Source organism: Oreochromis niloticus, linkage group LG3 (assembly GCF_001858045.2).
Source record: "Oreochromis niloticus isolate F11D_XX linkage group LG3, O_niloticus_UMD_NMBU, whole genome shotgun sequence".
NCBI classification, from domain to species: domain Eukaryota; kingdom Metazoa; phylum Chordata; class Actinopteri; order Cichliformes; family Cichlidae; genus Oreochromis; species Oreochromis niloticus.
Genome location: NC_031967.2, coordinates 81,504,559 through 81,620,658, shown reverse-complemented (window position 1 = coordinate 81,620,658; position 116,100 = coordinate 81,504,559). Strand labels below are relative to the sequence as shown.

The following is a 116,100-nucleotide window of genomic DNA, read 5'->3' as shown; positions in this document are numbered from 1 at the left end:
TTTACATTTTCCTTCTCTGCTCGTGTTTAACTTACCTGAGTAAAGCTGAGTATCTTTATTGGAAATATAATTTAGACTGAAACGAAGTTTGTAATTCCATCTACTGATATTATTATATTAATATAACACGAGGTTCAGTTTAACAGTAGTATCAGTGCTTCTACTTAAGTACAGGATGTGTGTACTTTTGCCACCTCTGCTTATTTTCCTCTGAGTTATCGACCCTGTCGCTAGTTAGTTAACATAAACTATGTAAGTCTGTCATTTGCAGCCATTCAACCAAGCACATCACATCATGCTCCGTACTGACACAAGATGGCGCTACACGTTTTTAAAACTTTAAGCTCTTATTTGTTAAATCCAGCTTCACAGACAGTTATATCAGTTTTTGAGAGCAGGGCTCAGTGACGGAAATTAGCCTTTACACATTTAAGAGTGTCGTGTCCACTTTAACTGGATCCTACAATTTTAAGTGGAGCTGACTTTTAACGAACTAAAATCTCTCAGCCAGCTCAGAGTATGAGAGCTGATTTAGCTCACATTCACTTCACCATCAGCCTGTAAAAATAACTGTCGATGTCTCAGTCTTCCATCAAATGCCAACGCTCCGCATCATCTACAGCAGCAGCTGATTCTCAGACTGAACAGATGCCACGGCTTCATTTCTGTCTCTTTCTCCCATCTAGTGGTCATTCAGTGGTACTACAGATGATATGTCCCTTATAGAAGCACGAGGCCTGACTCAGTGTGGAATCATAAATCGCTCACAGTCAGTTCAGCTCTTTTAGTTTTGTGTTTTTGCAGTTTCAGTTTTTTAACAATCACAGAGTATCTCCAGAGGACCAAAAAGAAGCTCTGAGAGACACTCAGTGGACACAGGAAGTGTTTGAATTGGAGTTTTGGACAGTTTTCATGTTTCACATAAAGACTTAGAACCTCACAGCGATGGATTATTAGAATTGTGTGTGTTCCGTTTTCTCACATGGAGGATGAAAGCTGCAGATCATCACTCCAAAATTCTTCATCCTCTTGAAGTCCTCCTGCTCCTGCTGAGAGGCAAGTCCATCTGGCAGTTTACAGTTTTTCATGCAGGTCACATTGAATGGTTTTATTTTGAAACACCTTAATGGTCTCCTCCATCCTGCAGCTCTGGGGTCAAACTGTGGGATTACCTGGGTAGGACGGTCTGATGTCCAGACTGCACCCACAGGTCCTGTTCTGATTCGATCCTGCAGCCTCGATGCCTCGATTGCTCAGTCTGATCATTGGGCCGTTTTCTTCTCTGAGGTGATGCTTCATATTCAGCTGGATCAGTGACGGATGGAGGGACTTTTACTGCAGTCACACAAATCCTAAACAAGGAAGAGAAAAGAAGATAACACACGGCCAAGACATCTGGCAAGGTAACTCCTTCAAATACCTGGGAGTTCATCTTGATCTCAGCTGGAGAACACAAGCGAACAGTGTCTGTGCTCAGATCCATCAGATACTTGATAGAGCGAGGCTTCAGAGTGTAGTCAAGGCAGCACAGAAGACCATAGGCTGCCCTCTCCCCTCCCTGATGGACATTTATTCCTCCCGCTGCCTCAGCAGAGCAACAAACATCATCGAGGACAGCTGCCACCCTGGTTCTGACCTGTTCAACCTGCTGCCCACAGGTGCATCAGCACAAAGACCCACAGACTCATGAACAGTTTAAGGTCTGTCTTATTCACAGAAGATGTTCCTGTAAGCACCGATCCAAACCATGTCAAGGTCCAAAGAAACCATGATGCTTACTGTGAAGACTAGAAAAGTTTGGTTTACAAATCCAGTGCTGGCAAATACTATGGAGACTGTAATTAACTGTAGATCACTGTAGTGGTTAGTTGCCCTACAGAGCACTCAGAATGATCAAAATAGAAAAGTTAATAGATTCATGATTGAGAGTTGATTGTGCAGGAATGTGGGCGTGAACCAGAGCAAGGTCAAAGAAACAATAGCTCTATCAATAATATCTGTCAATAGTCAGGGACAGGTGAAGGCAGGTCTCCATCCATAGGTGAAGCTGCACATAGATGTAGGACAAGAGGAGCGCCAACAAGGAGGACTAAGTTTAATCTATGGCGCAACTACTGTGATAGACATAAGTGATGAACGAAGAATTTAAATCTGTATTTATTTATATAATGATCATCACATGGCTTTCTGCAGTCCTTTAGTGGATCATGGTGATGTGCATGCACCAGGTCATTGTGGTTTTATGCCTGGCTGTGGAAATCGTCAGTGTTCTGGCGTCATTCAGCACCACTGAGTGATCACTAGAGGGACGCAGGAGACCAGGAGTGAAACTGTGGCTACAGCAGGGCAGCTGTTGTGTGTCGCCAGCTGTGATCTGAGAATCAGCTGGATGTGAGTAAACTAGATCAGGTTAGTGTTGGTGGATGGATTTAAACATCAACACGTTGATGTAAAATAAGAGCTGGTTCTGTGTGGCTGTGCAGAGCTCCACTGGAGGGGTGAAGTCGGGCCGTTGGAGCTCAACCACGACCCGCAGTCCGTTTTATTCAAAACAATTCAGGTTACATTTGAAAATAAATTACCTTATAGCTTCCACAAGTTCATCACACTCATAAAATACAGTGGTAGGGAAACTGAGCCAAACCATCCGATTCCTGAACTTCCAAGACTGGGAGTTTGTTTTCCGCTCCTACAAAACAACGTAACATCGAGCACGATGGAAAGAAACTCCATCGGCAGCGAGCAGAGTTCAACATCATCAGAAAAGTGTTCGCTGAGAAAGGAATGCTCTGTAGTTTTCAATATAATCCATGGAAGACGATAACGATCCTCCATTATGGGAAGATATGGCTGCTTTGTAATGTGGCTTGTTTTCTCCATTTATTTTTCTATTTTACTCTATTCAGAATGTATTTGTGTTTCGTTAACTCAGCATCAGCATTATGTTGTATTAATAATACAGAACAAAAACTCCAGGAATGGAACAAGTAAGGGAACCATCTTCTCAATTACTATGAACTTCATGAGTTTGTACAACCCAAATTAAAATAAACCAACATTTTTTTTTTAAATCAGTTATCCACTTTGCAAGGGCTTCATATACTTGGACTGTAACTGTACTCTAAACCTGAGTATAGATCAACAGGCTCAGATACCTATGAAGCCAAAACCGGACAATTAATAACTCAGTTTATATTATGTATCAACTCTTAGGAACAAAACCCTGATAAAACAGAATGATGTTGTCATTCGAGTCAGTATGATAACAACGTTTATCCATAACAACCCAAACTGGCAGTTTCAAACAAGATGGCTAGAAAATCTAAAATTTGTTACATTTATAGAGGAGAAAACAGAAAATAACTTTGAGTTAAAGGCAGATCAAACCTGAGCCTCGGTGAGATGGAAGGATTCAAAGCATATATTAGAGGGGAAGTCCTCGGCTTTACAAGTACAAAGAACAAACAGCAAAAAAATGGAATAAACTAATTAAATCTTTGGAATTAGACTTAAATATTAGCGTTGAATCAAACTGTTACGTTTGAGAAGTGAATATAATAAATTATCTTCTGATACAGCAACAAAAAGTCTAATGTGGCAATCTTATTATGATCAATGGGAGAAAGTGGGAAGGCCCTTGGCGTGGAGTTAAGAAAATGCAGTCTTTAATAGCATAAAGACCTCTTCAGGGAATGTAACAGTAGATCCATCTGAAATTTATGACAGTTTTAGAAGATTTTATGAAAATGTTTATAAATCGGAACATGCCCAAGCTTCAGAACAGGAACCACTCTTAGATCACATTCAGTTATAGACACTAAGGTACCCCAGGCTATCAAAGCATTAACAGTGGTAAGGGCCTTCTGATTGAATTTTACAAAACTGTCCAAGAAAAATCACTAATTTAACTTTTTAACATGCATGAAGAAGCATATCAAAATGAGGCTCTCCCACCCACTGAGACAGGCAAAGATTACTTTTTTTACCTGGTAAACCTCCTGCAGAGCGCTCATCACTCAGACCAATGACTCTGATGGGGGTTGACATTAAAATACTTCTATTAGACCCTTGTATCGCACATTTAGTTAGCGTTGTACGAAAGCATCAAGGGTTTCACAATATAAGAAGGGTTCTGAATATAATTCATGAGAGATTTGATGCTAAGGATGCAGCTTTATTATCACTCGACGCTCGTCAGGCCTTGGACAGAATAGACTGGTCAGATTTATGTAACATTCTGCAAAGTCAGGATTTGGAAATCATTTTCTCAGATGGGTTCAACCTTTGTAACAAACAACATGGTTTCTAAACCTGTCACATTAGCCTATGCTATTTATTCTGACGATAACAATAATAACGGACCTATTTGGTGTCTTGCCCTGTAAGATGATGACCTGACCTTTTCTGACTAGGCTGTTTGTTAGCACACCAAAATTAATGCAACAAATAGAGCTATTAGGATGATTTCCTGGCTAAAATATAAATGATTAAAAATCCTCCATCCTGCTTCTGAACAAGGATGAAAGTCTAAATCCTTTAATGCCAAGTCAATGAAGTTAATACAGAATAAACACAAAGAATGCTTAAATTCAAAGACAGGTTTAATAGTGTTTGTGTGTCTTTAACACAGGATCAGCATGACTCAGATTAAAGACATCTTTCTAGTATCTGCTGATAAGAAATAATACTGAACCCAGGCCTAACAATAATCCAACTATAATCGAAATGGAAAAAACAAAATGTGTAACATCTTAATGCCAGCTGAATTTCAAAAAAGGACAAAAGTCAATATTTAAAACAAAAACTCAGAGTGTTGAACATTTTTCCCTCCAAAGAAGCGACTCGGCTCAGTCCTTCTGTGCACTCAGCCAGTTACTGAGGCAGACTATTCTGTTTACATCTTCTGAGGACAAAGACGCACGCTTGTTTTGAATGACGTCACCTGAGAGTGAGAATAAGCTCTCACAGGGCACTGTGGTTGCAGGGGTTGACAGGTACTTGCGTGCAATAGATGCCAGCCTGGCATGCGCTCCTTCTCTCTTTAACCACCACTGTAGTGGACACTCCCCTGCGCCCGCTTTGGGCTCTGCTTTGTACCGATCCAGACAGCGGCCGATAGAGTCTTGCTCTTCCTCTGTATCTGAATCTGAAGAACCCAGGAGGAAGATGGACATCTTGCTCTTCTTTGGTGATGGTTCCTCTTTTATCTGAACAGATGGTTGTTGTGCTTGTGTCTCTGCCATCAGAAGGTCATGTACCAGAGTCCACACCTCTCTTCTTTCATCTTTGGGAAGACACTTAAGGTCTTTAAACCTGGGATCAAGGGCAGTAGCGATCTTCAGCCATGTGAGATTGCTGCTGGCCCTCCGCTGAGCTAGGTCTGTGGTAAAAACCATCTTAAACCTCACAACGTAGACTGGGTCATCATCCAAGGGCTCCATGACCCAGAACAAATGACGCAAGGCTGGCAGCACCATGGAACAGGGGACATAGCGCTCTCCCCCCAGCAGTTCGGTCACATATCTGCAATAGAAAGAACAAGTGTGTATTTTTCTACTAATCACACAGAGACAAACACAAATACCACAATATGTCAGTAAGTGATACTCTAATTGAAAAGTGAAGTACTGCAGTTATCTCACTCACTGTTAGTACTGTGTGCTGTGGGTTGGAAAATAGAAGCAAGAGCTGGGGTGGGAGGGGAGAGAGGTTCACCCTGCAAAGGTTTCCAGTGTGTTGTAGGGCTAACACAGAGACAGAAAACCATTCCCCTTTAAAACCCCATTTATAATATCACATTAATTGTGTCAATCAACATCATTTCATTAAGATCACAAGCATATATTTGAATTGTGGGAGAAAATACAAACTGCACAGAATCCCCAGCCAACCAGGAAGTTTGAATCCCGAACCTTCATTCGGTGAGGAAACAGTTCTAACCACTGCACCACTCAGCCCAAACACTACAGAGGCAACTATGCTAAAACATAGTGTGTAGTTTTCTACTTATCGCACAGAGACAAACACAAATACCACACGTGAAAACACACAGGAGTGTTCTTGAATACAGAGCTAGAACGTAGACGCTCACAAACGAGAAACAGAATGATTTACCTGCAAGGTTCAAGTAGTTCCTCCAGCTTCTGCAGTCTGTCAAGCTCCTGGTCAGTCAGCATGGTCACTGTGCCGTTTTGCTGAGTCAGGATGGTGGTGAGCACAGATTTGTTTCTCTGGATCCGCTTGATCATCTCTAGGGTGGAGTTCCATCTTGTCTGAGCATCCTGAACAAGTGCTTCTGTGTTATGTCCATGTGCAGCTTGCTGTGCATTTAATTCCTGAGCGTTCGCTGGACTGTCCTCAAAATGTCCAACAATCTCGCGACATTTGGCCAGAACTCTTTCAAAGCCGCTGTCATTCAGAGAAACTGTGATCGCACTCTGCAGAATGTGGGCCGTGCAGGGCATGTGTTCAAATGGAAGTAGGCTGGCCACATCAACCATGTTACCATACAGCCATGCACTGTCGGTGCCAAGCGTGGTTAGCTTGTCCCCGATTTTCCATTCGTTTGCAACACTCAGAAAATGGTCAGCATAGTGTCTCTCTTCAGTTTTACTCACTGTTAGTGCAAACGACTGTAGAGTCCAGTCGTTATCAATAAAGTGCGCTGTGACGGCGCAGTAGTAATCGTTGTCCACCGACGTCCAGTGGTCTCCGGTGAGGGCGACGTTCATTGCTCCCAGAAGCTTGGTGTGCCGCTGAGCCCTCTGGTCCTCATACACAGCGTGCAGTCTCGACACAATGGTTTCTGTGGAGGGCAGATTGTAGCACATATCTCCCAATGCAGTGCGAAGGACTTCTTTCAGTCCGTCATCTTCTACTATGCTAACTGGTCGGCAGCTTTTAGCTATCCAAACAACCAAGCCGTTGGTTAACTTTTCACTCACTTCTTCTGTTTTTAGCCCACGAACAACATAATCCTGCGATTCAGCCGGGTGTTTCGCTCTCAGGTGATACCCCAGAGACGAATTGCTTCTGTGGTACCTGAATTCAGCTTTGCAGATTGTGCACGTTACTCTCGTTTTGTCCAACACACCGTTAGGCAACTTCTTAAAGCAAAACTTTCCGCCCAAAGGTCCGTCCTTCTCCATGCTTGCGCGTGTTAGCTACAGTAGCATGGCAACGCTTCTTCTTCTTCTGCTAATCATTTCCGGCAGGCCAAACGCCAGCATAGCACAATGCTGCCCCCTAATCCAGAGCTAATCATGACTGTAAATGTCTTAGATTACAGGTTTTTTAAGCGTTACTTTTTAACGCTTTTTCCGCATTAATCGCAAAAATTAAAGCGTTAATTTTGACAGGACTATTATTTTTATTTGAGATTCCTCCTGAAAGGGAAGCTACTTTTTGCGTCATGTGAACTGGAAAGGTGCTCCCAGTCACATGACCATGGGCCTCAGCAGGAAGTCTGACCCCTTCATAATGAAAGCATGTTCCTCACAGACCGTCTGCACTAAACAGCTTCAAGCTGTGTCCCAATCCAGCGAACGCACGCTTCGTAGTACTCGCAGTTCGCGAACAAACATGGACATTTATTTTTAGCTCCATTCTGCTGCTGATACATACTTTAGGTTTCTGAATATTAAACTTGTTGCTGCCTTTCATAGTGTGTAACTTGAAGGCCCTGAGTACTTTCTCCCACACTGAAAACACTGGAATGATAAAATTATGTGAACATTACCTAATCAGACTGATTCAGGACAGACAATTAGTTATTTTAAACTTTTCTAGCAGTCCTTCACAAACAGGGAACAGTCTGTCTATTCTCTCCATCTGTCAGCTGCTGCTGCTGTTACTTCCTCCTCCTCTTCCTCACACACTGCTGAGTTTGTCCTGGTGGATCATCAGGGGTGCAAAGCCCATAAATGGCGCTAATGGCCTCCTTGACTCCGCGCTCCACTGGCCTGTAGGTGTAAATAGACTGCAGAGACCTTGTCTGACAATTAACTCTTCTGTTTTGTGCCATCCGCTTCGCCAGAGGTTGTTTGGTTTCCCTGATGTATAAATCCTGGCAAGGAGGCAATTTACATGAAAAGGGAAAGACCGTCCAGATGAACAGAATTAACTTTTTTGGATTTTGCAGTTTCTTTCGGATGCTTTGAGCACCCCAGCAGAGACGTTAAAATTTCAGTCCAGAACCAAAAAATAAAAGTGTCCAGCAGTTTAGTCATTCACGCACACACACCCTGACTGTCTTGTAAAAGCTGAACTTAACTATTGCACATTAAATAGGGTAGTGTCACAAACGATTGCCTATGTACCAAGACATTGACATTTTACATGGGCTTACTATGATGAACTACAGACGTTAACAGTTATTAAAAATGTTACCATCAATGACCAGGAAACTAACAGGTAAAATACCAGTTCTGGGCTTCATGTGAATTGGGCAGCACCAAAATAAACCTTTTAAAATACCACAAGACAAAATTTCACCATATATTCTCAACAATACAGATTCATCTGACTAAAATTTACATTTCGAATAATCTTTTATCCACTTCACCTTCGTATTGTCAGACCAGGTCAAAATGACCCACTCTGTTTTGACTGTTCATTCCTTTTTCCCTTCTTCCTTTCCTCCCTCTTTCCTTCATTTATTCCTAATTAATTTTAACAGTTCAAAGACTAAATAAGCAACTCTTTGTAACAGGTGAATGATTATATAGAGGGAAAGGGTTTTAACTACTGTTTTTTACATGACTCAACTACAATGCACAGGAACAGCCTAAAAAACACAAGGCTTCCCTATTAACAGTCACAGCAAAGGCTTTGTTTTCAGAGACCTTGTGCGCTGTGAGCATCGAGAGCCATTGAACTAAAAAGAAAGATGGCCTGAATTGCTTCAAATGTATAACTCCTCTGCTTTGGATAATCAATGTTGAGGGCATACAGAAGGCCAAAGAGGTATGCCGGGGCAGTAGAGAGGTCTGGAATGTTATGTAGGAAGATGTCCCCCTCCAACACAACTGCATGTTCCCGCACAGACGTATCATCCTCGTCATCTTGTAGGATGGTGAGGATGACAACTGTTCAACACTGGTTCCAAAATGTCAGAGTCCTGAAGAAAAGTAAAATATGAATTATTGAAAGCTAAGAAAAACTAAAGACAAAATACATTTCTAAAGATTTTAACTTTAACCTCCATACCATGCTGGTCGTTTGACTCATGGAGGTTTTAAGCAGAAAAAGCTCATTTTCCTCTAATTAATGCCACCTTGTGATGAGTTTTGTACAAAAATATTTTCTGCTGTTGAACAATCACTAACAATGCCCAGCTGCTCCTTAGCAGAAAAAAATGAGCTAGAATTATGACAACTGCAAGCCCCACCATGAAATTATCTGGACTGCACTGAGGAAGTGTACATTCCCATTTTGGATTAACTCATCCTTTAAAAACATCTCATACCAATTAGTTTTACTTGCACTACTTTTTTGCACTTGCTATGCACTTCAGGAAAACCTCTGTTGCCTCCTGTCTGAGGAAAATGGGCAGCATATTAACAATTTTACTTTTTTTTTTTTAACAAATTAAATAAAATACTGCCAAATAAGAACACAGCAATGACTGATGACATTCATTTTACTGACATGTCCACTGATGTTTTTTATGCTGAAGCCAACATCTTTTTCTGTTTCTGTTATGACAAAAGTAAACTCTCTTCTAACAATGTCAGGTAAAGAAGCACTTCACTTACCTGTTCATCAAGTGTATCCAGGAGGTCTTCCATTTCTTCACCACGAGCTCCCTTCTTAGACCAGTACAGTTTCAGCAGGCCAGGCACAAATTTGTCAAGGGATACACTGAAGGTCCACGCATCGTCTTTGCTTGTGATCCGATGAAATTCTTCAGATATGTAAACAAGACAATCACCAAAATATTGTCATTTATTCAGCACAGAAAATTCCTCCCTGTCTTGTACAGTCTGCACCATGTTATCCCTGACTGTGTTATCAACAGCAAAACCTACTTCAAAAATCTCTCATGAATACATCTTTTGCACAGGAATAGAAAGACCCTCCACAAAACCCAGTTTTAATATGCAAATACATATTATGTTCTAAGTTGCACCGAAATCTGTGACCAATCAGATTCTGTGACCTGCCTTATATTCTTTCCCTAACAATCTCAGACTATAGAAGTTCTGTTTCCAGCACTAAAAGAAAAAAAACAAACATGCTAAGTCAAAATTATGAAATTGATTTTCTGTTTCATAATTTCGAATTAGCATGGGGACTCTTTTCTTGTACTGGCAGAAATGTTCAGGGTAAGAATTGCAATGTAACATTGGCAAGGGCCTTGAGTGGAGTGGTAGCACAAGATATAAGAAAGTTGGCCAATGCATTACCCCAGCAAATACTGTACTACTTCAATAATAGTCAATCTAGTATAAATCATGCCCAATTTGAATAATAATTAAATTACAAATAAATTAGGACACTCTTACCTCCTCAGAGGAAAACAGCGCAGGCCATCTCTACTGGACCTCAGATACCATAGGATTGACGCTCCACGACCTCTCTCTGCCTGAGAGAAAATGCAATAATGAAACATTTCAATATAATGTAGAAAAATGAGAAGAAGAAAAAAAGAGTTAGGGATCGGACTCCCCGATCCTTACTGCGCATGTGCAAAGTCGGACCGTACAGATCGGGTCTACCTGTGGAATTGTACATAAAAGAATGGGTCAGGTGTATCCTTTGTGGCCTACACAGAACAAACTTTTAAGAGATATTCAGGTGAGAATGAAGCTGTGTAAATTTCAAATATCTGCTCAGTTTATTAAGACAACACATATTTGCAAAAGTGCTCCGACGTTTTCGGAGATGTCTGTTACCACCAGCTTTGATAGGCTCAAGGCTCACTAGAGCTGGCATGAACAGTGAACTCCCGGCATATCGTTTTCAACCCCGCGGTCCTTCGCTACTTAGGTTAAACATGATATATAAGTCAGTTACATAACTTAAATATGTTATTGTTTGACTTTTTTTCAGTGTTTTACTTGTTCCATCCTCCCGGGTCCTTGGGAGGATGAAGCCTAGGCGCTTTTAGAAAATCCTAATAACACATGTAGTTAGCTTACCTCCTAGGGCAAATGGTGAGCAGGTGCAGGAGCAGCAGGTCCCGCAACTGCTCACCAAATAATACACTCCAACTGCAGACCAGGTGAAAATCCGTAATGGTAGAAAAATTGTAATTTATATCCAACTTTGGCCACGTTTGTTCATATTTTCTTAGCAGGTTTTCAGTCCAGAAGACATCAACAAACCACTATCACACAGCTCAGGCCTGCTCAGGCTCAGTTGAAGGTCCGTTTGGTCTAGTTCAAACTTGTTCAGACCACGTGTGCCAGTCATCTACGGGGTTTCCCAGTGGTTCCCAGCTAGATTCAAAAAATCTGCTCAAAAGTTGATAATCTTTGTTATGCTCTCTAGAAAATGTTAGTTAGGACAACAATGGAAGAAATTTGTTGGGCGGACAAGCTTTTTTAGGTTGTAAATAAAAAGTTTTATTTCTAAGTCAGTTTAATTTGAAAACCCTAATGAAATCAACAATTACTAGTTATCGTTTTTACAGTGTATGGGCAACCAGTGAAGCTGCTGAAGAACTGGGGTAATATGAGCTCTTGACGGGTACAAGTTATGAAGCGAGCTGCAGAGTTTTGAAGAAGTTGGAGTTTATGAAGGGGACCATTTAGGGAGACCAAATAAGAGGGAATTGCAGTAATCAATACAGGGCATAATAAGACTATGGACAAGGATGGCAGCAGCATGCGGAAGGGACGGAGTCGGTTAACATTAGGTAAGTGGAAGTATGCAGACCGGGTTATGTAATTAATCTGAGACTGGAATGAAAGAGTATTATCAAGTATGACACCTAAACTCTTAACCTGAGGGGAGGGAAGGGTAGGAGAATTTTCAATGTTAATGGAAAAACTGTGGGATTTGGATAAGATAGAGGCTGTACCAACAAGTAAAACTTCTGTTTTATTACTGTTTAGTTTAAGAAAATTGGAGGAGAACCAGGTTCTAATCTCAATAAGACCGTTTGAGAGGGAGGTGGGAGGGATGAATTGGGTTTAGAAGAAATGTAGAGCTGGGTGTCATCGGCATAACAGTGAAAATTTATATTATATTTTTGGAATATATGGCCAAGAGGGAGCATGTAAATAATGAATAAAAGAGGCCCTAATACTGAACCCTGGGGCACACCAGCAGAAACAGGATAGAGACTTGAAGAGTGTGATTTAAATTGGATAAACTAAGTGTGGTCTGAGAGATAGGAGGTGAACCAGGCAAGGGGGGTATGACTAATGCCAATGGATGCTAACTGGTTCAGGAGGATAATGTGAGAAATGGTATCAAATGCCGCACTAAGATCAAGAAGGATTAGAATGGTTAAAAGACCAGAATCAGCTGCCATCAGAAGGTCATTAGTAATCCTTAACAGAGCAGTTTCTGTACTATGATTGGCGCGGAAGCCAGACTGAAATTGTTCGCAGAGATTATGGTCACTGAGGTATGAGTGAAGCTGGGAGGCAACAACTTTCTCAAGGATTTTTGAAATAAAGAGGAGATTTGATATAGGGCGAAGATTATCATATTTATTGGGGTCTGCCCCAGGCTTTGAGAGAACTGGAATGACAAAAGGAGTTTTCAAAGATTAAGGAATAATTCCAGTGTGAATGGAAGAGTGGATAATACTAGTTATAAGAGGAACCAATGAGGGAAGACAGGCTTTAACTAACACAGTGGGAAGAAGGCCGAGCTGACCAGTGGATAAATTAGATTTTTGAATAAGATTTGATACATCAGGTAGGAGTAAATTTGAAAATGAATGACAGAAAGACAGTGAGGGAAACAGAAAGTCTACTTCTAGGTTAGAAGCTCCTACAGAGGTAAGTTGTTGGTGGATGTCAGAGATTATAAGAGTGAAAAAAGATGTAAGAGAGTTGCAAAAGTCAGCAGAGTCCATATGAGAGGAGAATGAGTCCAGAGGTTTTGTGATTTTACTAAACAAAGAAAAGAGAGACCTGGAGTTACCTTCACTAGAACTGACTAAGCCAGAATAGTATGCGGATTTGGCTGAAGCAATGCAGTCCTTATACAACAAGATATGATACTTATACATTTCTTTATGTATGGTGAGTCCAGTTTCTTGAACTGACGTTCCAGCTGGCATCTTTTAGCTTTGATTTGGAGCAGGTTAAGTGTAAACCACGGTGCTGAATGGGAAAATGAGACAGTTCGGTGTTTAAGTGGAACAAATATGTTAAGAAGGTTATGAACGTTGACATTATAATAAGAAACGAGTTCATCAGGGGATGAGGAGCTGTGAATAAATGGAAGGTCATAAATGGGAGATGAAAGATCAGGAAGATTAATATTACTGATTTTTCAAAATGTGATGTCACAGGTTTTGGAAGCTGTTGCATTTACATTAAAAGAAATAAACATATGACATGAATACTTTAAAAGCGTCAGCATCAGCTCTTCTCTGACAGCATGGTGGGAGTTTCTAAAATTGACGGAGTCTTCATTAATCCCATGCAAACATACACCTATCTGGAATAACCCTGACATATTACAAAACAATAATATGATTAATTTTCCAGAATGGAGTTGTAAAGGAATTAAATACTTAGAACATATATTAGAGGGAACAGAATTTATTCCATTTGACAGACTAGAAAAACTAGAGAATTTTAACTTGTTCCATTGGCAGATTTTTTTTTTTATTTCAAGCTAAAATATTTTTTTATTTTATATTTATTTATTTAGAATTCAAATTAAGACCGAAATAAAGTGAATAATATTATTTTATTATTACGTTGATGTAGCACATGGTTCTGTAGCTTTGTATAAACACGTGTTAGAAATGTTCTTCAATCAGCTCTTTTTACTCTCTTACATTTCACAGCCAGTACTTTTTTACTTTTACTTGAGTAAAGAAGTTGAATTAGTACTTGGAGTATTTTTAACAGTAGTACTTCTACTTAAGTACAGACTGTGTGATAGGTTTGTAGCTTGAACCTATTCGCTGTAACGTTGAAGACAATGTAATTACACAGCAAGCAAGACACGAGTAGGCAACATTCTTTATGTTTCACGTGCACGGGAGAGAACTAAACAAACGCCGTTCCTTCGCTTAACCCCAGTTGCTCTCGTCCGCTCTCCCGTAACACCGATCTTTCATTGAGGTTACATGAATATGCATAGGTTCATTAACATATGACTTATACATACACACAAAGAGTACCTTGCCTGTGATTTTGTAAGTGTGTGTGTGTGTGTGTGTGTGTGTGTGTGTGTGTGTGTGTGTGACTCCCCAAAGCTGGTGCCAGGAGTCTAGCGGTCCATCTAAACAAAAGGCTCTTACACTCAAACAGATATACGTGTGTTTGTTATACCATATATCAGCAAGAGAAGATACGACCTCTCCTAGGAGGTGTGTGATCTATGCCAGAACACTCTGAAGAGGAGTGAACGCACTCCCCTCTTCATGCTACACAGAGTTGTTACAGACCTCCTAGGATGAGACATTCTTTCAATCTACAAATGATTATATACTTCTAAGCATATATGAGTAAATATTTCTAAGCATAAATGACAATCAACAATACAAAAACCTAACACTGTGTGTACTTTTACCACCTGTGTCTGAGACCTCCTTCAGGGTCCACCTGAAGCTCTCAGTCTGCTGTGGAAAAAGGAAATCCAGGTGAGTTTCTCCTGATCACCTGAGGCCGTCATTACTGTGTGAACCCACACACCACTACTCCCACCCACTGCACACAGTCACTGAGTACAGACCGGCCGATTCCTGTAAAGGGAGAGGCAGGAAGAGGGGGAACAAAGACAAGAAGTTCAACGTCATTTTCCAGAAGTGACTGTGTGAGAGAGCAGCAGCAGAGCTGCAGTTGAGTCCTGTTTGTCTCTAAAAGAAGATTCACTGGAGTCCATCAGGTTTCTCTCAGCAACAGTGGTGAGTGCAGCTGATCACACTTCCTGTTTCTACACAAATCTTCACTCTGTTCACTTCATCAGGGCTCTAGAGTGCCACCTCATTTCTCCATGGTGCAACTTAGGCTACATCCACACTAGCTTGGATAGATTTGAAAACAGCATTTCCATCTGAAAGCGCTCCGCCTCCATACTAGCGTTTTCAGTCGTTTTCAGAGTTGTGCATCCACATTGAACCAGACGAAAATGCTTACGTTCCAGTACTGCGCCTGCGTGAAATGCAGGCGCCTCATTTCTGTCTGCTGTTTATTTACTTTCCGTCTCTTTGAATCAACACGGCAGAGGTGAGCAGTCTAGGCCTGATAGGAGTGGATGTAGCTGTAGGTAATGAGAAAAGATGAAAAGAGCGATTGATAACCTTTTTGTTAAAGCCTGATCCGTCTGAAATTCATAGCCAGTGCTCTGACATGGAGCCATCAACCTCTCAGGTTATGTCTAACACTGGTCCGGAGACGGCATCAGATAATGAGCCACATAAGATGGACTCTGAGCCCACTGAGAGTAAAAGGGGGAAGTGTGAACATTTGGAAGAGAGCGGCCTGTCCAGTTTCTCTGGCTAAGATACAGTAAAGCTGACAACATGATGCATTATTGTGTTAAGTGTGCAAAGACCATGGCAGGCGTTGTGCCAAGGTAGGGATCTCCAACAGGATCTGTTTCCCCTGTGTCAGGAGCATTCGCTGGGCAGGAAAGTCAAGAATGTGGGATAATGTCCGTGTCAGCCAAACAATTTCACATCTTTTTAACGACTGTATTTATGTTCATCCCCAAAAGTTATTCTGTTCATCTGGACGCTGCACTGTACAGCAGACACGACGTTGTTAAGTTTGTGTTTGGGATGAACCAGTTTGTGTCTGAGTGTGTTGCTTCCACCAGTTACTCTTAGAACTGAAAATTGAAGATTTTTATTTTGACATTTGCACACAGGACCAACAGATTTCCAATGTACATGGACCAACAGTTAGTGATGTGTCAGTCGCGAACGAAATGGCTCTTAGAGCCGGATCTTTGATGTGAACGACGCGAGCCAGCTCCTTATCGCAAGCCGTGGGTTTTTTTTTTTCCTTCTCTCACCCTCTCTCTCGCACTTTTTTTCCGCTTCACTCCGCTTTCGAGCCTTGTGCTTTGCGCTGGGCAGAGGGGGGAGGGGCGGTAGTTACAGTCGCAGTAGCACAGGAACAGAGCGGGAGGGAGAGAGAGAGAAAGAGAGCCAGGGACAACAACGTCACATTAGAAAGGTATAGTAATCATCCGCAACTATTTTCAGTTGCGGATGATAAAGGATTCAGAAAGTTTATTCGTGCAGGCCCATATGACAGAGAATATGCATCTTCTTTTTGTTTTCATATTTTAATTTATATTTAATTGTGTTGTGGTTTGCAGTGTTTTGTGTTGTTTCACTTTTAACTATTTAAATTTTCAGCTTTTTCCTTTTACAAATTTAAAGTTGAAATGTGAATAGTTGTTTTTTCTATTATATGATTTATTTATTACATTTTATGTGGAGTGAATAAATAATAGTATATTTACGGTGGCCCCTACAGACAAAGCACGTAAAAACCCCAAAACACATAAAAACTCCAAAACACGTAAAAACTCAGAAGCACATAAAAACTCAAAACATGTACAAAAGACAACAGAAGTGCTCCAGGATGCTCGGCGCAGTGTTGAGGTTTTGTTACCTAGTGGCTACACAAGCCAGCAAGTACCAACGACCGGATTTGGTGTGTGGTAGTAAAAGGTAAATGTACATTTTTTTAAATTATTTGAATATATATGAGTGCTTGTGTATAAATACACAAACAATACACATATGCTTTCAATAGTGTAAATTAAGTGATCTAGGTAGCTCTGTTTTGGAAGTTCAGTTAACGCTAGGAATGCGTTTTGCAGTTTGTACGTGCTTTGGAATTTGTACGTGCTTTTTATGAGTTGTTTCTTACGTGTTTTGTCTCTAGGGGCCACCACATATATTTATATATAAACATATATAAATAAAACCACTTTTTTTTACATTAGTAATTCCTTTTGTGCATAATTTTATATTATTGTTAATAATAAATTAATTAAAGCAACAAAACAACCTGAAGAGCCGGATCGGAGCCGAAAGAGCCGGCTCTTTTTAGTGAGTCGAGCCGAAAGAGCCAGTTCTCTAAAAAGAGCCGGAAATCCCATCAGTAGATGCCACCTTATCCCATAGTCCAGCCAATAATGCGATTTACATTCGTATGTACGCAATCAACGTGGTTGATAGGCTATGACAGCTATGACAGTGTTCTTATGTGCCGACACCGGTGTTTTAGCTAGCAAAGCGATATGCTGATATGGAGTGAAGCCACATTAATGACAACGTGTACAACCATTGGAGATATGAGCAGGACAGACGAACAATTGACGGAAAAAGTGGGGACTTTATACCAGTTTTTAAATTGTGTTGATAGGCCACGTAAAACCAAAGTTGTGATAAAAAATTATGGGCTCAAAATGTGGTCATAAATATTTTGTACTTGTAAATCAGTTTTGTATGTGTAAAAAGAATTTGTGTGTGTGTAAAAAAGATTTGTATGTGTAAAAAAAATTTGTGTGTGTGTAAAAAAGGTTTGTGTGTAACCCTGCAAGTTACAAGTACGAATTTTGACCCTATTTTTCTTCCTTTCATCTGATTGGTCAATGTCATGTCAATCACAAATGTAACAATCCAATCAGAGAACAGATGGGTTTGGCTGTTGGAGGGGCACTTTTTTGGAACTGCAGGTCCTTGAAGGGAATAAATGCCCTTTTACATGCCAACCCAGCGTTTTCCTTCATCACCACGAAGGAAAACAGTCTGTGGTGGTCCGAGTTTGGTGATTTTTGTGTCACAGGTCTACATGTTTAATACAGGGACTTCCACAGCCTTTTCAACAGCGCTGCGGACCGCGGGGGGGCAGGCAGTGTTTTGGAAATGACAGTCTTCATTACAAAGCTTTCTTCGTTATGAATTAGCATACATGTTTTTATTGAACATTTGAAGAACTAGCAAAAAAAACAGAAACTCTTGTAGAGGACATGAAGTCAGAGATAGAAACGACAAGGAGCAGGTGCACCTAGTACAGGTAGACCTGCTGCAAAAAAATTAAATTATTTGAATATATATGAGTGCTTGTGTATAAATACACAAACAATACACATATGCTTTCAATTGTGTAATTTAAGTGATCTAGGTAGCTCTGATATGGAAGTTCAGTTAATGCTAGAAATGTGTTTTGGAGTTTGTATGTGCTTTGTCTGTAGGGGCCACCACATATATTTATATATAAACATATGTAGCTGTTGCTGTTCTGTGAGTCTATCGTGCAAGTGGTGTGATATGCCCATGTAGGAAGGACGGCACTGCAACGCTGGACTTGCCCTTACTCTGGGCTCCCTCTTTATTCTGGCAACTGGTACAAAGAAAACAGCACACAGTTGTCATTAATACTGTGCAAAGCAACTGCAACATTCAGTTCACCAGCTTGGGAGTATTTTCCTTTTGCTTTTTTCTTTTCAAACATAACACTTAACAAACGACTAGGATATATTTATACAACACAACATCAACAAAGTCTTTCTTTTAAAAGTTCTAGCTGAAACCAAACCTGTGATCGTATAGTAGCAATATTATTTATTTATTTTTCTCCTTTCTCCTAAACAACAACAACAATAACATATAAAACAGCTTTTCTATTATAAATATCTTTTTTTTTCCTATACAACAGCATCAATTAAAACTTATACTTAACAGCGCCTACCTGGTACAAAGAAAACAGCACACAGTTGTCATTAATACTGTGCAAAGCAACTGCAACATTCAGTTCTGTTAAAAAGAATTAGAACAATTACAATCACACAGAGAAATATTAGAGCTGAGTGCAAGTCAAAAAGCACCTGACTAGCTAACGAGTATTAGCTTAGCTTAGCATGCTAACTAAAAATGCTACTCGTGAATAAAGTTACTACCCATGCATCAAAATGCCTGTAACTTTCAGGATACATGCTAGTACTACTTACAATCAAAATACATGTTGACAATTACCACTATAAGAATGTTTTAATTAATACACATACACAATTGACAACAGTGTCGCTCACAAGCACCTACCACCAGCTCGGGAGTATTTTTCTTTGCTGAGGCATGCGCTGTGCAGCAATTTAGAACCTTAACAGTTGCAGTTGCGGTATTTGTCCACCAGGTGGTTCCAACTATTCACAAAGCACATCAATTTTGAGGAAATTCATTAAGCTATTTTCTAACTCTGTTACATCTACCCCCGCAGAATTTCGCTCAAAATTATAGATGCACAACCCACAGCATCCACCAAAATCAACAAAACAAAAGAGAGACCCAAAAGAAAACAGACCCGACATGGTTATATAGACACACCAACTCAAGAAGTATCCCCAAAAGGATGAAGCAGAGTGAGCGGCGCCAACTCACTACCAGCTGCTGGATGCGGGATGCCGTCTACACCCCACACAAACCATGCCCCACAGAAAAAGAAATGTCCCTGCATCGGGACCGGAGTTTAAACACGGTGGTGCAATGGCAAACCAGAATGGAACAAAGAATACACCAAACTGGAACCCACAATGTAGAAGAAAAACCTTACTGAAAAGCCTGACGTATTGACTTAGAGACTTTGCCAATTATCTGACTTGCATCATTGACGACCTCTTGAGTGGACATTACATGGAGCAACCGATTGACTGGTTTGACAATGCGTCCAAAACGAGATCTGACTGGTTGTACATCGTCAGGACCAGATTGGTTGGAAGGCGCGAGTTGTCTGTTCCCTCCCTGAGTGATGGTCGAGGGGGCCAGTAAGCAGCCTCGTTCAGAGGTCACTGAACCGGCTTGATGGTGCAAATCACTCACACTCTCAGGCTCATCAGCCATGCTCATAACACGACTAGAGGGCTCAGCGCCCTCACAGCTGTCCGAACATGCAGCCGACAAATTGTCAACCCATTGCCGAGTTCTGTTCACAGAATCCCCACTTTCTGAGAAAGACAGCAATCCCGTCGCATCCATGACGTCGCCAGATCCAGCTTCAGAAGAAGACTGAAAGGTGCGATCTGCGTGACTGTCCACGTCCACAGGTAAGAAGTTAACAAGCATCAACAGGTTACGGTGCACAACCCTCTCCTGTCCAGTCATAGGATTCTTGATCACATATGTGTGAGTAGCAGGGTTCACACCAATGACAGTGTATATGGTGGACTCCCACCTGTCTGCTGTTTTTCGCTTCCCTCTCTCACGTCTGTTGGACACCAGGACTCTATCACCCGTAGCGATCAAGTTCCCTTTCACACGTCGGTTATAGAGCTCAGCCTGACGTCTCTGTTCTTTGTCAACATGTCCTTGAGCAATAGCCATTGCCTCTTGAAGATCCTTTGTCAGGGACACCACGTAGCTATCATAACAACTGATTTCAGGATCTTTCAGTATGTTTTTGAACAGCACATCAACTGGAAGACGGGGGACCCTACCAAACATGAGATAGAAAGGAGCGTAACCTGTTGTCTCATGCACAGTACAGTTATACATGAATGTCAGGGTCTGGAGGCGCCGGGGCCAGTCGTGTTTTGCATCAGGAAGGAGGGCACGAATCATGTTGCCCAGTGTCCTGTTGAAACGTTCCACACTACCGTTGCCCATTGGATGGTACGGTGTCATCCGAGACTTCTTCACACCAGCGACCCTGAGCAACTCAGCAACCAGCTGACTTTCGAATGATGCCCCCTGGTCAGAATGGACCCTCTCTGGGAATCCATAAATGCAGAAATACTTGTCCCAGAGTTGCTTCGCAACCTCTTTAGCAGACTGATCTCGGCAAGGGAAGGCCTGGGCCATCCTAGTAAAATGGTCCGTCACTACCAGCACATCAACAGGTTTCTTGTTAGAATCCTCCGCAGTCCAAAAATCAATGCACACAATTTCCAAAGGTGCAGATGTCTTGATACTCTCCAGGGGTGCCCTCCCCTCAGGATCAGCTGCCTTACCAACGACACACCGCTGGCATTGTCGCACATAATCCTTCACATCTCTATCAATGTGCGGCCAAAAGAATCTCTGGCGGGCCAGAGACAAGCTCCTAAACTGCCCCTGGTGACCAGCATTGTCATGTGTGCCCTGGAGGACCTCGGGTTTAAGGGCATCAGGGACAACAAATTGGTATCTCTTCTTCTTGGAGACCTGATCCCTAGATACTCTGTAAAGGACACCATTACACATCGTCAGTTTGTCCCAGTGTTTAAGGTACCTAATGACCATGGCACACTCACTGGATTTCTCCCTCCTGGAAGGTCGACGGCCTCGTTCCACAAAGTACAACACTCTCGAGAGGACAGGATCACTCATCTGCCCCTCACGAAGCTCACCCTCAGAGAACACTGGTTGAGCATCTGTTTCAGGGAGAAGTAGCTGTGGAAACTGTTGGAGGATGTCAACAGTACGCGTTCTGGCACCCGACTCCCAAAGGGTATGTGTCTCAAAGATGGCAGAGACCTCTTCTTTAGTCAAGGACTGGTTCTTAGCATGCACTGACACATTAGGCTCCTCCTCGACCTGGCCGTCGAAGAGATGTCGACTGGAGTTCGACTGTCGAAATGCCTCCTGTACTGAGCCAACAGAGATGGGAAGAGCTTCTCCAACTAGGTCGCTATAAGGGCAGCAAAGCAACCTCTCTCCAACAGCCAACTTTACAAACGGTCGACGGCTTAGTGCATCTGCGACAATGTTCTTAGAACCAGGGACATATTTGATATCAAACTCATAAGATGCCAGCTTCGCCACCCACCGCTGCTCACAGGCGTCCAGACGAGGTTTAGTCATAATGTGTGTAAGCGGATTATTATCAGTCCACACCGTGAAGGCATGTCCCTTGAGCCAGTGGCTAAACTTGTCACACACAGACCATTTCAACGCAAGGAATTCAAGGCGATGAGCAGGGTACTTCCGCTGGGCACGGGAAAGGGATTTACTGGCAAATGCAACTGGTCTAGCCACAAAATCACCTTCCTGAACTTGTGAAAGAACTGCTCCCAGCCCATCCAAGGAGGCGTCGGTGGACAAGACAAAAGGGCGAGCAAAGTCAGGATGAGCCAAAACCACTGAGGACACCAAAGCAGCCTTCAGATCCTCAAATGACTGTTGATGATCATGTGTCCAGTCAGTAGGTGTCAGCTTCCGAGATTGCATAGCACGGCCCACACGTGCCCGCCCCTTGCGCTTCTGCTTCCGGCCAGACAGAAGGTCAAAGAGAGGCCTTGCCAAGGCAGAGTAGTTGGGCACAAAATGCTGGTAATAGTTTACCATCCCCAGAAATGATCTGACACGGGACTGTGACGGGGTGATCCCATCAGGCTCCATTAGGTCCGCAATGGTCATATTGCTGACAGCCTCGACCTTAGCAGGGTCTGTGGACACACCAGACTCATTAATGATGTGCCCGAGGAATTTCACCGACCTCCTGAGAAGCCAGCACTTCTTTGGGGCCAATTTCAGGTTGTGTTGGCGAAGTCGGCTGAAAACCATTCCCAACCTCTCCAAAGCCAACTCCTCAGATGGTGCAAAGACCAACAGATCATCAAGGTAGCACAGCAGGCTGAGGAAATTTTGATCGCCAAAAATGCAGGTCATCATTCTCATGAAGCTGGCTGGGCTGTTGCACAAACCCTGAGGGAGGCGGTTATACTCGTACAAACCCATGGGTGTTGTGAATGCAGAGTATTTGCGATCCTCCTCATGTAGCGGCATGTTATAGAAGCCAGAAGTTAAGTCCATTGTGCTAAAAAACGCATTGCCACCAAGGGCTGCCAAGCAATCAGCTTGATGTGGCAGAGGATGAGCGTCCTTTAGCGTTCGCCTGTTGAGCCACCGAAAATCGGTGCACACTCACAAGAGGTGAGGCAAACTCGCTAGTAGACTTCCTGATTATGTCTCTCTCCTCCATCTCGTTAAGAACCTGGCGGAGCTTGTGGTATTCGGCAGGAGGCACACGCCTGTAGGGGAGACGAAATGGCCTGTCATCTGTCAGTCGAATCCTATGTACAAAGGCCTTAGCCTCACCACAGTCCAGATGATGGCGAGAAAAGACATCTTGGTAATTCACCACAAGGTCAGCCAACTTTTCTTGCCAGTCCGATGACACATCACAGGACTTTAGGTCCAGGTCACCCAGGCCAACACGGTCCAGCCTCTCCTGTACAGTACCAACATCCACTGTGGGTACAGATGTCCCAGTGGGCTCTGTACGAGTAGACTGTTGACTGAACTCCGGAACCTCCATATCCTCCAATGCAAGGCAGGTGTAGACATCAGCAAGCTTGGCATTCCTCCGCAGAATAACAGGGTTGTCTGTGATGTTGAGGAGCTTGAGTGGGACCCACCTGTCTCCCCAAAGAGGAGTCACCACTCTAGCGACCATGATGCCCCTGGGTGCAGAGCGAGAGGTGGTTGGCTCAGTAACCACAGTAGAGCCGGGAGATATCTTAACATCTTTAGGAAGTTTCCCCCATACAAGAAACTCACTGTTACCTGGCAGGGTGACAGCCCTGTTGCACCTGACTGTGCCCACTTTGTCCGGTATCTCAGTACCAGACCAGCGTTCCAGGCCAGCAAGCAGAGAGAGGAACTGTTCAAGTTCCTGATGTCCTGAACCCGACGTCGAAACTGCCTCCCAGTAGCTTGCATCTTTCTTGAACTGACGGATTAAATGTCTGATGACATTCGAGCCAACAATTAAGTCATCTCGTTGATTCTCAACAACAAAGGTTGGAACCAAGATATGACACCCATACACTTCCATGTCGAGCTCCACCACTGATTTAGGCTTCACTCGCACACCACCACAGCCAACAAAAACAACAGTGGGTGCCCCCTGATTGCTCAAATCAATAGCACCAGCAGCAGCAAGCCTTTGCAGTGCTACTTCACTCAAGGAACAGGCCATTGAACCACTATCCAACATAGCACCAAGGGATGCCTTGCCTCCGATCATTACAGGAGTGTAGAACAGGCTGTCACTGCTGCTGATTCTCTGTGTGTCCTGAAAAATAACTCTCTCAGACTTGTCTAAGTCCTTTACATTGTCATACAGCACTGCTGCATCATGTGTGTGGGAGTGTTCCTCATGACCTGCACAGCCTCCCTCAAAGCACAGGTCGTCTAGTTTCCCTGGGCATTGTCACCCGTAGAGGCCCCATTGGCACACGAGCGACGTGTGTGACCGGGCTGAAAGCATGTGAAACACAGTCGGGTGAAGCGGCAATGGAACTGTGTAGTGTGGTCCTCTTTATTACAGACCTGACAGCTCCTGCCATTGAACGAAGGGGCCCGGTTCTGTACTCGTCTGCCACCCTGCCGTGAGGGGGAATGTCCATCCCCAGCCTTCACTTTATTCAGCAGCTCCCTGAGCATTGACATCATCTCGCCAAGCACAGCATTATCGCTGGACTGCTGACTGTGGGGGAACTGCTGCTCAGGAGCAGGGAGAGCAGACTGCTTCTGGTAATGCAGGGGAATAGTCTGACATCCATTCCGAGATGAGGTCGTCGGATTCCGTTCCCCATCCTGTGACAATAGAAGAGGAACTGTGGGACAGCTTGGAGCGAGAAACATCTGCTGCGTCTGGGACAAGAGAGGAGAGGGTGAGACAGAGGGTCCTACCCCAGGAGACGGGGGTGAGGCAGGAAGTGAGTCAACACCAGAAGACTTCCTGTCATCGTTATTCAAGAGCTCAACACGCGTGTCATCACGAATTAGCGCTGCTGCATGGGCCTCAACCACGCGCACTCTCACAGAAGACACCCTCTCGCGCCGATACTCATCTATCCTCTCCTGAATCTCCTTGCACGTCCACTCATGTATCTGCTTGTACTTAAACACAGATGCAAGCTCAGGATCTGGGCAGTGTTTCACAAACATTTTAGCGATCTCACCACCAATGTCCTCCATTCGTCTGCCCTGATGCTTCAAACCTTCCTCAGCCATATCAGCAGCCTTGTTGAGGCGTATCCAGTAATCAACAGGATTCTCCCTGTGAGAAGGCAGAGTCGAGTAGAAGTCCTGCAGAGGTAGGCAAGAGGAAGTGTTGCTGAAGTACCTTATCAGCATGTTGAATATGACATCAGGGGCGCAGGAAGTAATAAGCGCAGGATCACTTCTCAAGCCTATCTTAACTACATCCCTGGCTTTCCCCATTAGCCTCCCCATCACCTCCTCTGTCTGCAACGACACATCAAGACTCTGCTTTCTGATGTATGATTTCATTAGCTCAACCCATTCAGTCACTGTGTACTTGTCTGTACCATCACCCCTGAAAATGACAGGCTCCCTGTCGGATTTTACAATAACGCTGAATTGAGTGTTCTCACTTGGCATATTCGTATCGCCACCCGAATGGGAAGTCTGGTCATGTGAGTGAGCATCATTTCGGTCAACATCACCAACAGCTCTACTAGACATAAGTCTGGCCACAATAGATTCACCTATCTGTAAACCAAGCTGAAAGATCACGTCACTAAACTGGTTTAATGTGTCATTCCCATCACTGGGAGTGGAGTGACGTGCTTCGCCCCGCAAAAATTGCACCACGGGAGACTCATTTGGATCTACACCCGACCCAAAGGCTCCAACCCTCCCAGGCAACACAGGTGAAGCTCCCTCATCCCTCCCAACTGACCCATGTGACAGTAAATGAGCACGTGCTGCACCTCTACCCCGCCCAACAGAGGAGCGAACATTGTCACATATATCACTCAGCTGGAATTTGCTTGCCATATTAGCATATAAACAGAGAAAAGGAAAAGCAAGAAAAAAACAAAACGTAGACAATAACAAATATTCAGAGTTGCAGGTGTCAGCACAAGCAGTCCAGAGAGAGTCCCATCAAACCAAAGAACAAACAGTCCAGTACCTCAACGTAATTCACAGTCCAAGACGAGCAATGGATGAATCTTAAAGCACAATACAATGCAACCTGGGTTGGAGATCTGCATCAAGTTGATCTCAAATCACAGAGTCACGGCACCAATGTAGCTGTTGCTGTTCTGTGAGTCTATCGTGCAAGTGGTGTGATATGCCCATGTAGGAAGGACGGCACTGCAACGCTGGACTTGCCCTTACTCTGGGCTCCCTCTTTATTCTGGCAACTGGTACAAAGAAAACAGCACACAGTTGTCATTAATACTGTGCAAAGCAACTGCAACATTCAGTTCACCAGCTTGGGAGTATTTTCCTTTTGCTTTTTTCTTTTCAAACATAACACTTAACAAACGACTAGGATATATTTATACAACACAACATCAACAAAGTCTTTTAAAAGTTCTAGCTGAAACCAAACCTGTGATCGTATAGTAGCAATATTATTTATTTATTTTTCTCCTTTCTCCTAAACAACAATAACATATAAAACAGCTTTTCTATTATAAATATCTTTTTTTTTCCTATACAACAGCATCAATTAAAACTTATACTTAACAGCGCCTACCTGGTACAAAGAAAACAGCACACAGTTGTCATTAATACTGTGCAAAGCAACTGCAACATTCAGTTCTGTTAAAAAGAATTAGAACAATTACAATCACACAGAGAAATATTAGAGCTGAGTGCAAGTCAAAAAGCACCTGACTAGCTAACGAGTATTAGCTTAGCTTAGCATGCTAACTAAAAATGCTACTCGTGAATAAAGTTACTACCCATGCATCAAAATGCCTGTAACTTTCAGGATACATGCTAGTACTACTTACAATCAAAATACATGTTGACAATTACCACTATAAGAATGTTTTAATTAATACACATACACAATTGACAACAGTGTCGCTCACAAGCACCTACCACCAGCTCGGGAGTATTTTTCTTTGCTGAGGCATGCGCTGTGCAGCAATTTAGAACCTTAACAGTTGCAGTTGCGGTATTTGTCCACCAGGTGGCTCCAACTATTCACAAAGCACATCAATTTTGAGGAAATTCATTAAGCTATTTTCTAACTCTGTTACACATATATAAATAAAAGCACTTTTTTTTTACATTAGTAATTCTTTTTGTGCATAATTTTATATTATTGTTAATAATAAATTAATTAAAGCAACAAAACAACCTGAAGAGCCGGTTGGGAGCCGAAAGAGCCGGCTCTTTTTAGTGAGCCGAGCCGAAAGAGCCGGTTCTCTAACAAGAGCCGGAAATCCCATTACTACCAACAGTCCATGTACATTGGAAATCTTGTGCAGAGCCTTTCAAGTAAAATCACACTTTAACAATATAACAATATAATAATATAAAGAAGGAAAAAGCAGAAGGATAGAAATAAAGTCCGGAGTAGGGTAGTTGTACTATTTCCTATATACAAAGAAAAAGAAGAAAATGTACAGAGAGCTTGTAGTTCTCTACCTCTTATTGCACTCACAGTATTGCACATTTGTTCCACAGATCTGTTTCACAAGTCTGTTGTGAGTGTATTGCCCATTGGTCAGTGAATTGATCATACATTCAAAATGAGGCGCTGTGTTAGTTTAAGTGTTCTGTGTTTTTTCGTTTGCCATCAGTCTGACAGTTGTGTGGAAGAAGCTATTGAAGAATCTTGTTCTGTGTGTGATGCTGCTGTCCGCTCTGTTGTTTCTCAGTTTGTATGTGCAGTTTTTGTGCCTGAGCAGAGAGTGAGCTGGATGGTGTGAGTCCCTTATCATTCTCTCTGCTCTTTTTCGGCAGCGTTGTGTGTACAGAAGGTCCATGGATGGAAGTTTTGTTCCTATAATCCTCTCCACAGACTTTATGACTCTTTGCAGAGCCTTCCTCTCTGTCTGTTCTATACCAGACAGTGATGCCTGCGGTGAGGATGCTCTCTATCAGTCCTCTGTAGGCCTGGGTGAGAGGGTGGTGGTTCATGCCGGCTTTCCTGAGCAGCCTAATGAAATAAAGCCTTTGCTGGGCTTTTTTCACAGTTGCTGTAGTGTTGAGAGTCCAGCTCAGGTCTGATGTAACCTGCAGTCCCAGGAATCTGTGGCTGTTTGCCGTCTCCACCTCCGTCCCTTTGACGATAAGAGGCTGCAGACGAGGGGGTTCTTCCAAAAGTCCAGTATTAATTCCTTGGTCTTGTCTGTGTTGAGGATGAGGTGAAGAAGCTTCTGTGATGAAAAGAAACTCAAAGAAGTCCAGACGCTTTTCTTTCCAAGCTCCTCAGACTACTGACGCTTGTTTCTCTCTTTTTAAAAATGAAATTTAAAGTGAATTTTGAATCAAATGTGTTTCTTTTCTTTCTCCCTCAGAGTGCAGACATGTCTGCTGCCAGCAATCTGCGATCTGAAGATCAGTTTCTGTGCTGCATCTGTCTGGATGTGTTCACTGATCCAGTCTCTACACCATGTGGACACAACTTCTGCAAAACCTGCATCAGTCAGCACTGGGACATGAGTCAGAGCTGTCAGTGTCCCATGTGTAACAAGACTTTCTACACTAGACCTCAGCTGAGGGTCAACACCTTCATCTCTGAGATGGTTGCTCAGTTCAGACGTGAAGCTCAGCAGAAAGCCAGCAGCAGCAGCTCAGAGCAACAAGCTGCCAAACCAGGAGAAGTTCCCTGTGACGTCTGCACTGGAACCAGACTGAAGGCCCTGAAGTCCTGCCTGGTGTGTCAGACCTCCTACTGTCAGACTCACCTGGAGCCTCATCTGACAAAGAAAGGTCTGAGAGGACATCAGCTGATTGATGCTGTGGAGAACCTGGAAGGCAGGATGTGCACGAAGCACGATAAACTTCTGGAGCTGTTCTGTAAGACCGACCAGACATGTGTCTGCATGCTCTGCTCTGTTTTAGACCACAAGAACCACGAGTTTGTTCCTCTGAGAGAAGAATATGAAGGAAAGAAGGCAGAGCTGGAGAAGACAGAGGCTGAGATTCAGCAGATGATCCAGAAGAGACGACTGAAGATTCAGGAGATCACAGAGTCGGTGAAGATGAGTAAAGATGCTGCAAACAGACAGAAAGCAGAAGGTGTTCAGGTCTTCATTGCTCTGATGGAGTCTGTTGAGAGACGCCTGAAGGAGCTCATGAAGGAGATCGAAGACAAACAGGAAGCTACAGAGAAACAGGCTGAAGGTCTCATCAAAGATCTGGAACAGGAAATCTCTGAGCTGATGGAGAGAAGCTCTAAGGTGGAGCAGCTCTCACGCTCTGAAGACCACCTCCACCTCCTCCAAAGCTTCTCCTCCCTGAAAGCTGCTCCACCCAGCAAGGACTGGACAGAGGTCAGAGTCCGTCCACCATCATATGAGGGGACTGTGGGGAGAGCTGTGGCTCAGCTGGAGGAGACAGTCTGGAAACCCATGAAGAAGAAGCTGTTTGAGGCTGAGCTGCAGAGGGTGCAGCAGTATGAGGTGGATGTGACTCTGGATCCTGATACAGCTCATCCTGAACTCATCCTGTCTGATGATAGAAAACAAGTGTACTGTGGTGATGTGAGGAAGAAACGTCCAAACAACCCAGAGAGATTTTCTCTGTGTCCTTGTGTTTTAGGAGAGCAGAGTTTCTCTTCAGGCAGATTTTACTTTGAGGTTCAGGTTAAAGGAAAGACTGACTGGGATTTAGGAGTGGCCACAGAGTCGATCAACAGGAAGGGAAAAATCACACTGAAACCTCGGAATGGTTTCTGGACTGTGTGGCTGAGAAATGGAAATGAGTACAGAGCTCTTATTGGTTCACCACTCCCCCTCTGTCTTCATCCTGGTCCTGAGAAGGTGGGGGTGTTTGTGGATTATGAGGAGGGTCTGGTCTCCTTTTATGATGTAGGTGCTGCAGCTCTGATCTACTCCTTTACTGGCTGCTCCTTCACTCACAAACTCCACCCATACTTCGAACCCTATATGAATCAGGGTGGTAAAAACTCTGCACCTCTGATCATCTGTCCTGTCAATCAAACTGAGTCGATCAACGACTGATTTTATTTGATGAATGATTGATTTTTCTTGAAGGGAACAAATGAACATATTGAGTGTAAATCCTCTACAGTCTCCATGTTTCTATAGAATCTGATCATCAGGACTCTGATTCACACTTTGATTCTCATGGAGTTTGATTTGAACAGAAGAAAAGTTGAATCAGGAAATGTTCCCACTGATGGAGACTCGAGCTGAAGAGCAAATATCAGAGAATAAATGTCCAAAAGCTTCATTTACAATAAAGTTTGTTCAACGCTTTGAGTGAATCCAGACTCATGTGTGGCTGTTATACGGAGCATCAGAGTCCAGCTGAGTTATGTTGGATACAAACTGCTTATTTTGGCTCTGTGAGGATTTTTGTTCACTGAAAACTGATAAGACGGATAATATTCAAAGAACTCTGTAGAGATTCATGCATCCATGTTCTCCACCTGCAGGTGTGGAGGAGAAAGGTGGAGCACAGACTGCTGCATCCTTCCAGTCACATCATTTTGATGATTATATTTCCATGTTGTGATGATTTGGGTTAAAGAGAAACAGAGTTGAACGGCTGCAGTCACAGCATGAATAAGATGCTGAAGCTGAGCTGTCAGTGAACATGTTTCACTGTGATTTGATTTGAAGAATATAAAGTGTGTGTGGCTGCTGACAGCTGCAGTCTCTGTTAGTCTGCATGTTCAACACACACACAACTTTCCCCCTGAGGCAACGATCCAGCAACAACACAAAGAACAGCTGCAGACACACACACACACACACGCACACACACACACACACACACACACACACACACACACACAATTGTGCATCTCTTTCAGTCTGAACTCTCAAACACACAAACAAACAAACTCTATCAATGTCGTACTGTTAAAGAACACTTTACTGTTTAAGGTGGAATTCCTCCTTCTTCAGTAACAATGATTTGAGGTCACTACCAGTGTCTACAGTGGTTTTAGCTAAAACATACAATATACTGAAACGTATTTTTCTTTATGCCGTTCAAACTATTTTACAAGAGCTTTGATCACAACATCTTTGCGATTTTCCTCCATTCGTTTATTCCGATTATTTTATCTGGTTTAACTAACAAAGGCTTAAAATTTCACTTAATCTGACCTTTGACCTATTTATTCCTTTAACTCATATTTTCATTTCATTACATAATTTTCTGATTCATCTTAATCCTTAATCTTAACCTTTGACCTATTTCCATGTTAGCCTTGATAAACCTTGAAATTTCTTTCACCTTTAAACTTCAGGCTTAAATTAAACCTTTGTTAAAAACCTTCTTACTAACTTGTAATTCCAACTTTATGTATTAAACATGTATCTTATCATATAAACACTGTAACCTCTCACCGCTCACATTTTAATTTGGTTTATGTCCAATTTTGCAGCTTTTGATATAACAGGCTCTGCGTACCTTTATTTTGAAGGCCGTCTGTGAGGGTGAATCAGTTTCCTCCACTTCTGGCGTCTGACAGCAGCTCCGTCAGGAGCCTCTCCAATCCTCCTTTTCTCCTTTCCAACCCAAAAAATCACGTCGGGTCACCAATTTGTTGTGTTCAAATGTTTTCAGAAGGAATTCAGGAGAAAAAGATTTAAAAAGATTTCCTTCAGCAGGTGAAATGACAAGTTTACAGGATCCCAGTGTGACAACAGTCTGCCTCACACCAAGGATCAGCCTGAAACAGTCGTACAGATAAGATTATTCTGGCTCTCTTCTCCCAACATGAACGTACAACCTCATTAGTTTCCACAACTTAACTAAGTAATGATTCAAAAAGAAGAATTCACAGCAGTTCCTGTAATGGCATCAAAATAAGCCCAACTTTTATTTTGAAATGCAAAACAGTATGCTTAGTAAGGATGCTTGTTTCCAGTCCAGGCATCACTGCCTGAATGACTGTCATAGATCGAGGTGGTCAAATGTAAGTGCTGAAGAAAGTCTTTAACTTAGTGGCAGTGGATGTGGGTTGGACATGCAATGACCTTTGACCTGCAGGTGACCGTCTTCAAGATTCAAAGATTCAAGATTCAAAGTGTTTATTGTCATGTGTCACAAGAGAAAAGGCATTTCTCTGTGCAATGAAATTTTTTGCTGTCCACCCACAGATGCTGATTAATATATACAATAGAAATAGAACATATATAAATACTTCTGTGACGGAGGACTCATCTCTGCTGGTGTCCTGCAAGCAAACAATCAGATTCTTTAGAACAACAACTTATTTGCTTTATTAAAACATGTTTTTTCTTACATTCAGCGTCCCCCTGGTCAGTCTGGATAGCTCTGACCACCACCCCACACACGATAATGTCATGAAAGCATATTTTTAAAAAGGGCTCTGCAAACATGGCCAATAACTTATTCTGATGATCTGCAGAATAATTTGGGCACAAAACTAATTTCACTGTTCAAAAACTTGCAGACTTCACTATATACAGTGCAGACAGTGTGGACCCTCTAAACTAAGTCTGTGGGATATGATCTTTGAATAAATGCAGACCAAACTGTTGTTGTTTGTTTACTTACACAGCATGTCTTGTAGAGTTTACTGGTTTAGTTTAGTTTTTAGAGTATAAGTGAAGCCATTTTGCTTTTAGTTGGTGTTGTGCTGTGTTAACATGTGTCTTCTTTAATAAAGTTTTCCAGTCCATGGATACATTTTATTCCAGTCTCGCGTCGTGTTATTGGAAGGGACATATGACCGCCAGCCAAAACTGACACACATGTAAATACAGGATTATAACATCAGATCAGGGATCATGTTGTTCAGGTCATGATGCTGTGTGTGTCGCCGTGGGAACAATAATCATAGATTATATGGAAAAACAGAAAGTTTCTCCTGTAGAGGAGGAGGAGGAGGGTGGAGCTGCTGTTGATGCAGCATTCACTGAGACCTGTGATGTGTTTACTGACCTATAACATTGAGAGTCCCCACTTTCTGCAGCAGGACATATCCATCCTTACTGCTGACGGTGCAGGTGTAGACTCCACTGTCAGTGAGGTGGAGGTCTTTCAGGGTCAGACTGAAGTGGTCTCTGTGCGACCTCTGTAATCCTGGTCCTGTTTATCTGGCTGATTGTTTCCACTCTCATGGACCTTCATGGGTTTGGGTTCAGTGAGAGTCCACTCCACTGTGACGTCCTGAGGAAGGCCAGGTGTGGTTTTAAAGGGCCACAGGACAGACTCCTCCCCCTCTGTCACCTCCACCATCCCCACCTGGTACCCTGAGAGGAGAACATGCAGCTAAACATGTCACTCCTGGTCCGACTGGGGAGGTACCAGAGAAAAGCAAAGTTACTGATTCAATATTGATTTTAGTGACCTCTGATTGACGTGACCAGGTGTCATTACTGCAGTACCCACAGTACAACTGTAGTACACACAATACTGCGTCTCCCCCCATTATCACTGCACACTTCTTCAGCTGGTGATGAGCGCCCCCTGGTGTCACAGTGTTGATGACGTCATGCAAAGTGAAAAATAAACAGTGTCTGTTAATAAAAATCATTTGTTCATTCTCATGTTTGCATCATGTTTCTGTAAAATCATCAGCTGTTTTTATAAGAACAGAAACATGTTAACACAAAGTTTCCTCAGACTGAGCGTGTGACTCTGTGTGAACATCAGAGGACCTGTGACCAAGACTAAACACTGTTTGACTTCTGTCCATGGACGCAGGATTGTCTGATTTCCTATGAACACATCACGACTGCAGAGGCTGAAGCAGCGCTCACACTGGTACACAGGTGTTCAGTGACATCACACAGGTGGGCTGTGACCTGAGCCATCACCTGCTGACAGCCCTTCACAGCTTCGTATAACTGAACGTCTGAAGCTGTGTTTCATTAACAGCTAATAACACCGTGAGTCCTCAAAGGCTTCACACACATCACTGCACACATTTATACATCCTAGTTGAAGCTTGTGGATCATGCACGTTAATGATGCTTCAGCCTCAGAGGATCATAACAGAGGGTCAAGGTGACAGCTGGAGGATTTAGATTTAAATAACAGCAGATGCAACAGAAAACAAAGTTATCATAGAACTCTACTGGTATGCTGTTCCTAAGCACAGGCCCTGCACACAACATAAAGTATTGAAGCTCTGCTGCTTTCCATCTATCAGTTTCTGATCACTCTGATTACTCCCTTGGCCTGCGGTTAAACTGGATTGGTGTGTAAGTTCCCAGTTCTTTCAACTTTACTGAAAGTTCCCCGACAGTCTGCCTGGACAGCCGAGCTGCAGGTACTTTGGCCACATCCACATGTTCATGAGTTTTCTTGTAACTCCAAGACAACATAAATGCATATAATCCAAGTTAAACACTGTAATCATCTGACTATACCAGCTACAGGAGACAATGTTTGATGTTGTATGTCTTCCATTTTCTAATAATTGCTCCCACAGTTGATTTCTTCACACCAAGCTGCTTACCTATTGCAGATTCAGTCGTCCCTGCCTATGATGTAAATTACAGGCCTCTCTCATCTTTTAAATGGAAGAACTTGCACAATTGTTGGCTGACTAATACTTTTTGCCCCATTGTACATCTCTATCTTTCACCACACTGACCTGCAGTAAATCCTTTCCAGCTACAGCTGTCTTTCCAGCCAATTCTCTACATTGCATGCCTAATAGCAATGCAGGGAATTGGCTACAGTGTTGGCTTGATTTGGTTGTAGAGATTTCTTCCTTAGTGTCCTTTCCTATAAAATCCCTGGATGTTTGGCAAGGCTAAGTTACCTCAAAACATGGCCTGTGCCTAAGAAAGCTCAGGATTTTTCCCTATTTTGAAAGATGGGAAGGAAATCCTGTACTTCCTGAAATATAGATAGAGCAGAGCTCTGATAGGAGGATCCTTTGGTTAATGAAGATCTCAGAATCCCAAAAGCTGGATTTTGTCCATCTGGACGTAACATTTTCAGTGGAAGAAACATTTTGTCATTTCATCAGAGTGAAGAAATGTTCCTCCCACTGAAAACGCTCCAGATGAACAGAATCCACTTTTGGGGATTTACTCACCTGGATGATTGAGCATCAAGCATCAAGACAAGAGCTCAGAATGTTTCTTCAGCTCACAGCGTTTAAAGGCATTGTTTACTCACCTGAGGAGATTTGGTCCAGGTGTATCTGAGGTGTTAGAACAGCTGTGTTAAAGGAGCAGAAATACAGAAAAGACCCACGAGAAGCAGAGACCTCAGTCTGACGCTGAAAACAGAAAACAAACAAAGAAAAAACAAAAATGATGTTCCTCAGGACGTCAAAGTGGAAACACCGAAATACGACGGTCCATGTGTATCAGAGCAATGAACACCAGCATCTCTTACAGGACCAGGATCACAGAGATGAATGAAGATCCTCTGAGAACTAAAGACTTCAGTCTGAAACTGAAAGACCCCCGACTTAGTGACCATGGTGGCTACACCTGCACCGTCTACAACAAGGGTGGATACATCCTGCTACACAAAGTAGTGTTACTAAATGTCACAGGTGAGAAAAATATTCTGAATCCCAGATGTGTAAACCTGTGTGTGGGTCCAGCTGTTTCCAGCTGAGTGAGACTAAAAGCTGTACAGCTGTTTGTGCAGCGTCACACATCAACACACATCAGTTCAGCTCCAAGTCAGAGAGACACTGAAAACAGGATGAAGAGCTGCTGGTTACACAGCAGAGGACATGATGGAGGATCAACCTCACTGATGTCTGTCTGTTTCATGTTCTGCTGTCAGTTCTGCAGGTGGAGATGATGGAGGTGACCCAGGGGGAAAAGTCTGTCCTTCTGCCCTTCAGAATCAAAGACAACCTGCCTGTGGATGTAACTCTGCTGTGGAGACATGAGAATGTGACGGTCCACACGTATCAGAGAGGCCAGAGTCAGCCTCACATACAAGGTCACACTGAGATGAACAAAGACCCACTGACAACTAAAGACCTCAGTCTGACCCTGAAAGACCTCCACCTCACTGACAGTGGAGTCTACACCTGCACCATCTACAGCAAGGATGGACACATGCTGCTACAGAAATCAGTGACTCTCAGTGTCAAAGGTGAGTGTAACAGCTCTTTGTCCACAGTGACTGAAAACAGGAGTGAAGATCTGAACTCTGCCCTGTGTATGAGTGCCTCGTACGTATGTTGAAACAAATGATTCATCTGGTAAAGGTTGATATGATAGAAGGGAGACTGGAGGAAACATTGAAAGGAATGCAAGTTCAATGTTTTTAAGAGCAGTGGAAGAGAAGGAGATATATGATATTGTCAGTGGACTTAAGAACAAAACAAGTACTGACTGTCATGATATTGATATGGTAACGGTAAAGAGAGTAATTGATGGTATTGTAAAACCGCTACAATATATTTTTAATTTGTCTTTCCAGGAAGGGGTTTTTCCACAAAAAATTATTCCCATTTATAAATCAGGTGAAAAGCATTGTTTTACAAATTATAGACCAGTGTCGGTACTCTCCCAGTTTTCTAAGATACTGGAAAAACTATTTCTACAAAGATTTGATTGCTTTGTGGATAAACATGAATTGTTGGCAAATTGCCAGTATGGGTTTAGAAATAATAGATCAACAGTTTTGGCATTGATGGATTTAATGGAAGAAATAACAGAATGTATGGATAACAAGAAGTATGCACTTGGAGTCTTTCTAGAGCTAAAAAAAAAAAGCATTTGATACTGTTGACCACAAAATTCTAATAATCAAACTGGAAAAATGGGTTTAGGGGTGCAGTATTGGATTGGATAAAAAGCTATGTGATGAATCGACAGCAATATGTACAAATAAATGAGTTTAAATCTAAATTGATGGATATTGAATGTGGAGTACCTCAAGGATCAGTATTGGGACCGAAAATGTTTATTATGTATATATATGATATTTGTAAAGTATCGAAGATACTAAAGTTTGTAATTTTTGCAGATGATACCAATATACTTTGTTCAGGTGTGGAATTTCAACAGGTTTTGGAGGTGATCACACAAGAGTTAAAGATATTAAAGAAGTGGTTTGATAGAAACAAATTGTCCTTAAATTTAAATAAAACAAAATTTATGTTATTCGGAAACTATAAGAAAAACATTAACATTGAAATTTGTGTTGATAATGTATATCTAGAAAGGGTTAATACCATAACATTTCTTGGTGTGATCATTGATCATTAGGCCTGTTGGAAATCACACATCACTTATGTGAGAGGAAAGTTAGCTCGGGGCATTGCTGTCTCGGGGAAAGTAAAACAATTTCTGGATAGGAAAACATTGTATATGTTATATTGTGCTTTACTATTACCATACATGAGTTATTGTGTAGAGGTTTGGGGAAATACATATAAAAGTAATATTCAGACTATAATCATAATGCAGAAAAGGGCTATTAGACTAATAAATCAGGAGGGGTATAGGGCTCACACAAACACACTCTTTATTAAGACGCAAGCTATAAAATTCCAGGATCTGGTGAAGTTTAAAACAGTGCAAATAATATATAAGGCAAGGAAAGGGATGCTCCCAGTGGAACTAAGTAAATGGTTCTTAGAAAGAGAAGGGAGGTATAATTTTAGAGGGAAGTGGAATTTAAAATTAGAAAGAGTAAGAACAACATTGAAAAGGATGTCTATTTCAATAGCGGGAGTTAAATTCTGGAATGAGTTAAAAGAAGAAATAAAGGTCAGTAGTGATATAAACCAGTTTAAAATAAAACTCAAAAAAGAAATTTTAAATAAGTATAAGAATGAAGAAAATGCAATTAAACCAAGACAGCAGTCGAACTGATGTTTATTTTCTTCTACAAATTAGCAAATCTAAATATAGTTTTAGTTGAACATGAGAAAATATATATATATATATATATATATATATATATATATATATATATATTGTGGAACTGGTTGTGTTATGTTCTAAGTTGAAGGCATTGTATACATTTTTGTTGTTCAAATTTAGATGATGAGGATGTATACTTCTGCTTCAAACAACTGCATGGAATGATTTGATGAAATGTTGGTGAATGTACATGTTTGAAATAAAAATGAACTGAACTGGTGATTTTTGGCTAAAATAAACATCTGCTGGAGTCACTCACCTAGTGCTCCGATTACTACTGGAACCACTGTTAACTTCACCCTCCACATTTTCTGCAGCTCTTCTTTGAGCCCTTGGTATTTCTCCAGCTTCTTGTGCTCCTTTCTTTTTGATGTTGCTGTCATTGGGAACCACTATATATATATGTCTATATGTATGTCTATATGTATGTATATACACATGTATATATATATTTACATATATATATATATATACATATATATGTATGTATATATATATATAAATACAGCAAGCTGTCCATACCTGAGGCCTTGGAAACTGCCAAGCAACGACTCACAGCCTTGGCCAGCCGCTTGAGGAGGTACACCAGAGAGATAGAAGGCAGGAGAATAAACCAGCTGTTCTCCACAGAACCAGCAAAGGCGTACTCTCAGTGGCAAGGGAACAATAACAGAACAGCACCACCAAGGCTGGAGACGGAGCAATACTGGAAGAGCATATGGGAGAAGGACGCAACCCATAACGGCAATGCTCAGTGGCTAGTGGATCTGAGGGCAGACCATAGCGACCTCCCTGAACAGGGTCCAGTAACCATCACAGTGGCAGATATCCAAGAAAGGGTCTCCAGTATGAAGAGTTGGACAGCACCAGGGCCCGACATGGTCCAGCCTACTGGCTGAAGAAGCTGACTGCACTCCACGAGCGTCTGGCAGCACAACTGAACCAGCTGCTAGTTAATGAGAGACACCCGGAATGGCTAACCGAAGGTCGGACGGTCCTGGTCCCCAAGGACCCCAAGAAGGGACCGGTCCCATCCAACTACATATATGTATGTACATATATATATATGTACATACATATATATATATATGTATGTACATATATATATATATGTACATACATACATATATATATATATGTATATATATAATATGTCTATATGTATGTACATATATATATACATATGTATGTATATATATATATATATATATATATATACAACTCAACACCTCAAAGACCAAGGAACTGGTTGTGGACTTTGGGAGGTCCAGAGCAGGTCCACTGCCGGTTCAGATAGAGGGGGAGGAGGTGGAGGTGGTCAACAAGTACCTTGGGCTGTGGGTGGACAACAAACTGGACTGGTCATGCAACACAGAGCACCTGTATAAAGAAGCCCAAAGCAGACTGTACTTCCTCAGGAGGCTGAGGTCTTTTAACATCTGCAGGAAGCTCCTGAGGATGTTTTACCAGTCAGTGGTTGCTGGAGTACTTTTCTATGCTGTAGTGTGCTGGGGGAGCAGCACAGCAAAGAAGGACTCATCCAGGCTGGAGAAACTGATCAGGAAGGCTGGCTCTGTGGTCGGCATGAAGCTGGACACTCTGGTGTCAGTGGCAGAGAAAAGGACACTAAAAAAACTGCTGGACATTATGGACAATGCTGGGCATCCTCTGCATCCTCTGCACACGGCCATAAACAACGAGAGGAGTCTGTTCAGTGACAGGTCGCTTCTCCCAAAGACAAGAACCAACAGACTTAAAAACTCCTTTGTCCCACACGCAATCAAACTGTTTAACTCCTCTCTGGAGGGGAGAGGGAGGAGAGACAGGGGGACAAAGGAGGGGGAACAACTAAGCTGTAGTACTTTTTCACTTCACTGTGCAATAGTTTGTGTTAATAGTCAACGGTGCAATAGACTTCAATACTGGACATGTGCAATTCACTTGTATTTTTATTTTTTATTCCTATTTATTCTATTATCCCCTTCGTATATTTTATTTATGTATGTCTCTATATTTATATGTGTATATATAATATTCTGCTCACACTCTGTAACTTCTGTCGGTGCTGTGCTTTTGGAAACCGAATTTCCCAGAGGAACCCACCCGAGGGATTAATAAAGTTTTATCTTATCTTATATGTATGTACATATATATATAGATGGTGGAGGAGACAGAGAGTGAGGAGTCTGACATGCTGCCACTTATAACCAAATCTGATATTTGTCAGAACGTCATAGTGGATTGGAGACTCACTGAACCTGAACAGATGAAGGTCCACGTGAATGAGAGTGGAAAACATCAGCGAGATAAACAGGACCAGGTTTACAGAGGTCGCACAGAGATGGGGAGAGGTCTGTCCTGCTGCTTTGTCCAGAATAAGTTACTTAAAAAGGAGTGAAGAGCTGCAGAGTAGCCTGACAACATCATTATATTTAATCAAGACTTTGAAAAAAACATTTTACCAAAATGGTAAAAAACTGTTAACATAACTGGCTGCAGCTCTGATCACTGTTACTGATTGGTTCACACAGTCCTCATTTCAATATTTTCTATATTTTAGAAAAAACATGTGCAGAGTCACATGATGTGTTCAAGTGTCTGATGTAAAAAAGGGTTAATGGGGACTCGGATATAAGACTCACTCTGTTTGTCTGCTCCTCAGACAAAAATGAAACTTCCACATCTGGACAACCCAATGAATCCAAATGTGGCTGAATTCAAACAATTCTGCAAAATAAACACGACCAAAACTCCTCCACAGTGATGTGAAATACTCATTTACAGTTCCTGCATATCTTCATTTGTGGAAATGTCACAGAGCTACATGTTAGATTGATGTTAACTGGTTTTACCTTTAGATGGCGCTGTTTGTATTAGTTCCTGTGAAAGCTGAAACAGTGACAGACTTGGTTAAATGAAGGTTTATTTGTCTTCATGAACAAACATGATCAGATTATAGAGCTCATATGGAGTCATGACACAAACATGGTTTTACCTGCTTTTAGTGACAGGCTTTGTAATTCAAGCTGAGGATACAATGGTGTGATACAAAGATTTACAGCACATGAAGCAGAAACATTCAAACCATCACCATATCTGAAGTAAATCAAAACAAATATCCTGCTACAGTTTAATAATGAACCAATCCAGCAACAATGAAGGAAGAAACCAAGATGTTCCTGACTCTGGTAAAGGAGAGGAAATGAAACACAGACTGCTCTCTGCACATATCTAACCTGCAGGTAATAATCTGTTGGTCATTTTTCTCCCATTTCAAACCCAGTGACTGTAAACACTGAGCAGAAACACAGAGTTCACCCCAGAAAATCTACATGTGCAGCTAAGAAGTGACTTTAGGTTTAAACCTCAGTGTTTTATACAAATAAAATTAAATGTCTCATTTTTCCTCTGACTGACCCACTCGTGCTGCCCTCCTGTGGTCATGGCTGCAGACATGTCACAGTCTTCAGTCCTTCCCCCTGAAGCCCACCTCTCATAGCACACTACATAATCAGTGACCCAAAGCCACAAACGTGCAGCGCAGGAGTAGTGCAGTCCCAGCCACACGAAAGGAGTCGAGGCGTTTTTGGCTCTTTCCTGGACCCATCGCTGCTGATGAGGGTTGCTGATTGAAACCAGGTCATGGTGTTTCTGTCTGCAGTAATTCAAGGCTTCCTCCCAGGTTTTGTTTTCCCTGATCAGAATCAGTTTATCTGCCATAAAATCAGAGAAAACATGAAATCAGTTAAATCTGGATGTTTTGTCCAGTTTCACTGGAAGAACAAAAGAAAACATTTCAGTGATTCTTCAGACGAATCAGTCGCTCTACAGAGAAATCTCTGTTCCAACCATCAGCTAAACATCTTCACCTCTGACAGAAGTTCAACATACATGCAGAAATAAGTGGCTGAAGAAACATACTGACCTAAATCCTCTCAGTGACTCCAGCGGTTCATCTATTGGACAAACAGCTGAGATAAATCTGTGTAAACTCACCATCATAGCAGAAGAAAGGCTTTCTTTGGTCACACCCAGCAGAGCTCCATCTTCCTGATCTCTCTAACAGAGTCGTAGCACATGTCCTGTTGTTTAGTCCATCATTAAATGAGTCCATGTCCCAGTATCTGAAAGAGAAGTTACTCCCATCTGACCACCTCCAGCTGTCTCTGAACAGGCCGATCCACAGCTCTTTAGACTTCTGCAGCATCTTAAACTCTTCACTGTATATCTGATCGAGTCCACTGGCCAGGTCGGTGTGATGCTGTCTGCAGTAGTTCTGAGCCTGAGTCCAGGTCACAGACTTATCATTCAAATGAAAGGTTTTGTTGTCTTTCATCGTTTCTGTCGAATCAACAGAAAAACACAAAAACATCTTTATCAACTAATTTGTCTCATTTTTAAAAATGTCTCTTTCAGGAACATGCGATATAACACAGATTATAAACTAGATTACAACATTATTAAATATTATTTTATCATATTACTGTCCACATATTCTCACCGTTATAGCAGATGAACTGAAATGTGTCACTACATGGAACATCGTTCCACTTGTCTCCTTCCCACGTGTCTCCTGTCATCACACAGTTCTCAGGGGTGCCACCATAATCATTTGGCTCTCCATTTCCCCAACAGGTCTTATTTTCAGTGTATTCCTCCCCCGGCAGAGACCAGTGCCACCTCCTGTTGTCTCTTCCTGGCTCGCTGTACAGTCCAATCCAGGCTTCTGTTTGATTCTGTGCAGAGTCTTGAAGTCTTCTCATGTCTGTCAGGTCAAACACTTTGGCCAGGTCTGTGTAGTTCTCTCTGCAGTATGCCCGTGCTTCATCCCAGCTCATCTGTTCTTTAATAAAGTGGTACTCATACAGCTGACATGTGATGAAGACACACTGACCTAAAACAGAAGAAATACTGTTGAATATCTGCTGATACACGCAGGAAACTCATGTTCCCATCAAACTGTCCAGTTTACAGGTGAATCCTGGATTTTCTCAGTCAGAGTTCATTTGTTTAATGAGTCCTGATCAAACTAAAGGATTTTAGGTGGAAACAATCAGGAGCCCTGGTAAAATGATCACTCACCCATCAGAAGAAGCAGAAACAGACTCCACTGCATCGTCGCTCTGTCACATGAAAATGACTTTTCTTTCATTTGGAGGAAACAATGAATCCAGCAGCTCTTCACTGTTTGATGGACACGCAGCACTTTATATTAAACACAGATATCTAGTTTATCACACACTGCTGTAAGAAACATATGATTATTCTTAATAAATGATCATCTGTTTAAAATTGTCCATGAAGACAAAAGCAACAGTTCAAATGTGGTCCACACAGCACCTCTGTACACAGACATGAAATGAGCCTGCAGGTTTGAATCTGGTTCTTCTCTGGTGTTCATGCAGACAGCTCTGCAGTGAATAACCATCTGTACTAACACACACTCTGTACTCAGTATTTGAATATGAACAAATAGTTTTTCCCCCTGACTCAAAGATACAGTGTACATATCAGTTACATAGGGACTCATTTACATTAAGCTCTGGAAAGAAGAAACACTGGACTGTCCAACAAGCAGAAAGAGGAAGTTTCTAATATCCAAATATGACAGCAGAGGTGCACATGGACAGAAACATGAATATGAGTCTGTTGATTTTTGAGAATATAATCATAACGCTGCCTTTACTGATGAATATCGCTGGATCGCTCTGATGCTGACATGATCTTAAAAACCTGTCAAAGACTTTTGTGTGCACTGATGCAGCAGTCACATGTTCAAGCTGAATAATTACGCACTCCCCACTTTTCAGTTATTTATTTGTATAAAATGTTTGGAATCATGTATGATTTTCGTTCCACTTCTCACGTGTTCACCACTTTGTGTTGGTCTTTCATGTGGAATTCCAATAATATTGATTCATGTTTGTGGCTGTAATGTGACAAAATGTGGGAAAGTTCAAGGGGGCCGAATACTTTTGCAAGCCACTGTAGCTCTTTTCATTTTTAGTATTTTGCTGGCCAGACTATATACAGACATTTAGAAAGAAACAAAACAGACAGTTTTTTCAGCTTTATACTTTAGTGGAAACTGATATTCAACATGAACAAAATGTAACACAACATCAACTTTAAATATGTATAAAAAGGGTTTTCAGCCTGGGCCACACTGGAGTTTTTAAATCTCCTGGTCTTTTTTTGTGCGTTGCCACTTCTCCATTCCTGCCTCTCTGCTCCGTGCATCATCATCAATCAATCAATCATCAATTCTTCTCTGTGATTGGACTGCGGCTGCTCGTGCTTTCTAATGATGCACAGTAAAGTTTTCGTAAAGCTCGTCTTTGAAATGTCTCTCCAGCCCAATTGGTGGAGGAGCTACGGCATTGCAAAACACTGATGGTAAAACCTAAGCAGAGTTGACTTTTCTGTGTTCAGACAGCAGTAGCCTGTGAACGCTTTGTGCTACCGTAATACACCAAATATCCCGTAAAGAACAGCTTGTCATCTTTTCAAAGCCATTCACATGTTCTCACTAGCACAAACAATGACGGAGTCACAGTCATTTAAAGAGCGCTTGTATCAGCGGGCCCATGGTCAAAAAGTAAACTGTAAAGCAGATGTGAGTCCTGAAGGATGACATGCTCCAATGCAGAAATCTCTATGACAGCGGTCCCTTAACCTTATCTGCGCCACGGACCCGTTTATGCCTGACAATGTTTTCATGGACCGGCCTTTAAGGTGTCGCAAATAAATACCACAAAAGAAAACTAGTACCGCTACCGAAAAAAGAAGATTTATTCATAACACGTGTTTAAAGACCTATGAAAAACATGTAACTTCCTGTCTTATTTTGGCACAGAGTTACTCTACGTGGGGCCTTTTCTTTCACCATGCCGTCTGCATACAAACATTTAAGATTATAAATTCAACTCAACAGTTTAAAGTGGTTATAACTGCACCTGTAATAAAGACTGATATGATACCAGTATATTTGAACATTTGAATGCAATATCACTATGAATAATTAATGGAATGGTAATACTGATTATAAAAATAGCAACAAATAATAGCAGTAAAATATCTTTCTACTCTTCACACACGTGTTTAAAGACCCATGAAAACCGAGTTAACAACAAAAACGATAACAAAATAACACTAAAAACCCTGAAAACCAAACATTTTACACCCGAACCTCAACTCTCACGGCCCCGTACTAAACGACTCGGGGTTGGGGGACCGCTGCTCTATAAGATATTAAGCGCAGATGGTAAACTGCAGTCAGACCCTGAATACATTTTCTTCTTTTGTTACAGATATTGTTTCAGTTATTCTTTGGTGAGCTGACATATTGGCTACATCGGCATCAGTCTGCTAAACACAGGAGGCAGCTGACTTTAAAACATCGAAGAAAACCAGGACCAGGAACAGCCTCAGTGTGTGGGAACCAGGATACGACCTGGAGAAAGAAGAAGAGATGAGGACAGTCACCAACAAACTCTGAAAGCACTTCATGGAAGCTGATTTTAAACTGAGCAATGCTGATGATTCGGAAAAGTTTCATGTTTTAGGGATTGGACAAGGACCAAGAGTTCTCTGAAACCAGTAGAAAACCTGCATTTGAATGCAGCCAAAAACTAACACTTGTCTGAAAATGTACCGTTTTGTTCTAGAAATTTGTGAAACTGGCCTTAACCTGCCCAAAAGTGTAAATTTTAAAACATCAATATATTAAAAAAATACTGATGTAAACCAGATCCAAACCAGTTTTAGACCCATCGTATGTGGTTTGAGATTTTGACATCTCTGAACGGTTTCAGTCTGGTCTGAACTGGTTTCTGGTCTGAACTGGTTTCTGGTATGAACTGGTTTCTGGTCTGAACTGGTTTCTGGTCTGAACTGGTTTCTGGTATGAACTGGTCTGTGAGTGAGAGTGGTTCTCTGACCTCGAGCTTTCTGTCTGTAGTAGATGAACCCAGCCAGAGACAAGATCAGACAGAGGATCAGTCCTGAGGCGCCGATGGCAAGCTTGTACCTCTCTGTCTTAGGCATGAATGAGGATGAGGAGGGATCTGAGTCACACAGGTGAGAGTCAGACAGGTGGACAGACAGACAGGTATGTACAGGTGTGTAGATACGAGCAGACAGGTATTTACCCCAGTTAGTGATCAGAGGTTTCTCCAGGCTGGCGTGCTCCACCACACAGGAGATCTTCTCTCCAGACCTTCAACACAAACATTAGTGACGCTCAGATGTGGACTTTAAATGTTTAAACTTTAGCACTATTATTATTATGATGCTCACCTGGGTGTGTACTCCAGGTAGCAGTGGGTCTGGTAGTACCAATCCCCATCCTCCATCTCCTCAGTGGAAGTGACATCAGAGGTGACTTCCTGTCCGTCTCTGTGCCAGCTCACTTTGATCTTACTGGGAAAGAAGTCAAAGACACTGCAGACCAACATGGCAGGATGGTGACTGGAGAGAGGCGTCGTGGAGTGAAGTTTGACAGTGGGCTGAGCTGCAAGACATTATTAGTTTGTATTACTATCATTAATGTTCTATGTATAATTTGAATGTATTTATTTAAAAGGGACAGTGCATATTAATAGTGCGGGTGGAGCGCTGCTGACTTCGACTGAGGACATTGTCAGGCAGTGGAAGGAATACTCCGAGGACCTCCATAATCCCACTGACACGTCTTCCGTGGAGGAAGCAGAGCCTGGCGACGAGGGGAAGACCCCCAATGTCCAGTGAGTCAAGTCACTGAGGCAGTTAAACTACTCATTGGTGGCAGAGTCCCTGGGTTCAGCCTGAGTTCCTGAAGACTCTGGATGTTTTAGGGATGTTTTGGTTGTGTTTGGGGGGGTACCTCTGGAGTGGTTCCCATCTTTAAGAAGGGGGACCGGAGGATGTGTTCCAGCTGTAGGGGGATCACACACGCCTCCCTGGGAAGGTCTATGCCAGGGTGCCGGAAAGGACAGTCCGTCCGTTATACACGGAACACTGGACCAGCTCTTCATCCTCTTAAGGATACTCAAGAGTGCATTGAGTGCATTGAGGGAGTTTGTCCAACCAGGCAGGAGGTCAGGAGGAGGTGGCCTCCAGCTCGCACTGGAATGGTTCACAGCCGAGTGTGAAGCGGTGGGAATGAGAATCAGCGTCTCCAAATCTGCATCCATGGTCCTCAGATCGGTCCATTCTCCTCAGAAAAAGAATGGAGTGCCCACTCCGGGTTGGGGACGAGTCCTTGCCACAAGTGGAGGAGTTGAAGTATCTTGGGGTCACGAGTGACAGGAGATTGGACAGCTGAGTGTAAAAGCAGGGCTCTCGATCTATGTCGATCTACTTCCCCATCCTCACCTGTGTTCACCAGCTGTGGGTAGTGACCGAAAGAGCGAGATCTGAATAAGATCCCACCAGGAGGAGGCCCAAAGGCAGACCCACGACCAGTGTTGAGTAAGTTACTTTAAAAAAGTAATTAATTACTAATTACTAATTACTTAGTCAATATTGTATTTAAAATACTTATCTAATTACTGTGTCAGAAAAGTAACTTAATTACTAAATAAGTAATTTAACTAAATACTTCTTAAAATCCCTATAAATCTTGAGTGGGCAAACAATAGAAATTAAACTCTTTAATAAATACATTTTTTTTAAAGACGGAGACTCTACAGTACGCAGCGGTAGCATCTCTTCCACAATGTAGCCTGCAATCATTTTTTAAGCTCACCTTCAGACACTTTCTGTGCTGATGAAGTAAAATCAGGTTTTGCTGCTTAGCAGGAGTTGCCGCGGTGTTATCCATGGATGATGAACAAGGATCACTCAGAAGTGTTCGTCTATGCTCTGTGTCTGGCACTTCAGTAGATTACTGTGCTATTAACAGCAGCCGATAGTTTTTACATATTACTGTAATGTTCTTGTCTGCTGTTTCAGAAAAGTGAAGAGTATGTCCATGTCATGAAACAGCCACTCACTTCAGCCGAGTCCGACATCTTCCACTGTAGAATACGACTATGCAGCAAACTGGCGCGAAATGACGTGCAGCTGCACTACAGCGATGTTAAAGCGGCAGAGTTTACTTCTACGTTTAGAAGACAAATTATTGAAATTAAATAATGATATTCAGAGAGTTTAATTATTTTACAATGTAACGCAAGTACATTGTAAGTAACTGTAATTAAAATACCTAAAAATGAACAGTAATCAGTTACTCTACTTTTTCAGTGGAAAAGTAATTTAATTACAGTAACGCATTACTTAGTCACACATTACACCCAACACTGCCCACGACACACTGGAGAGATTATATCTCTCAGAAATCCAAAATCTGCTATGGTGACAGTACAGAATGAAAGCTGCTGTTGGTTGTTGTAGTCAAAGTTATATATATTTGATAGATACGTTTATTTGATTTACAATATGTTTAGATTTAAAAATTTTAACAAAATTAAAGTCAAAACTCTGAGCGTCTGATTAATGAAAGTTTTACATTATCATTCTAGGTGGTGGTTGCTAGGCGACAGGACCTGAACTGGAAGAGCTGATCGTGTAAATCTGTGGGCTGCAAACAACGGTGGAGGAGCTTGTGATCGAGGCAGTGAGCGAGGCCCTGATGGACGGTCACTTTGATCAGACTGTACCATCCAGGGCCTGCAGGGGGCGCTTTGTCTGTTTAATTGATCATATTTGTAACCAGTCACACACAGATGGGTCAGATAAGAGCTGCAGCCTGATGGAGGAAACTTCTCACACGTTTCTTTCTCTGAGCTCACACCGTCTCACTCTGGAGAGGAAGTTACTGTTGTAAACAGCCTGCTCGTGTGGTTCAACATTCATGCTGTGTTTAGGTGCACTCGTAGATCTAACCATCTATAACCCAAAAGCAGAACACACAGGATGACTTCGCACTATCAGACAGCTTCCCCTGCACAGGAGTCTTGAGCTGGTTCTCCTCATGTTTGTCTCTGTTTCTGATGTTACACAGTCACAGGTTGAGTGTGTTTATATTTCACTGATCAGTCAGGTCAGCCTGTCAGCACAGCAGCTGTTTCAGCAATTTAGCTCACTTTACTGCAGAGATGCTGTAGAGAGTGAAACACTTTACACACACAGATTAAATAACAGCAGTCACATTTATATGTGTGTGTGTTATGATGATAACTTTATAATTGTTGCCTCATATTGAATAACTCCACTGTTACACTGAGTCATAGATCTGAGCTGTAAATGTTTGCAGGTGTGAAGCTGCTAAACAAGCTGTGAAGGTCACAATCAATAAATAAACTGCAGACATCAGTGTTTCATATTTATCATATTTAAAATAAATGAACTAGAAGAAAAGAAGGAAATAATTAACTTGCTAGGCTCCTTAATACTGTTAAAATATGTATATGGAAATATTAAAAACAACTGTGGATGATTTTTCAGCTCAAAGAGTATAAAAAAATTAATATCATAATCAGTGTGTTATGAGGAACAGCTGCAGTTTGCCTGTGTCACCAGCAGGGGGCGCCGCAGGTTAGATTCGTTCTCTGGCGTTTTATGTTCCGTGATCGATGATTTATTAAAGTTATTAATCATCAAAATTAGCTGCAGCTGTGAGTCCATCATAAATGATTCAGAGTGAGGTCAACAGGAACACCTGATGATGTCACACAGACCACCGCACGCTCACCTGATTTAGACGTAAGTTTGTGGTATCTAACATCAATGTTTGATTTGCAGTACGTCCCCTTCTGAGCCCTCATACTAGCCAGCCTTGCAGGAATATTGTTCCAGGTCTCTGCGGTCTTCACTCCAAAGTCAGTGAATCCAACAAACTTCCCCACATTGCTGTCAAACCTGATGATCTCTATCATGTTGTAATAGTAAGAGTCGGTGAACTGGATGTCCTTCAGCTCAGTGGAGTTAAAGTCACAGCGAGACAGTCTGTAAGTCATGAATCCATCTGAGAACAAACAGAACTTCAGACTGACGGCGAATCATGGCATTGATCAGTGTATTAATGATCACTGGTGAGCGGATTGATCGTACCTACTGTGCTGAGGCTGATGAAGAGGAGGCAGAGGAAGGATGAAGCCATGTTTCTAAGTTCTCCAGACAAACTGACTCAGTCTGACGGAGAGCTGCTCGAAAAACAGGAAGTCAGGTCACATGACCACAGCATCATCTGTTCCTGTGGGATCAGCTCATAGTTCACACTCTTCATCACCACATGTGTTTCTGTTAAAGTCCATTAAAGCTCTGAACGCAGAGCAAACTGAAAACCTGTTTTCATTTACATTTCAGTCACAGTCTGCAGTCATGGAAACATATTCATGTCTAATAATTATCTGCACCAAACACTGATGTCAGACCTGCTGTAACAATGATAAGAACCTGTAACAGTGACAGTGATCAGATTTACAATCAGCTCTGTGAGTTTGTGGGACTCGTGTCTGGCTGATGTTCCTGCGTGGACGCCACAGTGTGATGTCATCAAGCACAGAAATTCAGATTCACATTTATAACTCATTAACAGTCAGACTGCAGCAGATGAACTTCAGCTCATATTAAATTATTACTATGTTGTATTATTGTAGAGTATTTACATCACAATATGAAGCTGCTTCAGCTGACTGTTGTTGTGATTTTGTGCTGTAGAAATTAAACTTAACTGAATTAAATCATAATGAGATTTTATCAATATTCAGAGTAAATTTAAATGCCAGATATTAAAACATCTGGAATATAAACATGTTAGATTCATTTCTATAAACACTCATTGATTTTTCTTTCAGCTGCTTTTATCAGCAGAGTCTTCATCAGGATTTAGTTTGACATCTTTGTGTTTGCAAAGACAAATTCAGACATCATTAATGTTCATTCTGTTAGAGCTCAAAGTCTGACTCAACACACACACAGAATCCGTCATTAAACTTTATTGACATATGAAAATCTGAAACACGGTTTGATAAACAAAGATGCATTATAGCAGTTTATGAACACACTGAGGTCACATCAAACTGATCTCAGTCTCATCTCCTTTACTTTTGTGGCAGGAACAGAGTCCAGGTAAATCTGCTGGTGGTGCAAGAGCAGCTGAAAATAGCTTTGCTTTGAATTCCAGAGTTAAACTTTATTGACACCAACGGCTGACGGCACAGTTCATACAGATGTTCCATTATTAAGCACGTCAGGTGAGGCAGGTAAACAGGAACCAGACAGAACAAAGGATCTGATGCTCATTACAGGCGAACTCTGCACACTCACCTACAGCACAGTCACACTGATTAGGAGCTCGTCATAGAATGACATCATCACCGTGAGCCAATCAGCTGCACTCGTTTCCTTTGATGAGGAAGAAGGTTCCAACAGCCACACCGAACAGACCGAGAGTCAGACCCACTCCACAGAACACAGAGGGTCCAACACCTGGATCAGGCTGAGCAGACGCCTCCACCTCTGGAGACACAAACACACAGAGAGAAACATGAACCTCCACATCTGGAGACACAAACACACAGAGAGAAACATGAAGCTCCACATCTGGAGACACAAACACACAGAGAGAAACATGAAGCTCCACCTCTGGAGACACACACACACAGAGAGAAACATGAACCTCCACATCTGGAGACACACACACACAGAGAGAAACATGAACCTCCACCTCTGGAGACACACACACACAGAGAGAAACATGAAGCTCCACATCTGGAGACACAAACACACAGAGAGAAACATGAACCTCCACCTCTGGAGACACACACACACAGAGAGAAACATGAAGCTCCACATCTGGAGACACAAACACACAGAGAGAAACATGAAGCTCCACATCTGGAGACACAAACACACAGAGAGAAACATGAAGCTCCACCTCTGGAGACACACACACACAGAGAGAAACATGAACCTCCACCTCTGGAGACACACACACACACACAGAGAAACATGAAGCTCCACCTCTGGAGACACACACACACAGAGAGAAACATGAACCTCCACCTCTGGAGACACACACACACACAGAGAAACATGAACCTCCACCTCTGGAGACACACACACACAGAGAGAAACATGAAGCTCCACCTCTGGAGACACAAACACACAGAGAGAAACATGAAGCTCCACATCTGGAGACACAAACACACAGAGAGAAACATGAAGCTCCACCTCTGGAGACACACACACACAGAGAGAAACATGAACCTCCACCTCTGGAGACACACACACACACAGAGAAACATGAACCTCCACCTCTGGAGACACACACACACAGAGAGAAACATGAAGCTCCACCTCTGGAGACACAAACACACAGAGAGAAACATGAAGCTCCACATCTGGAGACACAAACACGGAGAGAAACATGAAGCTCCACCTCTGGAGACACAAACACACAGAGAGAAACATGAAGCTCCACCTCTGGAGACACAAACACGGAGAGAAACATGAAGCTCCACCTCTGGAGACACAAACACGGAGAGAAACATGAAGCTCCACCTCTGGAGACACAAACACACAGAGAGAAACATGAAACATGAACCTCCACCAAGTCAGCAAGTGACACCAAGAAAAGAAGCCAAATCTGGAAGCATTTTAATGTTGTTGAAACACAAAGGCAGAGTGTAGAGGATATCATATAGAGCCGGCTCCACAAACAACCTGCACAGGCTCTTGACAACTATCCACCCATCAGTGCAATGGGAAGATGAAACACAGTCAGTTGAGTGTGATATTAATGAAGGTGCCAGTGTGTCTGCAACTGCTGCTGCTGCTGCATCTACAGCAGCATGCAGTACACCACCACAACCACCTGAACCAGCCCAGAGCTCTATGAGACAGTTTTTGCCAGTCTGTGACCCCAGCAAGGAAAACACTCTCCCAAAAAAAATCATCCCAGGCCTACATGACAGAGAACGTGCATCTGCTTTTTATTTTGCATATTTAGTCATGCAACACATCAAGACTGTCCTGCCCCCCTCCCTGGATCCCTTCCAGTTTGCGTATCGGCCCAACCGCTCAACCGATGATGCTATCTCCACTGCACTCCACTCAGCACTCACACACCTGGACAAAAAAGACTCATATGTTCGAATGCTGTTCATAGATTTCAGTTCAGCATTCAACACTATAATCCCCCAACAGCTCACTCAAAAACTGGTCCAGTTGGGGCTTAACACCTCTCTGTGCAACTGGCTGTTGGATTTCCTCACCGGAAGACCTCAAGCAGTACGGGTCGGCAGTAATACATCCAGCACCATCATTTTAAACACGGGGGCCCCGCAGGGATGTGTGCTGAGCCCCCTCCTCTTCACTCTGCTGACCCATGACTGCACTCCATTATACAGCTCCAACCTCTTCATCAAGTTTGCGGACGACACAACGGTGGTGGGTCTCATTAGCAACAGGGATGAGACCGACTACAGAAGTGAGGTGAGACGCCTGGCCACGTGGTGTGTTGACAACAATCTCTCTCTGAATGTGGAGAAGACGAAGGAGATTGTTGTGGACTTCAGGAGAATGCACACCCAACATGCTCCTCTGACCATTGACGGAGCGTCTGTGGAGAGAGTGAGCAGCACTAAGTTCTTGGGTGTGCACATCACAGAGGATCTCTCCTGGACGTACAACACCACAGCACTGGCCAAGAAATCACAGCAGCGTCTCTTCTTTCTCCGCAAACTAAGACGAGCAGGAGCACCAGCCCCCATCATGTACACTTTCTACAGAGGCACCATCGAGAGCATCCTGTCGAGCTGCATCACTGTGTGGTTTGGAGCCTGCAATGCGTCCTGTCATAGAACCCTCCAACGCATAGTGAGAGCTGCAGAGAGGATCATTGGTGTCTCTCTCCCCTCCCTCCAGGACATTTACAGCACCCGTCTCACTAAAAAAGCCCTTTGCATAGCGGCTGATCCCACGCACCCAATGCAAAGCTTCTTCAAGCTGCTGCCGTCAGGGAGGAGACTGCGGAGTCTCCAGGCCAGGACCAGCAGACTGAAGGACAGCTTCATCCATCAGGCTGTCAGGAAGCTTAACTCCCTCCCAATTCTGCCCCCTCTCCCCTCTCTCCTCCACGGTCTCACTGAACTCTGTCACACACACACACACACTCTCTGACTCACTCACTGGCCTGCACTAGTTATTAGTCACTTTGTGGAGCATTGGACTGCCATTACCTCATAAGACTTTGTTGTTACACTATCTCCTACCGTACATTACCAAATCTCCATTTGCACTATTTGCCTATTTGCACTACCTTGCCTGGTTTACACTCAATGTCATTTACCCTTACCTGAATATTGTATATTGTATATTGTATAGCTTTTTTTTTTTTTTTTTTTTTTTTTTTGTTATATGTAATATTGTACTGTATTTATTTAAATTTTTACTTTTTAATTATTTTACTTGCATTTTTAATCTCTCTTATATTTAAATGTTCATTTGGGTTTGAGAGTAACGAAATTTCTATTCTCTGTATGTCCTGTACATGTGGCAGAATTGACAAATAAAGTTGACTTTGACTTTGACTTTGACTTTGATTTTAATCCATATTTTATTGTGTTGTGGTTTGCAGTGTTTTGTGTTGTTTCACTTTAAATTTGTTTAAAAGGAAAATGCAAAAAAAATTAAATAGTTAAAATTTGAATTGTAAATAGACAAAAAAAACAACTATTTTTTACATTTTATGTGGAGTTAATAAATAAAAGCACATTTACATAATAAACATATATAAAGAAAAAATAATTTTTTACATTAGTCATTCATTTTATGCATAATTTCATATAGGTGTTGATAATAAACTAGTTAAAGCAACAAAAAAACAGAAGAGTCCCAAGAATGAGGTAACTAAGACGACTATGATGATGATGAGCACTATGACATGACATGGAGGGAAAATACACAGACGACCTGACAAAGAGTGAATGAAACACACACTAAATAAAACACAGGAGGTGATCAGGGCAAGTGGAAACAACACATCTCCAAATATAATATAAGAAATTAAAATACAGTCAAAAAGCTGGATCACAGCTCTTCCCAAACAAGTAGGAATGAAGGCAAAGTAGCTACACTTGAGCATTTTAGAGGAAAAAGAAACATTTAAATTCAAAGAACAAAAATATCTGTCTGGGAAAAGAAAAACAGAAATAACAGTTGTGTGATGCAGAACTGATCAAGTTATTGAATCACTAGAACAGCTGATTAACCTCCACATATGTGGACATCACATTTTAGGTTGTCTGGACCATTATAGACATTATACTGTCACTGTTCAACATTTAAAACAAATGTCCTCATATGTGGATCTCATTTTTCTCAGAAACAACAATCAGGTAATTCTTTGTTTTTACACTCATCAGGTCCCAATCAGCCCAAATAGCAAAGAGAGATTAAAAATGCCATGAGAGAGAGAGAGAGAGAGAGAGAGAGCACAGTTAGGTGTTGTGTGGGAGAGAATTAATAAAGAGATCAGTGGGATCTGAAACACTTGCCTTGATGGTGCTCAGACTGTGTGTAATCCTTCTTCTAGAGCTAAAATAGAAACAACATTTCAAAGAGCATCAGAGGAGCATGAAACACGAGGCCTTCACCCTGTAAAGCCCAGAGTGTCAGGCTTCAACCAGGAATTATTGAAGTTTTTGAGAGTCCCACAACATCAGAGGGATTTTTACTGCCCAACAAAAGAAGCAAATTGCACTTTATATGTTTAAGGAATAAACTGAGAACGAGAAAGTAAGAGATGTAGGAAGTCACACACACACTGGAGAGAGTGATTAGACAGTTTGTGAAAGAGGAAACATGTAAGTGAGAGGAAAAGGAAGTTAAAAAGGAGAATTCAGAAACAAGAGAAAGAAAAGGGAGAGTAAGAAGAGGTCGAGCTCACAGGAAGAGAAAAAGTGGAGCAAATGAAAACAGTTACTTACTAACTGATGTTTGCACACACTCGCAATAACGACTCTCCTGACATGAAGGCAAACAGATAACTGCTCACAGATGAAGGAGCTCACCAACTGAAGGGTACAACACAGATCAGCAGGCCCAGAGCCTGTGGAGGAGAGCAACACCGGCAGTACGCAGGCCTGGGTCACCGATGGGGCCTGCACAAAGGTGGAGTGGAGGAGTCAGGCGGAGGACGACGTCTAAGGGTCGGCAGGCGTAGGAGGGGAACAACTATCACTTAACTATCCATCACATCTGCAGTGGACCACATGAAGCAGCTGCATCAGTGATCCTCCCAACAAACTCCTAAGATTAAAGCCCAGAGCTCCAGCCCTGCTGTTACTGTATTTCATTACTCTGTATTTATATGTTTATGACAACAATGACAATAAAGTTCACTCCTAATCCTAAAAGAAGACAAATAACAGGAATTAGGCCACATGTAAGCATTAACAGGAGATCATTAAAGACATCTTCATTATTAACACTCTTACATCAGAATATTATTGAAGGTTTAGTCAAAGTTTAATAGATAAAGGCTGCAGACACGACTCTTATTGACACTAACAAAATACACAGACTGGATCAGAACCCAGTTACACCTGGGACAGATTGGTTTATATGGCTGTACTAACTTTATTTAAAGAAGCTAAGAAAATGGCCCCAATGAGCATCACATTATTGAAGGGATGAGACCTACACAGAGGGATTTACATAAACGTTACATCATTTAGGGATTATGTGTTGTGGTGCCGAATGGCTTGATGGTAAAAAGAGTTTCTGAGTCTTGTAGTCCGAGCAGACAGACTCCTGTAACGTCAGATGGTAACAAGGAGAACAGCTGATGTGCTGAGTGGCTGTGCTCCTTGATGATGCTGTGTGCTTTGCAGAGACACTGCTGGAGATAAACATCCTGAGTGGCAGGAAGCCTCATGCCAGTGATGCTCTGTGATTTCCTGCTGCTGCAGAGCAGCTTCTGTTCCAAACTGTAATGCAGCTCATCAGCAAGCTCTCGGTCTTAGATTGTAGAAATTTGAAGGGATGTTGGCGTTCATGCCAAACTTTGCAGATATGTAACATGGAGGGAGGAGCAGATGTGACCTTTGACCAGCCACTCAAGGCACTTCATGATGACGGATGTCAGTGCAACAGGGCGGTAGTATTTCAGACAGGAGACCTCTGATTTCTTAGGAACGAGAATGATGGTGGTTGTTTTGAGGGATGTGGGGACCACTGACTGCCTCAGGGAGAGGTTGAAGATGTTGGTGAACACCCCTGTCAGCTGGTCGGTGCATGCTCTGAGAACCCGGCCTGGGATGCCGTCTGGTCCCAGAGCTTTGTGAAGATTGACCTTTTTGAAAGACCATCTCACAGCTTCTGTTTTAAGAGTTAAAGTTACAGCCTCACTGTGCTCCTGAGGATAGAGGAGCGGCTCCTCGTTGTCTGCGACAAAATGATCATAGAAGTTGTTGAGCTCGTCTGCGAGAGACGCTGTGGGCTGAACACTGCCTGTGTTTTCCATCTTGTCGTCAGTAATGCAGCGTAGTCCATTCTACAGTCGCCTGGCGTCAAAGTTGTGGTAGCTGGACTCCACTTTGTCCCTGTAGTCCTTTGTGGCCCCTTTTCAGAGGTCATACCTGGCTGCTGTATATGCATCAGAATGCCCTGAGTTAAAGGCAGAGGTCTGCACTTTGAGCTTAGCAGGAATGTCCTTATCTACCAGGGTTTCTGATTTGGATATTTGCAGACGGTGGTTTAAGTGATGATATCGTCCATGCATTTTTCAATATGTCCAATGACAGAGTTCATTGATGTTGCATCAGCTGCATCCTCGAATATCTGTCGGACCTCCTCACTCTCACTGTCTCATTTGTAATAAAGTTTTGCTGACTCAGAGCTCCTGTCTGTGCTCATATATTACGCTGCAAACCAGAAGGATTTCAATTACATGTATTTTTTCAAATTAAGGAAAATGGGGTGTTAGGTAAATTGTCTGCCTCAGAGTCAACGACCCAAATATGTAACAAGGTCCAATTAGGGAACTTCGTATGATTGTCTGTAAACTGAAATTCATGCATGTCTGTGAAAATGTGTATGATTAGTCTAATACAGCTGCTTTAGCTTTTCAATGGCTCCTTTACTGTAAGAACAAAGGCTGTCATGCTGTAGTGTATTCAGCTCAAGGTTAAACAGCACGAAATCATGACACCAGTTGTCTCAAGTTATATTGTAATGGTAAATTATAATAATAAAACATTAACAAAGTTTATCTGAACTTCTTTTAGCAAGAACTTTGGAGTTGGGGAGAGGAGGAACTCCCTTTGAACAGGAGGAAACATCCAGCAGAACGAGGCACAGGGGAGAGTGGTCGTCAGTGACCAGTTGGGGTGAGGAGAAGGAGACACGACAAAACACATAATAACTTATACCTTATTGATCTCCATGGGGAGAAATTACTATCTCTGCATTTAACTCAGTGTAACAGTGGGCAGCAGAAGAATCAGGCGCCCGGGGAGCAGTGTGCAGGGACGGTACCTCAGGAGTACCTCAGGGTAGCCGTTCAGTGGGGGCGTCCACACTACCTACTGACCTATCCCTGCCCCCGACCATGCTGTGGAAGAGAGAGACTGACCATAACTCATAACTAATAATTACTCCTGGAAACTGGAGGCCAGGCTTCCCATTCTAATTTAAATATTCTAGTTAGTCTGAGGTTTGAGAGGAAAGTGTTGTAATGGAGAGAGATTTAATAAAGAGCTCATGACAGAGATATACTCTGTCATCTAGTCCCTGTCAGTATTCATGGTTGAAGACTTTTCAGGGAGTTTTTAGGACATCCTGATAATAATGAATTACAGTAGTCCAGCCTGGAAGTAATAAATGCATGAACTAGTTTTTCAGTCACTGTGCGACAGAATATTTCTAATTTTAGAGATAGAAACATGGGTGCAAAAATGGGAGAAAGCAGTTTTCAATATGTGCATTGAAGGAAGGATCCTGGTTAAAAATCCAGACTAAGTATCTGGTTAGATACCATATATGTCTACGATTTTTTTAGGAGAGAGTACAATAAACTTTAGGAGCAAAATGTTAGAGGTCATCCAGGTCTTTGTTTTCTGGAGGCATTCCTGCAGGTTGACTGGTGTGTGCTGTCTGGTTTCATGGATGGATACATGGAGGAGAGTGTCATCTGCATGACGGAGGTATGTTGTGCCTATAGTGGTGTTAACTAAAGGACGCATGTGTAATGTAAACAGAACTGGTCCTAGCACTGAGCCCTGTGGAACTCCAGAATTAACCTTGAAGCTATCAAAGGACATTTCACAGCTCACACTGAGACGTTCAGAAAAAGAAGCTGCACCGACCAAGATGAAACCCAAAACTGGGAATTAATTGTTTAATTATATCAATTTCAATTTCACATATGGTGTCATGTAATCCATTTATGTAATATGTGTCTACCGGTATGTTTCATGACTCATTTTCATTTTCCGATAATTAGGCTTGTTTTAAGTTTCTTGAGAATTATTTTAGGGATGCTGTGTTGTATGCTTTGCAAACGAACAGGAATTCATATGTCTTAAATTGGTTGACCAGGGGAATGTTGGGAAAGTATACCTGTACAACTCTATGCACCATATATCTATGTGCAGTGAACATATATACTGTAACTTTCAAGTAGACTCTTAAGCACAAGACTTTTTGCCCTCACCGTGGGTTATTAAGGTGGTAACATTGTATCAGAGATACTGAACACATCACAATAAAGTCACCTTAATGATCATTACAATACTATATAACCTGTATAATTAGGTCAAGTATTATTAACATGTTTATCATCAGATTATGCCACTTGCTGTAAGAGCACCTGTTGATGCATTCTGCTTGTTGTGAGATTTAACAACTAGGATTAATATGTGGTGTTTGACTGTGTCGTGACCTGTTGTGATAAGGCAAAGCAAAGAGTTCATCAAAGGGCACCCAGCTGCAGATGGCCCTGAGCCAGAGCCCTGACCAGCCCCTGACCAGTACCTGACCAGCCCTGACCAGCCCCTGACCAGCCCTGACCAGCCCCTGACCGAGTACCTGACCAGCCCCTGACCAGTACCTGACCAGCCCCTGACCAGCCCCTGACCAGCCCTGACCAGCCCCTGACCCAGTACCTGACCAGCCCCTGACCAGTACCTGACCAGTACCAGCTGTTTCTGACTGGAGGACAAGTGGAAAGCTGCTCTTTCTGTCTGTCTCTGTGTTGTCTTGCTGTTCTTTGTATGTTCTTACTTACTGTTCGTATGATTCAGTGTATTAAACTGTGTTCCCATCGTTGGTGGGAGAAGATGATCATATTGGCTTCAAAATGTGTGACCCGACACAAAAATCATCGTGTCAAACTATCAGATCAGATCCAGCTGCTCTGATGAACACTGGGCTCAGTCTTCTCACGTGTACCTCTGTCAGTGATTTTTGTTTAAATAAAGTTTTCTTACTATAGATCTTGGTCAGTGGTTCAGTCAGGGCCAGATGTTGCACTGTGCAGCTGTAGATGTCTCCCAGCTGTGCGGTGAACTGCAGTCTGGAGATCTGGGTGAAGGGTCCATTTTTATTGGGATAGGGAACGTTGGTGCTGGATCCTTCTGTGACCTTCTGTCCGTTCTTGGTCCAGGAGACGTTGACAGGAGCAGGATAGAAACCAGTCACATGACAGATCAGAGTGTTCTCCTCTCCAAACTCCACCTCATCTCTGGTGTAGATCATCACAGCTGAAGGAGCATCTGTGCACAGACACATCAGGCAGAGGAGGATCGGAGCTTCAGCTGGTTTTCATCAGCAGGTGATAATAATAAACATCAATAACTTGTCAGGTATTCACTGAGATGATGTCATCATTGTCTGTGTGAGAGAAACTAGCCTGACGTCAGAATCATGAAGGTAAACTAGAGAAACACGAGCACAGAGAGAACTCTGTTCAGCTTCAGAGAAACTAATGAAGAAAAATAAAATGTGGTCTTTAATAGAAACACAAACATGTCAGTGTTGGGTTTCTGTGTGTTTAAGGTGGAATGATTTCATATATTTAATCAGTTTGTTGGTTTGATTGGACTGATTACTTCATGGCTGATCATTTCAGGTAAACACAGGTTAAATGTTTGTATTTACGGTTATTGGAAGGGTAGTCCTTCATCACCGCGCTGAGAGCCTTCAGGTTGTGTCTGCAGACCTTCAGCTCAGTCACAGCTTGTTTATAAGCTCCGGGGTAAATCATAGGCTCAGCAAAAGGAGGCAGAATGTAGACTTCCATGTGGTTGTTAAAGTCTGCGTAGGCAACCTCCTCCCCATCCAGTCCATACATGTCCTCTGCATCAAAGTCTGAACAGCCGTTTATGTGAACATCACCGTGCAGACCTGAAATGAAACACCGATCAACAAGCTGCTCCCTGCCTGCCAGAGTTTACCGAGACAAACTCACCATAGGCAGAGACACAGAGGACACAGGAGAGGAAGAGGAGCAGCTCCTTCATCTTCATCAGCAGCTCTGTGACTGTTAAACTGTGTGTGTGAGTAAACCGACTGAAAGTGTAGCAGGAGCTGAGCACTAACACAGAGTAGCCAATCACAGAGGTCACACCCCATTATGTCATCAGTATCCAGGCACCTGAAGGGCAAAACAATCTACAAACAGCTGGAGACAGCTCCAATCAATGATCAGTATTTATAGACTCTTCAAAATAATGTTTATCGTCATCAGGTTCCACTCTGATGATTTTCAAAATAAAACAAACTTTATTTTTAAAAATGATTCAGTTTGTTTACAAAGATTTAGAAGAAGACTGTAAAATATAAATTTGTCTTTCGCCGTGCTGTGATCTGAGAGTCAGCTGATCGACTCAAAATGAGAGTAAACTACATCAGGTTCGTGTTGGTGGATGGATTCAAACATCAACACGCTGATGTAAACTAAGAGGTGTAGCTGAGTGTGTGAGCGGGTTCAGTGTGGCTGTGCAGAGCTCCACCTGAGGGGCGAGTCCGGGCCGTCAGAGCTCCCTGTGCTTCACCACAACCACGACTCTCAGGCTCGTTTTTAAAATAACTTTATAGTTTCACACTCCTAAAACACAGTGACAGGGAAACTAAGATTTATTGTAGCACGGTTGTGTCAGTCATCTATTCTCGTTCTTGATTGGTCACTGATGACATCATCTCTTAGAGGTTCATTTAAGTGTACTGTCTCTGACAACAGGGAGACAAGACGATGAAGAGGAGGGTAAAACGTTAGTTCAGCTTAAAGGTTGAATTACTGCTTTCAGTCCCTGAATGCTCCGGTCTAATGTACATCTGTTTCTGTCCTGGTGTGAGGAAGCTGAAAATCAGACTGACCACCTGGAGAACCACGTCCGAAGGAAGAACCTGCATCTGTTTGGTCTCTGGGATGGCGCCGAGGATCAGCATTTGCACCCTAACACCTCTAAAGCCAAACCAATACAGGTGTCCTCATTGGATTCCTGAAACTCCAAGATCAGCAGTTTGTTTTCCGCTCCACAAAATAACTTAACATCGAGCACGATGGAGCAAACTCTGTCCAGCAGCAGCAGAACACTCATCATTTAGACCGATGAGTCTGACAGGGGTTGACACTTCATGCTAAACCACTTCAAATGTTTAGCATGAAGATTAGACCCTTGGATCACACATTGGATTTGCTTTGTACCAAAGCATCAAGGGTTTCACAATATAAGAAGGGTTCTGATATAATTCATGAGAGATTTGATGCTAAAGAAGCAGCTTTATTTATACATATATATATATATATATATATATATATATATATATATATATACATATATGTATATGTATATATGTATATGTATATATATATATATATATATATATATATATATATACCAGAGGCGCAAAACACCAGCTACTGGTAGACAGAACAGTCAGCCGAGACTGCAAGACCAGACTGACCAACCTGTGCACAGCCTGGATTGATTACAAGAAGGCCTATGACTCAATGCCCCACAGCTGGATACTGGAATGCCTAGAATTGTACAAGATCAACAGTACCCTAAGAGCCTTCATCAGGAACTCAATGGGAATGTGGCACACAACACTAGAGGCCAACTCCAAGCCCATAGCACAAGTCACCATCAAGTGCGGGATCTACCAAGGAGATGCTCTGTCCCCACTGCTGTTCTGCATAGGCCTGAACCCCCTCAGTGAGATCATTAACAAGACTGGCTACGGATACCGACTACGGAACGGAGCGGTTGTCAGCCACCTCCTGTACATGGATGACATCAAGCTGTATGCCAAGAGTGAAGGAGACATCGATTCACTGATACACACTACCAGGCTATACAGCAATGACATTGGAATGTCATTCGGGCTGGAGAAGTGTAGTCGGATGGTAACAAAGAGAGGGAAGGTAGTCAGAACTGAGGGGATTGAACTACCAGAAGGCAACATTGCAGACATAGAGGACAGTTACAAGTACCTGGGGATCCCACAGGCGAATGGGAACCATGAAGAGGCCGCTAGGAAAGCTGCAACAACCAAGTACCTGCAGAGGGTCAGGCAAGTCCTGAGGAGTCAGCTGAACGGTAAGAACAAGATCCGGGCCATCAACATCTACGCCCTGCCCGTGATCAGGTACCCTGCTGGGGTAATAGGCTGGCCAAAGGAGGATATTACCGCGGAAGCACTAGCTGGTAGTCGGGCCGTACGCGTGTCCTTGTGCAGTTGAACATAATCCACAAAGTCCGCTTGTAGTTGAAAAACAAACAGGCAAACATTTATTTCCACAGTCTTGAAACACAGTAATCCGTTTGAATGTTCAGTTACACTGCAAACACGGTAAGAAAACTGTTTGACTCCACAGCTAGTTAGAGCCCCGTTACTTCACACTCTCCGTCGTGAATGCTCCCCCCGTGCCCAGTTATCATGTATTAAAGGAACAGTACGTAAAAATTAAATAAGGAAAGAAAATACAATTTAACTGTAAATATTACGCTAAACAAAATTATAAAGTAAAACTGAAATTACTCATTATCTTACACTTATCCTTATCCAAAATAATTCAAATTATTAACAAATATACACTCTGTGCAATCTGAGTAAAGTAAGAGATGATTAAACCTTTATCTTATACATTCCCGGCCCCTAATTGTTCTATAAACTTATAAACAATTATTAACAATTTGGCACAATGATCAAGTTCAACAGCATAGGCATTCAGTCCTTACAACATAATTTCTTCTTTCTTCTGATGTCAGAGGTCACCAGTACATGACATACCGTTGGAGTGCAGTCTTTACCACTGACTCATACTGCTTCTAGGAGCAGACAGACCTTAGTGATCGGTCTATCCAGTTCACTGGTCTTGGTCTTCACACGAACCCTGCGAACAAGTCCATGTTCATCCGGCATGGCTTGAGTGACTCTACCAATGAGCCAAGAGTTTCTCGGTGCAGTTTCGTCCACGAGCAAAACGATATCTCCAGGCACAAAGTTCCTAGACACCCGTGTCCACTTCTGCCGTGTCTGAAGCTGAGGCAAATACTCTCTCACCCAGCGCTTCCAGAAAAGATCTGCCATATATTGAACTTGCCTCCATCTTCGGCGGGCATAAATGTCCTCCTGCTGGAACAGTCCTGGAGGAAGAGATGGCCTTGCTTTCAAGAGCAGGAGATGATTTGGAGTGAGTGCCTCCAAGTCATTAGGGTCATTGGAGGGTGTAGTAATAGGCCGACTGTTGAGGATTGCTTCGGTTTCACAGAGAAATGTCTGAAGGCTCTCCTCATCCAGATTCTGAGTTTTAAGGGTGGCACTAAGGATTTTTCTGACCGATTTAATCAAACGTTCCCATACCCCTCCATGGTGAGAAGCAGCTGGAGTGTTAAAGATCCACTTAATGCCCTTTTGCGTCAATGTGCTTTCTATTTTGCAGGTGTTCCACTCTTGAATAGCCTTCGTAAGCTCTCGTTCTGCACCGACAAAATTGGTCCCGTTATCTGAGCGCAGCTCTACCACTTGTCCTCTTCTTGCGATAAATCTGCGAAGAGCATTGATGAAAGAGTCTGTATCCAAAGATGCTGCTACCTCTAAGTGTACAGCTCGAATGGCCAAACAGGTGAAGATTACACCATATCTCTTCATAGTGCTTCTTCCACGTTTGACCTCAAAGGGCCCAAAATAGTCTACTCCTGTCCTTGTGAATGGCGGTTCGTCAGGTGTAACTCTGTTTTGTGGCAAGTCAGCCATCTGTTGTTGCCCAACGATGCCATGCAATCGTCGACACACAGTGCATTTGGAAAGAACTTTCCTGATAGCGCTGTTTGCTCCGGGAATCCAGAACCTTTGCCGTAGCTTGGACAGGACATGGTTGCGTCCGCTATGACCCACCTCCTTGTGTATTTCTTGTAGAATGAGCTCAGACACCCTTAAGCTCTTGTCCAGAATGACGGGGTGTTTGAACTCTTCTGGCAAGGCTGAGCGACTGAGCCTTCCCCCAACTCTCAAGATCCCATCCTGAAGAAGCGGATTGAGCTTGTATATGTGGCTGCTCCTTTTAACAGGCTCACCCTTTTGTAGGGCAGTGATTTCTTCTTGAAATTTTTGTCTTTGGCAGTGGCTTATAATCTCAAGTTCAGCTTCTTTTAAGTCATCCACTGTGAGGTTTTCTTTGCGGTGGCTTAACCTTATGTTTGTCAGGTTTCGACTTTGCTGTCTCTGTGCTTTACTGATGTCTTGTGCAGTGTCAGCAGTTCGTTCTAGTCGTTCTTTGGCTCGAACCAGCAAGATGTTCTTTACCTTAAGGATCCATGCCACAGCTTTCTTAAGGCGTATCCATGAGGAGTAGTGTTCTATCAACTGCTGCAGTACATCCGTTCCTGTATTTAATGCGAAGGTGCTGATGGACACATTTTTTTTGATCTCCGGGTCTGCTGGGTTAAGAGCTTCTAGATGATTAAGATTCTTTGGCCAACTGTTGTTTGGTGCCGTGAGAAAGTCTGGTCCAGAAATCCAGACATGGTTCTGTAGGAAAAGGCCTACGTTCTGTCCTCTTGAGACACAATCAGCCGGATTGAGATGTGAGTTGATATGTCGCCATTGAGAAACCACGGACACTTTTAGGATTTGAGAGACTCGGTTGGCGACAAAGGTGCGGAACCTTGTTGTCTCGTTGTTTATGTACTTTAGCACCGCTGTACTATCAGTCCAAAACACCGACTCTGCAAGCTGCATTTGTAGCTCTTTCCTTAACATCCTGTCCATTCGTCCTGCCATAGTTGCTGCTATTAATTCCAGACGTGGAATGGTGGTGTGTTTGAGTGGTGCAACTCTTGCCTTCCCCATAACAAAGGAACAATGGACTTGACCATTCCAGCTTTTCTGTACTAGATAGGTTACAGTACCATAAGCCTCCTCACTAGCATCACAGAAATGATGAAGCTGAGCAAATGAAGTGCCTCCAAAATGTGCTGGCTTGAAAGATCGCTTAACTTCAAACCCCTGGAGTAACTCCAAATCGTTAAGCCATTCATTCCATTGCTGAGCAAGATGTTGTGGAATGACGCTATCCCAGCCAATCTTTAGCCTACAGCACTCTTGCAAAATCCTTTTAGCCTGCAGAACCACTGGCGCCAAGATGCCTAGTGGGTCGTAGATGGAACTTGCAGTAGAGAGAATGTTCCTCCTTGTGGGTTGTTTCTCTTGAATGGCAATTCGGAATTTGAAGCTATCCGACTGGACACACCACTGTACTCCCAGTGCTCTCTCTATGGGCAGTACATCCTGATCCAAGTCCAGATCTTTAACTTCCTTTGCCCTTTCAGTATCAGGAATGGATGCCAGCACCACACGGCTGTTGCTTATCCATTTCGTCAACCTGAATCCTCCCGTTTGACAGGCCGCCTTCAGATTGTGGAAAAGCAACACAGCTTCATCCTCAGAGCCAACTGACTTCAGGCAGTCATCCACGTAAAAGTTCTGCAGTATAGTTTCAATAGCTGTACTGTCAAACTGGTCCCTGTTGTCCTCAGCACACCGTCTCAGAGCATAGCTGGCACAGCTTGGTGATGACGTTGCGCCAAATAGGTGCACAACCATCTTGTACACCACCAGAGCTTGTTTAAGGTCTCCATTTGGCCACCACAGGAACCTTAAGAGGTCTGTGTCTTCTGGTGGAACCTTTACCTGGTGGAACATGGCTTCCACATCAGCCATGACCGCTACAGGTTCTTGGCGAAATCTTGTGAGAACTCCAATCAGAGTACTGGTAAGGTTCGGCCCTTGAAGAAGTTGCCCATTCAACGTGAACCCCTGGTAGGCAGCTCCACAGTTGAATACAACACGCATTTTGTGCTTTTTGGGATGGTACACTCCGTGGTGTGGGATGTACCAAACCTTTCCATCACTGCGCTCGAGGTCTTTGTCAGGAACCTTCGCGGCATAGCCCTTGGAGATCAGATCCTTCATGAAGGCACTATAGTCCTCGCAAAATGTGGGGTTTTTCAGAAGCCTCTTCTTCAAATTCAATGCACGCTGTTCTGCTAGCACTCGGTTGTTGGGCATTTGAATCTCTTTGTTCTTAAGAGGTAGACCGATGCAGTAATGTCCGTTAACCAGTCTGGCAGAAAGTGTTACACTGTCCATGAATTGGAGATCTTCCCTAGACATCTCCAGTTGCTCTTCCTGGTTGCATTCAGGAAAGTCATATCTGAGCTGCTGTTTCCACAGGTCATCCAGTTTGGCCACGGATATTCGATTTGATTTGATAGTTACTATTTTGCTCCTTGCAGCTCTGCGATTGCCATCCCGCAGCGGTCCATTCACTGTCCAGCCAAGGCTTGTTTTTACTGCATAGGGTCCGTCGTCTATGCTGTGAATGACTTCCTCTGGCTCCATAGCCCTTGGTACATTAGTTCCGATTAGCAGACCTATTTCTGCATTGATGTAGGGTATTCGCACCCGCTTTAGATGAGGCCATTTGTCCACGTCTGCCTGCAGTGGAATGTTCCTTTTATCAGCTGGGATTGCCTTCTGAGAAAACACTTCCTGCAGCTCAATGAAGTTGCATTTTTCTAGGCTGCTAACCTCTAGGCCTGTAACAAGATGGCTGCTGACCGTTTTCTGTTGCCCCATGGTTGTCAACAGTATGTCCATTTTCTTTCCACTGAGATTGAGCTCATTCATTAGCTTTTCGGTACAAAACGTTGCAGTGCTGCCTGGGTCTAAGAAAGCATATGTGATAGCCGCCTTGTCGCCTTTCTTTGCCTTAACTTGGACTGGAACAATAGCAAGGATGCTATCTGCGTCCCCGGCCCCAGTACCAGAACATAGTGTATTAGCTGTCTCTACAAACCCACTGCTCACAGACTGCTTCTCATCATGTTCTGGTGACTCCTCCTTTGGTGCAGGCTTATCCTTGCTCCTGATGTGCAACACAGTTGGATGAGTCAATGAACAGAGCTCACAGTTCAATTTCTCCTCACAAGACCTACTCATATGGCCCTGCTTTAAGCAGCTGAAGCAAAGTCCCTTCTCTCGAAGAAATTCTAGTTTCTCTTTGTGTAGAGATTTCCTCAGTCTCTTGCATTGTGCCATGGTATGTTCACTGTGGCAAAACAAACATGGCTTGTTGAATGCGGAGGTAGGATTAGTGAGTCCCTTTTTTCCTCCCTTTGCCTCTGCATCGATGCTGCCCGAGTGGTTCACAGGTGTGGCTGTTGTTGTAAAAATGGTCTTGCCACTCTTCCTCACTAAAGTGACATTTGGTGGAGACTTGGTTGGTGCCTTATTGCTGTCTTTTATATCTCCAAACACTGGGTGTAATGCTACCTTAGCCTGCGTGTTAATAAACTTGACCAGGTCCATAAACTTAGGCCGCCGAGCTTCTGTCTCCTCTATTTCAAAGGCAACACTCCTCCACCTTCCCCTGAGTTTGTACGGTAACTTATTCACAATGGCACGCATGTTGGCAACGTTATCCAACTCCTCCATGTACTCCATGTCTGACATTGCATTGCCACAACTGGTGAGGAATAGTGCCAATGCGCTGAGGGCTTCACCATCCTCTGTCTTTATTGGAGGCCAGCCTAGAGCCTTATTTATGTATGCCACCGAAATCCTGTATTCGTTGCCAAAGTGCTCTTTCAGAAGCCTTTTTGCTTCACAGTAGCCTTTTTCTGGATCCATATGCAGACAACTGCGTATTAGCTCCCTGGGCTGTCCGGAAGTGTATTGCTCCAAGAAGTAAAGACGATCCTTTCTGCTTTCTGTTTTACACTCTACTCCATGCTCAAAGGCTCTGATAAACAGTCTATATTCCAATGGATCCCCACTGAAGATGGAAATGTTCTGAGGAGGTAGAGTAGAAAGTCTTTGTTGCGTTGCAAGGACTTCTGCAATGTCGTTTTGTCGTTGCATAACAGCTAACAACGTCTGTGAAGCTTCTACACCCGCTGAGTGAGAAGAACTGTTGCCTGAAGAACAGTGGCTGTTCTTTCTGATAGCTGGCTGATTTACCTGTACAGAGTTAGCTGATTGAGGCTGGATGATGGGCATCCTGTTTTGCTCACCACCACAATCCTCAGTAGTCGCTCTGGGATGATCAGTCTGTACCACAGCTGGCTGCATCTGGATGGAAGATACTTTGTCATCTCTATGTGACACATCTGAGCCCTCAAACCTCTGCAAAATCTTAAGCTTAGCATCAGCTGCTGCTAAAGCAGTTCGCAATTCAAGCTCTTCCTTCTCAGCCTTAAGTTTAGCTTCTTGCTCCTCCAAAGCTCGCCGTTCCTTTAAAGCTGCTGCCTGTGCCAAGAGTGCAGCCTTCTCCAATTCCGCCTTCAAGCGAGCTGAAGATGCTGAAGATTGACCAGTGCTGCCTTTGGACATTCTAGACTTCCTAGATGCTGCTACTGATATGCTGTCAGTGGGCTGAACACTCTCATCAACCATTTTTGCTTCCTTTGTACGTTGATGGACTTCCTTTATCCAAGCATCCACGTTGTCAGCAAAGCTTCTCATTGCATCTGCTTTGGGCTCAAACCAATGCTGCTGATCATTATCCATGTCTTCTCCTGACACAGCTTGCTGAAATAGCCCCTTTACAGTTGTATTCAGTTCACAAAACTCTCCAAAGATGTGATTAAATTCTGTAGCCAACTTGGTTTTAACTATTTCCACATTGCCATCATCCTCCATTAACTGCAGCATCTCATTCTTTTTCTCTGTTAGCTGACCCAACTTAGCTTTTCTTGAGCCTATTTTCCTTTGTAATGCATCCTCCATTGCCTTAGCTGTAGGCTTCACCTGTCGCTTTTCCACTGTTGCTGAATCTTTATCATCTTCCATGATTCTCCGATTAGCTTGTTCCACTTAGCTGGGAGCTCAATACAGCTAACTGCACCAATAGGCTCCGGAAACACACAAAGGGTAGCTGTTCACATGTAGTTAGCTAGTCGTTAGCGGGTCGTTCGCTGCTAATTAGCATAACACTGTTGCCAATATTTCACGTTTCACTCCCCAATCTCCTCCTTATCCACGACTAACTGCACTTACTTTCTGTGCTGAAGGGCTGACTGGTGAATCCTCTCCTCGTATTTCATGTCCCTGTGTTGCAGTTAAATTTCCAATCCAAAGACTGCGGCCGCGAGGAGTCAGTTTTCTTACGAATATTACCGCGGAAGCACTAGCTGGTAGTCGGGCCGTACGCGTGTCCTTGTGCAGTTGAACATAATCCACAAAGTCCGCTTGTAGTTGAAAAACAAACAGGCAAACATTTATTTCCACAGTCTTGAAACACAGTAATCCGTTTGAATGTTCAGTTACACTGCAAACACGGTAAGAAAACTGTTTGACTCCACAGCTAGTTAGAGCCCCGTTACTCCACACTCTCCGTCGTGAATGCTCCCCCCGTGCCCAGTTATCATGTATTAAAGGAACAGTACGTAAAAATTAAATAAGGAAAGAAAATACAATTTAACTGTAAATATTACGCTAAACAAAATTATAAAGTAAAACTGAAATTACTCATTATCTTACACTTATCCTTATCCAAAATAATTCAAATTATTAACAAATATACACTCTGTGCAATCTGAGTAAAGTAAGAGATGATTAAACCTTTATCTTATACAGAGGAGATAGAAGCCACTGACATCAAGACAAGAAAGCTCCTTACCATGCATGGAGGGTTTCACCCCAAGTCTAGCACCCTGAGGTTGTACGCTAAGCGGAAGGAAGGGGGCCGGGGACTGATGAGTGTCAGCACCACAGTCCAGGATGAGACAAGAAACATCCACGAATACATCACGAAGATGGCCCCAACTGACAGTGTGCTCAGTGAATACCTCAGGCAGCAGAAACCCAAGAAAGAGGAGGAAGGCGAGGAACCATCATGGAAGGACAGGCCCCTGCACGGTATGTACCACCGGCAGATAGAGGAGGTGGCTGATATACAGAAATCCTACCAGTGGCTGGACAAAGCTGGACTGAAAGACAGCACAGAGGCACTAATCATGGCAGCACAAGAACAAGCTCTGAGTACAAGATCCATAGAGGCTGGGGTCTATCACACCAGGCAAGACCCCAGGTGCAGGCTGTGTAAAGATGCCCCTGAGACAATCCAGCACATAACAGCAGGGTGCAAGATGCTAGCAGGCAAGGCATACATGGAGCGCCATAACCAAGTGGCCGGCATAGTGTACAGGAACATCTGTGCCGAGTATAACCTGGAAGTCCCAAGGTCAAAATGGGAGATGCCCCCAAGGGTGATGGAGAATGACCGAGCTAAGATCCTGTGGGACTTCCAGATGCAGACGGACAAAATGGTGGTGGCTAACCAACCGGACATAGTGGTGGTAGACAAACAGAAGAAGACGGCTGTAGTGATCGATGTAGCGGTTCCGAATGACAGCAATATCAGGAAGAAGGAACACGAGAAGCTGGAGAAATACCAAGGGCTCAGAGAAGAGCTCGAGAGGATGTGGAGGGTGAAGGTGACGGTGGTCCCCGTGGTAATCGGAGCACTAGGTGCGGTGACTCCCAAGCTAGGCGAGTAGCTCCAGCAGATCCCGGGAACAACATCGGAGATCTCTGTCCAGAAGAGCGCAGTCCTGGGAACAGCTAAGATACTGCGCAGGACCCTCAAGCTCCCAGGCCTCTGGTAGAGGACCCGAGCTTGAAGGATAAACCGCCCGCAGGGGCGTGCTGGGTGTTTTTTTTTATATATATATATATATATATATATATATATATATATATATATATATATATATATATATAGATAGATAGATAGATAGATAGATACAGTGAAATAATATATGTATATATTATTTCACTGGACGCTCGTCAGGCCTTGGACAGAATAGACTGGTCAGATTTATTTAATGTTCTCCCAAAGTATGTATTTGGAAATCATTTCCTCAGATGGGTTCAACTTTTGTAACAATACTTTTTAAACGTGTCACATTGGAGCGTTCCACTCATCAGGGGTGCCCGTTATCTCCAGTGTTATTTATTCTGACTATGGAGCCTCTGGTGATGACAATTAGAACTAGAGAGCGAAAATGTCAGAAGAAATCTTAAGTGTGCCTATGCTGCTGCCAGTGAGTGTAGTTTGCCATTCATACGACTTCAGGGAGTAAAACACACTAGAGCAGCTCTTCTCCACCATGAACTATGGTGTGTGGGTGCATGTGGAAGACACTTTTAAAGAGTTCGTACAGATTTTAAATGCACATCATTGGTCAATTAAACTTCAATATGAGAGTAGCCACTTAAAAATCTATTTTTTAGATCCCACAGTATTTTTTGAAGTGATAGAGGCCATAACAGAAAGCTGGCCAGAGGGTGATTTCTTGCACAGAACAAGTTACCATCTGCCTCACACGTTCTGCAGCATAGATTTTGCATTTTCAAGCTCTCGGGAAAAAATCAGTTTGTGTGACATTTCAATGAGAGCAAAATTAGAGGGGAAGGTCAAATTGCCCTCTGAGAAACTGGTGTGTTACTCACTGCATAGATGCATGGCAACTAATCCACGTAAAGGAACGGTGTGACCAACTGCAGGCAAGCTCTCTTTGGATCAGTGGCGGTCCTAGCCTGTTCAGCGCCCTGGGCGAACACTCCCCCACCCCCACACACACCCCCCACACACACCCACACACACCCACACACACCCCCCACACACGCACACACACAAAACATATTAAGGATTGTACATTAACATAAAATTGTTGTCCACACACACATATGAAGAGAGGGAGTATGCAAACAGCTACCAAACAGTCATCATGATTCTTCATACAATGAGAACAGGACAAATCAACAATTGACACTGACTAATTAATATTAAAATCTTTAACATAATGTATTGTTTGGAGTTTAGTCTGTTAGCTATCTTTACCATTTCTTGTTGGAGCAACTGTAACCCACATAATTTCCTTAGGGATTAATAAAGTATTCTGATTCTGGTTGTTTCAGGACACATGACCTGCCATTATCCAATGACACATCTGCTTACCTGTATCTTTTGCTCATTTCTCCTCCTCTTCTTTTCTATTTTTTCTAAACTGAGCACCTGACGGCTTTGAACTTTTCTTGTCCATCTTCCGTTGGTTTTTTTTTTTTTTTTTTTTTTTTTTTGTCTGTCCCATTTGGTTCTTAAGCCGTCAGAATTGTTGTCTGAAGACCAACAAGGATACCAAATGGATTTATTTTGCCAAATGGATCATCATGGCATTGCCGTATTGGTCCATTTGATCAAACTTTGTTGTTATTATTTATTTTATTTTCAGTTGTTACAGATGGGACAGACATGACTGGGGGATAGGAAAGGGAGAAAGAAAGAGAGGAAGGAAAAGAAAAACAGAAGGGAAAAGGGACAGTGAGAAAGGGCACTTACAAAGACAAAGAGAAAGAAAAAAAAAAAAATCTCCTGGATCACCTGTTGAGAGAAAAAGAAGAGAAGACAAGCAAAAAAAACCAAACAAAAACAAAGCAACATACTAAACACAACACCATCACGTTAATCTAGCTAAGTGTAAACAGCAGTAAATACTAAATATTGAAAGTTGTTGTGCAGCACGCAGGACAGACAGCGCACAATGTGCTTTGAAGTAGCAGCTAAGAAAGGTGTAGTTTATGTCTACGAACAGTGAATACCCGTGTGCACACCTGTGTGGATCAACGCTCTTGTATACAAAAGGTTTTCCCATGTAACGGTCTGCTAGAGGGTGTGGAGGCCCATAGCCCCGTCCCCCAGGGCATGAAGCAGGCATGGAGGAGATCCAGGCTCCAGACATCCAGAGGACCCAGAGTGCGAGAGCCCAAGGAGTACCACCGGAGGGGCATCCGTGCCACCTTCCTGGGAAGGGCTGAGGAGATCCCCAGACGAGGGGGTCACCCAGTAGCCACGGAGCAGAAGCCAGAGGGGGCTGCACCGGCGTGCCCGCCGGCTCTGCCAGCAGCCAGCTGTGCCAGAGTGAACCGAGTTGCAGGCCCCGAGGCCGGAGGCCCGAGGGCCCCCTTTGCCCCGGAAGAGGCCTGACCGAGCGACAGGCATCGGGCCGCGCCAAGTAGCCACCGGGAGTGAGCCGGTGCATACCTGAGCGCCCAGCCCCGGACACCAAGAACCACCAATGCACCAACCCCTGAGGGCATCAGCCACCAGCAGGGAGTGTGGTGAGGGGAGGTAGGCCTCCACACTTGGAGGGCCTGGGAGTACCCAGGGAGGTGGAGTCTAAGACCCGACCTGACATATAGACACCGACAAACAGGCACACACAGACATAAACATGCTTTCCCACCCTCATGCACACATATACAAACACTCAGCACTCACCCAACATAGGGATAGACATACATAGACATGTACACACAATCATACTCCCCAAACATACTCTATGCCCTGGGTCCAGGTACCCTTGCCCCCAGAGGGGGAAACGGCACCCAGACCCAAGAGATGTGACCCTTTCCCCCGGGGTGGAGGCAAGCAGACCGCCCCAGGCTCCGCAGCAGCAGGGAGGCCAATCGGACAGCCAACACCTCCTCCCAGCCCCCCGCCCCGATGGCTAGTAGAGAACGGGGGTGTGTGAAGACCCCATCTTCCGTTGGTTTTAATTTTGCACTCCAGTATGAACACCCATCCCCCGCCGCCCCACCCTCTCCTCTCTGTGCTGCAAGCAGCAGGCGCAGCTCGCAAACGGAGGGCGCCCTCACTCCCACCATATGGGCGATTCCCACTATGCACTGGCTGCCGTAGGGGCAGCATGAGTATGAGCATTTTTTTATTTTTTTTTGCCGCACCCCATCACTATGCCGCCCCAGGCAACCGCCCGTGTCGCCCGTATCAAAAACCGCTACTGCTTTGGATTCAAAGAATCTCATGTGTGCCATTCAGAGTGGGGAGTGTGGACTTGTGCCTTGTTTCTCTCCTGTTCCCACCTGTGTTTTTCCCTGTGAAGAACTGGTAACCAGTGTGAAATATCAGGGATACTCGATCAGACCAGAGAGAGCAAACAAACCCAGCCCTCTCAGCTTATGGTTTAATCTTTGTTGGGGGAGAAAACTTTTTAAGCCCTAATTTTGACAGGGAGTAGAGACTCCTTTTCTGGATCTTCAGAGAGGATGAAGGAGGAAGAGGAGGAAGGAGAGATAGGTCTGTGTTTTATTGTAAGATAGAGACCTGGGAATATTCTGGGAATGGCAGCCTACTTAGGTGGGGAATACTTTCAATGCAAACCCAGGATGACAGCATGAGGTGAGGCAGAGGAGGAGCAGCTCGTGAAAGGCAGATGTGCAATGCTTTTGTGCTGTGTGAGCGACCATCGTTGAACATCTATAATCCAGTTTTATCCCTTTCTGTTAGGTGTGACTGCACTTAAAGAGGCCTGGAGGCCTTTTCAGAGGCGTCTCTCTTCATGCATGAGAGACAAAGGTGCCAACCTGCCTGCTGGCTTTGTTATCTTCACACCTCGGCTTGTATGATTAGGTAGAGGATGATTAGGGGTCCATGACCCTCTTGGGGACACTCCCATATGGCTTAAATGTGGGACTCTCCATCAGTAGCTCCTTACACTACGCTGAGCTGGATGACTGAGAACCTTCACAGACATACTTCCAGGTGGATGTAACCCTACGGAGAAACTACAGCGAGAGTAAAACGGCTAACTTTGGTGTTTTTACAAGTATCAGGTAATTTCATATGTGACTTTTCTATCAGCTAAACAAACTGTGCATGCACATTCACGCTAAAGTTAAATACAAAAGTTACTAAAGTTGTGGAGATCGTCGACAGCACCAAGTTCCTGGGCGTCCACCTGGAGAAAGACCTTGGATGGTCCATCAACACAAGCTTCCTGCACAAGAAAGCCCAACAGCGTCTCTTCTTTCTGAGAAGACTGAGAAAGGCCCAGCTTCCACCACCGATCCTGACCACCTTCTATAGAGGAACTATCGAGAGCATCCTAAGCGGCTGTATCACTGCCTGGTTTGGGAACTGTGCCATATCGGACCGCAAGACCCTACAGTGGATAGTGGGAACAGCAGAGAAGATCATCGGAGTCTCTCTCCCCTCTATTAAGGACATCTACACCACACGCTGCATCCGCAAAGCCACCAGCATTGTGGCTGATTGGACACACCCCTCTCACACACTCTTCACACTCCTGCCATCTGGAAAAAGGTACCAAAGCATTCGGGCACACACATCCAGACTGTGCAACAGCTTCTTCCCACAAGCCATCCGTCTCCTCAACAAAAACTGATAAACACACACACACACACACACACACACTCTATCACTCAGCTCAACTCAACTACCTCAAAGCATTGAGACTGGACTTACACATCAACCTATAAATGCTCTTTTTGCACAATATTTTTATGTTTACTGTTCCTGCACTACCTACTTACCAAGTATGTTTACGGTTTCCTTTGCACTACGTTAGATAGTTCGTTTTAGTTAGATAGTTAGTTTTTGTTAATTTATGTTGTAATTTATGTTGCATGTAGCACCTTGGCCCTGGAGGAACGCTGTTTCGCCTCACTGTGTACAAACTGTATATGGCTGAAGTGACAATAAAGCCGACTTGACTTGACTTGACTTAAAGCGCAGAGTCTCTGCTTTTAGAAACAATTGGATTAGTTTCAATTGACCGAACGGTTCAAAATTTACGGTAATTTAAAAACACGTTGCAAAAACCTGTCGCCGCTTGTTGGATTATGAGTTTCAGGCATTAAAATGCAATTCTACATCCGGACACTAGAGGGCGGAGAGCGCGACGGTGGTACCGAGCAGTGTTTTGGGCGCAGAAGAAGAATTTCACAGAAAGAACTTCCTTTTGGGAAGCTAACGCTAGCACAGCATGTGTGTCTTTTGTGTTCACGGTTTAAAGAAGATTATTGTTTTTTCGTCCACTTGTCACCCAGGCTGACAGCAGGGTCACTGCCTCAGGTTAGTAAACACGCATTACAATGAATGTGCACGGCACACCTCACAATACAGGATGTTGTTTGGTCATTCGCACATCTCGGTAAAGGATGCGGGTCAGTGTGTGTACATTGTGGGTTCAGGCTGCAGGTGGATCGATGCTAATGCTAGCTGACTTGGCTAAAGCAGAATACAGTGGAACCCCGACTTACGAAAAGTTCAAGCTACGAAGGCACTGAACGGCAATATTTCTGCCCGTGTTACGGCAAAATGCCCGCGTAACGAAATCCGCTGGCTCTGATTGGCTGAGCCTTCAATGCCACAATGCTCTCCGAATCATGTGACAACCCCTCGGCTTCCGTACTTGCGCTTCGCTGTTCCACTTGAACCTCAAGATACTAACCCCATTTTTGCCTCAGAGGGCCCGGTGGCGCCAGTGTCCGGCAGCCTCGCCTCTGTCAGTGCGCCCCAGGGTGGCTGTGGCTACAACGTAGCTTGCCATCACCAGTGTGTGAATGTGTGAATGACTGAATGTAGTGTAAAGCGCTTTGGGGTCCTTAGGGACTGAGTAAAGCGCTATACAAATACAGGCCATTTAGTGTTCCACTCAGAAAATCCGCGTGCCTTCAAGAAACTGGTTTCTATGAAGCTGAACAAACTGCTCGTGTGCGTGCATGTTTTATACATGTGCTAAATGTATTTGTGCAGAACATTGTGTGCTTTGGAGAAACAGCAGAGGATCAACAAAGGTTCAGTTTTAAAGTAGGTTTGGTGTTCAGTGTAGCGACATAGCTAGCTTTGCATCATACAGAGACGTGCTACTGGTGCTATAAAGTGATATGTAGAGCTTGTCTCTGTCTCTGTATTTGCAGTCCAAACAACATGGAGAAAAACGTTGTGTACTGCCTGCTGTGCAACGAGCCCCAGCTCTCCATTTCGACTCACCTGAGCAGAGTGTGCCTGAAAGACGGCACAGCACAGGAGAGGGAGCAAGAAGCTTCCAGAGCTACTGCCTCCCAGGAGCTGTTTTCCAAGGAAGGCCGACTATGGAGCATCTCGGAGCTGCAGGAGTTTTGCAAGGATGCAACATCTTGCATCAAACTCTGCAGTCGCCTTCAGAGTCGTGGCTTTATCTTCACAGACGCTCCCCAAACCTGGCCAACAGTGCTGCCAACACAGAGGTCTGATGAGCTTATTGCCACTCTGGCTCACACATACTGCATGACACATACGCACTTTCAACACCGTCTTACTGCCGTCACCTTTGCAACAGGTCTGATAAGAAGGAAGTCCTCATCGTGGCCAAAAAGGACATCGAGTATTTCCACCAAAAGCTTGCAGGCGGTGATTGCATCCCCAACGTTGCCATGACAACGTTCAGGCAGTACTGCGAGGCCATCCTGATGTTACAGCACGGACTGACATCAAGTGCTGTTCAGGATTTTTCTGTAAGCGCCACCAACAAAAACAGTTAATTCTAAGTGATAGTTGATGTAAGTGTGCATCACCCTAAGCTCCAACACTTTGTCCCACACACACAGGTGCAGGACTGGATGGAGCGAAGGGAAAGCTTGAGGATGACCATCCAGGAAGAAGAAGTACGTCCTCTGTTCTCAGCAGCGACTCTCTTCCTGCTCTGTATGGACCCTGGGAGGTGATTTATAGTTATCATTGATGGCTCTTGTCTCTGCAGCTGTTGGAGTGCTACTTTAAGAACATCCGCCCAGTGTCCTTACGAAACCAAAGAGCTGGCAGTGATGATGGGGACAGGTTCTTCCTGGGAGAAGGTGGGGTCCCTCTGACCAACCCAGCATTAGATGTAGGGCGCCTGAGGGCCAGGTGAGTGCTGCACACCACTGGATCCATACTGGCAAAACTTTGCCAGTGTGGTCTCACCACTCAGCCACATGTGTTGCTGCGTTTGTTGGTAGATGTATAACTGCTTCACCTTTCTAATTTGGTTAGATACCTGGGCAGCGACACTGAGGATCCTGCAGCTGGGTCAGCGTCACACTCAGCAGGAGGAGCAGAAACCTCGGGACAGGCCAGGTAAGCTTTTCTTTTTTATGTTACCCACTAGCACAAGAAAACCTACCTTACAAGTTTGCACATCCAAACTATTGGTGGATTTTTCTCTCACTCTGTGTAGGTCCATTTCCACAAAGCGCCTACCACTCAGAGAATGGGATGCCTTCCAGCGGACCTTCCCAGTAACACTAAATGGAGAGCCACCTTCAAAACGCCGGTGTGTACAGGCTGGTTTTCCACACTACCGAGCCCACTACCACAAGTGGAGGGAGCTTCAGCTTAAGCAGAGAGTTCAGCACATCCTCGGTAAGCCCCGGGCACTTCATGCTAATGGACGCTCTGCCTCCATTATTTACAGCTCTAATCAATGTTCCCTCTAAGCTGCGCACGTGCGCAATTGCGCACTGCTGGCACGGTCTCTGCGCACAGAAAATCTGCGTTGCGCACAAAAAAATCTAACCTGAATTGAAATTAAAATTAATACTTTAACAATTCTGCGTTGCAGTGTTAGTCAGTAAGTGACTGGCTGCTCTCATATTGTATTAGAACGATGCCACCTTATCCCATAGTCCAGCCAATGATGCGATTCACATTCGTATATACGCAGCTAATCAACGTCGTTGACAGGCTATGACAGCGTCCTCATGTGCCGGTCTTTTAGCTGGCAAAGCAGCGTGGCTGATGTGGAGTGAAGCCACGTTAATGACAACGTGTACAAACATTGGAGATGTGAGCAGGACAGACGGAACAACTGACGGAAAAAGTGTGGACTTTATACCAGTTTTTAAATTGTGTTGATAGGCCACGTAAAACCAGAGTTATGATAAAAATATTTTCAATGTTTGATTTTCTTCCTGAATACTATCGTTGTTTATATTTACTGCGGGAAGAAACGGTAATAACGGCGTTTTATAAGGAAAACGCTCGAAAGCCTGTGAGCAAAAACAAACTCCACCCCCCACCCTTTCCTATTCGTCCAAAAAAGTACCATGTCGACCAATCAAAACGTGGCATCTAAGAAACGGGGGGAAGTTTTAGGAGTTTTGAGATGTGAGAGATTTGTGATGTTTAGCGCAAATCTTGTGTACTTAGTGTGTAGTGTAGTCAATAGTTTTGTTGTGTGTGTCAGAACAATGAGGCGACTGCTGAATGTTACAGGTGTTACAGGAGTGATACATCTCCTGCTGTCAGGCCTGCAGGTATCAGGCTGTTGTTCTCCTTTATCTCATAGTGGACAGAAATTATTTTTTGGAGTGGCACAAATAATTTGATGCAGAACAGCTGATTGTTCTGTAAATAGTTTGAAATGTTCATTTAAAAACGCCTTGGCTGCATTTAAAAAAAATAGCTGCAAAAAACTTTGTTGTTTGCCAAACTGAGTTACTTTTTTGAAGAAGTAACTATATAATTAATTGCCCAACATTGGTCATTATATACTGTATTTGGCAGACAGAGAGTTACAGACTCTCTCTCAGACCACAGACTCATAATACAAGTCAGAGCTTTATGAAAGAAAAAAAAAGAAAGTTGTGTTTTCAAAATTGGAGTTCAAGTTATTTTTACTTCCAGTAGTGTTAACATGCTACACAGGTCATGAACAAGATTTTTTTTTACATTTTCATTGTAAGTGGGCTAAAGCAGTTAATTAAAAGTAGTCTAACATAAATGTGAATGCTGTAATTTGATTATTTTAATAAACCATGTAACTTGGATGGATTAGATGCTGGCGTGACCACAGTGCACACGTCTGATGTCGCTCACAGTGGTCCAAGGGACGCTCAGGGAGTTTGTGTGTTCGCTCAGACATATGAAAAATTAGAGGGAACATTGGCTCTAATATATACAAATAGCTCAGTAATACTTCACATCACAGAGGTTCAAATATATACATATGGTTTATTTGCATTATTCCTCACGTCTCGCTCTGGGACAGGGTGTGTCACAAGAGGCAACGCCCCTCAGCGTGCAAGAGTACAGATGGCATTAGATAAGGAGACCTGGTTCACCAACAAGCCCACTGTTGATGCCGTCCTACAGGCCTGGGTTGCTCCACAGCCCAGGATCCAGGACAGCCAGTCCCTCATGTCCTCAATTTCAGAGCAGAAATGGAAGGGCCTGGCTTTGAAGGACTTTGGGGAGGAAAAGGGCAAAGGTAAATGCACCTATCGTTGGGACCACACCCTCTTTTGACAGCAAGTCAACATTTCTAAAGAGCTTATGATGACTTGCTGTTTGCTCACAGGTGTGATCGCCCTGATGCCCTTCAACAAAGGAGACGTCGTCTGCGACTACCACGGGACGTGCATCACCAAAGCTTCAGGGAATCGGAGGCGGCAGTCGGGGTCTCTCTTCTTCTACAGGGACGAGTGCCACAGGGCTGATGCCACTGCGTCCCCCTGTGCCTGCCACCTGCACAAGGACTCCTATGGAAGGCACATCAACCATTGCCAAAGGAATCCAAACGTGAGGCCACAAAGGTTCACAATGAACTTCCCTGCTGGTCCTCGGGAGAGTGTGCTGTTCATCGCCCTGAGGGACATCGCGGTTGGAGAGGAACTCCTGTGGGACTATGGAGTCTAGAGATGGCACCGTGTTTTATGTCCTATCATACATTTGGATATCGGCCCATACCGACATGACTCTAATATAGTGTATTTCATATAAACATGGGCCATAAAAACTAAAAAACACCATCAATGGCCAGTCCAGCTGTGGCTCCATATATCTTTCTCAGAGGTGAAATGCAGGTTAACTCGGTCCATCCCTGATGGAGTCACCCATAAATCCTTCGACTGGACATTTGACTTGAGTTGTCTTTGTTTTTTGTTTTGTCTGACCTTTTCTGATTAAAAACATGTAAAAATGTGATCTCTCATGCAGCATTTAAACATGATGCTTATGTCCCTGATAACTAAACCACTGTTGTTGTTTTTTACCAATAATAAAAACTATTATTAACACAATCAGAAATAAATCTCCCTCCCAGGCCTTTATATACCAAACCCTGTGGTGACAGCTGCAGTGGACACTTCAGGGCTCAAATTTTCTCTGATTGGCTCCAACCTTGACAGGCTCAGCCTGCTGCTGCCAACAACACTCACTAAGTTTCCCCACCGAGCACCTCAGGCCTCTGCAGTTACTGATGATCATCAACCCAAGTTGGAGATTTCCAATCAGAACACCCAAACACTTCATTTTAACCTGAACTCTTTACTTTCAGCCCAACACTAATGTGGCCCTAAGCTTAACTTCAGGTTCACACCACTGTGTAAACCCAGCTCCACTTGAACCCTCAAACACCAAACTAATGTTTTTATGGTCATTTTCATAAAAATATTGGAGACCACATTTAACGTAATTAACAAAAACATCCATGCCACATCATTAAAAACAGGCTTTGTTACAGGAATTATTTCAGATTTGACAAACTGAGGCTCTCCACCCACTGAGGGACAGGCAGTGAGTACTGTGAAACCTGGTGAACCTCCTACAGAACACTCATCATTTAGAGTCTGACGGGGGTTGACACTAAAATACTTTAAATGTTTAGCATCAAGATTAGACCCTTGGATCGCACATTTGATTTGCTTTGTAGGGTTCTAATATAATTAATGAGAGATTTGATGCTAACGATGCAGCTTTATTATCACTGGACGCTCGTCAGGCCTTGGACAGAATAGACTGGTCAGATTTATTTAACGTTCTCCCCAGATATGGATTTGATGAAGGCTTGTTGTACCTGCCGTATGAAAGAGGGGGTTACAATTCCTTAATCTTAAATTGCATTACTGGTCTGCACAGATGCGCTCATCCATGCTCTATTTTTCCACATAGACACCCCCAGCCTGGATAAAAACTGAACAAAAAACTGTGACAAACCTTCAATTAAATCTGTATTTATACTCTGCAACCCCCCAAAAATGTTTTTTTAAAACGTTTCCACTTGACAGAAATGTGTTTTTGTTTGAGATTTCCGAGGATCGCACAGTGTCATCCTCATGAAAAGGAAACACCTTGTGGCGTCAGGTGAGCTGCAAAAGGTGCTGTCAGTCACATGACCCTGAGCCTCAGCAGGACCCTTTCATAATAAAAGAAAGTTCCTCACAGACACCTGCACTAAACAGGCTGAGAACACGCTGGGCTGGAGTCGCGTGATCGTTTTGTAGTTCAAACACAGTTGTTACCTTTCCTGAGTCCTTATCACATCTCCTAAACACATTCCTCCACCTCAGAACGTTTCTATCAAGGAAAAGTGGTTAGGAAAGGAGGTAGGAGACCACTGAGTGTATGTGGACGTGAAGGGCTTTTATTGTGAAATGTACGGTAGGGAAAAGCTGTTCCGCACATGCGCGGTAGAGATCCTGCGTGGGCAGAGACTAGTCAGTTTAATAAGTTTGATGATTTGTTTAAAATACAGAACAAAAGTAAACAAAGTTGGACAGCAGAGCATCATGGCGGCTTTATGAACGTAAGAGGCGGGAACACGGAGGGCGACGGTCAGAGGGAGGAGGACCGGAAGCTGTTTGAAAGCCGTGAGCGGGAGTTTGTCAGCAGGGGGAGAAACCGGCACCCGGAGCGAAGACATGGACCCCCTGCAGGAGCTCCTGGACCGGGTCAAGCCCAGCACCGAGGCGGTGAGTCCCAGTCTGTCCCTGTTTGCCGAACTGAGCGATAAATAACAGTCTACGTACATGCAGAGCCCTGCGGACGTAATGCCTGCGTAATGACGTAAGGCAGAGCAGCAGCCAATCACTGTTCCGAGAATCCTATAGCAGAAATCCATAGAGAAAAGAGTGAATATAAGGATGTGAGACTGTTTTACATTTATTATTGTGACCTCCGACCTGCTGCTTTGTTTCTTTAGGAGTCCCTGTGGTTAAAGAACATCTTCACCTTCATCTCTGAACACCTGAGTCCTGTGGTGTGTAGCTCCGCCCCCTCGCAGACAGGTGAGTTTCTGTTTGTTCGAAACAGCTGGCTGATAAATCAGCTGTACTTTAAATCCTTAATGATGATGTTCACTTATGAAACCAAATACTATTTAAACCATTATTTAAAAAGTGAAAGCAGGGCTCACCTGCCCTCACAGGTGTCATCAGTGCAGTCCAGTGTGTAGATGTGAGTGTGGTTCAAAGGTCAGAGCCATGAAGGTGACCGACTGTCAGTGAAGAACAGGGAGGACTAAGAGTCTGAGGATGAAGAGCAGCAGCTTCCTCAGGTGGTCCCACCTGCTGACACACAAGCTCTGGTGTCCACTTCAGGTGTTCTCAGTGGGCGGGGCTTCAGTTGTTTACGTTTGTGTTTACCTTTTAAACTTTGTTTTCCCAGGTAACCACAATCAGCAGAGAGCCTGGGCCAGGGAGGCGGAGCTCGCCGTGCCAGGTCAGAGGGCGCTGCCGAGAGTCAACCTGCTGCTGATTGGCTGTCTGAGAGAAGGCCGTGACGGAGAGTACAGGCTGACGGACGCCAGCGGCAGCGTCATGTGTGAGGTGAGTCAGAGGGGGAGGAGCCTAACCTTAACCCAACAGGAAGAGGAAAGCACAGCAGTGGAGTACCTACAGGTAACAGGAGGGTGACGGCGTTCACACCAAAACCCTGAACGTAAGGAACATTTCCTGACGTTGTCATCGTCCATCAGCTGGTTAGTTCTCAGGACTCTGAGCTTCTCTTCACAGCAGCATCACTAAACGGGATCTGGTCAGAACTGATGGGTAATGAGGTCAGAGTACAACAAACTGCAGGTTTTCATGTGCAACGTAAATTAAATCTGGTTCCTCTTCAGCTTATTCTCTGTGCAGTGACACAAGTGCTGATAGAGTCTGGTCATCACACACTTCTGATCTGTGGTAATGTTTACATCAGCATAAAACAAGTAAACAAGCTCAACAGCTGACTTTCAAACATTTCTGTAAATCAGAAACATCAGGACTTATTAAATGTGTCTTTATATGGATTCACTGAGCACATCGACATCGACTCCGCCACTCTCTCACCTGTGTGTCTCTCTCTCTCATCCAGTGCCTGTCTCTCTCGCCCCTGTGGCTCAATCGTCCCGTTTTCCTCCCTCACTGGAACTACATCCCCCACAATGCATCGGGCCAGGAAGAAGCTGCAGGCTTCTTGGAGCTGATTGGCTCCCCTGTCCTGTTGTGTCCTGGTGCTGAGCAGGGTTTGGCTGCTGCTCCTGCAAGGGTGGAGCTAAGCGGAGTGGTGGGAGTCGGAGAGGCCGGCAGGCTGCTGAGGCACAGGTGGGTCACATGACCTCTGAACTGCAGTGGAGTTTCTGAGCAGTGTGTGTGTGACAGATGTGTGTGTGTGCTCCAGGGTCAAAGGTCAGCGGCTGAGCATGTTCGGAGAGGTGGGCTCAGTCTGCCCTCTGCTGGCTGTGGCAGGAACGACCTTCTTTTGCTTCACGCTAACGGATGAGTCGCGCTCGCTGCCCGTGCTCGTACAGGTACCAGCTCTCTGAGGATGATGATGGTGAGGAGGGACGGCCTGATGAAGCTCAGTGTGTGTGTGTGTGTGTGTGTGTGCAGGACAGCAGCCGGCTCAGCTGGATTCAGCGTGTGTGTGTCGGGCAGAGCGTGTGTGTGACAGCTCTACGTGTGTGTGCGCTACGAGGCTGGAGAGGAAACAACATCCTGTGTGTGACGAAGCGCTCCGAGCTGCACGCCGACTACACGCACACACAGGAACACACACAGGAACACACACACTCTGAGTCCCTGCTGCTGATGTCACAGCCTGCTGAGGACGACTGTGAGGAGGCGGAGCATGAGGAGGTGGAGATGGACCAATCAGCTGAGAGGATAAAGCAATCCAAAGTCATCAGCTACCAGGTGAGAGCGCTCTGAGCTCTGATTGGCTACCACATGTTTGTACTTGTGTGCTGATTACTAAGCCTCCTCTGCTGTGATAGGGCATGGTGACTGAAGTTGTGAGTGAGGGGGCGGGGCTCTACGTGCTGGATGGGAAGGTGGGTCTGTGCATGGCCTATCAGCCGGCGGCGAAGAGGAAGCTGAGGGCGGGAGACAGAGTGGAGGTGAGTCACATGACGTGACATCATCATGTCCGTTTGTGTTCGTGGCAGCCACGACTAATAAAGTTTGATGGTTCGTCCTCCTGCAGTTGCATCACGCCCACTTCCTGTACCGGCCCTGCCCAGACTTCCCTCCCAGCATGCTTTGCACCTGCCTGCGCTCCAGCCTGAGGGTGACGGCCTTCAGCAGGGCGGGAGGGTCGCCACCCGACAACCGCTGCCCGGGAGATGGGGCGTTACCACGGTTACTGCTGCAGAGAAACATAGATGTGTCCGATTACCTGTGGACGTGTCACCTAAGCTCGCAGCTGGCACACAGGTGAGGCTCCACCCACCACCACCTGTGCACAGTCAGAGACAGCAGAGCCTAACCTTTGTCCTCCTGTCCTCCTCTGACTCTGGGTTGTTTCCTGCTCCTGGTCCCGGTCTTGGTCCCCACTCTCGTCCTGCTCCTGGTCCCGGTCTTGGTCCTCACTCTCGTCTTGCTCCTGGTCCCGGTCTTGGTCCTCACTCTTGTCCTGGTCTTGGTCCTCAGTCTGGTCCAAGGTGTGTGGAGCCAGCAGTGTGTGTGCTTGCTGTCCTGGAGGCTGATGGAGACTCTGAGCAGAGCTGGAGGACGAGGACGCAGAGACATCTACTCTGAGATGCTGGACGAGCCTCACACCTGTCCTGTGACTCAGGTAGGTCCCACTCTCACCTGTCTTCCTTACAGGTGAGTGTGGAGCATGCTCAGTGTGCTCTGTGTCCCTGCAGTACAGCGTGTCCTCGGCGGTCTGTCAGTACCTCGGTGTGTCGGAGCTCCTGGAGTCCCTGCAGTCTGACTGCTGGTCTTCGGCCCCTCTGAGCTCTCTGCTGCCCCCTGATGGCTCAAACCTGACCTCCTCCCAGATCAAGGGGTTCCTGTCCTGGTCTTGCAGGACTCTGTCCTCCGAGCCTCGGGGTGGAGACGCTGTCAGGTAAGGTGACAGCAGCTCCCCACATGAAGTCATGTGATTACGTACCAATGGTTTTTGCTGGTTTGTGTGTCAGGCAGCGCCCCCTGCTGCTGGGCGGCGTGCTGGAGCTTCCGTCACAGACGTCTGAGTTCAAACACTCGATGCAGCTCAGAGACGCCACAGGAGCTGCAGCCTGCGTGCTGACGGAGAGCAGCGAGGAGGAGGAGGGAGCGCAGAGGGCGGTCTTTAACAGCGCCTGGATTGGTACAATGCACGCACACAGACACACACACAGTGACACACAGCTTTATTCTTTAATGTGTGTGTGTGTGTGTGTGCTGCAGGTTGTCTGGTGGGTGTGGTGCAGCTCACCATGGTGACAGAGAGATTCCTCCAATCAGATTTCCCTTCCTACCAACACCTGGACCAGGACAGGTTCATCACACACAGAGGGCGTTTATCAATATGCGTACTTGTGCGTACTTGCGTTCTCGTGTACTCGTGATACGTCATCAGTCGGAGACCAAGTACTGTTCCAATTCGAAGTACGCATCACGCCGAGAACGCGAAAAAGTCCCGGATGTGTTCTCGATCCGTCCGTTTTATCGAGCATGCATCGGTGTAGACTTGGGACAGCTATATATCCCAGAATGCATTGCGTCCAAAACTCAACAGCGGACTCCCGGCACATCGCCCCCCCCTTCCCCCGCTCGCGGACTTCTCACTACTCAGGTTAAAGAAACTCCAGCAGCTGTCTATAGTATTGAGTGTCCACTAGAATAGAAATAAAAGCGTTCTAACATCTCACCTGCTTGTTTTTATTAAGGTATGTACACGTATGTACATGTACACTATTTTTATTAATAGAGGTTTCACTACTGAGGTTAAAAATGATATATAAGTCACGTAGATCACTTCTAAATGTTAATGTTTGGTTTATTTCAGTGTTTTATTTGTTCCTGAGTAAACCGGTTTGGCTGTGATTAAAGTTAAGCTTCATAACATGTTACTCACAGTTAAATTAAGAGGGGACGACAGTAAAAACTCCGGACCTGTGACATCATCACGTACGCTGGTGTTCCGACTGTACAAATCACGAGTCCGTGCTCGCATACTTGAGAATTGAGAAACGGCCAACGAGTCCGTGCTCGCGTTCTCGGCGGGTACATACTCACCGAGCACGCGAGTACGTACTCGCGTACTTGGGCATTGATAAACGGCCAGACACTGCAGGTACACACACACACACACAACCTGCAGCATGCTGACTGCTCATTGGTCCATTCTCTGTGATGTAAGAGGGTGTCTGATTGGTTCAGGATGTGAGCTTCCTTCCTGGTTGTAAACATTATGAGTTAAATAAAGCTGGGTTCAATTCACAGGGTTTACCTGCAGTTCTCTCTGGACCACCTGCACATCCTGAGTCCATCTGTTGCTATGGAGACACACCTGAGACACAAGGGGGAGGAGCCAGGAGGGAGGGGACGTCACTGCCAGGAAGCAGACAGTAGAAGAAGAAGGAGAAGAGACTGCTGGGAGTAAGAGGAAGAGAAGAGAAGAAGAAGAAGCAGATTCCGGCAACCCCTGGTCCTGTGTCTCCATGGTGATCAGGGTGGAGCAGAAGGAGGGTGTGTCCTGGAGGAATACAGGGGCGGGGGCAGAGGATCAGGAGGCAGGGCTGAGACTGTGCTTCTCAGTGAAAGCTGCTGTGATTGGTCCAGTGGTCAGCTGGAGGCGGGACCCAAAGAATGAACCAATGACAGAGAAAGAAAGTGAACAAAAGCAGGAGAGAAAGGTGAGAGACGCACCTGTGTGGGTTTACCTGAGCTCACCTGGATACACAGTTACGTGTGTGTGTGTGTGTGTGTGTGTGTGTGTGCAGGTGGTGCTGGTGTTCTCAGGTGTGTGTACGCGGTGGTTTCCTGTCCTCCAGCCTGGATGTTTCTACAGACTCATCGCCGCTAACACTCAGGTATCAACCCAGCTTTGATGATGTCACTAAAGGGCGTGGCCAGAGGTTTCCCTCATCGGTCTCTGCTCTCTGATATTAGTACACATGAACGTTTTTCAGCTTTAACTGTACTTCTTCACTAGGGATGGGTATCGTTTAGGTTTTATCCGATACCGGTGCCAAACCGGTACTTTTGAAACGGTGCCGGTGCTTAAACGGTGCTCAAACCGGTGCTTAAAGAATGGAGAACACAAAATTGGTCCAAAAACCTCTCATGTTCAGCTGTTTTTTTTGTAAAAAGATAACAATGTTAGCCTTTTCTGCAGCTATAGGGCATATATGGCATCACTCTTGGCTGGAAGCAGTGCTTAAACAATGGAAAAAACACAAACTTTGTCCAAAAACCTCTCATGTTCAGCTTTTTTTTGTAAAAAGATAACAATGTTAGCCTTTTCTGCAGCTATTGGGCATATATGGCATCACTCTTGGCTGGAAGCAGTGCTTAAACAATGGAAAAAACACAAACTTTGTCCAAAAACCTCTCATGTTTAACTGTTTTCCACTTTTTCTTTGGGCTACCTTTTTGGCCAGGGTGAAGGGAGTATCTGCCATCAAACAAGAAGACAGCTGCATGTAACTACGACGGTGTTTGCTAGTTCACCTTACATGCATTAATGTAATAATGTGGTTAATGTGGTGAAGCTACTCACGCAGAGAAGAACGGCTGCTGCTGCCATCATCATCCGTCATCATTTCTGCTACGCTGACAGGGCTAGGGGCCAGGACTCTCTATTGGGGGGATGTTGCTAACTCCGGGTCCGATAACAGGCACCACACCCGCAGTAGATGTGCAGTGTGAGGTCTCGCAGCAAGCTATCAAACACGGCTTATTTCTCGGCTTTAAAAAAACCGCTATGCGTCGCCAGGTGTTTCATCAGATTTGAGGTGTTACCTCCTTTGACAGTATCACAGTATCAGCTTAAAGCACTTGTTGCAGGCTGCTGAGTTTGCATCTTTTGCTGTGAAGTACAGCCAGACTTTTGATCGCTTCGCCTTGGGCATTTTTAATCTGTAGCTCTGCTCTAAAAGAACGTACGTACCTGGCCCCGCCTACTATCCTCGGAAACGTAAAATGATTGGCTAGAATTGGCTCAGGGGAAAAAAAAAGCACCGAAATAAAGCACCGAAATGTGCGCTGCTTTTCGGTCTGGTTACTACCGTTTATGTCAGCACCGGTGCCATCATGGCACCGGACACCGGTACCCATCCCTATTCTTCACACACTGAGGTTAATTATGGAGTTCCACAGGGTTCAATGCTAGGACCAGTTCTGTTTACATTATACATGCTTGCTTTTGGCAGTATCATCAAAACACATAGCTTACATTTTTACTGCTATGCAGATGACACCGAACATTCCTGTTTGTGAGTTGATATGACCTAAATCCTTGCAGCTGATTGGCCCATGTGTCTGTCAATCAGGATCCCAGTGTTTTGATTGGCTGTGGAGTTTCTGGGCGCAGTGGGGTGGATCTCCACGCTGAGTCAACCCTACAAGTCAGACGTGGTTGGAGATTCCACACTCTGACACGCCCACTGCTGCTGCCCACCTGCAGACAGGTAACACACACACACACACACACACACACACACGGTTTGTTCCCCGTCTTCCTCCAGGACCCTTAAACTTTTTTTATAGAGATTGACAAACCATGTGACTTTCACGCATTACATTGTGGGTACAAGTGGCAACAAAATCAAAATACTGCATGAAGCGTTAGCATTTCCAACACCAGTAATCATCATTTCTGTGGTTTTAATCCGTACTTGCATTTTATTTGCCCCAAAAACAGTTGTGTGCAAAACGACGGAGAACACAGCAGGTCTGTACAACGACAGAGTTGACGTAAAGGAAAAAAAAAAAAAGTATGAGGAAAAAATCAAAGGGGTGAAAGGGTCAGACCCATACGAGCATACAGAGTGGAGTAAGGACGTTAGCGTGCTGCCCAACTTTCATCACACACATATTTGTTATTATATGGTCCTAAGTTTTAGTGCATACACTCACAAGATGTTTAGTAACTTCAGATCCCTGCAACAAGCCCAGGTCCAGTTTACTTTGGTGATTTGGACTATTCCATTTCACAGCTGTAGCTGGGGCTGCAGAGTAGGCCCGCCACTAATCAGAAGGTCGGTGGTTTGATTCCAGGCTGCCTCCTGGCTGTCCAAATATCCTTATATTAACCCCTATACTAACCCCATGTCTGCCGACTGGTGGTGGTCAGAGGGCCCGGTGGCGCCAGTGTCCGGCAGCCTCGCCTCTGTCAGTGTGGCCCAGGGTAGCTGTGGCTACAATGTAGCTGCCATCACCAGTGTGTGAATGACTGAATGTAGTGTAAAGCGCTTTGGGGTCCTTAGGGACTGAGTAAAGCACTATACAAATGCCATTTACCGTTTATTTAGCTGTTGTTAAATATTTTTATCTCCTGTACAGTCCAACACAATCTATTTGTCGTTTCAGGTTGTAGTATTACACAACATTTTCAGATCTAATAGAAATAAAATGAGTGTTTCGTAATTCATTCAATTTATTGTCTTTATTTATAACTGGCATTATTGTTTCATTCTTTTATAGAATCTTACAAGAAAGAGGCAAAACTGTAAAAATCCATCAGCTTTATTAGCTGCTTCGTGAAAAACAAATCAATACAAAAACAAACAAAAAAACCCCCACTGGAACTCAACTTACTGGAAAACAGTTATTCATCCTTTGATTGCTTCAAAACCTGGGCACATATATAAAAATTTCTCTTCCACGACGTCATCCGATAAAAAACGATCTCTTTACCCGTCGGCTTCCTGTGGCTGTCATGCGACCGGCTATTGCAGTTAATAATACAACAGCTTCTTGCCATTTTTTGTGTTTCTTTTTATTTACTGTGTGACTGTTTCCATGTGAAAGCCTGCGTGCGCTAGCACCGCTTGCCACTCGTTCCCAGAATCCTTTGCGGTTTTACCCCTGAATGACGTCACATTTTCCATCTCTCTTCTCTGTGTTTTCAGGCCGTCCCACCCACAGTCTTGTCTGTCTCAGAGGTCTTAGACTGCAGGTAAACTGCTCATCCCTCACTGAGTCGCCCCCTGTGGCCATCTGAGGAACTGCAGCTCCAGCCTGCTTTAAACTCTTACTGGTGTGTGTGTGTGTGTGTGTGTGTTTCAGTTCAGAGCTGGTGTGTTTTCAGGGTGTGGTGTCTGAAAGGATCAGTGTGAACAACAGGACTGCCCACTCTGGACACACACACTCAGGTAAACACACAGGTGGTTTGTGTATCAGGCTTTTTCTGCTGTGACGTTTTAACATGGGGGTCTATGGGGGCTGACTAACTGCTGCCTCTGCTGGACACTAGAGGAACTGCAGGCGTCAGTGCTTCAGGTGTGAGTCTCAGGTCTGACTGTTAGCTTAATGTGTGTGTGCAGGTGTGCGTCTCACTCTTTGTGACCAAGCTGGGAGGAGTCTGCAGGTGTACCTGGACTTAAGCCACACCCCCTACCCACCTGGCCTGTTGCCGGGTAACACTCTGCTGTTGTCTGGTTTCCAGAGGAGGCTGTCCAGGTGAGACACACATAGACAGGCTTATAAATGTTTGGACTCTTTATTTGGACTCATTTCCAACCAGTGTAACCCAACAATAAAATTATGAATTATCTTGCATAAATAGGCTGCTGATCTTCTTTACTCATTTCAGGTGTTACCAGCAAAATAGTTGTTTGATCATCTGGGAATGTTCAATACAAAGTTATGCCGATGGTTACGTACCTGTGTGGTTTACCTGTGTGTGTGTTTCAGGACAGGAAGTGTGTACTGCACGTACTTACCTGTCAGCTCCATAACTGTGGTCTCCCTGGGAGACACCAGGTAAGTTTACAGGGCAGGTAAAGTCTGGTTCACGTGTTTGTCGTGCTGTTGTTTATTTGTTTGTTTTGTTTCTATCAGCTCGGCCCAGCCTCCTCCTCCTGCTCCCATCATGCACCTGGGTGAGTGGGCTCTGAGCAGCAAGCAGAGGTGCACTGTGGGACAGGTCAAAGGTCACGTGGTGTGTTTCCTGTTCCTGCAACTGCAGTGGAGCTGCTCGCTGTGTGGCAGCGTGTACACACAGGTACTGCATAAAATACACACAGTGTGTACAGGATGTGTTTAGTTGTAGTTTCTCGGGTGCAGTGAAAGTACTCAGAGTGCTTCATGTGTTGTTAGCGTGTTGGTGGTGTGTTAGTGTTAGTGCACGTAAGTAAAGTGTAGTTTTGGAGTAAACTGCTCACGATTTCAGGTGTGTGTGTGTTTACCTGTTGCTCTCTCTCTCTCAGGGCTGCAGCAGCTCTCAGTGTCACTCGACCTCGTCAGTGTTTCAGTCCAAAGCAAAGTAAGAGCAGCTTCCTGTTGAGCTCACCTGCTGATACATGTTAATCACCTGGATGAGTCAGGTGACAGTCACATGATCAAACCATGTCGCTCTGCTCTTCGATCAGGCTGGTGATTGATGACGGGACAGGTGAGGCTCACGTCTGGTTCTCAGCTGCTCTGGTTCGTGCTCTGCTGGGATTGGCTGACGGTCAGTGGGAGGGGCTTCAGAGAGCACTCAGGGTCAGAGGTCACATCAGAGTCTTCCCTCGTGGGCAGAGCCAGGTCAGTACCACCTGTCAGGTCAAAGGAGTTTGCAAAGAAAAGCGTCTGGACTTCTTTGAGTTGCTTGAAGACGTTTCACCTCTCATCCGAGAAGCTTCTTCAGTTCTAAGGTCAAATGGCCGAGAGTCCCAGATTTAAACCCAGTGGGAGTATCCCCCCAAGGAGGGACAAAGGACCCCCTGGTGATCCTCTAATCACATGCACCAAGGTGTGAAAGTGGGTGTGGGACCTAATCAGCCAGGGTTTCAGGTGAGCTCATTGTGAAACCTGGCCCCACCCTATCATGTGAATTCCTGAGGTCAGATGGCCCAGGATGTGAGTGGGCGTTAAGGCGTCTGGGGAGGGAACTCAAAACTGGATTATAGATGGCAGACAGTTGGTGTCGTAAACCACCGCCTCTGTTCAAAGATGGTCGCTCACAGTGGACATAGATGGCCTCTTTCACCTGTCAGGTGTATATATTTACCTGTCACAGGTGAATCACGTGCTCATCATCATCTTTAAACTTTATTTTGTCTTTAAAATTTAAGATCGGGTCATGTTTTTATTTCTGAGGCTTTAACTGTGAAAGGGCACATCCTGTTTGCATCCTGGTAACAGCTCCGTCTGCTCACACTTTACTGCTGAACTGGTTTGGGGCGTGGCCACTTCCACCTTTAAAAGTCTGTAGGTGTGACGGACCCACGCTGGGCTCACGTGAACAGGAGGGAGGGGCCTTACAGTTCACTGCAACACCACACCTCCCACACGGAGGGTGGAGACCACAGGGGAGGGGCAGCACAGCGAGAGGCATTTAGGACTCGGGTCACACCAGGAGAACCCACAGGGACCCTCCACCCACAGGTGGAGCTGTGTTAACTGAATATTAATTTTTGTCCTTTACTGCAGAAAATAATTATAATCATAAGAAAGTGAGATTAGTATCAAACAGTAACAGTTTATAAAAACACAAACGTGGAGTCTAAACTGAGACGTCCTGTTTAAAATAACAAGAACACGTTTTAACTCCATAAACTGTGACACGAGACTCTTTATGATTAATGAGCACTTATTTCCATTTATGGTTTGAACTCATTCATGTTATTTGTTATTTACTTTGCAAAGCTCAGTTTGTAGAATCAAGTTCAAACTGAGAGTTTTCTTCATATTTACAGTCGGTGTAAAAACGTCAGAAGGTTTGAGTGAAAAGAGAGAAACAGACGTTTGTGAGGATTCACATTGTGGATATCTGAGGTTATCAGAGTGTCAGGAAGTGAAACCTGAAGAAAGTCAAAGAGCCGCCCAGTACAGAACAAGCCTGTCAGAGCAAAGACCTCAAAGACTCTATAGGCTGCACAGGGACACACTGTGAGCTCACAGAGCTCCACGTCTGCAGAGCAGACACCTTCAGCCACACTGCTGAGGACGACCGGGACAAAGACCCTGCAGACTGAAACGTCCTGTGGTCAGAGGAGGTGAAACGAGAAGAAGATGCAGCTACAACCCAAAGAACAGCGTCCACACAGTGAAGCATGGTGGGGACACTGTGGGGGGACACCACAGAGAGAAACAGACGTCCTGCAGGACGTTTCCACAGGGCCGAGCCGTGAGTCTGCAGTGACATAACCTCTGTCTCTGTCTCAGGTGTGTGACGGGGACGCTGACGACTTCCTCCTCCACTTCCTGTTGTGTCTGTGCAGCAGTGATGTCATGATTCGGCCGCTCAACCTCACCTGCAGGAAACGCACCAACCAGAGACCAGAAGGTAACCCCACCCTCACCACCCTGACCAACCTGACTGCAACCTTCAGAGTCGTGTGTGTGTTTGTGTTTCAGAGGTGAGGAGGTTCATTCGAGGAGACAGAGAGTTCCTGACCAGACTGGCTCCTCCCCTTCAGCTCACCTGTCTGCACCTCCACCCTGACTGAGCTCCACCTGCTTCGTTCTGATTTTATCTGTTCTACGTGTTCGTACAAATAAAACTTTATTGCTCCTCCTCCTGTCACACGGTATCTCACCTTCACTGAACCTAACGCTGGTGATCAGGGTCAGAGGTCACACAAAGCTCTCTGGGTTTAACCTCACATGAAAGGGGCGGAGCTGTCATCATCACAAAGGGGTGTTTAACAGGTCATGTGACCCTTCTACAGGAAGTGATCCCTGTGAGTGGCGCCCACATCAGAGACGTTCTCAGATGGTGATTCATAAAACCTGCACCAGTAAAATCTGAAAGTGGAAGGATGATGAGTGAAACTGGTTAATCTGGTGTTTGTGGCACAGAGCGGGATAATAAAGGTTTGACCTCCACTGTGTGACACGTGTACCTGAACAGGTGTGCTGTGTGACACGTGTGGCTCTGGGTCAGGTGTAACTCCCACAGCCTGTAGTTCAGATTCTCTGTGTTTGTGAAGTAAAACTAAACACTGTGAACGTGTTTCAGTTTCTTTACAGACGTCAGACGGTGAAAGCTTCAGCCTGACCAGGAAAGAATCAGTCTGCTTTAAATCACACTTACTTTAAAATTCATTTCTCCTCACCTTCATGTGTTTTGTATTATTGGATCTTATACTGAAAGAGTTCATCCATCGACACATTTTAATCCTGCAACATTTCACCGTGTTAGTTTGTCATAAATTGGACTATTTTAGGTTAAATGATTTCAGTTCATCTTTCCAATAAAGCTGGCAGCCCTGAAACAACTGTTCTCTCTGAGGGTGTTTTGCATGTAAATAAAAGTGAAATCATTAAATGTAAGTTGTGTGAACAGAGCCGTCCAGTGGAGCTCCTCAGGGCTCTGTGCTTTCACCACTTTGTTTTCTATGCTAATGAGTGTCAGAGCACGTCAGCATTAGTCCTTTAACATGGTCACAGCCACTGATGAATCTGTTCAAATGTGGGGTTTTTAATCCAGGTTTACATCACATTTAAACAGCCTCCATGAAACGGGCCTTGTTGGATTTGTATTGTGATTGTCATTTATGCTTAGAAATATCTACCCATATATGCTTAGAGTTTTATAATCAGTTGTAGAGTGGTAGAGGTTTTGATCCTTAATAGTCTGCAAACTTTGTTTGCATTCCAGAGCAAGTGGCTTTCACACCCACATTTTGGGAGCATGGGAGAGGTTGTACCTTGTCTTATTGTTTTATGGACGTTTATGTTTTAAGGATAAACGTGTTTTAGTGTAAAAATGTGTTTTTAGTCTAAGTGCCTTTTGTTTAGATGGACAGCTTTGAGGAGTCTTCATGGGGTCACATCTTGACCCCCCCCCCCACACACACACACACACACACACGGTATTCTTTGTTCACATGTATACCTATGTAAAACGTTATATGTTAATGAACCTATGCATATTCATGTAACCACAATAAAAGAAGTGTTATGGGGAACCTGGCTGAGAGTCTGACGGAGGTCAAGTGGGTGGAACAACACTTGGCTCCAGACAGGCATCCTCATGCATGAGTAACACATGCATTAGATTAGCATTGCCGAGATTAGCTGCTTCATTTGGTTCGGCCTAAAGTTAAAGTTAGGTTAAAGTTCTCTCACTGATCGAGTGTTTATATGATAAGATGCATGTTTAATGCAGAAACTTGGAATTACAAGTTAGTAAGAAGGTTTTTAACAAAGGTTTAATTTAAGCCTGAAGTTCAGGTGGAAGAAATTTCACGTTTGATGAAGGAAGATCAAGGTTTATCAAGGCTAACAAGGAAATAGGTCAAAATAAGGTAAGGTGATAAAATATGATTGATATATATAATCAATAAATAAGGTGAAAATATCAGATAAAAGGTTTCTTTGGTTATAAGGAATAAGTAGGTCAAAGGTCAGATTAAACAGGATCAGCAAAATTTAAACAAGGACAAAGAAATAATACATCAAACAACGAAAAAATTAAAAGTGAGTTAATGAGAAATTAAACGTTTAAATCAGGTTAAGAGTTAAATTTTAACCCTTTGTTAGTTAAACTAAATAAAATAAGCAGAATAAACGATTGGAGGAAAAAGCAAAGATGTTGTGATCAAAGCTCTTTTAAAATAGTTTGTACGAAATAAAGAAAAACACGTTTCAGTAAATTGTATGTTGACTCCCATCACCCTCTGGAACACAAACTTGGAGTAATTAGGACCCTACACCACCGGGCAGAACATGTTCCCTCTAAGCCTGAAGGGAAAAAAGAAGGAACACACACACGTAAAGGAAGCACTCAAAACATGCGGTTATCCTAACTGGGCGTTCATAAAGTCAGCAAAGAGGCACAGAAAAGAAGATCAGACACCAGCGAGGGAGGATAAGAAAGACAGACGCAACAACGTTGTCCTCCCCTATGTAGCCGGTGTATCAGAGAAACTCAGGAGAGTTTTCTCCAAGCACGACATCCCAGTGTACTTCAGACCCAGCAACACACTCAGACACAAACTGGTTCACCCGAAAGACAAAACTCCAAAACACAGACTGAACAACGTGGTGTATGCTGTACAGTGCAGCGAGGAATGCCCAGACCTCTACATTGGAGAGACCAAACAGCCACTTCACAAGCGCATGGCACAACATAGAAGAGCCACCTCCACAGGACAAGACTCAGCAGTCCATCTGTATCTTAAGGATAAAGGTCACTCTTTCGAGGATGCCAATGTTCACATATTGGACAGAGAGGACAGATGGTTTGAAAGAGGAGTGAAAGAGGCCATCTATGTCCACTGTGAGCGACCATCTTTGAACAGAGGCGGTGGTTTACGACACCAACTGTCTGCCATCTATAATCCAGTTTTGAGTTCCCTCCCCAGACGCCTTAATGCCCACTCACATCCTGGGCCATCTGACCTCAGGAAATCACATGATAGGGTGGGGCCAGGTTTCACAATGAGCTCACCCGAAACCCTGGCTGATTAGGTCCCACACCCGCTTTCACACCTTGCCGCATGTGATTAGAGGATCACCAGGGGGTCCTTTGTCCCTCCTTGGGGGGATACTCCCACTGGGTTTAAATCTGGGACTCTCGGCCATTTGACCTTAGAACTGAAGAAGCTTCTCGGATGAGAGGTGAAACGTCTTCAAGCAACTCAAAGAAGTCCAGACGCTTTTCTTTGCAAACTCCTTTGAATATCAAACATATGTAAAATCAATTGTTATATCAATGGACTGGTTTTTCAATACAACACAATAAAATATAGATTAAAATATGGAAAACAAATAGAAAAAAAAATGACCACCCAGATCTTTAATTAAGGTAAAGGTTGGCATTTAGAAATACCAAGTGCCTCAGCTTTGAGGAGCAGATACGGTTTCTTCTGTCAGTAACTATCTGCCCTGTTTTGGAGAAGATGCTCTCAGAGGGGACTGATGTTGCCACAATGCACAGTCTCCATGTCATCACCTGGGTAAGACGTGGGTAAATTGAAGACTTGGTCTCCCACCGGTTCAGTGGGTCTACACCTCTGGCAAAGGGGCTCATCAATGTAGTATCACTTCCAGTATTGCATCTGCTGAGGGATTCCCTCTGGCAGTGTCTCTACTTGCTCATTCTTCAAAGAACCTTGAAACAGCAGATGCTTGTTGCTCCTTTTGTTCACCCTCTTCTACGTCTTCTCCCTCTTGGTCCACTGGCAGTGGAGTTGGTTGGCTGGATCTTGCTGCTGAAGTTATTCTCTGAAAAGCTTCATCCACTGCTCTGTTGTCATTAAAGACCAGCTTCTTGAATCTTGAATCAAGAATGGTGCTTTCAGAGAGAACAGCGTTATATTCCATTCTGTGGAACTTTCTGTCCGTGGATGCACAGAGAGCATCCACCAACTCTTTCACTTTTCCTGTAGTTACTCTGGTTTGGTGCGCAGCTGTCACTCTCTGCAGACTCTTGCACAGAATTAACATTTTGGAGGCTGTGACATAGCTGAAAAAGAGTAAATAACAATGTTTCAAAATTATGCTTTTTACATTTTTTTAAACAACAACAACTACTACTACTACTACTACTACTACTACTACTACTACTACTGATAATAATAATAATAATAATAATAATAATGATAAAAATACTAATAATAATGATAATGCAATAACATTTTCACACTCACCTGTCTGCACTGATCTCCACAGTGACCTGCTCAAATGTCTCCAGAACAGTGCGTGCCTCCTGTAGTAACTATCATTCCTCGTGGCTCAGAGGGTCAACCAGTGCACTGATAACTGCTGGGGTAGAGATGACTGCATCCTTGGACTCCAGAATCCGTTTTAGCATATGAAAGGTGGAGTTCCACCTTGTGATACATTCTTGCTTGAGCTTCAGCTCAGGCATGCCTATCTATTGTTGGGTAGATTTGAGCTTGTGTATGGCTGTTGCGCTCATGTGGAAAAATTCCATCATCACCTTTGTCCACAGCTGGCTTCATCACCTTCAAAGCATCTCTTACAACCAGGTTAATTGTGTGTGCAAAACATGGGTGGTGGGTCCATTTCAGGATTTTAATTGTTAGCTGCATTGTCAGTCACTTTGTTTTCCACATCCCACTCTTTTGCCACTTGGAGCAGCTCTTCTGTTCTCAGAAGTGTGTCTGTCACTGAACTCAAAACAATCCAGAAGACAGTGGGATGTCCAGCTGTCAGTTGTTAACCCTAGAACACTATCGCTATAAATAGTAACACGATCACTAGTGCCGGGTGATTTTTACCCGATATAATATAACCAATGAAAAGTAATCAAATATATCAAAATATGACAACACATGACAAATTAGAGTGGTCGTCTTTTACTTTCAACTGTGCCATGTCTAACAAAATGAAAAATAAACCTCCTAAAACAAAATAATGACTCTGGAAAGCTGGTCTTTGGTCCACCCATTCCTGGGACATTTGAGACTTCCATGGTGAAGGCACATGCTCCTCGACACGTTTACAGCTGGAGGAGGGAGAAATCATGTAAATGTATTTTCTCGGGTATAAATCACCCGGCGATAGTGTTCTAGGGTTAAACAGACTGCTGTGGCTTTTTTTTAACCCTCTCTTGCAGTGATGCACGTTCTATGTTCTCTGTCATATAGGCCTGGGATTATTTTTGGGAGGAGTGTTTTCCTGCTTGGAATTGCATACGTAAAATTCAGTGCATGAATAAACTTCCTGAATCCTTTATCATCTACAACTGAAAATGGTTGGAAATCAAGTGCAATCATTTTTGCCTGTTCTTCATCAACTGAGTTCTGCCTTGCTGGGGTCACAGACTTCTGCATAAATTGTCTCATAGAGCTCTGTTTTGGTTTAGGTGGTTGTGGTGGTATACTGCATGATGCCGTAGATACTGCTGTAGATGCAGCAGCAGCAGCAGTTGCAGACACACTGGCACATTTATTAATATCACACTCAACTGACTGTGTTTCATCTTCCCATTGCACTGATGGGTGGACAGTTCTCAGGTGCCTGTGCAGGTTGTTTGTGGAGCCGGCTCTATATTTTTTTCTTGCAGACTCTACACTCTGCCTTTGTGTTGTCAATAAAATTGAAATGGTTCTAGATTTTTCTTCTTTTCTTGGTGTTGCTCATTTTCTTTACTATACCTTTCTAATGTGTCGATGTTGTCCCCTGGCTCTATTTCTCTGTCTCCCTCCTGCTCTGTTCGCGTGCTACTGCTGCTGTGAGTGTAACTACCGCCCCTCCCAACTCAATGTGTTAGTGCCAAACACAAGGCACAAACACATATTGATCAGTCATGTGTGGCGCGAAGAAAAAAAAGTGAGAGAGAGAGGGTGAGAGAAAGAAAAGAAAAAATACGGCTCCCGTCGTTCAGCTCTAAGAGCCTTTTCGTTCGCGACTGACCCATCACTATTACATACTGAAAGTTAATTCAGTGTTCAGGCTGCAGTTGAGAGGTGAGTTTGATGACATGTATGAAAAAGTGACAGAAATACAACAAGACAAGATCTGCTTTGGCTCTCGGAGGAGGCGGACGCACTTTTCTCCTCTCCCATATCTTCCCTGCTTAGTTCTGGAACACTCTCTCACAGTCTGTGTCTAAAACCTAAAAGAGAATTATGGATTTGATCAACTGGTCTCTAAATGCTATTGACACCCTTTTCTCAACGAGAAGTCTGGGCTCGGGAGAGCCCGAGTGCCCTGGAGGGACTTTCCCTGCCGGATACACGATGGACGGGTGGCAGAAATGGATGATCGTGTGCCTGGCGGGACTGTCGATCGAGGACGCTGAAGATATCTACCTATTCGGAACCATGATAACAGGGTTCTTGCTGATCGGAGCTGGCCTGGCCCTGGCTTATCGGAGAATTAAGAAAGCGGAACCGGCTGTTCAAACCCCCACAAGGCTGCCCGCTGGGATTGAATCGATGGGACGAGGTGTGACTTCTCAGGAAGGGCTCACGGAAGGCAGCATGGTTAAGAGCTTGGAGGCGCTAGCGGCTGCAGTGAATACTCAGAATAACATCTCTGAGCGGATATTGGGATACATCAGGGAAGAATCCGCTCAGAACAACACCTATGGGCGGAAGCTGGACTACATCACGGATCAGTTGGCTGCGGTCGTGAGGTCTCAGGATCTGCTCTATGAGCAAAAGGGTGACAAGATCACGGAATCGACGGTTAATAAAATCATGGAGTCAAAGGAGTTTGCAAAGAAAAGCGTCTGGACTTCTTTAAGTTGCTTGAAGATGCCAAGGTGTGAAAGCGGGTGTGGGTTTACGACACCAACTGTCTGCCATCTATAATCCAGTTTTGAGTTCCCTCCCCAGACGCCTTAACGCCCACTCACATCCTGGGCCATCTGACCTCAGGAATTCACATGACAAGGTGGGGCCAGGTTTCACAATGAGCTCACCCGAAACCCTGGCTGATTAGGTCCCACACCCGCTTTCACACCTTGGCGCATGTGATTAGAGGATCACCAGGGGGTCCTTTGTCCCTCCTTGGGGGGATACTCCCACTGGGTTTAAATCTGGGACTCTCTGCCATTTGACCTTAGAACTGAAGAAGCTTCTCGGATGAGAGGTGAAACGTCTTCAAGCAACTTAAAGAAGTCCAGACGCTTTTCTTTGCAAACTCCTTTGACTACAATGACCTGGATGACTGAGAACCTTCACAGACAATAACATCATGGAGAAACTCGCAGCTATCCAACGGGAGATTGAGAGACCAGTGTCGGAGTGTTAAAAACAGCTCGAAATTCTCATTAGTTGTTTGCAAAAAGAAAAATCACCATCATAATGCTACCCCTTCGGCGCTAGCTGTGGGCTCAAGGCTGGAGCTGAACAAAAACTCCCTGATAACGACTGTGTTGAGTCTGTTCCTTCCCATTCCATACAAGGCCACCTGGGTTGGCTGGAAGACTGTTTACTTAGCCTGGCAGGGCGAAGGACACTGTCTCAGCTGAACTACTGTATGGACACACACACACATACATATACTGATAAGCACTCACTGACGCATCACCCTCCCTACCCAATGCCACCTCCAACGCTTACCTCCCCTCTGATGTGGACATCAGGTCAGTTGGAGGCGCAGTCGAAGATTGCAGCGGTCCCAGATCAGATGTACACACTGGAACTCTTTCCCATGTTGCTTGTCTGTGTTTATTGTGCTATGGTGTGTTGATATCTGTGCATTCTTGTATTATCCTTTTGTGTTACATATTTCGATGTTTTTTTTCCTTGCTACCTGTCCTGACCTGTCTCCCCAATGTGATGTTTGTATTGAATGTACGGTCGGCAAGGTTTGTCATCTCGGTTGTGGGCAAAAGACTTGCAACTGACAAATAAAGGCTATCTGATCACCATCATCTCATCAAAATATAAAAGAAAGACTGGAAAAAATCACAAGGATAAATTTCCTTCTCGCCCCTGCGGGCGGTCTATCCTTCAAGCTCGGGTCCTCTATCAGAGGCCTGGGAGCTTGGGGTTCCTGTGCAGTATCTTAGCTGTTCCTAGGACTGCGCTCGTCTGGACAGAGATCTGTGGTGTTGTTCCTGGGATCTGCTGGACCCACTCGCCTAGCTTGGGAGTAACTGCACCTAGTGCTCCGATTACTACTGGGACCACTGTTACCTTCACCCTCCACATCTTCTCGAGCTCTTCTCTGAGCCCTTCGTACTTCTCAAGCTCCTCGTGTTCCTTCTTCCTGATGTTACTGTCATTCGAAATCGCTACATCTATCACTACGGCCGTCTTCTTCTGTTTGTCTTCCACCACTATGTCTGGTTGGTGTCACACTCTGGCGGAAGCAGACTGTATGGAGTGATGAAGATGACCCAAAATGCAGACACGAATGAACGTAAAACAAAACTTGAATGTTAACAGAAAGTGAGCCGTTTATTAAGGCTGGTAAAACATTTAAAAAACAAAAGGCAGAGGCAAAGCTAAACAATAACCTAAACTGGGGAATCTGAGGATAAACATAAAAAAAAACCAAAACATGAAACCTGATGTGGATCCAAAGAAACCTGGAACATGGACACGTGGCACAAAGGACAACAGATGACCTGACATTGAACAAAGGAGGACAGAAGACTTAAGTGCACAGAGAGATAATGAGGGGGTGGGGAACAGGTGGGAACACAGCTGGGACAAATCAGACCTAACGAGACAAGGGGAAGCAAAACTAGACACACTGCACATAGGACAGGGACTTTCACAATAAAACAGGAAACAGCATGGATGCAGACATGATAACACAAACTTGACAACATGGACAAGAAGACAAGTAACATGACAGACTAACACAGAAGACCTAAGTGAAACTAAACTAAACTTAAGGCAACCAAAAGATAATCAAATTACTCAACATAAAGGGATAACCTAAAAACTCAAAACATAAACAGAAAACATTGGGTCAGAGACCAAGGAACGTGACAGTTGGTTAGCGACCACCATTTTGTCTGTCTGTATCTGGAAGTCCAACAGGATCTTAGCTCGGGCATTCTCCACCACCCTAGGGGGCGTCTCCCATTTTGACCTCGGGACTTCCAGGCCATATTTGGTGGTCTGTGAATGGTCTGAGATACTTGGGTATACAAATTATCTCCGACTATACCAATATGGTCAAAGCAAACATGGGACCAATGTTTGAAAAAGAAAAACAGATTTTGATAGATGGCCCAGAATGCATCTTACATTATAGGGTAAAATCAGCTGTATCAAGATGATGACTGCACCATGACAATTGGCTGTGTGTAGGCAGAAAAGGACCCAAATGCAGACTCTCGGGAACAAGCACAGGAAGACACAGACACTAATACAAAAGGGATAACGAGGGAAGTGAGGACACACGGGGAACACAGCTAACACAAATGTCAAGAGATTTACTCTAAAGACACTTCTTCAGCTAAGAGTCTAAGGGTAGAAACACACACAGACGCTGTGGTTTTCACTTGTATACAAGGGCGGTCACAGAACGCTCACACCAGAGTGGGGGCCCTGTGATGCGCGCTCTGTTCTTGCACTTGTCTTTATTTATATACAAAAATAATACAACAGTGAATACGTCTATTCATAGGCAGAGGAAAGTTAGTGCGTAGGGAGTGAAGATAAGAGTGGTTCAGGTGTATGCATGTGTGTTGTGGGATACAGAAAGACGCGGCCTCTCTTCTCGTTAGGGAGCGTCAGATAAGAGTGTCCAGCTCTCCTCTTCCTGCTTGTTCAGCTATTATCGCTGTGAGAAAGAATTTATAAAACAGTCTTGTAGTGGACAACAGTCTAAGTCATCAAAAGGTCAACATACAGTATTCTATCATATGCAAACTTATATCATTAAAAGCTTATACTGACTACTAAGTACAATTTTCCATTGACATTCCCTCCTGTTGTCAGTATAACTTTCAAGTGAGATATCAGTATGTAACATCTTGTTGTACAGTTTCTATCACACCATCATTAATCACACAAAGTCTTCATGTTCCAACAGGTCGGAGTCATCATCATCATCATCATTTGTCACGGCTATGTATGCAGCAACAGTGGAAACAATTATACGGTTAATCATGAGTTTTAGACATGGCAGTATACATGTTACAAAAACACAAAATAAAAGTAAGAATACAAAAAGGGATAAATAGAATAAATAAGAATAAGAATACAAAGGAATTGCAAGTATTTCAAGTATTTCAAGTATTGAAGTCTATTGCACTGTTGGTTTTTAACAAAAAGTATTACACAGTGAAAAGGGAGTAGTAGTCTTTTTAGCAGTCACTTGTATTATTTACATAGGCCTGATTTTGGGCCTGCTGGATCTGTCTCAAGGCGTTCAGGGCGTCAGTCATGTTTGATGAGTGTACATTGTCTGATGTGTGTGTGTGTGTCATTTCTCACTCAATCAACAAGTGCACGTCTGTTCAGGTGTGTGTTTCTCTTCATTCTGAGTCAGTGTGTGTAGATGTGTATGTTTGTGTATGTTGGCGTGTTTATCACCTTCCTGTTCTGGTGTCTTGGGTAAACCACGGCCTGAAGCGTGCCCTGGGGTCCTGCCCTCCTCCTTTTCAGTCCGGTTGCGACCATTGCTGCTGCTGCTCATAGTTCAGTTTGTCCTGGTCCTGGCCCCAATTGGGGCAGTCCTTTCTCCAGTGTCCATGCTCACCGCAGGTGAAACCTGCATCTTCTTCTGTGTTTTGTCCATTCTGAGGTGCCTTTTTGACCTCAGTTGCTCCTCCTGTCTCTGGCACGCCCTTTCTTCTGCTGCCCGATCATCCGTGTTGGTCCGTCACTGTCCTGTACAGTGTTAATGCAGAGTTATCAAGGTCAGCATTCTTTTGCTCGGCCTTACTTTTCATTCGGGCTTAATGGGCGTCTCGTCACAGCTCTGTCAGCTGAAGCTGTCTGGAAATCTCCCCCGTGTAGTGAAACGGGCCTTGGATTTAACGCTCTCCGTCTCTGCTGCATGAGATCGCTTTCCTGTAGCACTGTTGACATTTTTAGATTGTTGTTATGGGTCCAGCTGCTGCAGCATTTGGTCAGGGTCAGGGTCAGAGATGGTAGAGGGGAGAGCAGGAGTCCAGGTCAGCTTCGGCTTTCAGGACCGGCAAAGCAGCCTGTAATTAAACATAAAGAGAAAAAACAAAAACAAAACAAAAACAGACGAACAGGAAAATGATGTTGTATTGGCTGTGTTATTCAGAGAGGGGAGAAACACCGGGCCAAGCCCTGTGTCAGCCTTCTCTCCCCCTTTTTTGTTTTTCCTCACAATATAATCAACTCATAACCCACCAAGTTGACAGGACAACACAGGTAGATATTAAAATTCGTAAGATCACGTTTAAAAGCACAAAAAAGGAATTTTCCTTCCTTCAGTAATCACTTGTATGATTCAATCAGCAGAAAACATCTCACAATTTGACTCTTAACCACTAAATTTGTTGTTTCATCACTGGTTGGTCATACCAGTCTTTCTTTTTGAAGTTGTTGTCCTGCAACCCAGAGAGTTTATTTGTTAGTAGTGGATAAACTTCAGCATTTGATAACAAAACTATTAAGTTTTCCCTGTTTTAACACTAATGAGAGATATAGGCGCATGTATAGTGTGTGCTGTAGTGTAAGCTGTTCTTCATTGGATGTATGTGTATTAGTAGCTTGCAAGCAGGGCCTCTGGGCCTGTCTCACCCAAAAGAGCATTTTCTCAACAGTTGCCTTTCTCTCACGTGTGTTAAGAAAGGCAAATGTGCTTGTAGCAGTTGTGAGATTATTATGCTGTTATATATTACATTATACCTGTAATCAAAATGAGTGAATCATGATACTGCTGTAGGCCACATCACACTTCTGAGTTAAAAGAATGTGAAAATCATTAGATTTATTAGATAGGTTTGTATTATCCTATGCTGCTGATTTATTGTGAGTGAGTTACACTGTTTCATGACATTTCATACTGCCGAGTTATGAAGAGAATATTGTATTCAGAGAGTAGGGGCCTCTCTCTTTTTTTTTTTGTGATAGTAAAAAGAACAGAGCACATGCCACGGGAGCGTCACCCCCACCTTTGGTGGAGGCAGAAAAACAGGGAGCCAAGGTCATAACTCAGGCTCACTAAGAGTCAGAAAGAATGTGAATACTTAGTTTTGTGGCTGTGGCGCATTCTGTATAGCTTCTTTTCTTTGTTTAGTAGCTTTCTGCCTTCACCTGAGGGTGTGCCCTAAGCATGTGACTTCAGGTCTCCATAATTGGAGTTTATTTAAAGATAAATAAAATGATTTCATATATTGCTCGCAGATCATGCATTAGACGGTATGTTGCAGTATTAGCCTGCTTCAACACTTAAGCAAAACATCACTCTTTGTTTTATTTTTATTATTATTATTATTATTATTATTATTATTATTATTATTATTATTATTATTATAATAAATTCTCCTTTCTCAAAAACAGAAAATGAAATTGTAGTTGTTCTTGGTTGAGAAACTGTCATGAAACGCTGTGTAGCAGGCAGGAGATGAGGACTCAAAGTGCAGACTCACAGACTCAGGGGATGAACTCAAAATCACAGCTTTATTGGCTGGACGCAGAGAAACGAGCATACAAAGTAAACTAAGCTAAACTGGGAAACAATGAACTAAAACTCACAGGGAGACACCGGGAGATCCACACAGCAAGAGGGTTGAAGAGACATTAACGACGCGACAGTGAGCACAGGAAAACACAGGGCTTAAATACGCTGAGGCAGTAATCAAGGGATGAGAGACAGGAGGGAAACACACCTGGGGAAAATCACAACTGACGAGGCAGGGGAAACGTAAACTGAACATACTCACGTAAGACAAGGACCTTCAGAATAAAGCAGGAAACTAACAGGCACAGGACCAGACAAGACACCATGGACAGACAGAGGGACATACGGGCAGAGAAGACTAAGCACCAGCAAAACTAAACATGAGGGCAAGATAACAAAGCCTAACCAGAAACAATAACCACCATCATCACCATCATCATCGTGCTACAGAATCAGAACATAATTATAATCAAAACAGTATCACAAAGAAACAGCATATAACTAATAATCCCGAGAATAGCCATACACATAAGAATTAATCCCTCACCAAGAATAAGACATATTCATAATCACAATCGCAGCACCAGAGGATAAGGAACAATCCATAATGCAGAAAATAAACCAAAACATAAGAAACTCAAAATGCTGGGTCGAACCGACCCAGGACCGTGACAGTAACACAAAACCTCCCTTTTCCCCCTTTTTTTTTCAAAACAAGAAACTAAGTTTTAACTTTTCTGGCTTGTCACCTAAAACAAAACAGACAACCCAGCTCTCAGCTGGCTCTGAACAGAAGTTACAGTACTCATCACTCAAGCAACATTTCAAAAAACAAAAGAAACAAAAACAAAACTCAGCACACTGCACAGAGAACAACAACAATACACAACTGAAGATGTTGTTCTTGTTTGTTCTCCTTGAATTTTAGAATAAAGTTATTACATCTGCATTAGTAAATCATATGCCTAATCATTATGTGTCACTGTGATCCACAAGTATGATCACAAATTTAGTCATTTTTCAACCCAACAAAACAAAAAACAAAACAAAACAAAAACAAGTTACTGATGGCTTGAACGCTTTACACACGAGTCAGGATGCAAAAAGGCTGCTGCCAAAGACAAATCAGAAGCGTGAGGGAAAAAAAATAACAAAAAAAACTGAGCCCACAGACGGCTTCATGTTTGAGCTTTAATAGCGGTTTCCCTCCCTCTGATGTGTTCTTATGTAGCTCCTGCTCTAAAAAATGTGTAACCTGCTCATCAGCTTAGCAGTGACCATATATTTAATTCAGCTTCTCAATTGTGAAGCTTTAGCTGTTGTATAGAGGGTTTAGCTTGTTAGTTGTTAGTATAGGTGTGCTCTATATTTCAGCAATGTCTCATCTAGGATGACAGGTTTTCAAGCAGGTCAAGTGCCTCTATGCACTTAATTAGTTTAGATATTTTCTTTATCTCATATGTCATTATACTGAATTTGAGCAAACCTTAAGCTTGATGCGGACTACTTTTAACAATTATCCACCTCACATCATAGCTGACTGAGGTGCCTCTTCATATTAATATTATGTTAATGTTATTATCTTTTTATATAACAGCAATAGTATATTACAATATTTTATTTTGCATCCATCAAGGGATGGGGGTGATCTGCAGTTTCACCCCGTCCCAAGCTGGAGACATTTTCCTTTTCACACACTTTCCTTGGCTGAACAATGACAAAACCTTAATATACCTTATGCATCTCTCTATTTCATTTAATATGTGTTTGTGTGAGTTATGTATTTTCATGCAGTCTATCCATTCTAGGCACGGTCGTCCTGCCAACTATATTTCATTGTTAATACCAGTTTACAGGTTGTTATCCTTGCTTTTATCAATTTGAATACATTACAGTTGTTTTATTTAACTTTATTCCTCTTGCATTTATATGTATTCAGTTGGGTCTGTTTCCAGCCCTTTTTAAACTTATACTTGGATCTCTAATTTTACTTGGTGAGGGATTATTATGTTCTTCCTAATCTGAACTGCTTCTTTGTTTCTTACAGTCACGTGCAAAATGTCCCTCTTTTCCACACCTCCAGCATGCAGTATTAAAGTCACTGTTTGGTGTGTGTCTAAACCTGTCTCTACCCCCTGCTCCTGCCCTACGCATTCCTCTCCCTCTCTTTTGGCCTCTGAAACCTCCCCTGTAGCCTCCACTGAAAGCTGTGAGAACAGTGTCAGCGTCGAGGGCAAAAACTGAGACCTTCTCTTTCTTTTTCACCACTGTCTGTGCATGGTTAGCATATTGAAACGCCTCATCTGCTGTGCCCGTATCTTGCGTTACCCAATTCTTTTCTACATGAGACCTAATGGGTGGTAGTAATCCTTCAATGAAAGTGCGTTTAAATAGATTTTTATTTTCCTCTTTCTTTTTCTTATTTTCAGTTCTCCTTTCAGCTTCAGTTTCCCATGCTTGGAAAAGTTTATATTCTTCTTCACGTTTTAATTTCTTCTTTGGGTCTTTTGTTAATGTAATTTCTTGTTTCAGGACAGCTTTCAACTGGGTAACAGCTGAGGGATTGCATTACCCTTCCCAGCTGTGGTTTTTAGCTTTTTGTGGATTTCTCCACCTATTTGCACTTATTCTACCTGCTCCGGTTTGTTGTTTTTCTAAACATTCCTCATCAGGTGTTAAGTTTGCTTGTTTATTCCCCATTGTCAAAGATTTTGCTGGGCTGTCACTGGCACGCTTGACTTCAGAGTGGTTGCTGATACGCCCTTCTACTTCACTTCTAAAAAATGAAGCGGTATCAGTTTTACGAGATAAAACTCAACCGTTCTCATTTGTCACCAGTACGTGAGCCTCAGCAAAGAAAACAAATAAAATAGAAGTAGTTCAGCAGCATATTGTGCTGTAAAATCAACTTACTTCCAAACACATACACACACATAGACATTTGCGTGCTTTTACTAATTCGGTTCCTTATGGCGATTCCTAACCTATTTTATTTGTCGGTTCATTAAGGCGATTCCTAACCTATTTTATTTGTCGGTTCATTAAGGCGATTCCTAACCAAAGTAGTGTTTCTCACCTCTCAGACGTCTCACTGGTGATTCGGATCGTCAGACTGAATCCCGCCGCCGTGGACCAGACTAAAAACACCGGCCTGGACCCGAATTCACACGTTCCAGGGCTTTCGGCCTCGTCTAAGAGGGCTGTGCACAGACTTCGGTGCTGGCTCCACGGCGTCAGGAAACAGTATGCCAGATCCTGGAACAGAGTCACAGATAACAGTTCTGATGTTTCTGCCCCGGCTACGAAGGACCAAAATAAATGTAAAGAGATTTACTCTAAAGACACTTCTTCAGCTAAGAGTCTAAGGGTAGAAACACACACAGACGCTGTGGTTTTCACTTGTATACAAGGGCGGTCACAGAACGCTCACACCAGAGTGGGGGCCCTGTGATGCGCGCTCTGTTCTTGCACTTGTCTTTATTTATATACAAAAATAATACAACAGTGAATACGTCTATTCATAGGCAGAGGAAAGTTAGTGCGTAGGGAGTGAAGATAAGAGTGGTTCAGGTGTATGCATGTGTGTTGTGGGATACAGAAAGACGCGGCCTCTCTTCTCGTTAGGGAGCGTCAGATAAGAGTGTCCAGCTCTCCTCTTCCTGCTTGTTCAGCTATTATCGCTGTGAGAAAGAATTTATAAAACAGTCTTGTAGTGGACAACAGTCTAAGTCATCAAAAGGTCAACATACAGTATTCTATCATATGCAAACTTATATCATTAAAAGCTTATACTGACTACTAAGTACAATTTTCCATTGACAACAAATTACCTAGATGCCACAGGAGAAGCACAACAAGACACGCCAAACATGGGAACATGACCTTCACAATAAAACTGGAAACTAGAATGAAGGAGTGGCAGACTAGATGGAACGAGGGAACATAAGGGAGAGAGTGCAGATGTGACAGCCTGGGGAAACATAGATGAACATGATGGAGTGAAACACAAGGAGGGGAAACAAGGCATCAGAACACACCTAAGCACAAAATACAGACACACAGAGGGCAAGGACACGAGGGGAAATGCAATAACTAAACCTAAACAGAACAACTCAGGTAATACGGAAAGATCCTTAGGAATAACAAAGTAGACTAAACAAAATACAAAATGACAAAAAACACAAGAAACTCAAACCAGTGGGTCACCGACCCAGGACCGTGGGAATAATATCTAATATCCCAATACACATTTAAGACTCATACTTTAAAGTACTGGATACTTTGAAATTTCCACTGTTTGAATAAAGTACAAGGACACTGTCCTGACATAGGCACTGCCTGTGATTGGTCCCAGTTAAAATGTAAAATGTTCTATATTTTGTAATGGAATAGACTCCCCAGGCTGCGTCAGAAGTACTAGCATATCATCTGCACATACAAGAAATTTATGCTGATTATTGCGCACAATAATCCCATGAACATTCATGTCATTTCTCAGCTTTTGTGCTAAAGGTTCTATGGCAATTACAAACAACCCAGGGCTGAGAGGGCAACCCTGTCTCGTGGATCTCTGTAAATAGAACGGGTCATATAGAAGTCCATTGAGCAGCAACAAATTCGGCCTTGGACGGGATTCTAATGGAACGTGAACTGGCCTCTCCGATCACCCCCATTTAGATGTTAGCTCAAAAACTTGACAATATATGGAACAGAATAGATAATCCTATTTTAAAGTTTTCAAAAATGGCATGGCAAAAGGTAAACAAGAGCTGTAATCTTTCCCATACTTCCAAAAATATGCACCCCTGTGGCACAACCCAAAAATTAAAATAGGTAAACAAACAATTTATTGGCCAGTTAATTGCAGAAAAAAGGCACAAGATTAATAAGTAATTTATATGAAGAGAACATGTCTTATACTGATCTTTGAGGAAAGTTTAATTTCGAAGGACCCGGCCATCTCTGGTGATATTTACAAATTACAGATTGTTTGAAAGATAAAATAAAGTTTTCTCAGAAGAAAAACCTTATAGAGAATTTCCTACTATTTCCACTTTTACTTACGAACAGTGTTGGTCAAGTTACTTGAAAAAAGTAATCAGTAACTAATTACTGATTACTTCCCCCCAAAAGCAATCCCGTTACTTTACTGATTACTTATTTTCAAAAGTAATTAATTACTTAGTTACTTTTTAAAAACACGATTTACAACCTGAATAGATAAAGCGATAGATCTTTCAGCCCAATTCTACTTTTTCTGCATAATCCATCATACAAAATGTAATCAAATGGAAAAGTCTCCTTTTAAAACTTTAAACTTTAAATCTTTTAACTTTATGCATCAAGCAAAAATTTAATTATATGCAACATTCTCTGACTGGAAGAAATTTGTTTAACATTTAAACCTATTTTCTGCACATTCCAGCACATAAAATAAAATATTTTTTTGTGTTTACACTCAGTCTTTCAAATAGATGCAAGTAAAACACAGCAGAAAATAAATAAAATCAAAGACTAGCGGTCCTGTTGCTCTATTTTCACCTGTAAAGCAGGAGTGGGTTAGGCGGAGGTTTACCCTGGTGCAGGTGTGCCGCAGCGGTCAGTGGAAGAATCCGCGAGTTTCTCTGTCACGGTAAAAAGAAGTTTTCTTCCCCCGCAGTGAACAGCGGACACTAATGTTTTTGTCACTTTTTACGGAATCAAACTCAAATTAAGGTCAGTACTTCCACGCTTTAAACGCTGCACGCTCATACTCTCTCCCGTACTCGATATATTATCCATTTTTGATCTGCACACAGCTGTTGTCACGAATTTCTTCTAAAAAGTAACTGAGTTAGTAACTGAGTTACAAGATTCTAAAAGTAATTACTTACTTGAAAAGTAACTATTGCGTTACTTTAAAAAAAAAAAGTTTAACCCTCTGAGGTCCAGGTTATAATTGGCCATTTTTAACTACTTTTGATTTTCCCTCCACATTTCACCTTTAAAAACTGTTTATTTGCCTTGTTTGGTATCATTCTTTTCAGCACAACCTAACGTGTCTGAATTTAAAATCAGAAAAAAATCAAAAAATCTGGGTAGAGTAGAAGTTATATTTTTTTACTGTAACAACCACAAACATGTTTAATGAATCATATTTCATAAATTTAATTCAAATATAAATTGTTACTACTACAATTTATATCAGCCCATCTCTGCTGATTTGTATAATCAATTTGATTCCGATTCACAAGGCCCTGATTCGATTGGATTCAATTTTGTCTCAGACAGTATTTTAATTATTTTCATTTATCAGTACATATCCATAGTTTCATATCTATGTATAAAAACAAAGCTGACACTTGTGAGACTTCATCAGAGGTGTAAGCATCACACAAGGTGCCTTTGTCTCAAAGTAACTGAGGATAAAACACAGAGAAACATGAAGGAGATTTTCCTGGCCAGGCTTTTTATAGCAGATAACCCCCTTAAAAATATTCTGCAGTAGATCAAAAATGGAAGAAAACCATGAATCAACATATGAACATTACCTGATGCTGCTGAAGTGAAGGAGAGCAAAATTACAGAGGTTTTATTAGATAAGGAGCTAAGCGTCTTGCAATTTGGCATGATTTTAAAAAGTTTAAATTTCTTTGGTATTGAACAGCAAAAATTAGACTTTCTTGTCAGAGGTCATTTTTGGAAAAAAGAAAAAAACCCAGCAGCCAACAGTGCTGTACACAACACTAGACTGGTGGATAATAAGCAAGCGAATTATGCAGAAAACAGAGATTTGAGATGGGAAAATGCTCCCACACTGAGAGAGAGAAAGAGCTGTGCAGGAAGTGTGATTTTCTCGTGGTGGGAGCAAAGCAGCCAAAGTAAGAGGGGCGATGTTAATTAATGGCGATGTTTATCAAATGTGAAGCATAGTTTTACTCTTCTTTTGCTGCATGGTTCAGTGAATTTTGGTCAGAGAGTGACAAAACCTGCAGATTCAGAATCTGTGAGATGTCAGCTTTCAGCACCCTACAGCATGTCTTTGTATGTGCGGTCGGATGAACGAGGGGATCCCGGCTCTGTGTTTACATCTTAGTGAGGAATCTGTTTACCTGCTTTGATTTGCTGTTTAAGCTGTTTGGTGTTTGTTGAAATAGGTTTGTGAGCTTTAACCTGAGATTGTGGCATTTTTGTGCAAAATACATTTATAATTAAAAACCAATTCAGGATTTAATGAATCGATATTTAAGCTAAAATCGATTTTAATCAGAGGATTTTTTAAACCCACCCCTACATCTAACCTCAGCAAAAGGGGTTAAATGAAGAGTATGTGTGACCTTTGGATATGTTAGCACCCATCATCTAAGCAACATCGAAAAAACTAGTAGCTCAGTGTTCTAAGAAGTGCTCCAGCAAAAAGCAACTGCTATTGCAACTAGAGATTGATGAGGTACAACAGATATGCAATGGCAAGAGGAAGCCAGAACGTCAGGTCAGAGGAGAGATGTCATCATCCCCACACTCCAAGGCTGGGTTCCAAACCCTAAGAGCAACTGGTACACTGAATGCCAGAGCAGCTGACCCGAAGAAAAGGATCATGTGTAAGCTAGAAACCTGCAGCCTCCTTGGCCGATTACAAAGACTACATGAAGTACCCTCTCAAAGTCTTCTAGAAGATGTGAATGCTTCATTACGGACAATTCCTACTGCAACTATCACAGAAACCATCCGGCTGATTTATACCACAGCAAAAGTAATCCTTGAGATGCTTGGTTATAAGGAGCAGTGGTCTTC

At 43.6% G+C, this 116,100-nt stretch overlaps 8 protein-coding genes and 4 long non-coding RNA genes across 15 annotated transcripts; 3 read left to right on the top strand and 9 right to left on the bottom strand.

The window, feature by feature from the left end:
* Window positions 1-4,583: 4,583 nt before the first annotated feature.
* On the bottom strand, window positions 4,584-7,215 carry LOC102078359 (zinc finger BED domain-containing protein 1). The gene is made up of 2 exons (XM_005465684.4): window positions 6,115-7,215; window positions 4,584-5,523 (listed from the first exon to the last, which is right to left on the bottom strand). The coding sequence occupies exons 1-2, from the start codon at window positions 7,146-7,148 to the stop codon at window positions 4,848-4,850; spliced, it is 1,710 nt and encodes a 569-aa protein (XP_005465741.1). The 5' UTR covers window positions 7,149-7,215; the 3' UTR covers window positions 4,584-4,847.
* A 1,167-nt stretch (window positions 7,216-8,382) lies between these two features.
* Window positions 8,383-14,842, bottom strand: LOC109201552 (uncharacterized). Its single transcript, XR_002061607.2, has 4 exons — window positions 14,713-14,842; window positions 10,506-10,585; window positions 9,756-9,904; window positions 8,383-9,118 (listed from the first exon to the last, which is right to left on the bottom strand). It is a non-coding gene; the product is annotated as an uncharacterized LOC109201552 (long non-coding RNA).
* A 91-nt stretch (window positions 14,843-14,933) lies between these two features.
* On the top strand, window positions 14,934-30,239 carry LOC109201533 (E3 ubiquitin-protein ligase TRIM21-like). The gene is made up of 2 exons (XM_019357248.2): window positions 14,934-15,043; window positions 28,369-30,239. Exon 2 carries the CDS (start codon window positions 28,378-28,380, stop codon window positions 30,034-30,036), a length of 1,659 nt encoding a protein of 552 aa, XP_019212793.1. The 5' UTR covers window positions 14,934-15,043; window positions 28,369-28,377; the 3' UTR covers window positions 30,037-30,239.
* On the bottom strand, window positions 25,386-27,182 carry LOC102078203 (uncharacterized). The gene is made up of 3 exons (XR_001223639.3): window positions 26,942-27,182; window positions 26,592-26,656; window positions 25,386-26,253 (listed from the first exon to the last, which is right to left on the bottom strand). It is a non-coding gene; the product is annotated as an uncharacterized LOC102078203 (long non-coding RNA).
* Window positions 30,089-35,250, bottom strand: LOC112846169 (uncharacterized). Its single transcript, XR_003219019.1, has 2 exons — window positions 35,153-35,250; window positions 30,089-33,487 (listed from the first exon to the last, which is right to left on the bottom strand). It is a non-coding gene; the product is annotated as an uncharacterized LOC112846169 (long non-coding RNA).
* Window positions 35,251-40,780: 5,530 nt separating this feature from the next.
* LOC109201535 (macrophage mannose receptor 1) lies at window positions 40,781-43,285 on the bottom strand. The gene is made up of 5 exons (XM_019357255.2): window positions 43,216-43,285; window positions 42,958-43,059; window positions 42,377-42,769; window positions 41,872-42,216; window positions 40,781-41,588 (listed from the first exon to the last, which is right to left on the bottom strand). The coding sequence occupies exons 1-5, from the start codon at window positions 43,274-43,276 to the stop codon at window positions 41,242-41,244; spliced, it is 1,248 nt and encodes a 415-aa protein (XP_019212800.2). The 5' UTR covers window positions 43,277-43,285; the 3' UTR covers window positions 40,781-41,241.
* Window positions 43,286-43,935: 650 nt separating this feature from the next.
* Window positions 43,936-50,056, bottom strand: LOC100699091 (H-2 class II histocompatibility antigen, E-S beta chain). 2 transcript variants are annotated; one of them, XM_025905458.1, is made up of 7 exons: window positions 49,909-50,040; window positions 49,550-49,822; window positions 46,174-46,387; window positions 46,026-46,093; window positions 45,816-45,941; window positions 44,985-45,328; window positions 43,936-44,691 (listed from the first exon to the last, which is right to left on the bottom strand). In XM_025905458.1, exons 1-6 carry the CDS (start codon window positions 49,955-49,957, stop codon window positions 45,303-45,305), a joined length of 756 nt encoding a protein of 251 aa, XP_025761243.1. In that variant the 5' UTR covers window positions 49,958-50,040; the 3' UTR covers window positions 43,936-44,691; window positions 44,985-45,302. The 2 variants fall into 2 exon arrangements, with proteins under 2 accessions (XP_025761243.1, XP_025761244.1); XM_025905459.1 differs by lacking the exon at window positions 45,816-45,941 and having other exon boundaries at window positions 49,909-50,056.
* Window positions 50,057-50,985: 929 nt separating this feature from the next.
* Window positions 50,986-61,420, bottom strand: LOC109194340 (H-2 class II histocompatibility antigen, A-U alpha chain). 2 transcript variants are annotated; one of them, XM_019357283.2, is made up of 4 exons: window positions 61,274-61,419; window positions 60,964-61,209; window positions 60,294-60,578; window positions 50,986-51,318 (listed from the first exon to the last, which is right to left on the bottom strand). In XM_019357283.2, the coding sequence occupies exons 1-4, from the start codon at window positions 61,329-61,331 to the stop codon at window positions 51,188-51,190; spliced, it is 720 nt and encodes a 239-aa protein (XP_019212828.1). In that variant the 5' UTR covers window positions 61,332-61,419; the 3' UTR covers window positions 50,986-51,187. The 2 variants fall into 2 exon arrangements, with proteins under 2 accessions (XP_019212828.1, XP_019212829.1); XM_019357284.2 differs by lacking the exon at window positions 50,986-51,318 and adding an exon at window positions 55,358-55,964 and having other exon boundaries at window positions 61,274-61,420.
* On the bottom strand, window positions 56,419-60,286 carry LOC112846173 (uncharacterized). The gene is made up of 2 exons (XR_003219025.1): window positions 59,970-60,286; window positions 56,419-59,838 (listed from the first exon to the last, which is right to left on the bottom strand). It is a non-coding gene; the product is annotated as an uncharacterized LOC112846173 (long non-coding RNA).
* Window positions 61,421-63,509: 2,089 nt separating the features above from the next.
* LOC112846145 (uncharacterized) lies at window positions 63,510-70,934 on the bottom strand. Its single transcript, XM_025905412.1, has 2 exons — window positions 70,372-70,934; window positions 63,510-69,444 (listed from the first exon to the last, which is right to left on the bottom strand). Exon 2 carries the CDS (start codon window positions 69,442-69,444, stop codon window positions 64,129-64,131), a length of 5,316 nt encoding a protein of 1,771 aa, XP_025761197.1. The 5' UTR covers window positions 70,372-70,934; the 3' UTR covers window positions 63,510-64,128.
* A 6,186-nt stretch (window positions 70,935-77,120) lies between these two features.
* On the top strand, window positions 77,121-82,184 carry LOC100693936 (uncharacterized). Of its 2 annotated transcripts, none has more exons than XM_019357250.2 (9): window positions 77,121-77,269; window positions 78,118-78,426; window positions 78,519-78,693; window positions 78,787-78,843; window positions 78,939-79,084; window positions 79,211-79,294; window positions 79,395-79,579; window positions 81,207-81,425; window positions 81,516-82,184. In XM_019357250.2, exons 2-9 carry the CDS (start codon window positions 78,128-78,130, stop codon window positions 81,851-81,853), a joined length of 1,503 nt encoding a protein of 500 aa, XP_019212795.1. In that variant the 5' UTR covers window positions 77,121-77,269; window positions 78,118-78,127; the 3' UTR covers window positions 81,854-82,184. The 2 variants fall into 2 exon arrangements, with proteins under 2 accessions (XP_019212795.1, XP_019212794.1); XM_019357249.2 differs by lacking the exon at window positions 77,121-77,269 and adding an exon at window positions 77,803-78,007.
* A 1,282-nt stretch (window positions 82,185-83,466) lies between these two features.
* Window positions 83,467-96,394, top strand: LOC109194498 (CST complex subunit CTC1). The gene is made up of 25 exons (XM_025905253.1): window positions 83,467-83,907; window positions 84,138-84,222; window positions 84,602-84,762; window positions 85,292-85,521; window positions 85,598-85,727; window positions 85,810-86,112; window positions 86,193-86,315; window positions 86,402-86,631; window positions 86,848-86,992; window positions 87,066-87,268; window positions 87,342-87,511; window positions 87,592-87,728; window positions 88,567-88,588; window positions 88,702-89,042; window positions 89,130-89,219; window positions 90,681-90,818; window positions 92,262-92,308; window positions 92,419-92,504; window positions 92,676-92,811; window positions 93,046-93,114; window positions 93,193-93,355; window positions 93,561-93,616; window positions 93,723-93,879; window positions 95,503-95,623; window positions 95,670-96,394. Exons 1-25 carry the CDS (start codon window positions 83,857-83,859, stop codon window positions 95,780-95,782), a joined length of 3,507 nt encoding a protein of 1,168 aa, XP_025761038.1. The 5' UTR covers window positions 83,467-83,856; the 3' UTR covers window positions 95,783-96,394.
* Window positions 96,395-116,100: the final 19,706 nt, after the last annotated feature.

Excerpts from the sequence above, each read along its gene's own strand:
- LOC109201535 (XM_019357255.2), bottom strand. The coding sequence starts at position 43,276 with ATGAACACCAGAGAAGAACCAGATTCAAACCTGCAGGCTCATTTCATG. Across the intron at positions 43,060-43,215 it reads TTTCATGTCTGTGTACAGAG|TGAAGAGCTGCTGGATTCAT; the intron begins GTGCTGTGTGGA and ends TCCATCAAACAG. Across the intron at positions 42,770-42,957 it reads GTTTCTGCTTCTTCTGATGG|GTCAGTGTGTCTTCATCACA; the intron begins GTGAGTGATCAT and ends CTTCTGTTTTAG.
- LOC112846145 (XM_025905412.1), bottom strand. The coding sequence starts at position 69,444 with ATGCAGCCAGCTGTGGTACAGACTGATCATCCCAGAGCGACTACTGAG.
- LOC102078359 (XM_005465684.4), bottom strand. The coding sequence starts at position 7,148 with ATGGAGAAGGACGGACCTTTGGGCGGAAAGTTTTGCTTTAAGAAGTTG. Across the intron at positions 5,524-6,114 it reads GAACTACTTGAACCTTGCAG|ATATGTGACCGAACTGCTGG; the intron begins GTAAATCATTCT and ends TTTCTATTGCAG.
- LOC100693936 (XM_019357249.2), top strand. The coding sequence starts at position 77,940 with ATGTATTTGTGCAGAACATTGTGTGCTTTGGAGAAACAGCAGAGGATC. Across the intron at positions 79,085-79,210 it reads GTAGGGCGCCTGAGGGCCAG|ATACCTGGGCAGCGACACTG; the intron begins GTGAGTGCTGCA and ends TAATTTGGTTAG. Across the intron at positions 81,426-81,515 it reads TGGGGAGGAAAAGGGCAAAG|GTGTGATCGCCCTGATGCCC; the intron begins GTAAATGCACCT and ends GTTTGCTCACAG.
- LOC109201533 (XM_019357248.2), top strand. The coding sequence starts at position 28,378 with ATGTCTGCTGCCAGCAATCTGCGATCTGAAGATCAGTTTCTGTGCTGC.
- LOC109194340 (XM_019357283.2), bottom strand. The coding sequence starts at position 61,331 with ATGAAGATGAAGGAGCTGCTCCTCTTCCTCTCCTGTGTCCTCTGTGTC. Across the intron at positions 61,210-61,273 it reads CCTCTGTGTCTCTGCCTATG|GTCTGCACGGTGATGTTCAC; the intron begins GTGAGTTTGTCT and ends GTTTCATTTCAG. Across the intron at positions 51,319-60,293 it reads ACCACTGACCAAGATCTATA|AGGTGGAGGCGTCTGCTCAG; the intron begins GTAAGAAAACTT and ends TTGTGTCTCCAG.
- LOC109194498 (XM_025905253.1), top strand. The coding sequence starts at position 83,857 with ATGGACCCCCTGCAGGAGCTCCTGGACCGGGTCAAGCCCAGCACCGAG. Across the intron at positions 93,880-95,502 it reads TCCCTCGTGGGCAGAGCCAG|GTGTGTGACGGGGACGCTGA; the intron begins GTCAGTACCACC and ends TCTCTGTCTCAG. Across the intron at positions 95,624-95,669 it reads CACCAACCAGAGACCAGAAG|AGTCGTGTGTGTGTTTGTGT; the intron begins GTAACCCCACCC and ends TGCAACCTTCAG.
- LOC100699091 (XM_025905458.1), bottom strand. The coding sequence starts at position 49,957 with ATGGCTTCATCCTTCCTCTGCCTCCTCTTCATCAGCCTCAGCACAGTA. Across the intron at positions 46,094-46,173 it reads TACCTGGAGTACACACCCAG|GTCTGGAGAGAAGATCTCCT; the intron begins GTGAGCATCATA and ends TTTGTGTTGAAG. Across the intron at positions 45,329-45,815 it reads CTACAGACAGAAAGCTCGAG|GTCGTATCCTGGTTCCCACA; the intron begins GTCAGAGAACCA and ends TTCTTTCTCCAG.